This window comes from Trachypithecus francoisi, unplaced genomic scaffold (assembly GCF_009764315.1).
Source record: "Trachypithecus francoisi isolate TF-2019V2 unplaced genomic scaffold, Tfra_2.0 Lachesis_group2, whole genome shotgun sequence".
Taxonomy (NCBI): Eukaryota; Metazoa; Chordata; class Mammalia; order Primates; family Cercopithecidae; genus Trachypithecus; species Trachypithecus francoisi.
Window position 1 is genome coordinate 167,610,387 of NW_022681465.1, and position 144,179 is coordinate 167,754,565.

At 40.7% G+C, this 144,179-nt stretch overlaps 1 protein-coding gene across 4 annotated transcripts; it reads left to right on the top strand.

Annotated features, from left to right (window-relative positions):
• Positions 1 to 2,776: 2,776 nt before the first annotated feature.
• On the top strand, positions 2,777 to 121,109 carry ZNF608 (zinc finger protein 608). 4 transcript variants are annotated; one of them, XM_033181402.1, is made up of 10 exons: positions 2,777 to 3,069; positions 6,437 to 7,515; positions 50,803 to 51,058; positions 108,285 to 108,372; positions 108,850 to 111,304; positions 113,347 to 113,764; positions 114,328 to 114,500; positions 116,590 to 116,743; positions 118,779 to 118,860; positions 120,110 to 121,109. In XM_033181402.1, exons 2-10 carry the CDS (start codon positions 6,619 to 6,621, stop codon positions 120,114 to 120,116), a joined length of 4,530 nt encoding a protein of 1,509 aa, XP_033037293.1. In that variant the 5' UTR covers positions 2,777 to 3,069; positions 6,437 to 6,618; the 3' UTR covers positions 120,117 to 121,109. The 4 variants fall into 4 exon arrangements, with proteins under 4 accessions (XP_033037293.1, XP_033037296.1, XP_033037294.1 ...); XM_033181403.1 differs by lacking the exons at positions 2,777 to 3,069; positions 120,110 to 121,109 and adding exons at positions 4,783 to 5,415; positions 119,172 to 119,539; XM_033181401.1 differs by lacking the exon at positions 2,777 to 3,069 and adding an exon at positions 4,785 to 5,415.
• The last annotated feature ends 23,070 nt before the right edge of the window (positions 121,110 to 144,179 follow it).

A 144,179-nucleotide genomic window follows, 5' to 3' on the forward strand; every position in this document is an offset into this window, starting at 1 on the left:
GTTCCAAATACTCATTTCTAGACATCTCCTCCTTTCTACCACATCTCTGAGTAGACACTAAGGTGTAAAATTACATAGTGAGCATATTATACAGTAGTGCATTGGTATTATGAAGTATACGCATATGGATATTAGAATGGAGATAAATAGGTTCCTAGTTACCTTGATGAGAGATTAAGATAACATTTTCCTCTCTATAAATACAGAAAACTTCCCAATTTTGTGAGAAGAGTAGCTCTGATTTTCAAAACTGGTAGTTAATTGTCTTAGTTTCAGTCACCAATTAGGTGATGGTTCTCTGATGCCTCTTGATTGGCTCCTTTGTCAAACAAAAGAAAACAAAACAAACACAAGAAAAGCCAGTCTGACAACACTGGTTTATTCAAAAGTCTCCTGGAAGAACCTGGGAGGAAGGAGGTGGGGGTGGGGTGTAAATGGAGTGTGCAGACGTTGGAATGGAAGGAAATACTTCAATTTGTCAAAATGGTTTGGGTTAAATTATGTGGTCAGGTCGGGCCTAAGCCTTCATCTTCGGCCAGTAGGTTTTCTCAGAAAGGTTTAAGGTTTGGGTTTAAGTGTTGAAGCTAGGGTTAGATTGGATTATTTGATTATTAGGAACCCTAAACTTTGGTTTTAGTTAGACTTCATCTGTGCTGCAGACGCTGTAATCTGTTTTGTATTGGAGGAACTCCAATCTTCTCCAGCTTCACTAGGTCTCATTTTTAAACGTTCCATTCTTTTAAGAACTAACTATTGATTTTTCTAAACTAATATAACATATGGGGTAGGCATAGGCTTCCAAAGGCTGAGATGTAGATGGCACCCCAGGGACACAGGAAGTGCCCAAGAGTGATCTGGTCCTTTGAGAAATCACTCTTTTAAAAGAAGAAAAGTCAAAAAACAGTATGGTGCTGTATTCTTATCAATGGGGCATACACAAATGTAAAATCTGTACATTCAAACATATATAACAAACCTCAAAGCTAAAATGGATCCCTAATTTGCCCATTTTATTTGTTAAAGTACAGCTTTGATTTGAATATAAATCGACTTAGGGAGAGCTAAGGACTATTACAGATTGCATTCCTCTAGTTTATATATCCCAATAAAGGGTGGAAACTGCTGTTTATTACTATTTGCAGCCTCAAATCTAGTTCATTTATGGTAGTGAAACAGCTAATTGGCAATTTTTTATGGACTAAATATACTGAAAGCTCAAACATGAGTCAATAGCCATTATTTAAAATATGTGACATAAATATTTTTATTGATCCACGAAGTCATCACTGAATATTTACATCAGAAGCTGTCTTCTGCTAGCACTCATTCACTTTATGTGTCCATATGACTCAGTTAAGACACAATCTTAAATTGCAATTGTCATGTGGAAATTACAATCCCAGTAGTACTGGATCTTTACAATTTGGGATCATGATGCTTTCAGTTTACAGTACCCTTTGACTTTAAAATGTCCATATTGTAGCTTCTAAAAATAATGAAGGTAACAATAAAAAATTCAAAATTAAATGTACTCTAAAGGCTTAATATATGTAAATACACTAGCTTAAATATGTTAGCTGTTATAGTAAAACGCTAAACTTGTTATTTCATATTAACCTCTCTTATCCTGTGACCTGAGTCTCATTAACTTGGTTGCTGGCATTTGTCCTACAATAAATTGTAAAATATTTCTGTGTTTGTGGATTGTAGATGTAGCATTCAGAAGATTTATGACACCCGGTTCCCAGCAGTAGGGTGAAAGATTTGGGGGAAGAGGAATTCTGACCATTCCACAGTTTAAATATGTGTACTGGAACTGTTTAACAGTTAATCTTCCTAGTATATTTAACTTTCACAAGTCAATTTTTTAAAAGATGAGGCTGGCCCGCGGTGTTACTATGATTAGCTGGGACCTTATTTTAAAATTAAGTTTTTCTTTTTTGGAGTCAATAACACCAGGTGGAAAAGATTTGTTACTAATTCCAGGGAAGAATCATTCACATAGTGTTGGTTAAATGGTCGCCTGCATTCACACTTCAGTGCTTGTAGACCAGAGCCCTGGAAACAAAAGGGTTACTTGTTTCCCCACCATCGCCTTTACCCGCAGATCGATTTTTCTTATTTAATCAGCGAGTAAAAAGAGAGACACAGGGAAGAAAAAAAAAAAAATTGCAGAAGGGGCAAAGTGGTGGGGGGAGGGTTGAAAGCCAGAAGCTGCAATACAGAAAATCAGTCTTGGGAGTTGGACTGCGGAGTCCTTGGAACAAGGAAGGGAAGCCAGCAAAACGCTCGCAGTCATTTCCACACAGCCAGCCTCCCTTTTCTCCTCACTACGCGCTAGTGGCTCATTTGGCTTCTCTCTGCCACCGAGCGATCACATACATTATTTCCCCCAAGATAACACAATCAAACTTGTATTTACCGACATCCTCTCCTCACAGCCTGTTTGAGATTTGTTTTAATAAATAAGTGTTTTATGTGAATGATGTAGTAATTGAAACGGGCGCACCATTTTTTTTCCCTTCTTACTGCGGGAGGTTCCTCAACCCCAATCTGGTTGGAAAATAAAACGCTTTGTCTCCACAACCACCCCCCACGGCACCCCCACCCGCTCTCAGTGTGTGTTTTATACGTGTGTATATCTCAACCCCCTACAGTAGCCAAGAGAAAGCAGCTAGCCAATGAGAGAGCCCAGTTTCATAAAAGCTGCTCTCTGATTGGCCCGATGCGAAAGGGCACTGGGAACAAAGAAAAGTCCCTTTCAGGTATAGAGGCTGAGAGCTTCTTTTGCTCCACTCTCCCTGTGTGTGTGTTGTGTTTCAGTCCTGATTTCAGTGTTGCAGAACAAGCTTGTTGTGTGTGTGCACCAGGGGGATTTTTGTTTTGCTTTTCTTAAATTTTAATTTTTGCTTTTATAAAACATACACAGGACGGTCTGTGACATTTGATGGTCCATCTTCTTTACTAATAAATTTGTTGAAGAGATTATAATTTCCAAAATAAAGCGGCTGCAACCAAACACATTCAATGCAGTTAGAAGGAAAAGGTCAACTCGATCCAATACAGACCGTAAGTACGGTTGCGTGGTGTGTCTATAGCACTTAGCGGGGACTTCATGCAGGGGAATGTGCGAGTTTTATGCATAGAAATGAGGAACTAGTTACAGGGTTTGGCTTTTGCATTTAGAACAACAACCCAAGAAGGGTGAATTTTATTCAGTGGAGGGTGAAGCATTTGTAACGTCACACAAATTAAGCTTGACTGGGCACTCGGGGTAACTTAGAGTAAATTAGCTTTTGGGCTCTAACCCAAAGGAGAATAAAAGTGACACAGTTACATATCCTGCTCTGCAGTGTCAATTCTCTAGCTCACCTTACTTCCTCCCTCTTCTGTCCTAGCTGGGCAGACCCCTCTCCCAAACCGATCCAGGAAAATGGGGGCAAGGGCAGAACAAGCCGATTTCTCTCTCCTGTCAGCTCCCAGTGCCCGATAATTTAATATTAAACAAGGGAGTAGCCACTCATTACGTGTAATGGTTATAATTACCATTCGCCATCTCCTTGAAAAAGCAAGCAACAAAAATACCATTAAGAGAAAAAATAAAAGCCCAACCCAACCCAAACAAACCCACAAATAGTAACAATGGTGTGTTTATTACAGGACCAGGCTGGTGAGCAAGCAAAAGGTTTTTCTTTGTTTAATACACGAAATGGGGGTCCCTAAAATCCAAGTAGCTCGGAGGTACCCTTCTCCCTCCCCCAGGCGTCCCTGTCCCTGGCCCCTTGGGAAAGCTGATAAATTGGAGATAAGTTGAAAGGTTTATAAAGTGTTTCTTTAAAACATCTGCTTTGCTCTTGTGCTCATTACATTTCACTCCTTCCGAACTTCGGAGATCCTAGATCTCCGAGAAATGTTTCACATTCATAACTTGTAGCTTCGCCCACTGCGGGGGGGCGGGGGGAGGAGGTTGGGGGAGTGTGTGCAGGGGGAGGGGAGAGACCTACAGCTTTTTTTTTTAAAGACCAGATCAGTATTTTCTTGATACGCTTGTCACCATTTTTGTTCTCACGACAACCAATTGAGCCCTTGATCCTCACGTGATGTGAAAGGCTTGCACTGTAACAAAATCGCTCCTTTTAGATGGTTGGTTGTTACTAACTCGCCCATCCCCCTCTCCCAGCCCCGACATTTCCAGCAAAGCGACTCTCCACTTCCAATCCATCAACAATTCATTACTGCTTTTAGCTTCCAAACGCCAGCTAATTAAAAATACTAAGCCAAGCTCCGGGGCCATCTGACTAAACACAGGAGGGGGTGGGTGAAGGGAGGAGGAGGAGAGAAAAAATAAATAAAAGGGAGACACACCGTTTGCTGCGAGTATCAGAGGGAAAAACTCCCTCAAAAGGTCGCCTTAAAAAAAAAAAAAAAAACCAAAAACCTTTTTTTGACTCTAATTATCGAATTACCACATGACTGATTGACCTGAGCGACAGAGGATTCCACTCCTCTCGGGAACTGTACTAGGAACTCAGTTCCTTTTTCTTAAAACAACGTAAGACAGGAAAACATCACATCCTTTAGGTTTCGAAGATTGAGCCCATTTTAAACGCCGTTATTTTCCCCACCCCACCGCCCCCCGCCCCCAGCGAATGCTGTTATAACTGGTTTATCAGCTCACTGAATCATCTGCTCCCTCCTCTCCACACCTTTCTTTTTCTCCTCTTGCCCAGTTTCTCATCCCACCCTTTCTTCCTCCTCCTCCTCCTCCTCCTCCTCCTCCTCCTCCTCCTCCCCCCCTCCTCCCCCCCTCCTTTTCTCTTAAGTTAGTTCAAGAAATCAAATCTGTCAGGACGGGTGGAAAAATGCCACTTCCAGACTAACAGGCGGAATCCAGCCCAGATTTTCAGTCCTTTCTTCTTATTCTTTCTTCCCTTTCACTAATTTATCCCGATGTTAGCACATTCTGTCTCGTTACTAGCGGACGCCTGTAGGTTTGCTACATGGGATCATTACTGATCACGGTGACTCTGAAGTCTGGAACTGAAGGCGGAATGAGAAGTTGGGAAAACTTTTTTCTCTAAACTCTCTGTTTTTTAAAAAACTATTATTCTCGATGCTTGTTAAGAGGAAAAAAAAACCTTTGGTGCTTCTGTTGTGAATGTGAAACATTATTTTCCAGCTGTACAGTGACACATTTTTTTAAGGAGAAAAGGACTGATTCGTTTGCCAAAAGGGGGGTGGGGAGGTGGAATAATGTTATCGAGTGATTATTCTGGCTGAGATGTGTTATTTGGTTTCTTCCTTCTTGATCATTTGGTGTTTAAGTAAAATGAGGCACAGGCTTGTTTGCCGAGTGGCGTGGGAAAGGCATTTTGATTTGCTGGCCTAATTAAAAAAATGATAAAGGATTAAAAGGTAAGCAATGTCTGTGTGTGTGTATGTGTGTGTGTATGTATATTTATTTATTTTTTTCTTGACAATCAACTGTTAAAAAGGGGCTGATCCCTTTAAAAACCGTTTTAACTGCTCTTTGTCAAACACACACTCATTTGCGGTCATTGAGGCCACCTTGGCGCAGATCACTTAAAGTGTATGTCTTAATCAGTTTTCCGTACAGTCAGTAGCACCATATTTAACAGAGTGAGCAATTCTGTGACCTAGGAATACGGTAGAATTGTTTAAATGTATTTTTTTTCTCAAAAGGCAGATCTTTAACTTTTTATATAACACTGTCTTTTCTAGAGAGAAATGCTCTTAAAAGACGTATTTTTAAAAAAAAAAATCGTATAAGCTGTTGGGGAAAAGAGGATAGGAGGGAGGTATGTGTGTGTATTGGGGGCAGTTATTGGTTGTTTTTTCTGTTCCTTACTAGGAACAAAAACCAGATCGCCCAGACAATTTGTAAAAAGAAGTACTGAAACCTAAAATTAGAAATAAGGAAATTTTAGCAACATTCTATTCTGAAAACTAGCCTCAGAACTTCCAGGGTCTGGTCTTCTAAATTGCAAGATCTAGGACATGTTTAGGGATGTTTAAAGCTGTGTTCTTCCTTCTTGTCTGAGTGTTCCGGCTGTGTTTCTGGGGTTGATATATCACATGTGCCAGGCAGAAATCCTAAAGTTTAAAAGAGAACACAAAAATCTTTCTGGACTTGAATCAGATCCTTAAGATAATTTAATGCTTTTAAAAAGGTGATTATCCTTGTGTTGTTGATAAAGGGATTTTCTTTTTAGCTACGGTAAGATGCTTACTGTCATAGGTTTATTTTTTGGGTTTGGTTATTTTCCTTTAAACCTGATATTGGACTGTGGAGACAATACATGAGCCACCTTACTCTCCATCCTTCCCTGTCCCCTTTACTGATTCCCCAATACTAATCGTTTTTTATTCTGGTAACACCCAGACAAGAAATATTCGACTTTTCCCCCCTTCACAGGAAAAGGTGGACCTGGACTGAGGGTGTAAAATCCCTGGACACATTCGTGAGGCAGGAAAAAGAAGAGGAAGATTAGAAGATTTTTTTTTCTTTGAGAGAAAGCCCAGCGGAGATAAACGAATGTCCCCTCATCTCCAAAGGAAAGTTCATCGGATTTTTATTCTAGAGAGCTCATCTTCAGGATGTCAGTGAACATTTCTACTGCAGGAAAAGGTGTGGATCCAAATACAGTTGATACTTATGACAGTGGCGATGATTGGGAAATCGGGGTTGGAAATTTAATAATTGATTTGGACGCTGATTTGGAGAAGGACAGACAGAAATTTGAGATGAATAATTCCACCAACAACACTAGTAGCAGCAACTCCAAGGATTGTGGAGGTCCGGCCTCCAGTGGGGCTGGTGCTACCGCAGCCTTAGCTGATGGCCTAAAATTTGCTTCTGTTCAGGCCTCTGCTCCCCAGGGGAATTCACACAAAGAGACCAGCAAATCAAAAGTGAAAAGGAGTAAAACTTCTAAGGATGCTAATAAATCTCTGCCTTCTGCTGCCTTGTATGGGATTCCCGAGATCAGCAGCACTGGCAAGAGGCAGGAAGTCCAAGGGCGCCCTGGAGAGGCAACTGGCATGAATTCAGCGCTGGGTCAAAGTGTGAGCAGCGGCAACCCAAACAGCAATAGTACCAGCACCAGCACCTCTGCCGCCACCGCGGGGGCAGGCTCCTGTGGGAAAAGCAAAGAGGAGAAGCCAGGTAAAAGCCAGAGCAGCCGAGGCGCCAAGCGGGATAAGGATGCGGGGAAATCCAGGAAGGACAAGCACGACCTGCTTCAGGGCCACCAGAATGGCAGTGGCAGCCAGGCCCCTTCCGGGGGGCACCTCTATGGCTTTGGGGCCAAGAGCAATGGAGGTGGCGCGAGCCCCTTCCACTGCGGGGGCACTGGGAGTGGCAGCGTCGCCGCTGCAGGGGAAGTTAGCAAAAGTGCCCCGGATTCAGGGCTCATGGGAAACTCTATGTTGGTAAAGAAGGAAGAGGAGGAGGAGGAGAGCCACAGGCGAATCAAGAAACTGAAAACTGAGAAGGTAGGATAAAGTCGCCTTCCTAGATGTCCTACTCTTCTCTGTGTGCATTTGTGTGGGTGTGTGGGGGTGTGCCTCTGTGTGCCTTACACTTCTTTATGCTTTGTGGTTCTTTGTGAGATTACTATGATATGCATCCTTTATATTAAAATTCGATATGGGGGAGCCTACTTGGGTGCAGTGTTTGGCTCTTGCTTCTGCTGTCCTTGCTGCTGCTGCTGCTAGTGATGCTAGTGTTTGGGTTCCCAGGTGGGAGGGCCTGAGTGTTCTAAATACCTTTTGCCCTGTAGATCGGTTCCTCACCTAGTCAGCAGGTTGCTGACTTTTCATAGAAAACCTGCTCATGCACCCTCTTGACTCTTGTCCTGGTTTCTTCCTTAAGGGGAACAGGTTACTATTTTATTTTATTCAGCCTAGTATTGCTGGTAATGTGTCCTTAGGTGCAAGGTTCAAGTTCCCTCCCTGGAGAGGAATGTCGAGGATTCTAATTTACATTCTACCCTCATCCCCCCCCCCCTTTTTTTTTTCTTACTGTCTACAAAGTAGTACTGTGAAAGGATATCCTTGAATGAGTTCTTGTTATTGGTCCTGAATTAAACCCCAAGCTTGATGTGTTGGGTCGTTGGTTTCATAACTGCAGAAAAACTCCGTGTTTGTGGTGTTTGTTAGCACTCTACTCTTGTTCCCTTACCCAGTTCCAGTTCTTAGCTAGAGATTTAAGAGTGTTATCACTTGGATACCTAGCTTGACTGGGGAGCTGCACAGCAGCTAAGAAGAATAAAGCAGACTTGCTGGACTGATACTCGTGAAATGTGAAAACGTAGCCAAAGGGGATGCAGACGGTTGAGTGAATTGGAATATAGAATTACGTGCTGCATTTGAACGGTGTGGATGGTTGATTTAGACCATTTGGACCCTTCCTCCCATCTTTGTACAAGTCTATAGTTAGACACTGCCTTGGAAGAACTGCCCGCCCTGACACCCACCCCATGTTTTGCTGCTTAGTCATCGACCACATTGACTAATGTTTGGGAACAGAAGGTGTTCTGTACACTAGGCAAGTTTGGAAGGAGTTAGGGGTGTGTGTGTCATATTTCTATGAAATTAGTCTTCATATTAATTCTACAGGTTGTGCCTTGCAGAAGCAAGATTTCTGTCATGTGGGTAGTGGCATGGTTGTTTGGGAACATGCTTATTAAATAATTTTGATTTTTTTTTTTTTTTTTTTTGCTATAGTTGGCGATTGGGATTGTAGGTGGTGATAATATATCTTTGGAGAATTATTTCTGTGTGAAATGGTTCACTGCTCCTTAAACTTTTATATTCTTGTTTTTGTGTTCAGGATTTAAGTTGGAGTATAGGAGTAAAGTTTTGATTTTTAAAAGTTGATAGAGGCACATTAAGGTGTAGATAATGCCAAATTTGCAAAAAGCCTCCGAACACTTATAAATTCATACCCTCTTGGTAAGCTACATTGATGAATATAAATGAGTTTTTTAAAATTCCAGGTTTTGATTCTTATGTTTAAATGTGTAGTTTCACATTATTTCTGCTAAAAGACGTTCTGAAATCTTCTTATTACTTAGTACAGTAGGGCATTTACTTTTGTTGCCAATAGTCTTCAAATTGCAGTTTTAATCTGCTTTAACTATCTAGATGAATTGCCCTAATCCAGTGCTCACAATGGCTGTGGTTAAGGAGTCAGAGCCATTTGATTGGATTCACTGGCTGCTTGGAATGTGGGAGGTACTGCCCTTTTGCATTCCCCTTAGCCTTTTAATCTTCCAGCCAAATGTTCACATTCAACAATTTTGTTTAGCTGGCAATCGGAACATTTCAGTATCTCAAAGGCTGCTGTCATGGCAACTGAGATTAGAGCGTGGTGGCGTTTCTCCAGTTTTTGTGTTCTTTTCACTTTCCAGTCACAGAGGAAACTGGGTGAAGAATGGAAGAATTAAATTATTCATATACATGCAACTCACCTTCAGTTACACCAGTATAAATGTGATACATATGAATTACATAAATGAAGAGCAAGCAAGTCATGATGGATCTGTGGTGGGGGCGGAAGAAAGCACATTGCAATTTAGATTCAGTTCTGGTCCTGTACCAGAGGAAGCCGTGCCACCAGTCTTAGCCACTGGAGTTGGCACAGGGGCCCCTCAGAGGTTTGGATCCAAGGGCTTGGATCCTGGAGTGTTGGCCATTCTCTGTCAAGTTGGGCGTTGGCTCAGGATCTCAAACATTATTCCTTAAGGCTTTCCTCCCCACCCCCACCTCATCCTGAGAACGACTTCTCTTAAGAATGCTTTCATCCTTGGCACACAGAAATGGCACTCCCTTGTATGAATGCCACACAGGAAAGTAACTCTAATTCCACTAACTAGTGGTTGCATCAAATTAGGCATCCATTTAGAAAACGCTTCCTACTGATGTGAGAATACCTATTCAGGAAGTAAAGATTTAGTAGGACAAGAAGCTTCACCTGAAAAAATATTTCAACACTGAGGTTTTTTTGACATTTTATATAACGTTTTAATTTCCTTCAGCCTTGCTTGATTATCTGGGTTTGTGAAGAGTAAGTGCCTGGAGAGTGAAGATTATTAATTTTCAGCAATCAGATGTGGCTTGTGAGGGGCCACGTGTGAAAACCAAAGGGGAGTGTATGTGTGTGTGCATATATATATATTCTTTTTCTGGTTGGAAGGTTCACAGGAGATTCATAAGACTTGCTGTCACCGGTTAATTTTTACAGCATGCTTAAATGTCTATTTTTGGTCTGTTTATTCTGTTTCTTCACTACACAAAGTCATGTAAAACATGATAAATTGGACCTTATGAAACCTAATTAAATCAATGAGTGTTCTACTCCTTTATGTGGAAACCACAAGTATGTTGTAAAAGTCGCCACTCCCTTAATACGTGAACAAAATCAAAACATGCCATAATTCTAAGATGTTTGAGCTATATTTCTGTAGCCCATTTTGTGGTTAAGCCACCAGTGACATGTCTGAATAAGTAGATTTGACGGGTTGACTTTGGTTGTTAAAACCTGCCTCTCCACCTTCCCCTCCTTTCTTGTGAAGCAAAATAGCCTTGTATTGAAGCTCTTCTTTATGTATCCTCCTAGCCATCTCACAGTTTTGACTTCTCAGATAGGGAGGCATTCAGCTGGGCTTTATAAATAAACAGTTTATATATAAAGTTGATGGATTTATTTGATTTCTAGAAAATTCAAAAATATATACAAAAACTCAAAAATCCTAAAAATGGCTGATACTTAAACAGAAGTGAAAGGCACAGGAGGTCTTATAGTTGTGTCTCAATACCTATTCAGGGAAGAGAATTATTTCTGTAATATCATATTGCTTTCATTAAGATGGCCCTGGTCATAAAGGTGGTGTCTACAAATGGACCTGTCCATAAAGGATATCATTCATTTTATTTTATTCTTTTGTAGAGGCCTTTTTATACTTCACTAGGGAATTCTGGCACATTTTCTAAGTGAGTGTGAGCAGTTTAAGAACATATTTTGATTAATGAGTTTTGTGGATGTTATGCTTTTTTTTTTTCAAATATAGTGTCTCATATGAATTCTGCCTAGAGTTTAGTGTATCTACTGTGAAATAAAAGGGGCAGAAAGGTCACTTGCTTTAATTAAAGAACAGAGTCCATTGTTGTTGGACAGCTAACTGTTTTGAAAGCTACATAAGGGATTTTAGCTGTTAAAAACGTTGGTAACTAAGGGTGGCTTCCAATCAGCATTGATCTAGCTCCTTACTTTTCTATAGCTCTCCTCACAGGGTGACAGGGCTTTTTGAGGTAGGGAGGGGCTGCCTTTCCCCAAGAACGCTTGGAACTTAGGTATTTTTGTGATCAGCTCCATCACTGAATTCTGACTTTGGTGTGTGAAATCCTTTTGCTTTGCTGGAGAGAGAAGGAATATGCATAACTGATCAAGATTGTCCTATAGGAGATAAATAATGTTTTGCAACTTTTAATAAGTTTGCAAATGGTCTGTAAAAAACGGTGGGGGGAGGGATTGATAGTCCAAATGTCATGAGGTTAAGAATGCTCTTCAAGTGAAATTGCTTGGCTGCAAGATGGTTTTAATTAGACTGTTATAAAGACTTATTTTTCCTAAGCAGCATTTTATAGTTAGTAAATGAAATGTATGCCGAAAGTGCTAAGCAGAAATCTCCCTAACCACAGAGGTGTTCAATAACCAGATTCAAACAACATGGAAAGTACCATCTGTTCTTGGTTTTCAGCATGAAAAAGAGGGATTGAATGGCTGAGATTTGCTCCAATTTTGACAGTGTCTGTGTGCGCGCGTGTATTTTTTTTAATTTAAAAAAGTTCACCTGGTACTTCATAGAAACTTGAAATTGCAGTAATATGAGCAACACTGTGAAAACACATGTTCCTACATTTATTTTAACCAGTTCCACTTTTATTTAAAAGATTTCCAGAAGCCCAGCCATTGAACACTTTATAATGGTTATACAGTTCCTGCAGGCAATCACAATGAGCGGTCAGCTTTCCCAAAGATCTGACTATTTAGTCGGTACCTGAATTATTCTGTCAATTTTCCCCCTGGAGGCAAGGAGGGGAAAAGGCTCTCACGCCAACTCTGGTCAGCGTTTATCAGTTAATCTAATTGTGTGTGATATTGCTGTGGACTGGTGTTTAGGATACATAGACCTTGCTCTTGTTCAGAGCTGTAATCTAGGATTGTTGATAATGAGGAAAATATCCTTTTAAGGAAGGATAACTTTTGAGTCCTTGACTTTTAGACACTAAAAATCTTGGTTCTGGGTTTAGTTAGAGCCCTGGGTAAAACATTATCCGGCCTTTGTTTGAGGTCTTTTATTGAAGCTAATGACTGGGCTTGTGCCTCCCTGAGATAAATGACATTATCTCTGAGTGGCCTGACAGGAAACAGACATGTTAATGGTGAAGCTGCGGGGAGGATCTGCTTGGGTTCTGACAAAAGAGTCGAGAAAGGGACCCCTGGTTGTGGTCATTAACACATAATGCATTCTTGCTCTTCCTAAGAGGCCCTTGATAATTGGAAAGCTATTTTAGCCACAAGCACTTAAATCATAAATCTACTACTCCTAGTTCTTTGCATTCTTAAAAGTAGCAAAGTAATGTGTTTTTTGTTAACAAGTGTGTGATCTTGTTTTTTAACGTGGTGGCAGTTCTAGGCTGCCTGGGTAATGACGTGTGGGAGAGCTGCACATTGAATTGTTTTTATCAGCTGAGATCCTTCTTTGTCTTTCAGCATTGCTCATCCATCCCTCTACTTTAATAAAGTGAAAAAGTGGGTACAGAGCTGAAAACAAGTCATTTTTATGCTTGAAGATGTCTTGTGGGAGGGGCATAAAATCTGTTTCATAAGATTTTGTGCAATGATTTGAATGTGATGAAATCTGACTTTTGGAGTGTATGTTTTCAAACGTCACGAGTATAATTGAGTTTCAGTGCAGTTTAAACTCTCTCTTCTTGAACGAAGATAATTGCCATGTTGAACACACTCTAGAGGTGTAGAAGAGGTGGTAGGATCATGTTATTCTATTCTCTAATGTTAAGCACTGGAAGTTTTTCATAGTAACTTCTGCACCGCAACATAGTTTTGATTGCCAGCACTCTGAACTTGCCAGCAATCTGAACATCAAGGGTTTTGCTTGAATACAAAATAGTTTATTCCTAAATTACTTGTATTACATTCCTGTGTCATATGGAAGTCAGAACTAAGGAAATACTGGGCTCTCCTTGTTAGCCACATCTTAGGGAAAATAACCCTTCTTCACTAGGATTCTTGTTGATAACTGATCATAATACTCTCCTCTCTTAATGTAGTCATTGAAGATTAAAGGGTTGGAGAACAGGCGAGCTCCTTGCCTCAGTGATGACTTAGGTTGTCATTAAGAGTAAGTAATATGTGTATGATATTGGTGCCCTGTAACTGGTATTTCATTGGTGTGTGTATATAAATGTTGTAACTGCATATATAGATGTTGGATTGGGAGTATTTAGTTAGTATGAGCTTTATTCTCTAAAAAATGTTCACTGTTGGTTTTACGTTCAACTCTGCTGCAGAGTATATGGACCTCTCCCTCTGTGTCTAATTCTTTCTCCCAATTGCAGTTTCACTAGTGACTACTTGCTCCCTGTCTTAAGATCTTTTTAATTTAAGCTCAAGGTTTTGGCAATGGGAACAAAGCCTTTGCAACTGAATGAAAGGTTGTTAAACTATTCATAGTTGATTGACCAGCAGTTGGGCTGTTTGTAATGTTATTTTGAGAGCTCAAAGGATATGCAAGAGGGTGAGACTTGGCACTTTGCTCCTAAAGCTGAATTTTGCATATTTGCTAAATTTTGCTTAGAAATAAATACCTTTGGGAATGTAGTAGAAAAGATGATGGGTTTTGCCTTAAGAACTGAAATGATCACAAAGCAAATACTTATATTTTGCTAGGTCAGTAGGCCTTGAACCACAGGGATCCCATCTGGTATTCAGAAGGCTTTCCCCCCCAGTGAAACTAAATGAAAACGTAAAGGTATAATATATACCTTTTTATATAATATATATAATTGTAATAGAGAACACAAAGGAAAGGGTGTTTCGGTTAGAACAAATAGGTTTGAAATGATGAACAAATACTTCTGTGGGTTTTTCAAAGCCACTTTCTCTTCTTTCTCATCTCCACCCCCTGACCTAGTTTGATTATTATTCACTGTGACTATTCCAGCCCAATCACTGAGCTTTCTGCCTCCAGGGAATCCTCATTGTCAGCTAGCACCTTAAGAAAAATGTGTCTACAGGGACATTTAGGCATATTCCAATAATGCCACATGAATGTAGCTTTTACAGTTTAAAAAGCAAGTAAAAATACATTGATTATATTTTGTGTTGTACATAATGATTTCAGAAAGCAGATATTTAGGTTGTGGAATTGGCTTATTATGTTAACCAGAGAGCAGATGGCATGGTGCCACAGACGAATAATTTTCCTTAAAGGGACTTTTAAGGTTTTGATGTGTTTTCTTTTCCTCTTATTTCCCTGATGGCTTCTTTTTATTGAAGGGTAACTTAAGGAGACCTGGTAGCAATTTTACTGCCTTCCCCTGACAGTTTGAAATAATAGCTTGGTCTTTGGTTGCACTGATCTTCTACCAGTCAACTCGATTCTGGTTTTTGTCATGTGGCAGAGAATTTTTAAAAAAGTGTTTGTAGTATGTTTTAAGAAGTGGACTCTTTTATATGCCTCAATTAGCAACAGACGACAAAGTTCCAATTGGTCACACTTTCATAAACTCCTGGAAGTCACTGTTTGTCCTTTTGATTAAAGAAAACTCCTGGTTTAGTTTCTTAAGAAAGCACATCTGGCCCTCTGGCCGCTTTCGGTACACCTTTTTGTCCTTCGCATTAGTCACTGAAGGTTCAAAGGTTGTGTCTAAGTTGTTCCTAGTTAGGCTAGAAAATTTTCTCCACGCTGGAGGAAATGTACTTTTTTAAAAAAAATTTTTTTAAACTACACTCATCATGTGTTTGAATTCAGCTGGCATAAAAGTACCTTTTGTTTTTGTGCCTAGATTTTACAGTTTTATCCATTCTTCACCTCAAACATCACCAGGATGAGTTGGAAAGCATCTTCTAACTTTTTTTTCCAAAGTGTGCATAGCCAGACCAGATTACTTCTGGATTTCCTGTCACTTCCTTGACTGATTTTATGGATGGCTCATGTTAAAAACAACAAAAATGTTTGAACTGGAAGGGTTGAAGCCTTGGGTTTTCATTCTTCATGGAGAACTGTTTATTTGTGTGTGGTTCACCACAGTACATGGATAATACTATCAAATCTGTGCTTTATTATAGGCTTATGACTAGCACAGCAGCACTTTAGTTATGTGTTCCCGTGCTTTAGTTATTTGCCAGTTCTTTTGTGATGGAAATGAAATTAGAGCTGAATCTTTGCAGCGAAGGGGAAAATAGGCACAACAAATAGAAACTATTCCTTGAGCCAGTTAAGAAGTAAGCAGTGGTGATTAAACATCTTTTTTTTCAAAATAATTGAAACACAGAGGAAGCTACTTCCATTTAGCTTCTGTGAAGATGCGTGGAAGATGAGCTCAACACTTTGAGAAGTGGAGGCTGCAACTAGATTTTATCCCCTTATATCGTTTGACATCTTCAGTAATTGAAAAGCGATTCGTATTCCCAAATCTTGAAACTTCTCTGAAGGTGTAATTTGAGTGAAGTAATATTGTTTGTTTCTGCTCCCAAAAGGGAGCAACATGATGTTAAAACAGAGCAATTGAGCCTCTCCGCATCCAACTCCATTTGGTCAATTGTCTCCATTTACATTCCTTGCCCAAATCTTTCAACAGCCTTTCCCATGATGCCGCAGCAGATGCCAGACACTGAAGTAGAAAGCGAGCAGCTGTTTCCAAACATTACTCCATTGCTGTATTATCCTCCACAATCTGCTTTCTTTTGCTCTTCCCTTCCCCCATTCTTAAAATAAAGAAGCCTTCTCTCCCTTTGACTTTTGCATCCTCCAGTTTATCAGTGTGCAGGTTTTCTATCTTATCATTCGCACTTCAGCAGGTCCGTTTATTGTTTTCGCTATGGGAGCAGATGGAGGGCCCTGGGCTCTTGGGGGCGTGGCCGCTGGCACCTCGGGCCCGGGGCTGCGCGCTCCCGACGGGGCGGCGGGGGCGTGCAGCCGGGGACGCGCCCTTCTTCCCGCCGGGGACCCGTTTATGGCCCTGAGCGCTGTAAATCTGTCAGCTCTTCACGACGCCTTCACCTCTTTCTTCATTTGCTCCAGCTTCTAGTTTGACAACGTTCCCCTGAGGCAGAATTCTAATCTGCTTCCAATTAGTTGCAAAATGTGACTGAAATTTCCACATTATGACTGCTGTTTTACTTGCACGCACACATCTAGAAACAAATTAATGCTCTTGAATATTTATTTTTTGAGCCCTTGGATTTACTTTAAGAGGAAGAGTTTCCAACTGTTTGGAATGACTTCCAGGGTTTGCATTTTTTCCCGAAAGCCGAATATACTGGGTACATTAAAACAAAACAAAGCAACTATGTTGCCCCCCATCACTTACTAGGCCTTTTCCATCTTTTCGAGATTTCCCAAAATGTATTGCATATGTTTAAGTAATGCAAATAAATTTTGTAGTATTTCTAAAATAAACAAAACAAGGATGTTTGGCTAAGGAAGGGTCCCTATGCAGTGTTTTAATAAAAGAGAAATATACACACACATTTCCTTCTAAATATAGCTTAAGTATACTTTGGCCAAAACACAAAGACTTTTGTTCCACACTTTTAAATTCTTTCATTCAATATTCAAAAGCTGTAAACCCAAATAAACGAATTGGGTGATTAATTGGCTTGGCACAAATCTAACGGCAGCATTCAAGAAGTTACTGTGGGCATTAATGTGTACCCAAGTTTTTGTGTAGGTCTCTGGAGCACACCCTCCCTCAGCGAGGGGCTGGGGCGGTTGTGCTGAGATCAGTATAGTAGGTGGGTTCCTGTGACTTTGGTCTTCCCAATCCCTCCTTATGCCAATGTTAGGAGAATGGACCTAGCTCTGGGGTGGTTCTGTTTAGAGGGTGATCATCACCCATCACCCCAACTCCATTTCCTCTCTTTCAGTGATTTTTTTTTTTTTTTTTTAACAAAGATGTTGTTCCCCCTGGTTATATGTAAATATTAGAGTTGTTTAAATCTTGGTTGCTGAGAATGTCAAGACAACCATTTTATTACTTGCCTTAAAGACTGCTTTCTCAAGTACTGGAGAATTTTAGTACCAAGGCAGTGGATCTCTGGATTAGTGTTTGTGAAAAGGTGCTACTCCTAATGTAAACAGCAAAATTTACTGGTGCATTTTATAGTAGAATTTAGTCCTCAAGCATCTTGGCAGATTGATATCAACAGTAATAATGGGCTTTAAAGAGGTGTGAAGGATTTTATTGATGGTAAAGTGGTTATGTTGATCGCATCACTGTGTATTAGTTTCTGAGTAACAACTGCGCATGTAAATGGTTGCATGAGTTTTTTTAAACATCTTTATCATATACAGTCATAAAAGCCTATATTGATTGATTTCTAATGCTCTCTTATGTGCCACTTTCAATCTCTAATCAGGAGGTGGAGAATTTATTTCATTTTGTTTCCACAAAATCTATTCAAAATTATTTCTTAGATATATAGAGTATACATTATTTAAATGATTTTCTAAAAGCTTGTTTTTAGATATGCCAGAATTCCACAAAAGAAGTTGGAGTGCTCTTTGCATTGCATCCTTTCTTCTTACTCAATGACTAGTAGTAGAAAAAAACAGCCAGATTGAAATCCTTGAAAATTTAAAATGTTGGGCCTTCAGAGTGCAGAGACCTCCTGGGTTAAAAAAAGAAAAAAGTAGTGGCCCTGTAGTGAAATGCTCACCATAGCAATGATTGTGGTAGCCCCTCAAGTCCTGGGGTTCACTAATTACCCTTTAATGAGGTCAGTCTGCCCCGGCTTTTTCCCTACCTTGGGAGGAAAAGCACACAAGACAGTTGGAGTTCAAGTGGATCTTGCTGTATTTGCAACTTAGCATAACTGCTTTGAAAGCCCCCAGGGTGCTTAATTGGGGCCTGGGCATTTTTGTTTGGGGGGAGACTATACACAGCTCCTCATTGTGCTTGTAGAAGCCACTGTGCATCTTGGAAGCATTACATGCTTTTGTTGATGGTGCATAGTTTTATAAACTCCAAATGAGCTTATTGCTTTTTAACCATTGGGAGAGCTAAATAATGGAAGAACCTAGAAGACTTTGGGTTGGGCAGCCGCCAAAGGGGGGGCGGGGGGGGGGGGGGAGAGAAAGAGAGAGAGAATGAATGGTTTAATTGTAGAGCAAACCATTTGTTTGCAGATTAAGATTTACTCCGTCGCCAAATCCTATGGATGAGGTGAAAGAATGAGGCCGTAAGGTACAGAAATTGAATGCCCAATGTTATGTTTTGTGATCATGCTCAGCTGTTTTTACCCTTTTTTTCACAAAGAAGGCAAAAGAAGGATGAATTGTTTAATGGAGAGAGCTGCCTGGCCAAGTGCATTTTTTAAGCTGTACAGAGGCAGGGAAGAAGCGGGAGGTGGGGGGAGGCAGGTTATTTCTGTGCTCCCTGGTCAGGAAGCAAAAATCTTAAGGTTCTTTTAGCTGACAGAGGGGCTAGAAAACTTGGTGAATCTTCCTGTTTGCTCACTTAGGGAGGAATGGTGGTAGTGGAGGTAGAGAGTAAAAAGTAGAAGAAAGGTGTGTGGGAAAGAGGGTAGTTGTGGTAGAGCTTTTGTTGCAAGGGCCCTAGACAATGCATTCTCTTGAATAATTGGGACTGTTTAAGAAATTCCCCATGATTTCATTAGTTAGCCCTGTTTCTGAATAGAAAGGGACCCTCCAGCAACAGCAGTGAAGTGGTACAGCAGTTTTGGAGGGGGAAAAGCAGTTGCCTGGCAGCCTGAATGTCATTCTTTTTTTTTTTTTTTCTTTTAACAAACAAAAAAACCCTTTTCCTAAGGACTGGATGACCAGAAATCATGGCATTTGTCCATGTTGTAGTTGCAGTTTGTCCTTCTAATCTTCTTGTGAATAAATAGGTTTCTGGAAAGATCTAGCGTTGTTTTCTAGAAGTATCATTCTGAACACTCCCCAACTCACTGTTTTTATTTTTACTTTAATCTTGAGAGTGAAACCCTTTATCTTAATCTGCTCTTTTGTATATAAATTGTCTCTTTTTGATAACTCAGGATGCATGCCATGAAAAAGCCCATTTCTTCTGTAACATTAAAATCATTTGTTTATTGATGCATATTTGATACATTGAACTTTTAAATATCTTACTTGGCTTAAAGTGATCTTGTTTTGTTTTTCTCCTAGCTTTAAGTTCTGGTATTATTTATTATTTTGGTATCCTTTTGAAATGGCATGATTTTTGAGTCCAAATAATGACTGATAGCTTCATTATATAGATCTGTTTCTTCTGAGGGGCGGTGAACAAGAGAAGAATTGTAGGAATTGGGGAGCAAAGAGAGTGTAAAAAATTAGGTCTAAGTAGTTTCAGTCTTGTCAAACTGCTACTCACTTTTTAATGTGCGATTGCTCATTCCTGATTCTTTCCTGTTAATATTTTCCATATTAGTGAGGAAAGAGACTGGATTTTACTTCTGTTAATGTCTAAAACTCCAAACTCTTTTTTTTTTTTTTTTGAGACAGAGTCTTGCTCTGTCACCCAGACTGGAGTGCAGTGGCACTATCTCGCCTCACTGCAACCTTTGCCTCCCAGGTTCAAGCGATTCTCCTGCCTCAACCTCCCCAGTAGCTGGGATTACAGACACCCACCACCACGCCCGGCTAATTTTTGTATTTTTATTTAAGATGGGGTTTCACCGTGTTGCCCATGGCTGGTCTCGAACTCCTGGCCTCAGGTAGTCTGCCCGCCTCAGCCTCCCAAAGTGCCGAGATTACAGGCGTGAGCCACCACACCTAGCCTAAAACTCCAAACTTTTAAGTATCATGTAACTTGGCCGGGCCTGTAACTCCAGCTACTCAGGAAGCTGAAACAGGAGAATTGCTTGAACCCGGGAGGTGGAGGTTGCAGTGAGCTGACACTGCGCCACTGCACTCCAGCCTGGGCGACAGAGCGAGACTCCATCTCTAAAAAACCCCAAAAACAAAAAACTTAACACTGCCGTAGTCACTAAGCAGACCAAATTTGTGTAAACACATTTTTTAAAAAGTTATTAAAAAAAAAATCATGTCTTACCAGCGGGAAAACCTGCAGATGCTCACCTACCTGTGATTTCTTTGGTTGTTTGAATGTTAACATGTGCTCAGTCCAGGTTTACTTAGCAAACCAAAACAAAAGTGCAAAGATAAACATGGCTTCTCTTAATATTTGTGACAGCCTAAGGCTTTGCAATCTTGAAATTGCTCTACGGTTTTAATCCTTCCTGGAAAGAAAGCTTTTTATCAAATTGTCAGTGCCTCCACTATATGATGCTTCTGAGGATTTAAAAAACACCGCCCCGTAATACGCAATTTATTTCAGTAACTTTAATATGTGCTTACATGTAGCATAAAGAATGGAGAGTAAGTGCTGAGCTTTCATCCCCTCAAAATTTAATATTAACGAGAGTTCTTGTCTCTTGCTTCTCCTCTCTAACCTGTTCTGTATACTACAGATGTGGATCCTTTTTGTTGCCCATATACAATGTGAAAGGAAAAATGCCAACCTAAGACACTCTGAAAATGATTTCTATAAACCTGTTGACACCAAAGTCTAATACTAATACTCTCTATCTTAGCTCATATTAAAGGCTTAAAGTCTCCTTTGAAACACTAGCATTTGCGTCCGTAAGCCTGCTGTAAATTCCTGTACATTATTTCCTTGTAAAAACCAGTCTTTCCCATTTACCTGGAGTCAGTACATCTGCGAGAGTTACTTCCAGCAGATAATCCTGTCTAGTTTTAGATTGATAGAAATTCTGTAATATCTATAGTTTTATACTGGTGATTGGATGACAACACGAAATCACTTGCCCTGGTTGGATTTCAGTTCTGTAAGTATATTGGATCTTAAACATGTGAAATTTTCCTTTTTTGATACTTACAGTAAACTCTGAAGAGGGTCAAAGGCTTTTACACTTGAAAAATCTAGAAAATGCTCTATGTATTCAAATCACATTTTTGCCAGTGTTTAACACGTAAACACAGATCTCTTCAAATCACTTGTGCATTTGTTTAGCAGCTTGCCAGCACACACCAGGAGCAGGGGGAAGTTAAATGGTGGTGAAAAATTAGGCACTGTTTTATCTTTTGTCTGTAAAATAAATTCTGAAAGCTTTTTGAATAATTTCACTTTGGATTTGCTGTGACTTCGGGATCTAAGGAATAATACTAATTGTACAAATCTGTGCAGTGAGGTGGAGCTGCTTCCATGTTATTTGAGCCTGAATGTGCGTGCATAATTGGAGAGATTATTGGAGAGAGAGTGTTTTGCTGTGGTAGATGTGGTTTAAATCCTAGCACTGAGCATAGCATTTACTTTCTCAGCTTACCCACAAAATCTGTGACTAATTTAGTGAATGTGAAGATTTTTGTCCAGATGGTTAGGTTTAATTGTAAAAATTGGAAAGATTTCAAAGTACCCTTTGGGGGAGTGCGGGAAACAAGTAAACAACAAAAAAGAAATAAAAGTAACCACAGATCACTAAATATAGCATATATGTATATTTTATATTTATAAACACACATAGACATATATACTTAAACATATACACATATAGAAGTACGGTATTTACAGTCAAGGAACAGCTTAAAGAATTTGTTGTAACAGCCTGAACCAATACAACCTACAAGAGGAGTAATTTTTAATGTTTAAGGATTTACTATGTTCTGTTCTTAAGTGTTTCCTAAATGTGAGTGTTTAGCCTCTCTTGGGCTCGGAATAGGTTTCCCCTCCAGTGTGTTAAGATACCACTTTCCTGCCACTGGCTATCCTTGGTTTAGGGGCATTGTTAGGTATCTCACCAAACATTAGGGCGAATGTCCCTCTCACTCAGGACTTCCATTGGCTTGTCTTCTTCTCTGGGATGTTCTCAGAGGGCTAGGCCAGCCTGTTCTTCCCAAACTGCAGCTGTGAGGCTCAAAGAGGGAGTAAGCTTGTGAAAGGGACAGCGAGATGGTGATTAGTGTGCTGTGTCAGGATGAGCCTTCTTTTAAAACAGCATCCATTTCTTCTTCACACTTCTTGCATTTGATGGCCATTCCAGAATGAGTACAGTAATCAGAACTGATGCTTTTGAAGCGACTCAGGACCTCCTCCTTCTGGTTGCTTGCTGTGCAGATGAGAGCTCAAAGGACAGAAATTGGTCTCCCTCCCCTTTTGTAGAGTTAGAATACTGCTGACCTAAATCTTGGGCCCATAAATGAGCTTTGAAGTTGGTGGGCTAATAGGGTTCTATAGTGAATTTTATTTGTGTTACCTGGAATTATAAGAAGAGAAAGAAGAGTGATGGGTCATGGGGTTTAGGAAATAGCAGGACAGAAGGTGAGCTATGGGGCTGTTGATAAAGTCGGCATTGTTTGAGTGGGTGGGGTTTATGGTACTATAGTCTACAATGCAAGCAACATGGATATATTTCTTGCACTAGAGTGGAAATATGCCCAAGTATTTATAAATCAACATAATTGAATAATATTCAGGAAGTAGAGATAAATGAGCTAAATGTATATGTATTATATATCAATTGCTGTCATATTTGATTATTGAGTCTTCAGCATTTAAACATGGCTAAGGAACGAGTTTGAGGTTGTCTTGCATGGTAAGGAAGATAAGCAGAAGGCCAGCCATGTTGGGATAGTGATTTTCAGATTATGAAACATCTGTGTAAGATAGGTCAAGAGAAGGCGCTTCCTGTGGAGGAGTGAGTACTGTACATGTCTGTGAGGCTGTTATTATTGCCAGTAGCATGGGAGAGCTAGATAAACAAAAGGTCAGCCACTGCAAAGCAGAGGTGATCTTTGCTTTGATCCCCTTGGCTAAGTTCCTTCTGAAAATATCTTTCTGATATGTTCCTATCCACCTAAAGCCTATTTTTTTCTCCATTTATTAAGAGCTTTGCCCTCCACTACCAACCTACTGAATGACCCTTAAGGTGATTTTAAGATAGCACCTTTATCCCATCGTGAGTCGACTTTTTAAGACCAAGGTATGGAATTCAAAGGTAGGGACTGGTCTGATAGGAGGAGAGGCATAAGAGCTTTCCTGGTGTCTTAAATCACACCTTTGAGCAGTCATCTCTTCTGCCTATTTGTAAAGCTGTATTTGGAGAGAACCTCCTTTACAGATGTTTCTTAAGATACTTGAGGCCGGGTGCAGTGGCTCAATCCCAGCACTTTGGGAGGCCCAGGCAGGCAGATCACCTGAGGTTGGGAGTTCGAGACCAGCCTGACCAACATGGAGAAACTGTCTCTGCTAACAATACAAAATTAGTTGGGCATGGTGGCACATGCCTGTCTGTAATCCTCACTACTCGGGAGGCTGAGGCAAGAGAATTGTTTTAATCCAGGAGATGGAGATTGTGGTGAGCTGAGATGGTGCCATTGCACTCTAGCCTGTGCAACAAGAGCAAACCTCTGTCTAAAAAAAAAAAAAAAAAAAGATACTTGGAGCCGGCAACAAGATATAACTGGTGAGGTTGAAGCTGTATCTGATGTGTGTCTGGTTTTTTTTTTTTTTTTTTGTCTGATTTTTTTAAGGGACTTTTATAACTAAGAAGTGAAGTTTAAAAAGGACCTAATAAGAAAACGAGATCCTGAGGATTGATACCATCTTGAGAGTAGTGTAAATGTTATATAGTTATTTTTTCCATATTTGTTAATGTATTTTTACATATACATTCATTTCTAGAATTTCTGCATATTTCTAACATACCCAATGAAATTGATTGGAGAAATAGAAATCATAGAAGTAGTGTGCATAAACTGACAAAGATACTGTAAGGGCAGCTATACAAGGTCAAGGCCACTGGAATCCCAAGGACACAAGTCGGAAAGACAATGGATGTGATAAACTCAATATAGCTTGTATGAGCAGTGATACTTCTTGTTTCCTCTGAAGCCTTGACTTGGGGAGAGGAGAGGGTTTTAGGGTTGACAGAGCACAGGGTGGTGAAATTTTCTATTGAAAATCCTGGCACATTTAGAACACAGTGGAGAAGAAATTTACTGGAGGAGATTTGCCTACTTGTAGCAAAACTCTGTTGCTTGTCACTGTAAGACCTTTGGTGCTAGGAACTATAGGTAAAGGGATGAAGTTGAAGTGTGGGATCTCACTGTGATTTTGAAGCTCTATTACAAGGTAGAGACCTGTGTTAAGTATAAGCTTGAGATGGGAGAGAAAGAGCGGATTCAGCAACTGATGCTGAATTGAGAGAGGATCTAAAGCCTGGAATCCCAAATGATTCGATGTTTGCACTTTTTTTTCTAGAGGTGCTTCCTAGTCTGTTTCTTGACTGACTGTACATGCTGTTAAATCCACTCAGGTGACACACATGCAATGTGCTGGGCGCACAGACCATGTCCAGATTGGACTGGGAGTTGGGCAGAGGCCAGGTCATGCAGGGCCTTGTAGGCCATGGTCAGGAATTTGGATTTTAGCTTGAATGTGATGAGAAACCATTTCAGAATTTTGAGCATGGGAGTGACTTTTTTTGTTTTTTAAAAGCAAATCTTACTGTTGACTGTTGTGTGGAGAATTGAATGTAGAGAGGCAAGAAGAGGACAAGGGAAATCAGTTACAGGACTTTTTCAGTGGTCCTGTTGAGAGAAGATAGGCTTCTTTGGTGTAGGCATGGAAATCGTGGCAAGAAGTGGTCACATCGTCTTGAGACAATGAGGATATGGATATATGTGGAGTTGTGAAAGAATGAGAATTAAGGAAAATATCTGCATTTTGGAGGTGGATGGAATCAAGAGTTGTGACTCATATTTGATGTATCCTGTGGCTGCCAAGTGATTATGGTCCGTCCACAGGAAGGCCAGGGTTGTAGACACCTATGGGCAAATAGGTGGGCTTTAAAGTTATTGGGCTGGAAGAGGTCACCTCTAGAGTTAGTATCGATAGAAAAGGCTACGGCCCAGAGGTGGGCTGTGGAGCAGTAGGAGCCAGCGCCGTGTGCATTGAAGGGGAAGAAAACCCAGCCAGTCTGGTGTTTCTGGAAAGCAATTGAAGAAATTCTAGCAAGGAAGGTGTGATCAGCTGTGTCAACTGCTGCCAAGAAGTCAGGTTAAAATGAGACTCAGAATTGATTCTTGGTGACATTAGCACAAATGGCTTCTGGGGTAAAGGGTAGTGATGGGGAAATAAAAAGTCTGATTAGAGTGCTTGGATTTTTTGTGGGAGGTGAGAAAAAGCAGGACACTATTAATATAGCACCCTTTTCTGTAAGAGGCAAAGAGATCAGGGAATATCTCACTTTTTTAAAAGTGGAGAACTGTCACAGCCTGTTTGTATGCTGATGGGAATGATGAGAAAGGGATGGAGAAGAGCTGTCCATACTAGAGAGAGAGGAGACAGTGTCCTGGAATAGGGTGCATCCATGGGTCTCTGGAGCTAGCACAGTCCACCATTATAACAGGAGAAAGTCAGAGAATATGTACAGATTTAGGGGTGGTACAGTACTAGAGCATTTTCATTTTATCACTGTGCAGAGTATTGTTGCTGTGTTAAGGGATTAAAAAAATACACAAGTCATAGACAGCAGTTAAATATTCATTTCCTTGCCTCCTCCCACAGTTTACAAGCTTTGGCCACTTTGTGTTCTGAAAGCAAAAATAATTAGAATGGGGGAGGTGTAAAAGCAGGTCTCAATCTGTGCTTTCATTTGTTCATTCATTCATTCCTTTATTCATTCCTTACTTTGTTTACCCAGCAAAAATACCTAGTAAAAATATTGCCTCAGCAAACATTTTTTTGAATGTCTATTATATGCCTAGCACAGTCTGGGTCCTGGAGGTACAGTAGTGAAGAAACCAAGACTCTGCTTTCATGAAGCTTATATTCAAATTTATTCCAGACAAACAAGTATATTTTGGTTGGCGTTACGTGCTCTAAGGGAGAATCAAGCAGGAGAATGTGGTAGAGAGAGACGGTGGAAAATAAGAATTTTATTTGTTTATGTTTGAGTAGGGACCTGAGTACAGTTAGGAGCCATTTGGCCCCCTTGTGGAGGGAACTTTTTAGACTCAGGGCTTGTGTACCATAATCCCCCAGGGGTGGGGGAGAAGGAGAGTGTATTTGGTGTGTTTGAGGAGACACCAGAGTGACTGAAGCTGGGTAAGGGAGAGAGGAGAGTTCCAGAAGATGAAATCTAAGATGGAGCTTGAGGCCAGGCTCCAGAGAGCCTTCCAGAACCAAGTAAGACTTAGAAAGGTGGGAGGGACTGGGGGGCTTTGAGCAGAGGAGGGACAGGCTGTGACTTCAGTTCTAAAAGTATCTCAGTGTGTGGGAACTGATCCTAAGCTTAACCTCTGGCTTTTGATTTCATTCTCATTTCTCAGTGGTTAGGAGAGGTGATGTTACCTCGTGTGAATTATATCAACTGATTTAACATGCAAGATCGTAAATATTGAGTCCTTTTTCAGAAAGTGGACAAAATGGTAACTTTCTCTGAAGACATTAATTGAAAGAGTATTACTTTCCCCAGAGAATGTTTTCCAGGTGTCTCTGATTGTGTACACACACACACACATGCATACACATGTGCTATTGAATTAATATAGTTGATGTTTACTAAAGTTACAAATAACAAAAAATTGGAAATGACGAGGTAATAATATAAATAGAAATGTCAGTCTTTTTTTTTTTTTCTTGCACTCCTTGCATACTCCCTGGGTTTGAATATGTTTCCTACTTAGGAGACTGGCCTAGAGCCCCGAGAAATTAGTTGTATTTATTACTTTTTGACTATTTTTTTTTTAATTAAAAAAGCAGGTCAGAAATTGGTAAAAGTTCAAACTATACTAAAATGTTATATAATGAAAAGTAGGTTTTACTTCCCCCTTATGCCCTCCAGCCTGTTCCCTAGAGCCAATTATTTTGAACAGTTTTGTATGTGCTCGAAATAGTCCCCATATGTTCAAGAATATATATTTATATTTTTGTCCCCTTATACAAATCACAGCATTTTAAAGAAACTGATCTGCACCTTTAAAATGCTCCTTTGAACATCTTTGCACATGTGTGTTTCAAAATTTAATTGCCCCCCAACTTGATCACATCCATTTGCATTCCCAGCAACTGTGGAACATGAATTGCCTGTAATTTCTACAATTTAACACTGTGAGTTATAATTTTCTGGCTTTAATCTGTGCTAATCTGATAGTAATCTATTATTTTAATTTGCATTTTTCATGTGTACAAGCCATTGTATTTATTTTCCTAAATATTGATAACTTATAACCTTTGATTAATTTTCTAGTGAGCCGTTGGCCATGTCTTACTGACTTTTAAGTTTTTCAGTGTATCATTATTAAATATACAATTTTTTCGTGTGTTTTGCAAATTTTTTTACGTGCTTTGCAAATATTTTTTCCCATCTCTTCATTTGTCATTTGATTCTGTTTATGCTGTTCCTCCCTACCCCGTGCAAATATCTTAACTTGTATAGTCAGATTGATTGATTGAGTCAGCGTCTCACTCCATCACCCATCACTGGAGTTCAGTGGCACGATCTCTGGTCATTGCAACCTCTGCCTCCTGAGTTCAAGTGATTCTCCTGCCTCAGCCTCTAGAGTGGCTGGATTTACAGGTGCCCACCCCCACGACCGGCTGATTTTTGTACTGTTAGTAGAGATGAGGTTTCACAATGTTGGCCGGGCAGGTCCCGAACTCCTGGCCTCAGGTGATCCGCTCACCTCGGCCTCCCAAAGTGCTGGGATTACAGGTGTGAACCACTGTGCCCAGCCAAAAATTTTTATTTCTTAACCTTGGAATAGCAAATGTCTCCCTAAACCAGTACAAAACCCCTTAGCCATAAAAGGCAATGAATTATAATGAATTATAAATCAGGGCCCGGTGGCTCATGCCTGTAATCCCAATTCTTTGGGAGGCCGAGGCAGGTGAATCACCTGAGGCCAGCAGTGTGAAACCAGCCTGGCCAACATGGGGAAACCTTGTAGCTGGGAGTGGTGTCGCGTGCCTATAATCCTACCTATTTGAGAGGCTGAGAAACGAGAATCGCTTGAACTGGGGAGGCGGAGGCTGCAGTGAGCCAAGATCGTGCCACTGCACTCCAGCCTGGGCAACACAGAAAGACCTTGTCTCTTAAGTCTCCTACTGCTTTTATGGTAGTTGAACTATTTTTATGGTCTTTAACTGCAATTTATGATACACACCTTCTTGGTTTTGGGGGTCATATTTCTACTTAAATAATTTTTGATCCAGTATACAGAATTGTTGAACTCGTAATATAAATATTATTGCTTAATCATAGCTGTGCATCTGAATTACCCGGAGTGCTTAATTGTTTTCGTTTCCACAAATATCCAGTCTCAGGTCTCCTAACCACTATTCTGATTTTCCAGCGCTAAAGGTTGGCTCCTTTGTGTGCATTTAGCAAACGCTTCAGATAACTTATTTGAAGGTATTTTCTCCAACCCGCAACCCCACCTCCCCATCCTTTCTCAAAGGGCAGATGTTAGGAATGGTTATTAGAATTTCGTGTGTGTGTGTGTGTGTGTGTGTGTTTTAAGGCTTCTTTTAGAAATATCATCACAGTATTGCTTTTAATATGACTCTGTTGAGGTGTTTTACAGGTGGTTAATTAGTTTACTTGGTCAAATGGGAGGCAAAAGGACGAATGATTTACAGCTCCAGCCCTAGGAACATTTACAGCCAGTAAATACACTTACTGGTGTTTCCCAGAATCCTAGGGCAGAAACATCGCTGCACAAATGAATTGCTTAAGTAGTAAAGATGAGCCGTAGCTTTGCTTAGCCATTTTGGTTTAGTAGAATGTAGATAATTGCCATGGAGGCAAGGGGAAACGTTTTGGGAGTGTATAAAGCATGAAGTTGGAAATATTACTGCTGTAGGTCTGATCTATGCAGGTCATCTCGTCTGGTCAGCTGGGCTTCAGAAATTGCCATTTTGCTATTGTGCTCTCAGTGTGGAGGGTAGCCAGTAAGTCCTGCTGATGTTGGCCACGTGTGGCTTTTAGGCAGATTGTTCCCTATTGCAGACCTTTTATTCTTGATTTCTACCTGGGTCATGATCCAGGGAGAGAAGCTCTAGAACTGGGAATTGGGGGACTGGTCCCACTTGATGATTTGGCTTTGAGTTCTTTTTTTTTTTTTTTGAGATAGAGTCTCGTTCTGTTGCCTAGGCTGTAGTGTAGTGGCATGATCTCGGCTCACTGCAACCTCTGCTTCCTGGATTCAAGCAATTCTCCTGCTTCAGCCTTCCGCGTAGCTGGGATTACAGGTGCCCGCCACTACGCCTGGGTAATTTTTGTATTTTTAGTAGAGATGGGGTTTCACCATGTTGGTCAGCCTGGTCTTGAACTCCTGACCTCAGACGATCCGTCCACCTCAGTCTCCCAAAGTGCTGAGATTACAGGCATGAGCCACTGCACCCGGCCTGGCTTTGAGTTCTTTTATGACCCTTGGGCAACAGCCACTGTCTCTGAGCCTTAGTTGCTTCTTGGTTATGTTGTCTGACTACCTTTACTGTTCCAAAACAGTTGTAATTTCCCCCATTTCTATTTATTGCTCTGGAAACACATGTCGTTTAGCTACACTTTTGCTGTTTTGTTCTGTTGTGTGTGAGTGCATGTTTCCCCTGCCACCCTAGGACCCCTGAGGGCATGGATGCCATCTTATTTCTTTTTATCTCCCCAGCGCCTAGCACTGTGCCGTCTTACAGGAAATGCTCAGTTAATATTTGTTGAATTGGAATCTCTTTTAGTAGGGTTACAGAGGAAAAAAGGGCCTTAAAACTGGCTCGATGGGGTCCACATTTTTTGTCTTTTCTTCCATGTAGAGATCGCTGGCAAAAACATTGATGGGAATTATCTGGATTTTCTTCTGTCTTGCATTTATGTGACATTTTAAATTCTTTAACAGTATTGTATCTGTATAATCAGTTATACTGCACCTGGTTTCCCAGGTTTGGTAGAGCATGCCTATTGAATTTTAAAGAATAAAGATGATTTATTCAGAAGGGTCATGCTGTCAGAATAACAAACTGTCATGGCATCTGCATTAGGCAGATTTTTGTCTGATGATTTCTTTGTTACCCACATGACTTTCAGGGCTAAAATGAAGTGCTAATTTTTTCTTTAAATCGTTATTCAAAAGTAAGAGAGAAGCGATTATTATAACATATAGCTTAGGTGTGACCTTTGAAAAGTTGTTTAAACCAAGCTAATGATTTAATTTGTGGAAAAAAAGAGAGAGAGAGAGAGAGAGAAAGAAAAAGGAAAAAAAAAAAAAAAAAAAAGCCAGCCCAGGAGTTTGGAGTGTAATTAGATATTACGAGCTCAAACATGAATTTGGCCCCTTTCTCTCTGTTGAAATTTGTATAAGAACATGAAGCACGACCCATTCTGACACTTTAATCATAGGTCATTCATAGCCATAATTGTTGTTGAAAAGAACAGTGGTTTGATTTATTTTCACCTGGAAGTTGCCCATCAAACACAACATGTTATTAAAATTTATTTTTTCCAAAAAGTGTACTTTTCAGTTTACATGCAACAGATTGAAGCTATACATGTCTACCATGAAAGTCTGTTTCGCCTGAATGAATTCCGTTGTTGCTGTGTTAGGTAGCTATAGCATGGTTTTTATAGAGCCTCTACTAAGTTTTATTTTTCTTACCATTCACAATTTTTGCCAGAAAAGTGGTAGAAAAAAGAAGCTTCATAATCAGAAAGGTGATAGAGAAACCTCATAGTCAGATATATTATAAAAGAAGATTATGGCAACCGTTAATGAGAAATCTACCATCTTTTGGAGTGAGCTTCTAATACAGTATCAACAAAGCCTTGGAAGGGTTTCCTTTTTCAGACACCCCTGTTGCCCCCAAATACATTTGCTCAGATAAATTACTTACTGAGAAGGCTATTTCTTTTCTTTCTTTCTTTTTTTTTTTTTTTTTGTTTTTTTGAGAGGGAGTCTCGCTCTGTCGCCCAGGCTGGAGTACAGTGGCCGGATCTCAGCTCACTGCAAGCTCCGCCTCCCGGGTTTACGCCATTCTCCTGCCTCAGCCTCCCGAGTAGCTGGGACTACAGGCGCCCGCCATCTCGCCCGGCTAGTTTTTTGTATTTTTTAGTAGAGACGGGGTTTCACCGTGTTAGCCAGGATGGTCTCGATCTCCTGACCTCGTGATCCGCCCGTCTCGGCCTCCCAAAGTGCTGGGATTACAGGCGTGAGCCACCACGCCCGGCTATTTCTTTTCTAAAATAAAAAATACAATCAATAATTTGTAATCTCTGTACAGTGCCTGGCATGTGGCTACCCAAGGAACATTTGTTGAATTCAGTAGCACCTTAAATTATGTTTAAGTACTTCCAAAGCCATACTCCTGTTGGTGGTTTTGTTGTTGTTGTTGTTGTTGTTGTTGTTTTGACAGCCTTCAAAGATCATAAGAGAGTATGTTATTGCTCTGGCTCACAGGTGAAGAAACTGAGGTTAAGAATGATGCCTGTGCTTTTAGCCTAGCAAATGTTTATTGAGCATGCATTGTAATGAAGAAGAGGCACAGCTCTTGCCCTTGAATTTACCACTGGGTCAGTTCTCATCTCCTAGGTAGGTTAGGATTTTACTGGGCATCTATGGACTCTCTCTACAGGAAAAGGAAGAGAGAAAGTACACAGACGTATAAATCTTTGCTTCTGTGATTACAAAGTTTCTGAGGCTCCACAAATCTTTGAACCCCAGATTAAGAATCTTTGATCCCCACATAAAGAATCTTTGATTTAACCATTGCTTGTCAACAAGCCCTTGAATTAAGTGACTAAGGGGGCAAATAGCTTAACTACTGAGAAGCAACAGGAACCCCATGCTTCTTTTTCCTCCCCTAATGTTTTTCCCACCACCCCATGCTGATTTTGAAGTGGTGAACAACAAGTGAAATAACAGGAAAACACTTGGTAAATGTAGTGTTCTACAGATATGAATGCAAACAAATCTGTAAGTGGCAGAGAAACCCAGACCACACATTTTGCAGTGTGGTTTATGTTCATATATTAGGGAGCCTGCTGGAACCCCACTAAACTGTTAATTGCCAGCTGTTTGGTTTAATCTGATCATTTACAAAAATGTAGCAGTCCTCACTGGTGTGTATGTTAAATACAGACATCACTGAAACAAACGCTGTGCCTGTGACATACATTTTTGCAAGTGCTTTCTGTGTATGGGTTGTCAGAGCTAGTTTAATTCTAATTGCAGAAATATCAGTGGGATTTATATCCGTCTTCTTCAAAGAGTTGGAAAGAAGAAATTTAGGCACTTAGCACATTTTGATTTTTGTTCTACATTGTAAAGAACCATGTTAATTTCAAGAAACTCATTAATGTGCAGGTCAGTACTAGTAGTTTCTCTTAGTTACATATTGGTAGATGGCAGAAGTATTAAAAATGGCACATATGTGATGAGATTTTACAAAATTTCTGATTTTGAGGGTAGAGAAAAAGCCAGTGGATTTCCTCTTGTACATGTTAATTTAAAAATAATTTAATAATACTCCATTTGTTTCATTCCAGCATTAAAAAGGGACATGGAGAAGGCTTGCCTATCTTTATTCACCAAATAGCAGTTTTGCAGACCCTTACAAGTTCCCATATGCTAGTGAAAAACATTTTCCAAGAAATTGGCAGCATTGCACTTTGTAGCTGATGCCAGCTTCTTCCTTGGGCCAATTCAACAGAGAAGAGAGAAAAAAAAAATGCCTTGTTTTAGTGGCTGAATTACTCTGACAAGCTTTCACATTGCCCCTCCTCTTATTAATATTCTTTTTGATGTGAGCTTGTAAAACAGAGGATTGGCTGTTAATCTCCAAGATCTCAAGGGCTTTTGGCAGTGGCCCATAATTGATGTGTTCACATGGCTGTTGTCTGACTACTAATGATTAGACAGCAATGTTATCTACCAGCTAAATCAGTGTTGCTTATAAATCACACTTGATAAACTGCAGTTTCATGTCTTCAAAGAGTTCGTACAATTCTGCATACTTCGATGGAAGTGCCAGAGGCATTTCATGATTCTTTGACAGCTTAGATTAGGTTTATTTTTCATTTCTGTTTGACAAAATATTAGACTTTCTAACGCATGCGAAAGAGAATTTTGTTGTTCCCCTAACAAGGCATTTAAAGAGTGCTAAGCAGAGAAAGATGACCTGCTTTCAGTGGGAAGATGTACAAGGTGGGATGCCACGTCCTAATTTTGCTTTCGCTACCTACTCCAAGGTGAATGGAGTGGGGCCACGGCATCTGGTGCCATGCCACTTTGCAAGAAGAAGAGGAGGCCACCAGGGAGGAAGTTTGCAGAATGCGGGCCTGTGCTCAGATTGTGATAGGGTGGAGTAGTGAGATAGCACTAATTGTTCAGCCATGTTATGTGTTGAGCCCATGCGTCAAGATGTGATTCTCCTTTATTGACAGGCAAGAGAAAGCAAAAAGGATTTATAAGAGGAAAAGGTACCAGCCATAGTATTCATTTTCCTCCTTTGCTGCCCTATGGGGACACTTGGCCGGCCACAGACACACCCAGAGTCTCCCATCTGCCCAGAACTCTGTGTACTGCAGAGATGAAACCAGGTTGCATGTTGCACGCACATGGTGGGCTTTGAGAACTTCTGCTAAGTTTTGGGTCTTTGTTGGCTACAAACTCCTGTGGTCTTGAGTTAACTTTACTCATTTGTAAAACTAAAACAACAACAACAATAAAAGGACTAAATAATATCTAAGGTCATTTTACTGCTTTTAATTTTGCATGTCCTTGGACTGTATTGTTCCAGAGCCTCAAAAAAGCCTTTTTGCTAATATTGGTTAATCTTTGCTTAGTTTTTGAGATCAAATATTAGATTGCAAAGAAATGGTTAAATCAAAATGGTTTGTGGTTTTTAAAAAACTGGTTTTTTAAAATGAATCTATTTATGTATTTATTTATTTGAGTTGGAGTCTTGCTCGCTCTGTCACCCAGGCTGGAGTGCAGTGGTGCAATCTTGGCTCACTGCCACTTCCACCTCTTGGGTTCAAGCAATTCTCCTGCCTCGACCTCCCCAGTAGCTGGGATTACAGGTGCTTGCCACCATGTCTGGCTCATTTTTTAAAAAAATTTTTAGTAGAGACAAGAGTTTCGCCATGTTGGCCAGGCGGGTCTCGAACTCCTGACCTCAGGTGATTCGCCCACCTAGGCCTCCCAAAATGCTGGGGTTACAGACATGAGCCACTGCTCCTGGCCAGCAAAAATGAGTTTTAAAAATCATATTTCTTTTAAGAGAAATTTATATAATTTTAAGATGTGTCAGAGGGTAAAAATTTAATCAAAATTTACTTTTTTTTGAGATGGAGTTTTGCTGTTGTCGCCCAGGCTGGAGTACAGTGGCGTGATCTTGGCTCACTGCAACCTCCGCCTCCCGGGTTCAAGCGATTCTCCTGCCTCAGCCTCTTGCGTAGCTGGGATTACAGGCATGCACCACCGCGGCCCGGCTAATTTTGTATTTTTGTAGAGATGAGGTTTCTCCAGGTTGGTCAGGCTGGTCTCCAACTCCTGACCTCAGGTGATCCGCCTGCCTCGGCCTCCCAAAGTGCTGGGATTACAGGCTTGAGCCATGATGCCCAGCCAAAATGTACAACTTTTATTCAGAATAAAATTATGTTCTGTGACAAAGATTGGGAGTGGGGCTTTTGTTAATAACTTATTAAAGTTTAAAGAGTTATTAGAGCTCTAGAATGCAAAAATTCAGGAGAATGCACTTAACACTAAAGCTACCTGGAAAAATTTCACCTATCCTACCCTACCCCTCTCCACCAAAACAAAAGTCATGTGAGATTTAACTGAGTACTTCCTTTTATAGCCAGTACTTTTAGACCTTAAGTCTAGGTGGCAAGCTTATTTCCCAACTTCCTAAGAGTGGCTTTGACATGAGCACTACTTTTTCCTGGTATATTTTAGGACTGTAATTAAAATAAGCACTATAGTCAGGAAATGAATGTTATTGATAAGTATTAACATTGATGAACAAAGGTAATTAACCAAGCTGCTTATTTAAATGACTTGTGGTTGAAGGAAATCCCCTCCTTTTTTTTTTTTATTATTAAATGAAACAATTTAAATTTAAGTTGTTTTGGTGATGGTTATAGATTTTAATGCGCTATGGAAAAATACCCATGATTAACTTAGAGAAGATAACCATTCAGTGATTTAAATAGATGCTTCATTTAGTTTTGATACCTAAAGCAACTATATTAGAGTTTCTAATGCAGCTATAAAATATGAGATAAATGCATTAAAGGTATAGAGTATGGTTTTCATTATGTAAAATATGTATGCATAAGTAAGGGCTGGTTGGTAATATTAAAAATAAAAATAATGATAACATTTAAAAATATTTTTTTACACCACTTAAAAATAATATTTTCTGTTAAAAAGCAGTATATGTACATATATCTATGAGCTTTATGAAGTGTGTATATTACCATTATGGCAAAAAATAAGCATGCACTTTTTAATTTTAGAAGATAATAGTTTTTCTTGACTGATTATTTAAATCATGATTCAAATCAACTTGATTTAAATGTAGTCTAGATAATGCTAAAACTATATTGCAGGTGTTTGTCAACTAGCTAGAAATTATTTTAATGGTTAAGGGAGTGCATAATAGAAATATTTATTTTGCTGCAGATATGGCAAGCTCTGTCACCCATGGGGTGCTTGTACTTGGATATTAGACACATTTGTAGAAATAAATAATGAATATTCTGGAAATGTGATGCCAAGAGAGTGTGGTCCTGTTTACCACCCCTGCTATCCTTCATTTCTTTGTGGCATCATTTTTTTGTGTTAAAGAATAAATGAGGTGACTTGATAACTGTGCAAGAAGAAATGGTTAATAACATTTATTTTTATTTACAATTCGTGCATTCTTTTGAGACCATTTTCATAGAGTTTGTTTCATTTAATTCTTGAAGTACCCCTATAAAATAGCGGAGGCAAGCATTCTTAATTCTGATGGATGTTGACACTAGAAGTAGAAGATACTGATCTCATTCTTAGCCTGGGATTTCTCTTAGGACGTCAGCTTTTAGAAGAGGAAAAATCACTGTTCCCTCCAAATAAAATCTTATTATATAGTTGGTTCTAAAGAACCTTAAATATTCAATTATAAATTCATCCCTAGGTATTTTGAAGTGTTTCATTTAATTTGAAAATTATCCTCTGGTTTTCAGAGACTATAGCAGTATGTTTTTAATGTGTTGGTTTAGCCATGTGACAAATTAAGAAAGGCTTATGAACATTTGTTATTGAGATTGGTATTGGCAAGGACAGTAATAACTAACATTGTTGAACACTTATATGATAGAGATACTGAGGACTTTATGTAGGATCTCTCGTTTGATGTGTCTGTTACATTAAATACAATGAGGTAATACTGTGAACTCCACTTTATAGGTGAGGAAATTGAGGCTTAGAAAGGTTAAGTAAATTTTCAAGATTATACTAGCAAGTAAATGATCTGAGATTGAAGCACAGAGACCACACTCCTATTTATTACACTCTATTACCCAGTTCAAAAGCATTAGTGAGGCATGTGACATGTGACATTGACCTGTCATACTCTGTGAGAAGTAGCTTCTGGGACTGATGGTCTTCGTTGTTCATCCATGACTAGACTTCTTGAGGAAAGAACCTCAGGTTTCTAGGAGAGCTGTTTCATTTCTAGTTCTCAACAGAATGTGTTTGAGAACTTGATTTTTTCATCTAATTCATTCACTTATGGGGGAATTAAGATAAAATATCCTGGTTTTCGAGCTGAAAATATACCAAAAACACGTTGCAATTACATAGGATCCTTAAGTTTCTTCTTTTAGGAATAGAGAGGTTATCATCGATTGACAGTGTTGTTTTTTAAAAAAGTTTACTTCTTTGTAAGCTCCATGAAGGGAGAGATCTTGTCTGTCTTGGTTAGTATTAGCACCCAGCACAATGGCTAGTATAATAAAAAGATGTTCAATAAATATTTAATGTTTTACGTTATGACTGCTTAAGTTAGAACTGGAATGTGGCTTCTCATATCTCTTTTGGTTTATGACTCTTAGGTTTTTTTAAGAGTTAGGTAGTAGTAGGTACATTTATTATTATTTTTCATTCGGACATGGATCTAGATGTTTACTTTCAAAATCTCCTACACTTCTCTCCACTCCCTGCTTCCTTTTTCCCTTCCTTCCTGCCCTCTTCCAACATACTGTTAACTCCCCCTCCCCCTCTCCACCAACAGATATTAACGTCCAAGAGTGAACCTAAATGAGCTCTTGAATTCACTAGAGCAAGGATTGGCAAATGTTTTTCTGTAAATGGTTGATAGTAAATACTTTAGGTTTTGCAGGCCAAGAGGCAACATCACATATATTATGTTGACACTTGGATAACAAGAGAGAAAACAGATTTCCACACAATTTTTTAATTGACAAAAATTAAAATCCATTGACAATTATTGAGCACAATTTTTGGTAATACAGATCTACTGATGAGAAGAATGAAATTCTTTTTGTGGGAGAGAATAACATTCCACTTAATAAGTGTTCAAAGTTAATGTTTGCTGTCATTACATTGATTGCAAAAGTTCATCTGTAGGAAACATTCTTAGCTTTCAGGCCTTAGGAAAACAGGCAGTGGGCCAGATGTGGACCATGGACCATCATTTGGTGACCTTTTAACTAGACTGTGGACTGAGAAATCCCTAAGCAGGGTCACTTGCCCTCGATATTCCTTCTCCTAAAGGCTCATTGCTCTGAGACTGGAAAGGGAGGATATTCAAATGGGATTTGTGGAGTGGAACCACCTTAGGGAACTAGTGAATATAAAGATACAAGAGTAGTAAGAGAGAAGGGAAGGAGAGAGAGTTTATCTCTGTTCAGGAACCAATGGTGATTAAGGGGGATGTGCCTTGGACGCCATTCTGGGAAGGCCGGGATCAGGTGGTGGGTGGGGATAGAGGTTTGAAAAAGCTTATTTAGGATACCCATTACTTTTGTGATTTCGCTTCCTGAAATGAAGGGCTGATTATCTTGGCTGTCCATGACACACAAAGATTAAGGGTCATGGCATTTGGGGATGGGATCTGGTTTCTCAAAGATCATGAGTCATCTAATGGAAAAATAGGTGACTGCAGCCATGGTGTGGAGTCATTTCTTCACCTAAATTGAAACAAAAGTTTCCATGTTGGTGTAGGGGCAACACTGTGAGGCTGCCAGTGGCTGTTAGAGTGAAATTAAGGGAATTATTAGGAATCTACAGGTTTTAAAAAGCCAGCTGCTTGTTCTTCTGGTAGCTGGAAGGAAAGCAGGGACCATGGGCAGGCAGTGTCTTCTCATGGCTTCTCTGGGGCGTCATCGGACACCAGGCTGCCCAGACCTCCCTACTCTTAGAGCCCCGCTCCTTAGATTAGTTACCCCACTCTCCAGATTTGCCGGTACCTCTCCAGCCACTCTGCTCCTTCTCACTCTTTGTGCTCCATCACTATGGAGGCCTACAGGGTTTCGCCCCTTCTCTTTACATTCTTTGCATTTTCCCTGAGCCGTCTCAGCCACTCCACTGGTTTCATTACTTTCTCTCTGCCAGCGGTCACAGAGATGATCTAGGATGATCTAATTCTATCCATCTGCCTGATAGACATTGCCCAACAGACGATCCTCTGCCCATCCTCCCCATCCCAGGCCATGACACTGTCACCAACTGAAACAGAACCCTGGGGCACATTTTTGAGTTTGCCCTTCTCTGCCACCTTCCCGAGTCTGACCCCTCCTCCCTATTCCCCCACCCCAACATAGGTGCCAGGTCTTCTTGGAGTACTGTAATAGCTTCTTTTTTTATGTTTTGTGATGGAGTCTGGCTCTGTTGCCCAGGCTAGAGTGCAGTGGTGCGATCTCAGCTCACTGCAACCTCTGCCTCCTGGGTTCAAGTGATTTTCCTGCCTCAGCCTCCCGAGTAGCTGGGATTATAGGCACGTACCTACACCCGGCTAATTTGTAATAGTTTCTTGTCTTCCTTCCTCCAGTCTTGCCCTGTCTCATCTGTTTTCCCATGGCTTCCAGTGTGCTTTTTACCACATGAACAATCGGATCCTCCCGTGCCCCTGCTTTAAAATCCTCAGTGCCCACTTCCAACTTCACAGTAACCCCTCAGATTCTTAGCCTGGCCTGGGCTCTTGTGAATTCTTGGGTATTCCAGCCTTAGCTCTCTCTGCTCCCCCACCCCCTAAGCTGCCAGCCCCTTCTCAGAGTGTACCATCCAGAGCTGCCCAGCCCCACTCCACCTCCCATCCCTTCAGGCTAAGTCCTCCACTTCCTTAACACCCAGCTCAACACATTCCCTGCCCCACCCCCTTGGTGCTCCCACAATGCCCTGGGCTTAACTGACCATCTTCAGCTCTGACCACACTTGGCTCTGCGACCACTGCTCATCTCCTCACCTTTGGCATATTGTGGCACCTGGCAATAATTTGTTGGATGAAGGAATGACTTCCCGAACAGTGAGGCGGCTTAAACGGCAACCCATCTAAAGGGGAGGGCCTGGGGTTAATACATGATTCCTGTCACACAAACTAGGTCCTTATGCCACCTTGGACTCACTTGTGGATTTCAGGACCTCTGCATGAGGAGTTGAAATAATAGTCTCCAAGCATCTACCCTCTCCTCTCTGCTTTACTTTTACTCTAAAGTGGAATGCCCTAGCATCTTTTCATTAAAAAGTTAGTTTAAAAAATGATAAAATAGTATATGGTCATGTTAAAATTCAAGCAGCACAGAAGGCTGTACAATGAAAAGTGATTCTTCCTCTGTATGTTTCTGTATGGATGAAATTTCTGAAAGAACACACAAGAAACTGTTAGAAGAGGGTTCTCTCTGGAGAGTGATCTGTTGACTTTTATTAATAAAATCTGCTGTGTTCTCAAGGCGGGGAAACCGAATTATGGACCTGTGAGCAAGCAGCTTTTTTTGCGTGTGTAGGGCTCTGTGAGAAGAAACTTTTAAAAGTGGTTTAGGTTTAGAACTTGGTAGAGGGCATGGTAGACCCCATTGGGACAGGCTATGGCCTCTTGTTTTGGCTCCTGACCCTGAGAAGTAACTTACCTCTTAAGACTAAGTTTCCTCAGTTTACACACTCAGATGAGAAAACCCACCCTTGCCTTTCTCTAGATGTGTAGTAAGAATGAATGTTTCTTTAAAGAGTCCTTGACAATAGATATGTAGCTAAGTATTACATATGGATGGAAATATAGTACACGTGCATGTCTAGAGATGGTGTATGGGGAAGCGTTGTCATGTTCTCTCTAACCATTCCATCTCTGTGATAAACTATGGAGAGCTTTATCCAGTTGCTTAACTGTGATTCAGAATGAAATTACATTTTCAAAACTTTGCTTAATTTATTAAAATTGATCAATGTTTTGGGTCAACATTTGGGAGGTATGGAAAGAAGAGGCAAGAGACACACATAAGAGGCTTCTTAGACATATGTTGAATATATGTGAGCAATATTCAGATTTTGCAGGGAGGAAAGTGAGTGGTACCAAGATAGTATCCTGGGCAGGGAGTCAAAATTGTCTTCTTCTGTGGCCGACCCGCAATGTTTTGGATGCTTCTGTGGCTTTCCCTTTATATGGATCTCAGCTCACCGCAATCTTTCTAGGACACCACATAGCTCCCATACAGTGTGACTCAGGCGCTTCCCTGTCATTTCATTTGTTATGACCAGCATGTTTTGAGTTTGTAATTCAAATGTGTAAAATTTTGGTTGAAAACACTCCTTTTAGGTGGTTGCAAGTGAGATTCCCTAAAAGAAGGAAAGAAAAATAACTGATGTTAAGCTGAGAGAAATCGGAATATGGTGGTTTCCAAAATGGGCTTTTCTTTTTTCTCCCTGCCTTTCTTTCTTCTTAAAATCATGTCTGCATCCAGAAGCGTAAGGATGAGCGACTTCTAACCTTTCCCTGATTTCAACCTAATTTCAAGGAGAAATAAAGGTCACACAAGGACAGTGTATTTATCAATGACCAATATCAACTAAGACACATGCATTATTCATGTGTTTTGAAATTGATTTATTGGCTAATGTAGGCACAGCCATGTTTAGGAACATCCAGAATTTTCCATTGAACTTTCTTTTTAAAAAGTTTCTCTCTTAAGGGATTGGGAACAAGATCTAATTGATAGAAATGGAATTTGCGTGGAACTTTTCAGCTTTGTACAAAGGGCCTTGTGAAAAGGATTAATCCAAGAACACAGACTTTTTTAGTACCTTTACGATGGTCTCCTTTCTTTGTGGCTTATTTTTGTGCTTTAAGTGTCTTTGGAAATAGGATGAGAGGAAATCAGAGAACTCTTATGAACAAGATATGAAAACACTGATCATTTACTGCTACTATTTAAAGCACACACAGCTCTGTGAGTAGTGAAAGATGTCAGCGGCACTTTTGAAATAGATTAAGTATCTGTGGCTCAGCAGTAGGACAGGTTTTCAAAGAACACAACTGAGGCTAAGTATGTGACAAATGATGTGGTGTGGTAGAAAAGAGTCCCTGTGTCTGCTCCCCCTCCACCAATATCACTTTGCTATAGAACGCTACACAGTTCAAGGTCTTTGAGGGAGAAATTTAATTTGGCTTCATAACAAAAGAAATTTAAGACATTGAGTAGAGTGGTTTAATTATATTCCATCTTTACATACTCAGTACCTTCTGTTTTGCTTTGAAAACTGTCATGACTAGAGAATGGAGTCATAAATAGTTCCTGCTGTTTAAAGCATATTTTACACATGTAGCTGTGTATGTATACATTCTCTTGCTTTGAGACCTGCATATAGGGACCCTTCTGGCAGTCAGACATGAACAGTCAGTGACCCCCTTTCCTCTCCATCCCAAAGCGGCGCCATGCAGACCCCAGAGTTTTTTTTTTTTTTTTGAGATGGAGTCTCGCTCTGTCGCCCAGGTTGGAGTGAAACGGTGCAGTCTTGGCTCACCGCAACCTCCGACTCCTGGGATCAAGCGATTCTCCTGCCTCAGCCTCCCGAATAGCTGGGATTACAGGTGCCACTACTATGCCCAGCTAATTTTTGTATTTTTAGTAGAGACTGGGTTTTTCCATGTTGGTCAGGCTGGTCTTGAACTCCTGACCTCAGGTGACCCACCCACCTCGGCCTCCCAAAGTTCTGGGATTACAGGCTTGAGCCACTGCACCCGACCTCGGATTTTTGGCATTCTGGAATTTTGGCATGGTCGGGGTTCTGGCTGGAGGTGGAAGCATCCGTCCTTTGGGGCCAGAGCGCTGGTCTATCCCCAGGCCAAGTCCTACCAGATCAGCTGCTAAGCCTGAACAGCACTTGAGGGCAGGGTTGGTCTTCATACCTGGTAATGAGAAAGTGGAAATGGCAGTATAATTCCCAGTCTGTGCATGGTGGTAATTTTAGAATTGGATGATTTAAAACAGCAATAACAATAAAACAAAAGCTGAGCTTTGGTTTCAGTAAGGTTTTAAAGTGAGGTTTCTGAAGGGATTGTAGTGTTTGCTTGCAAGCCTGAGATTCACTATTCTGAACTATGGGTAATAAAGGGTGATTCAGGTATATTGCTTCCAGCATACAGAAAAGGGTCAGAAATTACCCGTGGAGAAAGGTTTCTTTCCATCCCATCTTCTATTTTACATTTAGAAGGGTTTGCGTTTGATGTTAGACCAATGTGGGGCCAAATTCTGGCTCAGCCACCGACCCTGAGTGACCTTTTAAGTTACTTAACTTTTCCCACGTTTCCTTTTCCTCATCTGTAAAATACTTCCCTTAACAATTTTGTAAAGATCAAAAGAGAGAATGCACAGTATAATCCCTCCTACACTATATGTGGTAAGACAGTTATAATCCCTCTATGTTGTATGTGTTAAAAAGTAGCTGCTGATGTTACTATTTTTATGAGAAAGCCCATGGACTTTAAGATCAGAGAGCTTTGGTCTTGAATTTCAGCTCCTTGGATAAAGTTGCCCATCCTCTGAGATCTTCAGTTTCTGCTTCTATAAAATAGGAATGTTGTGAGAATTAAAGGAGACAGAAAAAGTCTGGTACCTTAGACCCTCTGTGAGAATTTGCCCATGTTATTTTCTCAGCAAGCTGCTAAGCGTAAATGGCTTTGATCATGATTCTGAAAGGAAGAGTTGTCTCTATCGCATTTACGAAAGGCGGAATTAGAAGTGACCAAAATTCAGTTGTTACAGGTTTGTCCTTTAGGGACGGAAATTCAGCCTTGACGATTCGTTTCGGAGAGAAGATCAGTGCCTAATTTAAGGAAACAGTTTTTTAAGCTTCCCCTGCTTTGCTAATGAAGCAGTGACGTCAGGCAGAAAAAGGGTGGTTAAAATGCAAAGTAAGAGACTGCAGCAGTGGTCACCTCTAAAGAGCTGCGATTTCTATGGTAGTGGAGTCTCTTTCTGATGCTTTTTAAATGAAGAGGTGACTATGGGCAATCTCATAAAACAGCCCAATACCAGGATATGGAGAAAAAGTGAGCATTAAGTAATCGTGCCCCAGCATTCTTACAGACTATAAAAATACTGGCTCTGAGCAAAATAAAACACCGTTCCCCCTCTGGTTGTTGGCGAGCCTGGGATTGAGGGGTTAATAGCAGGATAGGTGTGGATATTTTTGGCAACAGATGGGAGAAAGCTGTGGCAAGCTTCCCTGTCAGGGTTTAGACCTGATTCCAGGTAAAGGAGGAAATCTCTCTGCCTTCTGGAGGCTTGCTTCTTGGCAGTCCTGGGTTTCACCTTCTCCTTCTACCTGGCAGCAGAGCTACCTGAATGTCTCTTTGTTGGGTCTGGGTGGAGCAGGAGTGCTCGAGGGAGCACTCTCCAGCCCTGCCCTGGCCACCTATCCTCATGGGCTGTCGGTTTCCTGGTACTGAAAGCATCACTGACCAACACAGTGAAATGCCCCAGTGATGAAAAGCTGTCCCCACCAACACTCCAGCTTTGGATCCTTCCTTGCCCATCAGCACTCAGGAAGCCTTTGAAAGAAGGTGAACAGAGACAACATTGCCAGGGTTTCCCTGTAGATTACCCGCCCCTAACCCAGCCCTTTGATTACACACACTAAGTGCCACTATCTGTGTAAATAACCTTTTCTTCCCTGTCTCCCTTCAGCCTCCCGGTTCCCCCCTCCCATGCTCTTAGGCTCTCTCGTGTGATAAATAGCCAGGCTACTGCTCAGCATGCACCAACACCTGGGAATAATCATGCAAAAATAACAGTGAGAGACTGCCGCGCGTCTGTTCTTGACATTAACTTTCCTCAGTTTGACAGGCTGCCACCACCAGCTGTTAGACTTATGGGTCTTTTTTTTTTTCCAGTGGAGATGGCTGCTTTCTTGCTTTCCTCTCTTTTTGGGCTCTAATAGGTTACATCAGTGTCCTATCAAGATGACAGAAAAGAGCTTTGACAAAGAAACCATTGCTGAAACAGGCCAGTTCTCTATTCTGATATTTTATTCCAGTTATTAGTATTATTAGACTAACAATCCCCCACACTGATTTTTAAATGAGGTATATATTGTGTTACTCCCCTCAGAAAGGGATTTGTAGTTGCCTCTTGGGAATTGCCTTTGAATGCAGCAAATAGTAGCATTTGGTCCCATAGGGCCAAACCATCTATCGATTGCAAGTCTCAGATATATTTGTAATAATGATACTAATATTGACAATAGCAGTAGCCCCTATTTACTGAGTGCTACCTTCTACCAGGCCCTGAGCTAAAGTTATTTGTATGATCTTATGTAGTAGTCACATGAACCAGGGTTATTTCCGTTTTACAGATGAAGGCAGTGATTCCCCAGAGCCATCACTACTTGCTTAAGGTTTTGTAGCTAACAGTAGAGCTTGGATTCCAACTCCCAATGAAGACAGATCCCTGCCCCACCCTGTCTTCCATTAACACTCTACTTTTTGCTCCCAGGCCACCATGAAAGGTTCTTTGGTTGTAGTTCTACAATTATCCTTGTAATTTTGCTGTATTTGTATGATTATCTGACTAGGGCACAGTCTTGCCCACTACACAGTCAGTCCCCAAGGGCAAGGACCCGGTCTGTTTGGGCCACTCTTGTTCTAGCAGGTTGCACGGTGCCTGGCACACGGCAGGTAGTAATTATTGGGTGGATGTGTGATAAGAGTTGAGGTGAGCTGACTGTTAGGGCAGCAGTACATGAAAAAAAAAGCTGCAACTAGAGATTAGGAGGAGGAGATTCTGTAGTAGTATGGGACTCGTCAGGACCTTCATGGTGATCCCATCATTGCCATAAAATTGTAAAATGGGGGTGGGTTAAGCCAGTCGACTGCTGCCAGATGCCAGTGTATGAAAGAAGCAGTATTTCCCCAGGCTGAGCTTCTCAAGGTTAAGCCCCCTTTCTTATATTTTTAACATACTTTAACCGCACTTAACCATGCATTTGGAGGGGATTATAGTTTTATGTTAAATATAGTAGGATATAAAAAGGAGCTTTGGAAGGTTGTGTGCAGGGTTAGGGAACTGTAATATCAGACCAGGGACTTTTAAGCCAGTGTTTACTGAGCTAAGCACTGCTGAGCATTCACTTTGCACGGATTATCTCACTGAGTCTTCACTGCAACTCTTGTGGGGGTAATTGTTACTATTACTCCCATTTCTTTAGAACTAGACACTGAGTCTTAGAGAAGAGAAGCCCGGTAACTTGCTCAGGGTTCCACACAGCAGGTACTGACAGGGTCAGCATTTGAACCCAATTCTGTCTGCTAACAGAACCAGAGGTTCCAGGTGTGGTATGCTGCCGCCTTGCTGCAGGGAGTCCTTGTGGAAACTGTGGCCACCCTCTGCCTTACTGACCTTCATTGGCTGAAGAAATTATGGTTCAGTGTATGGATCAGTGACCTAAGAAATCAGGGTGCAGTGGAGTTGATCTTTTGTATAAGGCAAAAATAACTACTGAAAATGCTTTAAAATCCTGCTTTACATATGATACATGTGACTTCACCTTTGACACTGAGATACACAAGAGAACTGAAACCTTTTTGGGGGAGCAGCTCCTGCTGAGTGCATTACCTAGCCGAAAGAATTGGCCACACTCTTTGAATTACTTCCCTTCCACCCTTCTTCTGTTTCCTAGTGTATGTGGAACTCCTGTCAATTTTCTGCTTGTGGGATGCCATCGTTTTATGTGTACCTGGGCAGCCACTAGAGATAGCTTATTACACTTGTACAAATACGGGCCACAGTTTTCTCTCAACTGAGTATGTTGGGCTAGGCGACATTCTGTGATTGTTTCAGGGAGAGGCTGGAAGCACAAACTCCAGCATTCTCTGGTTGGGCAAGTCACGTGGCAAGGCTGCAGTGAAGCTCAGTCCTGTCAGCTGATGCCATGAGGAAGGTGGGCCCAGGAGAGCACATTATTCAATTATTATTATTATTATTATTATTATTTTTTTTTTTTTTTTTGAGACGGAGTCTTGCTCTGTCGCCCGGGCTGGAGTGCAGTGGCCGGATCTCAGCTCACTGCAAGCTCCGCCTCCCGGGTTTACACCATTCTCCTGCCTCAACCTCCGGAGTAGCTGGGACTACAGGCACCCGCCACTTCGCCCGGCTAGTTTTTTGTATTTTTAGTAGAGACGGGGTTTCACCGTGTTAGCCAGGATGGTCTCGATCTCCTGACCTCATGATCCGCCCGTCTCGGCCTCCCAAAGTGCTGGGATTACAGGCTTGAGCCACCGCGCCCGGCCTCAATTATTATTTTACGAGAGAGGAGAAATTTAAATTCTTCCCTAATTTATTAAAGTGTTGGTAAAAAAATTGGAATGTTTTAAAAAGTAACATACCTGCCAAATAAAAACACCTCTGGGAGTGGCTGTAATCCCCACCTGCAAATCCTGTTCTCGTTAGCTACCTCTAAGGAAGAGGGGCCTATGGTAGACCACATGGGTAGACTTTGTGCTCCACCTCCTCCCCAATCCCAACATCTCACAGCGAATGGGGGGAAGGTGCGATTCTCCTCTCATTTGCTTCTCCTCTCACTGGTAGTGCTGGTCTGGTACCTATGGGAGTGGCAGTTCTGAGTCACCATGAAAAGCCGATACTACAGTAGAAAAACGAACAGAGAAGTTCACTTGTGCACGTCAAAGATGTGAACCTCAAAACAATAGTAACTATCGGGTTTAAGCCTTGAAAGCCTTAAATAGTCTAAAGACTATTATCACGTCGGGGTACTATTTATGATTAAGTTTATATTTAGTCAAACTCTCTGAACCTTGTCTTTCTCATTTTAAAACATGTTGAACTGGGCTCAAAGGTTCTTGCTATAAATATCAATTGAACTTTCATGGTTACATTTGGATTGTGTGAATGGAAACAAACACAGTTAACTTACAAGTAGGCCCAGAGTACTCTGGCTTCTCCCCTTAAGGCATCCCGGTTCCATAGAAATTTGAACTTGGAAATTACATAAATATGAGAGAGAGAGGGAGAGAGAGGTGTGTGTGTGTGTGTGTGTGTGTGTGTGTGTGTTTCTGCATGCAAATATATCTATAGGTGGAGTTATGTTGAAATAAGGATTTAGTCTAGAAACTCTGTTGTGATGAGATTTGTCATCAATATTAGGTGACTGAAGAATGCATTTGTTGCTGTTTTTAAGAGACGGACTTGCTTTGTTGCCCAGGCTGTAGTGCCATTGCATGATCATAGCTCACTGCTGACTTGAATTCTTGGGCTCAATTTATCCTCCCACCTTACCCTCTCGAGTATCTGGGACTACTCTCATGCCACCGTGCCGGGCTAATTTTTTTTTTTTTTTGAGACGGAGTCTTGCCCTGTCGCCCAGGCTGGAGTGCAGGCAAGATCTCAGCTCACAGAAAGCTCTGCCTCCCGGGTTCACGCCATTCTCCTGCCTCAGCCTCCCGAGTAGCTGGGACTACAGGCACCCGCCACCACACCCAGCCAATTTTTTGTATTTTTAGTAGAGACGGGGTTTCACCATCTTAGCCAGGATGGTCTGGATCTCCTCACCTTGTGATCCACCCGCCTCAGCCTCCCAAAGTGTTGGGATTACAGGCGTGAGCCACTGCGTCCAGCTGTGCCTGTCTAATTTTTAAATTCTTTTTTGTAGAGAAAGGGGGTCTTGCTGTGTTGCCCAGGCTGGTCTCCAACTCCCAGCCTCAAGTGATACTCCTGCTTGGAGCTCCCACAGTGTTGGGATTACAGGTGTGAGCCATTATACCTGGCCAAGAATGTGTTTTCTAGTTGAGGAAAATGAGCCTCAGAGAGGTTGAATGACTCTCCAGGGTCATAAGCTAGTTAATATCAGAGTTGGCGCCAATCCTAGTGTTAGTATGTCTTGCCACCAAAACTCTCATTGCCCCGTTGTGTTCTCACCTACAAATCAGAGAATTGATATCCTGTAAGACTCTTCATCTCTAATTTTATTTCATTTTCTTATACATCCTATTCAAGCTACATTTGTTCTCTTGATATTAATGTAGGCTGTTGATCAGGTGATGTGAAGAATATTTTCAGAATAATGTTCTATTTTTTCTTTTCAGTTTATACATGTGACATCAAATTGCAGTCAATTTACAGCTAACTATATAAATTAAGAAGCTGGAAAGCATGCAAAAAAACCCCAATTTTCTTTGGTCTTTATTTTTGACTCTGGAAAGTGATTCTAATCTCACACAGTCTTTTAGTTGTAATAAAGACTACTAGTAGCATTGTTTTTTTCCCCATTAAATTTCCTCTCTCAGAACCCCTTTGTTCATTTGTCAGTTCAGTTTTAAAATAAGAACTATCAATGTGAACTTTGATCCACATTAAGCTACATTTACACAAAAGCATAAATCACAGTACCTGGGGTTTGGGGCTGTTAAATGCTTTTCTTTCCTGGGCTCTGTGATCAAGAATGCAGAACAATAAAAAGCATGGAGCAAAAGAAGTTTTATGGCAGCTTTGAGAGCAGGAAATTAAGTTTTTTTAACATGCAGATGGGTGAAAGGCTGTTCTGTTGCATCTTGGATCACTCAGGCAAGTGAACGTCAGTTTATCATTTTAGTGAAATGCAAACTGTAGAAATAGTTCCTACAGTCATATGAACAAGGAGCCCACACAGATGACTGCTTCAGCTGTTTAACTAGGAGCACACTTCCTCATATGACTCTTGAAATACACTCTTTTTGTTTTGTTTCTTTAAAAAAAAAAAAACCAACAAAGGCTATATACTATCACGCCTGTAGCCAAGTAACTACAAAAGATAACTTACAGTGGATAACTGGGAATCTATGAACAGCAGAATAAGAAAACATTTTTACCAGAATGATCTTTGATCTGTCCTTTTTACATACAGGATTTGTTAGCCCAACTGATAATACATGTGAGGTGTCATCCCTTAAATGCAGACCGTTTCTATGTGCAACACAAAAACATAGGTAATCTGGAGTCCTGGTACAAATGGGCTTTGTGTGTGGCATTTTCACAACCAATAATCAGGGTCAAAGCTATCTGTAGCAGTCCTAGCAGTTGTTACAATGGGCCAAATGAATGTACTAAATGTTTAGTACATGCATAGCCTTTGGTTTCATTATGGCCAGACTTTTAAACTTTTTGTGATGAAGAACTCCTTTGCTGCTCTCCTGGGGATAGCGGTGCAAAGGGGATGTCATTGCACCACAAGATCTTGTAGTTGGCTGCGATTTACATTTCCTGTATTTAGAGAGATGGTGGCTGAGCCTTAATCAAGCTCATTAAGGATCTTTACCAGTTTAACCACGGAAGAATTTGTGCATTGGAGAAACTCAAGTTCTGTTGATGTGGGGCACACGCATTTATCTCCCCCTGATATGAATTCTGCTAAACTTTGCAATAGAACACTTAATTAGGAGTTGATTCTTAATACATGCTAACAATATCCACTTTTTATGTTTTGGTGTAGATTGTAAAGTTCATATATTTTATATATTCAGCAAAGCTAATGTATTTTAGTAGTGATTTAATTCATTATGGTTTATAAAGTGCTTTGAAAACAATTTTAGTTCATCTCTTATACTTAAATTTTTAGTGTTTATTGGAGTTTCTCCTTTGGAAAATGTTATAATTTTTAAAGTGAGATTTCATTACGTGTGAGAAGTAGCCTTAATTTTGCAAAACATGTTTCATTCACGTCTGCTGAGGCTAACGGTTGTCCAATGACGAATTTAGAAGAACATTGAAGGCCTGCTTATGATTCAGGGAGCTGGCGCTTTCATGTTTACCTTATTTGGCATGAAAAAACAAAATGCTCATTTCTATTCTACTTTATATTTTGGCACCATTAAAACACTCAAAGCATATTATAATTGCAAATGGAATTTGGAATGGTGATATATTCTAGAAGTGGTATAAGCAAATTGCATTAAAAGGAATTCACGGAATGCAGCACTACTGCAGTAAGCCTGTCTGTCTTTCAGGTTGATCCCCTGTTTACAGTGCCAGCGCCACCACCGCCGATTTCCAGCAGTCTCACGCCTCAGATTCTACCCTCCTACTTTTCCCCATCTTCATCCAATATTGCAGCACCGGTTGAACAGCTTTTGGTTCGGACTCGTTCTGTGGGTGTCAATACATGTGAAGTTGGAGTAGTGACAGAGCCAGAGTGTCTTGGGCCCTGTGAACCTGGGACCAGTGTGAATTTGGAAGGGATCGTGTGGCATGAAACGGAAGAAGGTAAATACAATTTATTTTTATATATTCCCCCATGCCCTCTTCCCCATGATGTATTTATGTCCACCTGTGAGGAGAATTTGTTTTGCGGTATTCAGAGAGGAATGAAAAGTGTTTTTTTCCGCTCTCTGGATTTGTGTTGGAAGGAAGAACTGTGTGTGTCCTCTTGTGCATGGCTGCTTTTACATTGCGGATGAGTCAGGTGTTTCGAAAAGTGATTCTCCTCTTTTAAATGCTAACATGGAAGGGCTGTGAGAAGCGGGTTAGGGTTTACTCTGCCCCTAAAAGGTATTGTGGAAATTAGGAAGGGAGATAGATCTCAAGTTTATTTAATTCTTAGGGTGCCAACCAATGTGTCTGTCTTGACATGGTTGTTTTTGTGTTATGGAGGCTTATATCTATTTTCTGAATTGAGCCAAGGCTCTTGTACATAGTGAGGATCATGGTCATGATGTGGTTGTGGCCAGCTGGTGCACAGAAGTAATGAGGCCAGGGCCAAAGACTTAAGCCCTAGTAAGCCGGTCACTTCTCTTCTATGGCCAGAGACATAAAACCTTTTCTGTTCCTTAACTCGGCAAGCCATTTGGTAAATGCAGTCCATTAGCCACAAGAGAAACAAGGTTCAAAGGAAATGAATCAGGATTAATCTATCATTGCTATTGGAATAGACATCAGAGCGTATGCCATGCCGATAGTGGATCCAAATCTTGGCCATGTCTCATAGCACATGACCACCAGGTACAATGTGTTTCATATGGCCAGTGTTATTAACAAGCCAACCAATAATTGAAAACTAAGTGCCAAGACGAGCTGCAGTGCTCCGTTGGGGAATGAGTAGAGTAGAAGGGATAAGGAAGAAGCATGCTGCAGGGTGCTTCAGAGTGTACCAGGGAACAAAGAAAAATGAAGGGGTGGGGAACTTTTTTTCCCCTGTCGGTTAGATTGGTCAAAGATAAAGGAGATGACAGTTTGTTGATATCATGGTCATTTGCCAGAGGAGTAAGGGCAGGATGAGGGTAACAAGAAGGGTCTGAGAGTCACTGTTATTCATTCGATTCCTCTGAATCAAGGGGGAAAATTTGAGGGCCAAAACTCAAAGGGAGAAGGTGAAATGTACTCAAAAGTGACTGAGTGAATGGGGAATATTGAGGGTAACTGCTGGGCAAGAAGTAGTTGAGAAAAAATAGTTAAGGACAGTGACAAACTGGGGAGTGATAGAAGAAAATAAAAATAAATGAAAATCAGATGACAAGAGTTGAGTATAATTCTTAAAAGGTAGAAAATGGCTCAGGCTGTTTCAAGGTAGAAAACAAAGGTTCTTAGAGAACTCTGAATTCTACATATTACATTAAATATACTCTTGTAGGATATGTTTCATAATTAAATAAAAAATATTTGTAGATAGCACTGGTAAGTATAAATAAAGACAGTATACAAGAAAGAATCAGAGAAAAGGTCTGAAAGTATGACTATGGTCAGCTCTTGTTTGCTCAGAGGGAAGTGATTAAAATTTACTTTTTTGGCTTCAGAAATGTTTGAGTTTTGGGTCTCTTCTTTCTTTTTGTACTTTTAATTTGGGTTTTTCAGATATTCGGGGAAGCCATCTGAAACAATACCATGGAACCACATTGGGAGGAACTGATGTCGGAGGGGCCAGAATTTGTCTCATCTTGCTTGTCTGTTCAGTCACCCTCCAGTACAAGGGGTCCCATGTGGGGAGCAAGCTTCTATCATGTTATTCTCTTGGGTTGTGCAGTTTGCCTTCCCTTTCATTTTCTCTAAGGGAAATGGTGGATAAGGCTTTCAGACTGACACTTCCCTGTGAAAAGTATAAAAAAGGATTCAAGACCTTAATAAGGTCACAGTGAATTTGTTTAGGTGCACATTTTCAGGAAGAGCAAAATATTTGCAAAGTGTAAGGGTTAATTTCCCTAAACTTGAACATCAGATTTTTTTGTACTTGGATAATTTACTCATTAGGGTGAAATGCTGTCTTCCCATTTCTTAGCTATGACTTAGCACTCCCATCAGTTTATTGCTTGTCATGATTTTATTTATTCAAGTGTGGAGTAGGACTAAGTTCCTGCAGTGTGACCTCACTGGGTGGTAGATGTTGTAAAGTTAGCCACAGACTTTCTGGAACAGCTGTAAAGCTTGAGTTATGTTTCACTTTGCTTAGAAGTCTGCTTAGTTTTGACTTTTAACCTTAGCCTCTTCTCAAAGATAGGATTATTTAGGAAAAAAAATCTGGGTCTGAAAACTATAGCAGTACATAAGTTGATGTGGAATTCTGGGTATCTGCTTAAAGAGCTGTAAGATATTATTACTATTATTATTATTATTTGATAGTGATGTACATAAAGCCTCACCAGTTCCACTCTGTCCTCTGAAAAACTGGTCTCCTGAGTCCAACATAGCTGCTTTTATATGTGCTCCGATCCATCCATTTCTGTGGATATCTTTGTACATTCGTACAGTGGACTGATAGCTTTAGAAGGTTTTCAGGCTGTTGGCAGCTCCAGCTTTCTCTTTACTGCCTCACATTTTCCAGGATTTGGAATGTGTGGATGTTTACTGTGGTGACAAGAAGGAGCTGGAGCTGTTAATAGAGTTATTCTTGCTGAATAAACTAAACTTCTGACCTCCAAAGAATTTAAGAACTCGTCTTAGTAAAGGCCTGGGTCATAAGATGTATGTTTCATGTGCAGCCATTTGCAAGAGCGTTCCATTTGCATTTTTCTCACTACAGCGTGTTTAAAGCTCTTGTACCAATTTAAAAATTAAACCCACTTGACCATTAATTTTTTTCTTTTGGGAAAAACAAAGAGAGACACAGAACAAACACATTGGGAGCCAGTTATTTGGCAGGGCTGAAAGAGAGGGATTCCAGGAGAAGGGGAGGGGAGAGTAAGCTACAATAGTTTTGTAGTATGAGGTTTCACTAACAAAGAGCTTCAAGTTGAGCATTTATAAAACTGTCAGGTGCCTTTGACTAATGTCCTGTAGATGGAGTTGAATAAAATCCTGTCCCTGGTATTTTCACTTTGAGAGTATTGTGTAACTGATAGTGTTTTCCACAAACCTAATTTGTTACGTGCGATCATATGTGTGTGAAGGTCATATATGTGCCTGTGTTTTAAGGTCCCAGAATTTTAAGAGTTCATGTCTGCACTCTTTGGGGAATATTGAATATTACTGTGATTTCTTTGGATGGTTGGGAATTGCAAGACTAGACTAGGAGGATCCCCATTCAATACTTAATTGTTTCTTGTGTTTAGAGGAGGATTCTTTTAGTCATAGTCTTTCCCCTAGTGTTACTGCCAGTACATGAAGTACTGGTTGTCTAAGAACCAAGTTGTGCTCACGAATAAAGTGTTACTAGTGAAGTTCCCTCTGGAAAAAATTAATGGGTTTCAGATCATGCCAAATAGGAGAGAAAAACTATTACTGCATTTGGATGTTTGGTAATTCTACTCTGATCTTTTTTCTTTAAGGTGAATGCGTAGGACCAATGATGTATGGCACAAAATTACTCACAGATGTTGGAAAGAATTTCCTTAGCATTTATTCCTGCCATTTGGGACACACATGCCTCTGTATAGTCATTTGTTTGAAAATTTGCTCTAAAAAAAAAAAAAAAAAACGAAAAAAACATAGTGTATATAGCAATATGTGTAATACATATGTGCTGAGCTTGGCTTTTTAGCATTTATGAATGTGTTTCCTTTTGATTTTTATTGAATCATGTTTCTTACTGGCTTTTGTTTTTTTGCCTTACCTGAAAACATACTTGGTTTAGCTGCGTCTGTCGCCATTGTTACGACTGTTATTTACTACTGCTCTGCCACTCTATCATTCACGACCCTTTCACTTTCTTACTGGTTAAGTAAAGCCATGAAGAAAAGAAAGTGAGAGAAAGAAAACTGGTACTTGCCGAAGACGGTTGTCAGTGCTGTGCCTTTGAATCACCTTGGGAGCTTTTAAAACCCACTGATGCCCAGGCACCACCGCAGGCATTTGGTCTGGGTTGGCATTTTCGTCCGGTTTGGTATTTTGGTCTGGGTTGGCATTTTGGTCTGGGTTGGCATTTTGGTCCGGGTTGGCATTTTGGTCCGGTTTGGTATTTTGGTCCGGGTTGGCATTTTGGTCCGGTTTGGCATTTTGGTCCGGTTTGGCATTTTGGTCCGGTTTGGTATTTTGGTCCGGGTTGGCATTTTGGTCCGGTTTGGCATTTTGGTCCGGTTTGGCATTTTGGTCCGGTTTGGTATTTTGGTCCGGGTTGGCATTTTGGTCCGGTTTGGCATTTTGGTCCGGTTTGGTATTTTGGTCTGGTTTGGTATTTTGGTCTGGGTTGGCATTTTGGTCCGGTTTGGCATTTTGGTCCGGGTTGGCATTTGGGTCCGGGTTGGCATTTTGGTCCGGTTTGGCATTTTGGTCTGGTTTGGTATTTTGGCCTGGGTTGGTATTTTGGTCTGGGTTGGCATTTTGGTCTGGTTTGGCATTTTGGTCTGGTTTGGCATTTTGGTCCGGTTTGGCATTTTGGTCTGGGTTGGCATTTGGGTCTGGGTTGGCATTTTGGTCCGGTTTGGCATTTTGGTCCGGTTTGGCATTTTGGTCCGGTTTGGTATTTTGGCCTGGGTTGGTATTTTGGTCTGGGTTGGCATTTTGGTCCGGTTTGGCATTTTGGTCCGGTTTGGCATTTTGGTCTGGGTTGGTATTTTGGTCTGGGTTGGCATTTTGGTCTGGTTTGGTATTTTGGTCTGGTTTGGCGTTTTGGTCTGGTTTGGTATTTTGGTCTGGGTTGGCATTTTGGTCTGGGTTGGTATTGGTGTTTTGTCAAAGCTCCCTAGGTGATTCTAACGTGCAAATAAGGTTGAGAACCACTGTCTTGCGGCGAAGAGCTTATGTCTTAGCCCCTCTGCAAGTTCCTTGACCTTTTCCCTGTAAGGAAGACACATGTGTTATTGCTTCACTTTCCCAGATATAAAATGGACATGGGGACACCTGTCCTGCTTACCTCACAGATAGTGTCCATCAAGACGCTGTGGCAGGTGAGCAGAGTTGTTTAATCACTGTGCTGATGAAGAAGAGGATCTGGCTTTGTTCCTCAACATGAACTCCACAGAGGATTTAAGAGGCTTAACAAACAGCTGGTAGTACCACTCTTCCTAAGTTATTGATATGGGAAGAGTGGACCCTACTGTTGATTTCTCAAGTGAGCCGGATGCAATACTTCTATTTCTGTGTGGCCTCTGCTGAATTATTTTTGAGATGATTCAGAACCCCATAGTATTAAGGAAAGTTGTTAATGTAGCAAATATAGAATTGTGCTCGGAGAATCAGATTTTTCGAGGGTGGGGGCAATGGAAATACAAAGGGCAGCTTACCATAGTGACTGTTGTTTTAATGAGAAGACTCAGCACCTGGTGTGAGAGGAGGACTGCTTGTTTGTATGAGGACCTTCTTCACCTGATGCATTTTTCAAGGAAGGAAATTGACTTTGGGAATCTGTTTTCAGAGTATTTAACTGGAGAAAGAAATGATTCTTTCTTTTCTATTCTTTTTTTTTTTTTTGAGACAGAGTTTCGCTCTTGTTGCCCAGGCTGGAGTGCAGTGGTACAATCTTGGCCCACTGCAACCTCCACCTGCTGGGTTCAAGTGATTCTCCTGTCTCAGCCTCCTGAGTAGCTGGGATTACAGGCACACGCCACCACACCTCAATAATTTTTTAATTTTTAGTAGAGACAGGGTTTCTCCATGTTGATCAGGCTGGTGTCGAACTCCTGACCTCAGGTGATCCACCCACCTCAGCCTCCCAAAGTGCTGGGATTACAGGCCTGAGCCACCCCATGTGACCGAAATGATTCTCTTTCAAATCACCAGAGATATTTTTAAATTCTTCTGCTTCGGGCTGGGTGCTCCTGTATCTCCAAAGTCATAAAGATGATAGTGTTTAAGTGTGCAATGCAGGAGGAGGTTCGAGCCAATTCTTGTTTTTTTTTTTTTGAGACAGGGTCTCAGTTCATTGCTCAGGCTGGAGTGCAGTTGTTGTGATCATGGCTCACTGTTGCCTCGATCTCCTGGGCTCAGGTGGTCCTCCCACCTCAACCTCCCAAATAGCTGGGACCGCAGGTGCATACCACCACACCCAGCTCATTTTTTTTTTTTTTGTATCTTTTGTAGACACGAGGTTTTGCCACGTTGCCCATGCTAGTCTCGAACCCCTGGACTCAAGCGGTCCACCCGCCTTGGTCTCCCAAAGTGCTGGGATTATAGTGAGGTATCTCACGCAGCCTCAAGCTAATCAATTTAAAAGGTAAATGATCCTATGTAATGGAAAATGAATCTGTGGTATTGTTATTCCTGTTCTGCAGTATTTGCTTACCAATCATACGACTGAAAATAGAACTTTTCTTTTGAAATTCTGATTAATTTGAGGCAAGATTAAACATTAATCCAGGCTTACTTTGTATTTTCAGTAACAGCATGGAGTTGGTACAGTACTTTACAGAGTGAAATATTATTTATTGAGGTATTTCACAGTGACTTTATCAATTCAACTTTGACTCCCAAGAGGAATAAGATGTCTGTATTTCGTTACCCCTATCCAAATCAGTGGTGATTATAACAGTGCAATGATAGGGAACTTGAGATGTCTCGTGTGCATGCTTCTTATGACTCCTGTGCTAAATGGAGATGAATCAGCCCCCAGCATGTGAGTTGGGCAGGTGCGCATGGTTGTTTAATTACCATGCTAATGAGACAAAGGGCCAAGTGGTGAGCCTCAACATGAACTCTACAGAAGTTTTGAGGGGCTGGAAGAACGACTAGTTAGTGCCACTCTGTACTGGCTGTGAACTTTCCCCTCGGCTTCCTGGGCCATCTTGCCATGGAAGTTGTCAGTGAAAGTGTGGGTGGTTCCCATCATTCTGAGCAAACTGTCGCAAGGACAGAAAACCAAACACCGCATGTTCTCACTCATAGGTGGGAATTGAACAATGAGATCACTTGGACACAGGAAGGGGAGCATCACACACCCGGGCCTGTTGTGGGGTGGGGGGAGGGGGAGGGATAGCATTAGGAGAAATACCTAATGTAAATGACGAATTGATGCGTGCAGCACACCAACATGGCGCATGTATACATATGTAACAAACCTGCACGTTGTGCACATGTACCCTAGAACTTAAAGTACAATTAAAAAAACAGAAAGTGTGGATGGTTCCTTGAGGTTCATCACCATTGTCAGCAGAGCAGCTCAGGGTACCAGTGCACTTCTGAAGTTCACAAGTGCTACCCACTTTCATATGGAAAAGGCAACTCAAATAGTGAATCAAATCTGTATATTTACTGGACTACATACCATCTTAGTTACCTCTGATTATTCTGAGTACATTGATGAAAAAAAATTTTTTTAGTAAAAATAAAATCGAATTAAGGATACGTAATAAACAACAAAACTCATCAGGGTATTTTCATTTTAAGATTAATGAGGGCCAGGCATGGTGGCTCATGCCTGTAATCCCAGCACTTTGGGAGGCCAAGGTGGGCGGATCATGAGGTCAGAAGATCGAGACCATCCTGGCTAACATGGTGAAACCCTGTCTCTGCTAAAAATACAAAAAAAAAAAAAAAAAAATTAGCCGGGCATGGTGGATGGTGCCTGTAGTCCCAGCTACTTAGGAGGCTACTTAGGAGAATGACTTGAACTCGGGAGGCAGAGCTTGCAGTGAGCTGAGATGGCACCACTGCACACCAGCCTGGGTGACAGAGTGAGACTCTGTATCAAAAAAAAAAAAAAAGATTAATGTTAGCAGTTCCATAGAAAATACAGAAGGTAAAAAAAGCAGAAGACAAGTCTTCACATAGGCATACAATAGACAGTCAATAAAGGTGTACTGAATGGAGAGAAAGGAAGGAATTGTCCTAGGTTTTGTGCCATTTTCCTGGATTTGCTTTACTTGTGGACCTACTTGTTTTATGCTTTCCTGATGAGGGAATGCAGCCAAATTTGGATATGATGAGTGATTGTGTATTTTGTGGGAAAGCAACAACGTAGACCGTCACTTTAACTCTTGTCAATGTGAAAAGCTGTTGTTGAGTAGGATTCAGTTTAATGTTTTAGATCAAATATTTGTTTTTTGGTGTCATTTCTGTATATATTTTCGTGGTGACATTCGGTGCTAAGTAATGAACCAATAGGTTTAAAACTCACTATGTAAAGACACTGTTACCTCTTTTTTTGTGTTGGTTGATATTGTAGCCAGGTTTATTCTTATATGTGAATATATGATGGAAAACTCTAAAACTAATTTTTTCTTAGGACTTATGGTAAAAGATGTAAGCGCTATCTTATAATATTTGTGTGTATATGTGGTATTGTTCTGCTTTTTAGTCTTCTTCCTGTAAAAAGGAATTAGTAAGAAAATCTTTTTTTTTTTTTTTTGAGAGAAGTCTTGCTCTTTTCCCCCAGGTTTGGGTTGAGTGCAGTGGCTTTATCTCAGCTCGCTGTAACCTCTGCCTCCCAGGTTCAAACGATTCTCCTGCCTCTGCCTCCCAGGTAGCTGGGATTAAGGTGCCTGCCACCACGCCTGGCTAATTTTTGTATTTTTTAGTGGAGACGGGGTTTCACCATGTTGGCCAGGCTGGTCTCGAACTCCTGACCTCAGATGATCTGCCCGCCTCAGCCTCCCAAAGTGCTGAGATTACAGGCGTGAGCCACTGTGCCTGGTCAGGAATTAGTAAGAAAATCTTGAGTGTCTTAATATTATAGTGACTTTGAGCTGAAGAGGTATTTTCTAATTACAAAATGGAGATGGTCTCATTGATTGCAAAGAATAACTTGTTATCCTAGGTGGACATTTGATTAAAGTATTCCACTGACATTTAAAAAATAAGTTCTCACAGCAGCTTTATTGATATATAATTCACATAACTTACAATCTACCCACTTCAGGAGTATAATTCCGTGTTTTGTGTGTATGTGTGTATTCAGAGTTGTACAACCATCACCGCAATTCATTTCAGAACATTTTGATCACCCTGAAGGAAACCCTGTATCCGTCCACAGTCATTACCACTTACTCCAATCCCCCCATTTTGTTGACTTTTACATCCTTGTCCTTGATTCTTTGTTGTTTTTATGTGCAAACAAGGGACTGGCTTGTTGAATACTTACTTTGTGCCAGGCATTGTGCTAGGCATGCTTGTCAGGTCATGATTTCCTTTAATCCTCAGAACAAAAGCCAAAATAAGCCCACTGTCATTATCTATATTTTAATAAAGGAGACTTACAAAGGGATTCGTCTGTGCCAGGCAGCACACGTGGCAAGTGGGGGAGAGTCTGAATTTGAATACACTGTGGTTGGACTTTCAGAGTCCTTGTTCTTCATACAATTGCTGGGTGTTCTGGATTTCTGTCTACCACTTCACAAAAGTTCCTGTCTGTTTTACGAAGTGCTCTTTGGAAAGGGAGTCAAATGTGATGTAATAACTGGAGTTTATTTTTAAACATGGAATGATAGGAATTTCTTTATAATTCTAGCGTCTGATTTTGGCAGTAGTATTTGAATCAGCTTCAGCTGGGTTGATGTATACAAACCATCACTTTCAGCCCCACTATGCTGCAAGCTTCTTAAGTGCACAAATTCCATCTGTTTTGTTCACTGTTGGATCCCCAGCGCCTGGCACAGAGTAAGTGCTCCATACATATTTGTTGAATGTTGAATAAATTCGTGGAACAAAGTGATATGGTCTTGATACCTGTTTGAGTAGTGTAGCTTTCTAGTCAGGAATATGTTACTTTTAAATTAAGTTTGGTCTAGACAATTGAAAATAGAGAAATCTACTTGGTCACTGATTTTTAAAAATGCATTATAAAATCTCATTACATTTTATTATATTTCAGCTTCCATCCTTGTTATTGTAAGATTAATCTGCACAAGAAAGGAGGAACAAAATATTTGACATACTTTTTCCCTCAAATCATCCATATCCTCAATACAGTTTTCATTTTTCAATTATAAAAGGAATACATGCCATTTTAGGAGATTTGGGAAGAAAAGTAAAAATGTAGATGGGAAAAAACTCTATAATCTCACAATTTAGTGATGACTTAATAAATATGTTAGTTCATTTTCTTGATTTTTTTTTTTTTATTCTTACCTCTAGGTACAGTGTTGTACTGCAGATCTCTAGAACTTAATTATCTTGAACAACGAAAACTTTATACCTGTTGAGCAGCAGTTTCCTCTTTTTCCCACCCACGGTTGCTGGGAACCACCATTCCATTCTGCTTCTGTCTCAACTACTTTAGATAGATCATATATGTGTAATAATTATGTGACTGGCTCACTTCACTTGACGTAATATCCTTAAGGCTCATGCATGGTGTCACATATGACAGGATGTCCTTTTGACATGCTGAATAATATTCCAGTGTGTGTATATTCCTCATTTTCTTTATTCACCCATTGATGGACACTTAGGTTGCTTCCATATGTTGGCTATTGTGATAAACAATTTGGATAAACAACCCAGAAGTGGAATGGTTATCTTTTGACTTTTTAAATAATGGCTATCCTAACAGGTATGAGGTGCTGTCTCATGGTTTTGGTTGCACTTCCTTTGTGGGTAGCGATGTTGAGCACTGTGAGCATCTTCACACATACTTGGCCATTTGTGTGTCTCCTCTGGAGAAAAGTCTATTCAAGTGTCCCCCAGCCCTCACCTTCTTTCTTTCTTTTTTTTTTTTTTTTAAATAAAAGAGACAGGGTCTTGCTATGTCACCCAGCCTGTAGTGCAGCCTCAAACTCCTGGGCTCAAGTGATCCTTCTGCCTCAGTCTCCCAAGTAGCTGGGATGGGCCTACAGACGTGTGCCACCATACCTGGCTGAGACAGGGTCTCGCTATGTTGCGCGGGTTGGTGCTGAACTCCTGGCCTCAAGTGATCTTACCATCTTGGTGTGGTCTCTTGAGTTCCTGGGATTATAGCAAATAACAAATAACCCAATGAAAAATTGTGTAAAACATTTCTGCACATTTTTTTCATTGAGTTATTTTGTGTGTGTATGTGTGTGTGTTTTTTTTTTTTTTTTTTTTTTTGCTGTTGCTTTGAAGGAGTCCCTGTTTTGGATATTAGCCTTTTGTCAGAAACAGTTTATAAATATTTTTCCATTCTTTTTCCTTTTCACTCTGTTGTTTACCGTGCAGAATCTTTTTAGTTACATGTAGTCCCACTTGTCTATTTTTGCTTTTGTTGCCTTTGTCTTAGTGTCTTTAGTTGAGATCGTTCAGTGGATAAGGTTTTTTTGTTTGTGTTTTTGTAGAGGTGGGGTCTCACCATGTTGCCCAGGCTGGTCTTGAACTCCTGGGTTCAAGCGATCTTCCTGTCTTGGCCTCCCAAAGTGCTGGGATTACAGGCATGAACCACTGTGTGCGACCTGGATACACTTTTTTAAAAGGCTGTTTTGTAAGAGCAGTTTTAGGTTCACAAAAAAATCGAGAAGAAGGTACAAAAATTTCCCATATATCCCTTGACCCTACACACGCATAGCCTCTCCATTATCAACATTCTCCACCAGAGTGGTACATGTGTTACAATTGATGAATCTAATTGACACGCCATCACCCAAAGCTCATAGTTTATGTTAGGGTTTGCCCATGGTGTGATGCAATCAGTGAGTTTAGACAAATAGATAATAAGCTGTATTCACTATGTAGTTTCATGCAGAGTATTTGCACTGCCCTAAAAATCTGTGCTCTACTTATTCATCTCTCCTTCCCCCATCCCGGGCAACTACTGATCTTTTAATTGTCTCCATTGTTTTGCTGTTTCTAAAGATGTCATATTGTTGGAATCATACTGTCTGTAGCCTTTTTCAGATTGGCTTCTTTTACTTAGCAATATGCATTTAAGTTTCTTCCATGTCTTTTCGTGGCTCGATAACTCATTGCTTGTGAGTGCTGAATATTATTTCATTGAGTCTGGATGTATCATGGTTTATTTGTCCATTCACTCCTGAAGGACATCTTGGTAAATTCCAAGGTTGGCAATTATTAATAAAGCTGCTGTAAACATCCATTTGTAGATTTTTGTGTAGACATAAAGTTTTTAACTGCTTTGGGTAAATACCAGGGAGTGCAATTGCAGGATCATCTGGTAAGAGTATGTTTAGTTTTGTAAGAACCTGCCAGACTATTTTCTGGAAAAGTGGCAATACTGTTTGGCATTCCCACCAGAAATGAATGAGAGTTCATTTGGTGTTGTCAGTGTTGTGGATTTTGACCATTCTAATGGGTGTGTAGTGGTATCTCATTGTTTTAATGTGAATTTTCTTGACAGTCTATGATGTGGAGCCTCTTTGCAGGTACTTATCAGCCATCTGTATATCTTTTTTGATGAGCTGACTGTTAAGGTTTTTGGCCCATTTTTCTTAGAGTTGTTTTCTTATTGAATTTGAAAAGGTCTTTGAATGTTTTGGAGAATAGCTTCCTCTCTCTCTTTTTTTTTGGGTGGAGGGGCGGGGGGGACAGGGTCTTACTCTGTCACCCACACTGGATTGCAGTGGTGTGGTCATAGTACATTGCAGCCTTGAACTTTTTGACTGAAGCCATACTTTTGTCTCAGCCTCCTGAGTAGCTGGGACTACAGGTGTGCACCGCCACACCTGGCTAATTAAAAAAAATTTTTTTTTTTAGAGACAGGGCCTTGCTCAGTTGCCCAAGCTGGAGTGCAGTAGTACAATCATATCAAGCATATCACAAGCATATCACTGTAACCTTTAACTCTTGGGCGTAAGTGATCCTCCTACCTTGGCCTTGCAAAGCACAGGATTATGGGCATGACCCAGTACGCCTGGTCTTTAGTTTTTTTAGTTTTTCTCATGTAGATCTTACATATATTCCTTTTACATTTATACTACCTAAGTATTTCATCTTTTTCATTGCTAATATAAATATTATTGTGTTTTTAATTTCAAATTCTACTTACTCATTATTGGTGTATGGAAAATTGATTGACTTTTGTATATTAACCTTACATCCTGCAACCTTGCTGTAATTTCTTAGTAGTTCTGGGTAGATACACTTTTAAATGTTGCCTTCTTTTAATCTTAATGTTAAAACACAAGCATTTCTGGTGTTAGGAAAACACTTTCTAGGAAGCATTTTTTAAAATATCAAATATTCCGTGGTATGGACACACCAAAGCTTAATTTAATTTAAATTCCATTAAGAATGGATATTTACATTGCTTTCAACTTCTTAGATAAATATAAATAGCATTACATAGTATGTCTTTGTGTATGAAGTTTTTTTGTTTTGTTTTGTGAATTTGGAATTTTTATGCTGGGATCAGTTTTCAGGAAGCTGAATTGCTGAGTTGAAGTATACAAACATTTCTAATGTAGTAGAAACACATATTGCCTAACTACTTCCCCTAAGAGTTGTACCAGTTTATATTTCCTGGATGAGAGTGCCCGTCTTAGTTATCCTTTCCAACTTTAGACTTGCTGACATTTTGATGACAAAGGGATGAAGTTGTAAGTCAAATGTATAGCTCTCAACGTTCATACCCAGGGTCCTACCCTACATAGAAAGGGAGTGAGACTTCCTCCTTATAGTAAAACTCAAAATTGTTCAGCAAGAGGAATCTGCAAGAGTGCAAAGGCTCCCAAGAGACCACACGACTGGGCTCTGCTTCAATGGAGGGCTTTGCTCTGGATGTCAGAAAGGTTTGGATTTAACTTCGGCTTCTGTCTAGAATGACTTTTACAGCTTTTTCTCTCCCAAGTGAAGGAAGTTGAAAGAGACTTTTAAATATGAAGAATTCAAACACTCAAGGGAGAAAATTAGTCTGTCAAGCATCCATTCGGAACTGGAAGGAATCTGATTTACTTGTGTTGCTGTCTCTGCAAACATTTTTCTTCTGGATTCTGCTTTTTCAGAATAAAGAAGGATGAAGGACAGGATTTTCTAGAAAACCTTCTGCGTCTCATGATTTGTTTATAATATATAATTTGTCACTTGATGCATGCAGTGTGCAGTTTTCCCTGGCATGCCCACGTGCTATTCTGCCCCCTGCTACTTTTATTTCCTCTCGTAGTCTCTTTTTCCCTTGGCTTCTTCTGTGTATAACTACAGCAGGAGGAAGAACCCATCAAGGTAGTTTTCAAAAGTAGTATCTACAAAAGCATTCCTATATGCCCTTCTGGGGCCTTTCTGATCTCAAATAATTTTGGCTGGTATTTTCCTGGCAAAAGAAAAATAAGCTGTCTTATGAGAGAAGACATATCACAGGTTTTCAAAAGCTGTCCTCAACAAAAAAAGTAGGGGGAATTCAGCTCGTGGGCACAATTGCAGGGTATCTAGCAAAGTCTGACATAACCCAGTCAGGAGACCCAGGAAGGTAAAAAAGTGCTGTGAGGCAGGCAGGATGCTTACTGCTCATCTGATAATTTCTTGGAATTGAATAGTAAATTGAGCATTTATTATATACATACACATTATACCCATATATATTCATTTCATAATTAAGTCTTCAGACTCAATGTATATATTTGAGACCCCTTCACAGTATTTCCAACCTTGGATGTTAGAAATGTGGCTGTTTCCTTTATGTGACACAAGACACACTTGGTGTGTCTGAACAATTAAACACTTTTGCCTAGAGAACCTTCTGTTGCTCTGTCAACACCATCTAGTTAGCATTTTCTCATTTACGGAGACGATTCCCATAATCAGGACCATTATTCTTCTGGAAAAAGTGAGGTACAGACCATCCAAAGAAAATGACTGTGGGAAGTGCCTTCTTTCTGAATTTCTAGTTTTACCTAATATGATTAGTGTTTTCCTAGTTTTGAGTCTGTTTATGTGTGTATGAATATAACCAACTATTTAAAAAATATGCTATGAGAGAAATAAATAAACATTTGCTTGTCCGTTTGAGGTTTTGACTGAAATGTGGAAACTTAATTCGGGTTATTGAGTGAAATGTTTTTAAAATTTGATATTCACCAAATATTTTTACAAAAACACCCCAACTGTAGTTTCCAACTATATATTTCATAAGAAGGAAAAAAAATGGCCCACCACTTCCTGTGCCTCAGAGAGTCAATGCCTTGTATTCTCCTGGCCCAGTGGGCAGTTTTGATCCTGCCAGCTCTTCGAGGACTTACCTGTACATTTGCACAGTTTGTATATTGTCTTGTAGATGTCTTCCTCATATCCACGTTGACAGACAACTTTTGAAGTAACTCAAGTTGACAGAGCTGACTGAGAACATTTAATGTGTCTTATTTCACTTGAGCAGCAGCAGAGGCCAACTTGTTTAAAGAGAACCTGCAAAAGCTGCTTTCCACTGCTTTCCTCAGCTTCATAAGAAGGCCTAGTCACTTTTCAGCATATGAAAAGCCAGCCAGTTCCAGACCGTGCACACAGTACACATATAAAATTATTTATTGTCCAGACAGTCATGTGCGGGTGGGTACCAGAAGCACAGAAGAACCACAACTGGGACTGGGCCATTGGCTTGGCTCACTCTTGAAGCTGGATGCAGTAAGCAAGTGTGTGAGAGTCACTTTCAGTTCAAAAAGTCTTTGAATATTCAAGGGCAGACACATTAGGAAGCCATAGACCAGGAACCAGGACAATCTTCATTGCAAAGCAGTAGTGCCATGTTGGACTCATCTCTTCCATAGACTCCTGCCTGATAGGGTGACCGAAGGGCATTATCACATTTACAGGGACAGATAATCTAATGGAATTAAGGAAATGGAGGGTCAGTTTTCAAAGAAGCAGAATAGAGTGAGCTACTTAAAATTATATTGGTTGCACATTAATCTTCAATGATTCAGAAGGGGAGTATTACCTTAAATTTCCCAGTCAGTTACTAGAGAATCCCTAAAGTATACACCCTCTAGGAAATCTCACTTTATATTTGGCATTTGAATTAAAAGTCTTCTTAAAATAAATATCATCAGCCATACCAGTCCTCCTTAGCTTGCAGTTTCTTGCAAGTAGCACATTTCCAAGTATGGAATTTCAACAAAGCACATCATATGTTGAGTGTGACTGTTAAGTATTTGAGGCTATGATTTAGCATCACCATCTTTATTTTCTCACATTGAGGAAAATGAAGTATGGGGGAATCTATGAATTGCACAGAAATCAAGGCAGAGTCCAAAGGAGAATTAAAAGCACAGAGTTCTGTGGCTCTAGTGATGGCTTGGGAGGGATCTAGTTGTTCTAACCACATATACCCACCTCAAGGTTTCAGGATCAGGTGGGCTGGCCGTGTGCTGAGTTCCTCCTCTGGAGAATCAGGCTGGCAGCTAAGTCAGATCTCCTGGGAGATCTGTTGATAAGTTGCTGTTGTTTTATTATTATTTTTGTTATTATTATTTATTATTATTTTTACTCTAGATTTGACTCTACCCTGACTGTGCCTGATCAGGAGAGTCAGGTTTTACACTACACTTTACCCAAAGGAGATGCAGATACTCTACCAGCATGTATGCAACTGTAACTTCATACATTCCTTGGGGTAAATTGTTTGTGTATTTTGGAAAGTAGAAAGAATAGTCTGGTGTTTACAGAGGAATATTAGGGGATTGTCAGGGAGCCTAATTTTGTGGTGTTCTTTCGCTCTGTGAATTCTGGCAGTACAACTTGCTGTGGTTCAGTGTTTTGTGTCATTCCCCCGTTTATTTCATTCTGATCATTAATGAAAAGCGACAAAAGTGTAGCAAGAGTGCCAGGCCAGTTGGTAGGCATAATAAGATTGATTAGAGCCCAAAATGAAAACATTAAAATCACTTGAAGGCAGCCAAAACCTTACTTCTATTACATATGAACTTGTGTTTTGGATACATGAATAGTGAAGAGTATCTGGAGTTGACAGTACATGACTGCAAAAGCATGTGAGAAGTTATTTGCCTTTGTAATGCCCATGACAACGAAGCAAAAAGTGCATTTATATTTCATACAAAACATTGTGTTCATTAAGACCCTCTGAAAGGACATAATTGTATAAATCAAGAAGCATCTGCAATATTTTGTTTAAAAATTCTTCTTTATCCTTTTGGCTGCAGTAGTCTAGCATCTATCCACTTAGCAGATTTTAAAAATGTATTGTTGCAGAATCATCAAGAGTTCTTGGTATTTCACTTATGACTACTATTGGACAAACTGTGTTTGAGAAAAGACCTGTAGCTAAACCATGAGAAAAACCGAATTAAAACAAAATGGCGTGGTTGCTGTAACTTTGAGGTTACCGTAGTGTACTTGTTTTAAAACAAGGGAAAAAGAAGTCCAGTTAAAAGGAAAAGGAAAACTAAGTAACTAGTGAACTTCTGTTGGGAACTCTCACTTCGCACCACACCCATTTGTTATAAAAATATATGTATATATAATGACCTAACGAAGTTCTTTCAGAGTATTTTTGTTGCGTCCTCTCCTTTTGGTGACAATATCCCCCATTCACTGTGAAAACTAATGCATTATATATAAGCTAAGTATGATGTAGTTCGGAAATACCTTAGGACTTAATGGGTAAGCTTGATAAGGTACAAGGGAAAAGAAGAACCCTGGAGAAAAGCACTGGATCAGGTGTCAAGAGAACGGGGCTGTAACCTCCCTTTTCGCACCCTCTAGCTGTGTTTTCTTGGCTCTGGCCTCACTTTCCTCAGGTGTACAGAGAAGGGGTGGAGGTTGGAGTACATAACCTCTTGAAGATACCTGAAATTCAGGTAGTCAAAGGAGTGTTAAGATATTACAGTGTTCTTCATGGCAGAATCAGGTAGCAAAGGAGCAAAGGAGTGGTAAAGATCTTTTTTTTTTTTTTTTTTTTTTGAGACGGAGTCTCGCTCTGTCGCCTGGGCTGGAGTGCAGAGGCCGGATCTCAGCTCATTGCAAGCTCCGCCTCCCGGGTTCACGCCATTCTCCTGCCTCAGCCTCCCGAGTAGCTGGGACTACAGGCGCCCGCCACCTCGCCCGGCTAGTTTTTGGTATTTTTTAGTAGAGACGGGGTTTCAGTGTTAGCCAGGATGGTCTCGATCTCCTGACCTCGTGATCCGCCCGCCTCGGCCTCCCAAAGTGCTGGGATTACAGGCGTGAGCCACTGCGCCCGGCCAAGGAGTGGTAAAGATCTTAAGGTGTTCTTCATGCCAGCATCATTTCAGACTTAAAGGATTCTAAACAAAATTCTTAGCAAATAGTCAGCCCTGATGGCATTACCCATAGTGCGAAGAAGTGCTGTTGAAGGAGTAGCCATGACTTGAGTCTCCAAAAATAGATCTATTTCTAGGACTCTATTTACTCCCATCATTTATTAAACTAGTAGTACTTCTGCAGGTAAAGCGGGATCTGGTTTGAGTAGGCTGACACTTATTTTATGCTCTGATACACTCCAAAGAAAAATGAACCCATTAAAGACATTATCTAATAAGATTCCTAAGAGGTAGAGTCTTACCAGTTTCATTAGCAGGTTTTGGAACCCCTGGTCTAACGTGCCTGTACCAGATCCAATGACTTCTAGTGCCACTTATATATACCTTGTATTAAGATTTCTTAGAATGCTCAAAAGACCACTGTGAAATATAGAATTTATTGGATGCATGAGAGTTAACACATAAATGTAGTTGAATTTTCTTTTTAACTTTTATTCAGGTTATGTGTGTTTAAAGAGCCACATAGCTCTACAAGGCCCGTAACAAAGAACAATAGTTTCATAGTTCACCTTTCCCTTCACCCAGTTTCTACTTTCCAGAGGCAACTCACAAAACCCTTTGGGCTGGCATTTTCCTCAATATTTTGAAAACACATGTTTATATGGGTGTTTCTTGATTTATTTTTCAGTTTTAGGTATTTTATAGTAACTTTTTATTATGGAAGGTAACGATTTAGCTCCCTTACTCACCCTTTCCTCCAACACAAATATATTTTACCACCACCCATACTTCCAATATAATTATGAGTTATGAGGTCTTCATGGCTATGTAACAAATTATTCTAGACAACAGTACCTTAAAACAGCAAACATATCCCACAGTTTCCATGGGTCAGGAATCTGGGAGCAACTTAGCTGGTGCCTCTGGCTCAGATTGTCTCAGAAGGCTTCAGTCAAGCTGTAGGTGCTACTGTAAAGCTGAAGACACCGTCCAGTGGAGATGAAGGAGCCACTTCTAAGCTTCCTTACGTGGTTTTTCAGGCATTAATTCCTCACCGGCAACTCGACGTGCTATGCCACGTGGGCCTCTCCGTAGGACTGCTCACAACATGGCAGCTTGCTTCCCAGCAAGATCAGAGAGAGAGGGAGAGAGAGAGAGAGAGCACCCAAAATGGAATTCAGTCTTTGAATAACTTAATGTTAGAAATGATAGCTCATTACTTCTGTTATACTCATGTTCATTATCAGTAAGTTCAGCCCACACTCAGGGGAGGGCATCACACAAGAGTGTGAATGCCAAGAGGCGGTGTCATTAGGGGCCATCACAAGTAATTATGAGACTGCCCACCACAAGTAATTATGGTTAGGTCACTATTCAGCGCTTACATTATGACTACAGCACAGCAATGTTCTACGATTACCTTTTCTAATCCAACTCTTTTCCATGAGTTAATAATTAACTTATTTTTTTGTTGGCTTAGTGTTCTCTGCATCCATACTGATTCACCATTAACTGTCATGCCAGAATTATAAATTTGCGTCTCAGTATATTGAAATACACCAAGTGTAAGTTCTATACGTTTTATCTTTTGGAATATATTCTCCCAGAGTTTTCTTTTTTCTCTTTTTTTTGAGACGGGAGTCTGTCTTGTTGCCCAGGCTGGAGTGCAGTGGTGCGATCTCGGCTCCCTGAAAGCTCCGCCTCCCGGGTTCACGCCGTTCTCCTGCCTCAGCCTCTCCCAGTAGCTGGGACTACAGGCGTCCGCCACCACACCTGGCTAATTTTTTGTGTATTTAGTAGAGACGGGGTTTCACCGTGGTCTCTATCTCTGACCTCGTGATCCGCCCTCCTCGGCCTCCCAAAGTGCTGGGATTACAAGCGTGAGCCACCGCTCCCAGCCTCTCCCAGAGTTTTCTGACCTTCTCCAATCTGGACTGATTGCTTAGGTATTATTCATAGCTATAAAAATCTGAAGTCTCTGTTGTATACTATTCTGAAGATGCCATTGTCTCTTATGTTGGATACCCTATTTCCTGACTTATCTCTGTTGGTCCATCCCTTCATTTTGGTGGTGCCCATTTTCCAATAGCTTGCTAAGAAAGGATTAATGGTAGGCCGGGCACGGTGGCTCACGCCTGTAATCCCAGCAGTTCGGGAGGCCGAGGCGGGTGGATCACCTGAGGTCAGAAGTTTGAGACCAGGCTGGCCTACATGGAGAAACCCCATCTCCACTAAAAGTACAAAAATTAGCTGGGCGTGGTAGCAGGCGCCTGTAGTCCCAGCTACTCAGGAGACTGAGGTAGGAGAATCACTGGAACCTGGGAGGCGGAGGTTGCAGTGAGCCGAGATCGCGCCATTGCACTCTAGCCTGGGACATAAGAGTGAAACTCAGTCTAAAAAAAAAAAGAAAAAGAAAAAGAAAGGAAAAGATAAGTATTCCTGGGAAGTAAAAATTTTGAAAGCTCAGATGCTTAAAAAATGTGATGCATAAAAATTTCTTCTGTCTACCTTCATGCTTGATTGATAATGTGGTTACATGAAGAATTGGTTGAAAATCATTTTTCTTCAGACTTCTGAAGATTATGCTCCTTTGCTTTGAGCTCCCCAGTGTTGTCTCTGAGGAGTCCAATGCCATTCCTGATTTCAGATCTTGTATTTGATACCTATTGCTCCACCCCAGAAACTTTCATCTTTTCTTTGTTTCCAGTATTCTGACATATGTCAATGGCATCCTTTAGCATGAGTCTTTTTTTAGAGTCAGGGACTTGTTCTTTCACCTAGGCTCGAGTGAGTAGCATGGTCCTAGTACACTATAGCCACAAATTCCCAGCCTCAAGGGATCATCCTGTCTCAGGCTTTCAAGTAGCTGGGACTTACAGTTGTGTGCCAACATGCTAGGCTCATTTCTTTTTTTTTTTTTCTATTTTTTTGTAGAGATGAGATCTTCCTAGGAGTGTAAAGGTAGTCTTGAACTCCTGGTCTCAAGTGATGCTCCCAGCTCAGCCTCCGGAGTCACTAGGTTTCTCTCTCTCTCTCTCTTTTTTTTTTTTTTGAGATGGAGTCTCTGTCACCCAAGGTAGAGTGCAGTGGCGCAATCTCGGCTCACCGCAACTTTGTCTCCCGAGTTCAAGAGATTCTCCTACCTCAGCCTCTTGGTGCCCATCACCACGCCCGGCTAACTTTTTTTTGGTATTTTTAGTAGAGATGGGGTTTCACCATGTTGGCCAGGCTGGTCTTGAACTCCTGACCTCAAGTGATACGCCTGCCTTGGCCTCCCAAAATGTTGGGATTACAGGTATGAGTCACTGCGCCCGGCCTGGGATTCTTTTTTAATCTGTTGTTCTGAGTTTGGTCCTCTCGTTGAAAACTCAAGTCCTGTAGTTTTGGAAATGTTATAGATGTATTTCTTTGGAAAGGATTAATTTCCATTTCCATGCTGTCTCTTTCTGGAACTCTTTATGTAGAAGTTGAACCTCTTGTACCAATCTTCTTCTTTTCTGATCTTTCTCCTTTTTCAAAACTCTGGTTTATATGCAGTTTGTATTTTCTGTTGGGAGAGTTTTTAAAATTTATCTTTGTGTTTTCATTGCCCCCATATCGTTTTTAATTTCTAAAAGCTTTTTATTTTCTATTTTGGTTATTGGCATTGCTCTCTTAAAAAGCCTTCTATTCTAGTTTCATGAATGAAGCATCTCCTTATTTCTCTGCAGATATTTAATTAGCTTTTCTTCTTTCTTCTTTTTATTGTCAGCATTGCTTTTAATTCCTCTAAGTTTCTTTTTTGTGTATGTGTGTGATTTGTCATCTGTATTTATGTTGGAGACTTTCCTCAAATGCCTATGACCATTGGCTGTCTGCTTCTATGAGTGGTGTGCTGAGAAGCTAGTTTGAAATTCTACATGCTTCAGTAGAACTGAAGACCTGGATCAATTATTTCTGTAGAGTTGCAATTCCCATATTCTGGAATTCTGTAGAGTTGCAATTCCCATATTCCTTTTCTCTTGCTTTTATCAGTTTTCCCCCAAAAAGACTTCACTGATTTCCTGGCAACCAACTTTCTTGCTGCCAATTTTGGAAAAAAAGAGAGTGAAGCATTCAGTCTTCATTATATAAACTTTATAAACTAAACTTTATAAACTATGACTTAATCTTTTTTTTTTTTTTTTTTTTTTAGTGGCTATAATATCATCCCCATTTTACAAATGAGAAAATTTTTAGAGCTTTAAGTTTCTTTGTTGTAATTTCTTCATGGCCATCATTTATTTCATGACCTGAAATTGAGATAATTTCAGTCAGTTTGGAATGTGCCATCATAATTATCCTTCTACAGAGATCTAGTCGTTTAATTTATCATTATTGTGGTTTGCTTGGCCTTTTTTTTTTTTTTCCAATGTGGCTTCAGTGATGCTTGGTTTTCAGAAGACTGTAAGCTTGGGACTTAAATCAACAGCATATGAATGGCCAGACTCCCCCCAGCCCAGCCCTACCTCCCTCCCTTATGGATCCTTCTCAGATCATTATCTTGGGCTTGAGCTCTGTCTTTATCTTTACTTATCAACATGAGCTGTTCGCCAAGCTGATTTTTCACAAATTCTTTCAATGTTGACCAGCCCTTTAATACCTGCACTTCTAAGAATCAGAGTCCTAAGAAAAGATAGATCTCATAAGCATTTTCCTTCTACAAGGGACAGATGTGTGGAAGACACCTCATTAAAACCAAGGTACACTGCTATGTTCTATGGTAAAACCAAGCCACGGGGCAGGGTGTATTCCCCAGAGCTCCAAAGCAGTCTGCTCACTTAACCAAAGCACATTCAGTCGCCTGTATTTTCAAGTTTTTCTTTTCAGCCTAGGAAGGTACTTTTTCCTGTAGTCTACCTACTTCAGAATAATAGAAGGTACTGCCTGCCTTCCTTGAGTGGAGACTGTAAAAGGTGATTTTAAACATCACATTGATATCTTATTCTGAGGCAGGGATTTTTCTCTCTCTTGTCCATGAATGTAGCCCCAGTGCCCAGCACTTTGGCAGTTACCAATAAATATGTGTTGTCTGAAGGCAGGAAGGGAGGGAGGAAGGGAGGGAGGGAGGGAGGGAGGGAGAGAGAAGGAAGTCAAGAGAACTCATGACTTGACTTCAACCTGACGAAAACAATCTTGCCACTTCTGTCCCCACTGCCTCCCATGTTGCTCAAGTCCTACACAGACACTCAGAGGGACCTTGTTGCATGGAGTCCGTGCTGTTCTGCCAGTTGAGTCAATAGGTGACAGGCAGTAAACTGAAGGAAACCTTTTTATATCCTTAAAAGTGTTATCTTCAAGAAGCACAGTTTGTAATGCTGGAGTGAAAAGGAGCCTCCTTTCAGATGGCCAGCTTGCTGCAGGCAAAGCTGCTAATTTGTTTTCAGCTTCAAGGAGATTTAGAGCCTTGGCCTCCCCGGCAGTAGCTCGCAGTGGAATTGTTTTCTTCCTCCTTCATGTAAGTCTGCCACACAGGAATAAGAAAGGCCGGGGTGTTTACTGAGCTGGCAGGACTAAATTCTTCTTTTTGCAGACAGACCTGGAGATTTGTTGCCCAGGACTTTTCTGACTTAATGGTGTACTCTTGGGAAAATACACCAATCTTTTTTCATATCTGAGGGCAACCACAGAACACTCACTGGAAGGAGCACTAGAGTCCAGTCACTTACCTGCTGGGAAAGGAAGAATCAGAGGGGAAAGCTTTTGGCTCATGGACCCTGGACAGAGCTGTCATTCGCCCTGGCAGAAGTAGACAGCATACAGAGGAAACACACATCAGCTAACACGCACCCTCAGAAAATGCTCGTCAGACTCAAACCTTTGGCAAGTGACACCCCTGGCTTTGCCTGCCAGTCTAGATGTGAGCATGGGAACGGAATGGCAGCCCATTGTGGTGGGAATGACAGTTCCAAGTTGTCCTTTTCTGGCCTCTGGTTAAGTCTCCCGTCTGTTTAGACTACATTTACAGGAACCTATCAGTGGCACTTAGAAGGGGAATGTAGAAAAAGATACTCTGTCAGGTGGTTCTATTTGTGCATTCTTGGTCAGCCGTTTCATTATTATGTGGATTTCCATAGTTAATTAGATTAATTTTAGTCTATTACAATTTGCTGGGATTTTTGTCTCAAAGTGTTGGGTACTGAGAGTTGAAGTTTTAAGATTTCTTGGTAATGCCTGGATCAACATTCTACGAATTGCTTCATTGCCAGCTTTCCTTTTTTGGCAGTGGAAAAGGCATGAATAATGCCTTCTTTGAAGCTTTAAGGCACACAATAAGCTAAGAACTCTCTAATTGAACTTTACAAGCTGAAGGGGCTGACTTACGGGCAGCATTGGAACAAACTTCTAGTCACCATAATTTAGTAAGGGTTGGCTGCCAAAAGCCATGTAAGGCTTTATTTGATCCATTTATGAATTAAGAGCCTGCAGTAAATGAATTACCATATATTGGGGCTAATAAAATCTAGCAGGATGAGAATGCCTTTGGGTTCATCTGCAGAGAGGAATAAGGACTGAGAGCTGCTTCCTGATGTCTGAGTGTTTCTGGCTCCGGGCCTTCTGCCGTGCTGGGCAAGGGTGGTGTTCGTGCTCCATGTCCACCGAAGAGGCATTTGAGCTAGCTTTTGGCTCTGCAACTGCTGGAAGGCTTTGCTCTATTGATCATAATAAGCTGTTCTGTCTTATTAAAGTTGCATCATGGAGTCTGGTTTTTAGAAGCCCTATTGAGAATTAGTTGCAGAAGAAGCGATTTGCTTGTATTTTCCGACAGTTAACAGGCCAAGCAGATGGGAGAGCAGACCTGAAATAGTTGGGTTGGCTGCCTGCCACTGTTCTATGAATTTTGATTTGCACGGATATGTAATAGTTGTATTTTTCCCTTTTTTGGAAGTACTTGCCTGTGAGCCTTGGGAAAATTAATCCTTGGTTTCCTGCAAAGTACACCCTTGTACGCGAATGTTGCTTCAGTGTTCCTTACAGACCCTGTGCTGTGTCCTATGTCAAACAGATCAGGACACCATAGGCTCTGTTCAGTTGAAGAGGAGAGTTCTTGCTCCAGTTTCCTATGGCTCCTCAGGGGAAAGCTGTTTTCATTCACAATCTACTTTGTGTTTTAAGATGTTTCCTCTTTCAAAAGGGGGGATTACTTTTCTTTTTCTTCAGGCTGTGTTTACCAAAATAAATGCAAGAAAGGATGTTAAATTTAAGCTTAAGAAAAGGAATTTATAGACAAATGTGAAACAAGCATGAATGTATCTGGGTAAAGATCTGAGTTCTTCCTAAATCAGTTAAAATTTTGTCTCATTAAGCATTGAATATATATGCAAAATAATATTTTAAAACATGTGCATAAGATATAAAAAACAGCATGAAAGCAAACATATATATTTCCTATTATTAGATTAAGTAATTGAAAATTTCATTTTCAGGACCTTTTTAACCCCTCAGTGATCCTTCCTTAACCCTATTCTGCTTCTTGCCCTCCCTACATAGCTGCTATCCTGAATTTTATGGTTTTTATTCCCATGTTTTATCATATACTTTTAAATTCCTAAATAATACATTGCTCAGTTTTGCATGGCTTTGCACTTTGCATATATGGAATCATATATAGTATATTTTCCAACTTGCTTTTCTCACTCAACATGAAGCATGAGTTCATTGTCAATGCTACATCACGTTGTTTGAATAAACCATTATTATTTATCCATTCTTGTGCCCATGAACTTTTGGATTGTGGCCAGTTCTTTACTGTTTCACACACTTTCTCCTGATATCTAAGCCAACTGTTAAACAAACCAATCTACTTGAAATAGTGTGCTGCTATTTTTTTTTTTTTTTTAAAGATTTGTTTTGCTAACAGGGTACGTCACAAAATATTTTAGGTATTATAGATTATAAAATGACCATTTATTACACACTTCAAAGAAAGTTCCATATTTACGCAATAGTGTAAAGCAACAGGAGCTTTGTTTGTCCGCTCTTAATAGCGGTCTAGATAAGTCATTGCTTCTGCAAAATGCATTTCATTAATATTTGTTAAAACTACAGCTTGAAGAGTCAAATGGAATTTTAAGATCAGAAAGATAAACAGAAGGAAAAGAAAACCTCCAAGAAGTGCCTACTTCATTTCCATATGCTGCATTCACCTCTCCTTCTTGGGCTCACAGAGCATTTATTGTTTATTGTGTGCACTAGCCCCTCAGATGGCTCTAGGCTTCTCTGGTTACTTCTCTCCAGTAGCATTCACCAAAGGCCTTTGATGACATCTCTTTGACTTCATTTAACGTTGAGAACACACTAAGTTCTCAATAAATATGTACCATTTTTCAAGTATGTCTTCTGAGACAGGCTTTGTTGAACAAGTAGAATGCTACATCTCTACTTCTGCAGCCCATCTCCTTGCTGCCAGCGGGCCTTTGCGGGCCAGCTGTCTCATGTCTTTCAGCTCTTGGCACAGATACTATCTCCCAGAAAGGCATTTCTTGACTCCCTTTTCTAAAATAGTCTCTCTCCTAATATTCTCTAAACCTTTGCCTTATTTTCGTCAAGGATTAAGTACCTAAAATTATAGCTGCTTGCTTGGTTATTATCTCTCTTGCCCCATGTGAGCATGGAGTCTGTCTTGTCCACTACTGTATTCCAAGCACCTAGAAGTGCCTAACGCTGTGAGGGACAGAGCATAAAAATGGATGGAGAAAATAAATTTCCCTTAAATAACAGATAGATTAAGGGTATTTCTTTTTTTTTTTGAGATGGAGTCTTGGTCTGTCGCCCAGGCTGGAGTGCAGTGGCGCGATCTGGGCTCACTGCAAGCTCCGCCTCCCAGGTTCAAGCTATTCTCCTCCCTCAGCCTCCTGAGCAGCTGGAGGTGCCCGCCACCTCGCCCGGCTAATTTTTTTTGTACTTTTTAGTAGAGACGGGGTTTCACTGTGTTAGCCAGGATGGTCTCGATCTCCTGACCTCGTGATCCGCCCGTCTCGGCCTCCTAATGTACTGGGATTACAGGCTTGAGCCACCGTGCCTGGCAGATAAGGGTATTTCTAAAAAAAAACGATGGCTGTAGTCTCATGGAATGAATCCTGATAGGGACAAGAATCTTTTAAACAAGTGATAAAACTCCTAAGGCCTTATTTTTCTGTCTGTAAAATGGGATTAAGGATTTGATAAACACAAAATGTTAAGGGATACAATAATGCTTTAAAAAATGGAAACAGTATTTTGAGAATGTGTTGATACCTAAACTGCCACTGGCTGTACTAGCCTTAAATGTTTGTGAAGGAAAGGTGGATTGAAAGTGTTTTTTATACATTTTCCTGCAGGAAGAAAACAGTCTTCAAATAGAAAAGGATCAGTCAGGTTGGAAGGCTCCGGAAGACTTTGTATTTCAAATCCATGACCTCCAAGTCAGCTTGAGTAATTTTTGTCAAGCATTTGCACACGTTTGAATGATTAGTCACTTAGCTAACATGTACTGGAAACTTACTAATAACATTTTTAGTTTTCTCCTTAGCACTTAGGTATTGAGCCTTCTGTAAATTTCGCCCGCGCTGATACTCTGTAATATCCTCTTGTTTTTTCATCAGGGTGTATTATTATCTGACCAGCTGAGTTGCAGTCTCCTTCAAAGGAGAGTCTGTTTTGTTTTTAATTTATTTGTTTTTAATTTGTCGTTGTATTTGGCAAACATAGTCATGTGCCTTGCAGAGAAAGCATGTTTGGGTAAATGCTTTTAAATACTTTTGATTAACCTTAGAATCGATTAGGCCCATTCTTCTCTATCTGGACTGCATATTAAAGTCATTTTACGGCTGGGTGTGGTGGCTCACCCCCGTAATTTTAGCATTTGGGGAGGTGAGGCAGAAGATCACTTAAGTCCAGAAGTTCAAGACTAACCTGGGCAACAAAGTAAGATCCTGTCTCTACAATAATAGAATAAAAAAATTAGCCAGGCGTGGTGGTGCATACATGTAGTCCAAGCTACTCAGGAGGCTGAGGTAGGAGGATTGCTTGAGCCTAGGAGTTTGAGGCTGCTGTGAGCTATGATTATACCATAGCACTCCACACTGGGTGATAGAGGGTGACTGTCTCAAAGCAAAACAAACACACAAAATCATTTTAGGAAGTTAGGAAAAAAAAATGCATTGACTAAGTCCTAATGGTCAAATACTCTGATTCAATTGGTTTAATGTGCAGTCTATGCATTTTTTTTTTTTTTTAATAAGTTAGTTTGTAGCTTCCTACAAGTTATTCTGATGAACAGTGAGGACTGAGAACCACTAAACTAGGCTGGAACATTAGTTCACCAGTGTGACTGTCCACTGGAATCACCTAGGCAGGTTAAAACGTACTGATATTTGGGCCCCACTTCCACAGGATTTGATTTGAATGGGGATGGGCATCAAAGCTTAAAAGCCACCCAGTTGATTCCAGTGTGCGGCAGTTTTTGAACCATTGCACTAAATTGTGGGCTCTTTGAACATAGTAGCAGACACAGATAGGTTAGCCCTTGTCTGACTTTACCTGATCATTCAATTTACCTATAATGTGTGGTGCTTGCTAAAATGCAGACTCCTGGATACCACACCAGAATCTACAGAAGAATGTTTAGAGGAATGCCAAGCTCCACGATGATTTTTATGATAATGCAGGTTTGGAGAACATGGCCCAGTAAATATTCCACTTCTAGAATTATTATCTTTATGAGTGAATTTTCTCATAATTTACCTGGTTTGCCTCTGAGCAGAGAAACTTGCTTTGCAAGCACATACTATCTTTTGAATAATTTTAAAAAAACTTTCATATTTAGGGAAAATGTATATAAGCAGCAACGGGCATCAAATTATGCCATGTCAAGAAACAGTTATAATTTCTTTCTATCGTTAAATGATCATAAACTACATGCTGTATATATATCCTTGAAATGAATAGCTGATTTAGAGATAAACATTTGATAATAGGAATATGCGTCAAAACTGATGAGAAGTCTTATTATACATGAGGTTTATTCTCCTCTACTCCATATTCTATTTAGGCTTTTTTGAATTTTGAGCTGTGGTCTGATTTGTGTTTAACTCTTTTGTTTTCATGATTTTTGTTTTAAGGACATACTCATATATAGTATTATATTAAAAAAGAGAAATGAACAACAACAACAAAAAGATGAAAAACTGAGCTCATTCAATAGAATCTATCGAATTCTATTATGTGCCTAGCATTGTGTAAGAATGTCTATACATTTTTTTTTTACTAGGAAAGAAATTAAAAGTTTAAGATCATCTTGTGGTTGGAGGATAAATATAAATGTTTTACAGTGTCCAAAAAAATGTACAAACTGCTTAATCCACCAACTGGTTAACAAATTGCATAATAATTGAGAGTGGGATATCTGCGTATCTGTATTTCTATCTATAACCATCATATGGTCTGGTGTTTCTAATCATTTGTAAGATTTCAATCTCTTGTAGGAGAAAGTTCTCCTGGTATGAGTTAAGTACACTGAGTGTAATAATAATGAGCATTTGCAGCTTTGTGCTGAATCCGTTTGAAAGGATGCACAAACTATGCTCATACTGATGGTAGGGATGCAGGGTGGGTGCTGGGACCTCACAGTTAAGTTAGGCCCTTCATTGGCTATTGGAGGCTCCAGAAATGTATTAATTGCATGTACCCAGTCTTTCAGGTTATGTTTTTTCTGCAGTTTGAGAATAGCCAGTCCACTGCAGTTCCCCTTTTTTCCTGTTTCTTTGAGAGTCACCTTAATTTAGTAGGACCTTACTGTTGTCACCGCATACTCACTACAAGCCTATGATAACTGACTTGGGCTCATACTTTTTTCCGATGAAAGAAGTTCTAGGAGACATATTTGTTTTCTCTGGACTTTCTCTGAACAAGGTTAAGATCTGAGATTTTTGCCTTTTAGCATTTGAGACGATAACATCAAAAGGCTGTTCCTTCAAAGAACTTTTTGTTGCTATTTAATTGGTAATCACTTTTCCCCTGATTTAGCTCTGTGCTTGGTAAATTTAATAGGCTCAGTATTTTTATTTTATATTGGTAGTATGAGATGAGTGTCTAAATCAAAACGCTAAATTCTGATTAGGAAGACAGTTTGAACACCTAGATTGAAGATCTGTTCCAGTGTTACTTGAGAAACATCTTAAACTATGTTCCAGTGAAAATACGTGAAGGTCCTTTTGCTTTTTGTAATTATTCATTTTGTATACATTTTTCATTTAATATCAGGAGACAGTTTTCCTGTTTCCCAGTCAACTTAGCCTTACTGAGGTAATCGAGGGCATAGTTAGATTAGTTTATTAGTTCTTTAGAGATTCATTATTTCCATGGAGGAAGAGCATAGGCCAGTGGTTTTCAACTCCGGTTAAACATAAGAATTCCTTTTTTTAATAAGTGGTCTTTGGGATCCAGATCAACCAAATCACAATATTTAGGAGTCAGCCATGCTGTGGTTATTTAAAAACAAAATGAAATAAAACCTCCCTTATAATTAATGAGCACTAGGATTGGAAACCACTGACACAGACAAACCAGTTCTGTATTACATTTGGCTGAGAGAGAGTTAAATCAAGTTCATTTAACTAGCTGCCTATTAATATTTTATGTTGTATTTCTCAGTAGAATTCTTAGGAAAAGAATGACTTTTTAAAAATGCTTTTGCTGGATACTTTCTTGATTCATTATTTGATTATTTTTTTCTCTGTAGAATTGAGCTTCTCTGAGGCCTGTTATCTTTTCTGTGTACTTCATGATAAAGAAGCCCAAGGGGGCTGGGCACAGTGGCTCACAACTGTAATCCCAGCACTTTGGGAGGCTGAAGCAGGTGGATCACTTAAGCCCAGGAGTTTGAGACCAGCCTGGGCAACATAGGGAGACCCCATCTCTTCAAAAAATTTAAAAAATTAGCCAGGCAGCCGGGCGTGGTGGCTCAAGCCTGTAATCCCAGCACTTTGGGAGGCTGAGACAGTCTGATCACAAGGTCAGGAGATCGAGACCATCCTGGCTAAGACGGTGAAACCCCGTCTCTACTAAGAAAATAAAAAAAAATAAAAAATAAAAAATAAACTAGCCGGGCGAGGTGGCGGGTGCCTGTAGTCCCAGCTACTCGGGAGGCTGAGGCAGGAGAATGGCGTAAACCTGGGAGGCGGAGCTTGCAGTGAGCCGAGATTGTGCCACTGCACTCCAGCCTGGGCAACAGAGCAAGACTCCATCTCAAAAAATAATAATAATTTTAAAAAATTAGCCAGGCGTGGTTACTCATGCCTGTACTCCCCGCTACTCGGGAGGCTGAGCTGGAAGGATGGCCTGAGCCCAGGAAGTTGAGGCTGCAATGGGTTGTGATGTCATCCTGCCACTGCACTCTGGGGCGAGACCCTGTCTCAGGAAAAAAAAAGAGAAGCCCCAGGACAGTATGATGTGCCTGTTTCTTAGCCCCAAAGATAAGTCTAGTTTCTTTCTCCATATACAATCTTTTTGTTTAAGGGAAAAGAGATAAATTTGACTCTTGAGGTATTGTGTGGGTAGACACATTTGGAAAAGAAGGTTGAGAAATTAAATCTGGTGTTCTCACCATGTGCTGTAGCAGTTATTAGAAGCTTAATGTGGAATGGGATTTGTTTTTGTGGTTTCAAATGACCTTTTGGATATGGTGAGTTATTTAAAACCCCAGGTGGCAAGGTGAGTCTTGGCACATTACTGATCCAGGAATTGGGCAGGAGATACACAGCCAAGAAAAGACCTTTCTAGGCTTCTCTTTATATTGTGTGTCTCTATTTTGGACCATTTAGTTAGAGCTTCCTTTGAATATTTTATTATCTACTTGGTTTATAATCAGGACCACCCACCTGATTTTAGCCTGCTGACTCTTTTCTGCCGTTTTATTCCCTCAAGCCCACGGTGCATGTGTATTCATGTTTCTGCTTTCCATTCACGGAGATCTCCAGCTGGGAAAATATAGTGTGTACAATACTCTCTGCCTTCAGCTGACATTGCTCATAAATTGCAACAGAAACACTGCTATCAGCAGCTTAATAGCAGGTAGAATACAGCTCTACATATCAAGTCTCAGCAGGATACAGAAACTATGGTTACCAAATTTCCAAAGGAGAAGGGGAGGGAGTAGAAAGTTTTCTGTCTAAGAATGACTGAAACAACATTGAAAATTGATTCACTGAAAGCAGCTTTTTGAAAAGGACTTATAAGGGCTGACCCAGTGGTTGCTCTGCTGTCACTTTTTGCTGAATTGTTATTTTTGAAGACCTCACAAGAAGGGTTTTGTGTGATGGAACGGTATAGAAAAGGCAAGCGTGTTTGCTTCTGTTCCTTCCCTTCTCTGTCTCTGTCTCTTATAGTTTTAAAAGAAAAGAAAGGGCCTTTGATAAACTTAATGAAAAGTGTACTGGTTAACTGATTCTAAAGTAGGGTGATTAGATGGAGTTAGGAGTTACCCTCAGGCACACTTACCGTCATACATAGCCATCCTTGGCAGAGGATCCATGCCTACGACAAGGAAGAAGCTAGCCTTGCTATGAGTTTTTTTTCTCTAAGCTACAATTTATTTTATCTTGCATGGTGACTGGTCCAGTTATTTGACTTCTGGTAAAATAGCACGCAATTACATAGCATATCAAGATGTTCATATTTTAGGCAATGATGTGAAAATGGGCACTCTTATTTATAGAGCTTTTCCATTAAAAAAAAAAAAAGGAATAGATAACTGCACTTGTGAAAATTTCCAGTGCTTTATTTAGCACATCATTTTATCTTAATAAGTGAGATTATATTAATATTTTGAAAAGTCCCAAATTCCCCTCTATCTCTACAAAGAAAGGATGGCTGGGCTCCATCATCTTTTGTGAGTAGCCACAGCAGAATACTGCTTCTTGCCAGAAGAGATTAGTGTGGGTGGTGAAATAATTCTTTCCTTAAACCAAGTAAAGCTGTTGTATTAATACTCCTGTCATAGGGCTCAGGCAGATAAAAAGCTCTCTCAGCCTTGTTCCAGGCTCCTTAATGACTTCTAAAGGGATAGTCAAATACACCCTACTCCCACCTGCAACCCAGTCCCCAAAATACTGGAAAGTAATTAATCAAATTCATCATTCCCCATTTCTTTCCTGGAAAAACTCAACGCAGTTTATGTATATCTTAGTTTGTATGATGTACATTTTTCTTTAAAGTCTGTTAGCCTAGTGGCTCTGATAAGAATCACCTTGGATCTTTAGGGGGGAGCTAGGGGTTAGTATCTATAATAATCACTCAGGGGTATTTTTATCATCTGGTGAGTTTGGGAAAACAGAGGAGTCTGATAAGCCTGGGTGTGAAACCCATCTATACCATGCTCCAAGAGTGTGTGTGTGTGTGTGTGTGTGAGTGTGTGTGTGTGTGTGTATGTTTGGAAGAAGGGATTCATGGACTTCTTTGAACCAGGGACCCAGGTTCTGAAACCTATGCTAGTTCCTTCAAAAATGGAACCCTGATTCTTAACATTTGGAACAAGCTAGTACCTTGCAGCCTATCGTGTTCACTTGGCAGGGACAGCCCATTTGGTTTGAGTATTGTATTACATGCCGCCCACTGTTCCTGTCAGGTCCCTGGGTGCTGAACCATCTCTATGAGAGCAGTCTGTGTGGTGGCTGATGCCATCCTGAGAACATCTCTTCTTCCATTGTGGAAAGCACAGACAGTGTGCATCTGAGGATGCAGCCCCCCAACCTTTCAGCCAGAGTGGCTACGTAAGCCTTGTGATAAAATGAAGCAAGCAGAGCAAGAGGCTTGCAATGTAAGTTTAGATAAACTCTATTTTGTAATGGGATTTCGGTGAAGGATGCTGAGTCACCAGGCTCATTCTTGTCTACCACTTGTCCCTGTCTTACCAAGGTGCTATCCCAGGAAGTCTATGGTCATATTTACCAGAGGCAGTAAAGTCAGTACCGTTCAATCTGATTTTTTTTTTTTTCTTCTCGATGCACTACATGTGGTGCTAAATGAGTTATATTTTAGCAGTATGCCCTTTGCAATAGGTAGTCTTCTGGTTCATTCTTTTCAATTACTTTATGTGCCATAAATTTGAGACATCTGGGTTTGGCTGTCGTGCTAATTAGGAAGTTTAGGATTAAATGAATTGGTTGAATGATTGATTAAAATAATTGCTTCCTGTGTCACCAACTGCAGGACTTTGGTTATTGCTCAGTGCATTGGTCCCTTCTTTACCCAGACCTCAAAGAAGTCTTGTCTTGAGCTCCCTGTTCTCCAAAGCAGTTTCTAATCACTTAGCTTTGTGTTAGTCTCACTGGGGCAAAATTCCCAAAAGGCTCCTGGGTGTGGGCCAGGCCTCCCAGCTGTGTAAGGGGCATTAAAGGAACATTATGCTCACTGGAGAAGCGCTGAGAGCCAGGCAACTGGTGTCCTGATGGCCACCTACCCCAGAGGCTGCTGGGTGGAGGCAAAGGATTACTGCAAGAGAAGAAAGTTAGAGATCCAAGTGTGCTTTGGGCTCTGTTTTTGGCTCTGTTCCAGTTAGTTTTAGGGCCCAGGACTAGCCATTTAACCTCTCTGGGCCTCAGTTTCCTTCTTAATAAGGAGGACAAATATGGAATAAGTGGTCTCCAAGATTCTTTTGTGCTTGAAAATTCCGTGATTTTGTCTGTGTGTGTGTGTGGTGTTGCGTTTTGTTTTGAGGCAGGGTAGCATTATCATACCTCACTGCAGCCTCGATTGCCTCAAGGCTCAAGCGATCCTCTGGTCTCAGCCTTGTAAGTACCTGGAACTATAGGTGCATGCCACTACATCCGGCTATATATATATATATATATATATATTTTCTTTCTTTCTTTTTTTTTTAAGCATAGTCAGGGTCTCCGTATGTTGCTGCTCAGGCTGGTCTCAAACTCCTGACCTCAAATAAATCCTCCTGCCCCAGCCTCCCAAAGTACTGGTATTACAGGCATGAGCCACTATGCCTGGCCTTTGTTGCTTGTTTGTTGGTGTTTATTTTATATGAGTTCTAGATGTGATACGGTGAAGCTTATTGTGTGTTTTATGTACCTTGTCATGTGTATTTAGCACCCTGACCAACTAGAGCAAGGGGCAAACCTCTTGAGTTGAGGGCCAGGAGTCTTCTGTTCACTCTCTTTGCACCAGTGTCTTCTACAAGGGAATATTGGGTAATTGTCACAAACTGGAGCCATCCACCCTTGGTTCCATTTCCCAGTTCCACAGATTACTGCCTATGTGATGTCGGGCAGTTACTTACTGCCTTCTCTGTACCTCGGTTGTACAATAGAGATACTGTAATATGGTACCTCCTCTTTGGGTGGTTAGGAGGATTGAAAGAGTTAATATTCACAAGACTTTTTGAGTAGTGCCTAACGTAGCACGATATGCACTTGTTAAGTTAAACAAACAAAAGTGCAATTCCCAGTGTTGTAATATTTGTTCTAGGCAGAGACAGAGGGGTGTCTGTCATTAGCATGCTATCTATAATTTGGAATTTCAACACAGAAGAACCTGCTACTTGTGGATCTTCTCACAGTTATCAACAATGGTGTTGATGTTGCCACTTGTTTCCTTCCAGCCACAGTGACGATGGGGGTGGGAGGAAGCTGTGTTCAGGGGATGAATGCAGTGCAGGGCCTGCACAGAATGAACACTCTGTCCCCAGGAGCCCAGTTTCACTGATTATCAGAAGCTGCTTTCCTCTGGGGTCAGATGGAATTAAACTACAGGACATGTAGTTGGAATCAGTGCTTTATGTATAAATGCTTTGTAAAAGAGATTTCTTGCCCCCTGCCATTCCTCCTGCCATCCTAACTTCCAAACCCATACCAGTAAGTTTATATCTTGAATGTAACGACTGGGGTTGTGAATATAGTCTAAGTAGATGTTATCTTGAAGAGTTGATCTTAAATACTTCCTGCACTCAGGGATCAGGCAGTTCATTTTTACTTTGAATTGAATTGCTAATTTATATTAAGTAGATGAAAATTTACATCTCTGTAATCTGCTGCTCCAGAGGATACCTTCTGCATCTGCACTGACCATATTTACTCATATGTTGATTGCAGGCACCTACATTGTTGGTTATTGTGACCATGTGTTTTTAGAATGACAATTTTTATTAAATGTTTTTATTATTTTGTGTTCTATTTTATAGAATATATGTTTGCATACTGGGATTTCTACACATTTACCAAGTTTCTATTTTAAAATATATCTCTACATAAAAATAGGCTAATTTAATTAAATAGGGTTAAGCATTAAAGGCCAAAATTGTTAAACAGATTAAACACACACACACACAGTAAACCCAGTTTGTATTTTGATCATTTGAGTTGTGATAAAAGTAGTCAAATTGAGTTACCAGTCTTCCGGGGCTGGGGTGGGGAATGTGCCTTTGCTATATTATGAAGGCAAGAAAATTGACGGTTTTTTCTTTCCATTTCTTTCCCTTGTGTTAGGAACCAGGTACATGATTTCTAGTAGTCTAAGGAACTGGCATTTTATTTTTTTATTTTTTATTTTTTTCATTATACTTTAAGTTCTAGGGTACATGTGCATGACGTTTATATCATGTATAACTCCCCAATGCAATCCCTCCCTCCTCCCCCCTCCCCATGATAGGCCCCAGTGTGTGATGTTCCCCTTCCCGAGTCCAAGTGATCTCATTGTTCAGTTCCCACCTATGAGTGAGAACATGCGGTGTTTGGTTTTCTCTTCTTGTGATAGTTTGCTAAGAATGATGGTTTCCAGCTGCATCCATGTCCCTACAAAGGACGCAAACTCATCCTTTTTTATGGCTGCATAGTATTCCATGGTGTATATGTGCCACATTTTCTTAATCCAGTCTGTCACAGATGGACATTTGGGTTGATTCCAAGTCTTTGCTATTGTGAATAGTGCCGCAATAAACAAACGTGTGCATGTGTCTTTGTAGTAGAGTAATTTATAATCCTTTGGGTATATACCCAGTAGTGGGATGGCTGGGTCATATGGTACATCTAGTTCTAGATCCTTGAGGAATCGCCATACTGTTTTCCATAATGGTTGAACTAGTTTACAATCCCACCAACAGTGTAAAAGTGTTCCTATTTCTCCACATCCTCTCCAACACCTGTTGTTTCCTGACTTCTTAATGATTGCCATTCTAACTGGTGTGAGATGGTATCTCATTGTGGTTTTGATTTACATTTCTCTGATGGCCAGTGATGATGAGCATTTTTTCATGTGTCTGTTGGCTGTATGGATGTCTTCTTTTGAGAAATGTCTGTTCATATCCTTTCCCCACTTTGTGATGGGGTTGTTTGCTTTTTTCTTGTATATTTGTTTGAGTTCTTGGTAGATTCTGGATATTAGCCCTTTGTCAGATGAGTAGGTTGCAAAAATTTTTTCCCATTCTGTAGGTTGCCTGTTCACTCTGATGGTAGTTTCTTTGGCTGTGCAAAAGCTCTTTAGTTTAATTAGATCCCATGTGTCAATTTTGGCTTTTGCTGCCGTTGCTTTTGGTGTTTTAGACATGAAGTCCTTGCCCATGCCTATGTCCTGAATGGTACTACCTAGATTTTCTTCTAGGGTTTTTATGGTATTAGGTCTAACATTTAAGTCTCTAATCCATCTTGAATTAATTTTCGTATAAGGGGTAAGGAAAGGATCCAGTTTCAGCTTTCTACTTATGGCTAGCCAATTTTCCCAGCACCATTTATTAAATAGGGAATCCTTTCCCCATTTCTTGTTTCTCTCAGGTTTGTCAAAGATCAGATGGCTGTAGATGTGTGGTATTATTTCTGAGGACTCTGTTCTGTTCCATTGGTCTATATCTCTGTTGTGGTACCAGTACCATGCTGTTTTGGTTACTGTAGCCTTGTGGTATAGTTTGAAGTCAGGTAGCATGACGCCTCCAGCTTTGTCCTTTTGACTTAGGATTGTCTTGGCAATGCGGGCTCTTTTTTGGTTCCATATGAACTTTAAAGCCGTTTTTTCCAATTCTGTGAAGAAAGTCATTGGTAGCTTGATGGGGATGGCATTGAATCTATAAATCACCTTGGGCAGTATGGCCATTTTCACGATATTGATTCTTCCTATCCATGAGCATGGTATGTTCTTCCATTTGTTTGTGTCCTCTTTGATTTCACTGAGCAGTGGTTTGTAGTTCTCCTTGAAGAGGTCCTTTACATCCCTTGTAAGCTGGATTCCTAGGTATTTGATTCTCTTTGAAGCAATTGTGAATGGAAGTTGATTCCTGATTTGGCTCTCTGCTTGTCTGTTACTGGTGTATAAGAATGCTTGTGATTTTTGCACATTAATTTTGTATCCTGAGACTTTGCTGAAGTTGCTTATCAGCTTAAGCAGATTTTGGGCTGAGACAATGGGGTTTTCTAAATATACAATCATGTCATCTGCAAACAGGGACAATTTGACTTCTTCTTTTCCTAACTGGATACCCTTGATTTCTTTCTCTTGCCTGATTGCCCTAGCCAGAACTTCCAACACTATGTTGAATAGGAGTGGTGAGAGAGGGCATCCCTGTCTTGTGCCAGTTTTCAAAGGGAATTTTTCCAGTTTTTGCCCATTCAGTATGATATTAGCTGTGGGTTTGTCATAAATAGCTCTTATTATTTTGAGGTACGTTCCATCAATACCGAATTTATTGAGCGTTTTTAGCATAAAGGGCTGTTGAATTTTGTCAAAAGCCTTTTCTGCATCTATTGAGATAATCATGTGGTTCTTGTCTTTGGTTCTGTTTATATGCTGGATTACGTTTATTGATTTGCGAATGTTGAACCAGCCTTGCATCCCAGGGATGAAGCCCACTTGATCATGGTGGATAAGCTTTTTGATGTGCTGCTGAATCCGGTTTGCCAGTATTTTATTGAGGATTTTTGCATCGATGTTCATCAGGGATATTGGTCTAAAATTCTCTCTTTTTGTTGTGTCTCTGCCAGGCTTTGGTATCAGGATGATGTTGGCCTCATAAAAAGAGTTAGGGAGGATTCCCTCTTTTTCTATTGATTGAAATAGTTTCAGAAGGAATGGTACCAGCTCCACCTTGTACCTCTGGTAGAATTCAGCTGTGAATCCATCTGGTCCTGGACTTTTTTTGGTGGGTAGGCTATTAATTGTTGCCTCAATTTCAGAGCCTGCTATTGGTCTATTCAGGGATTCAACTTCTTCCTGGTTTAGTCTTGGGAGAGTGTAAGTGTCCAGGAAATTATCCATTTCTTCTAGATTTTCTAATTGATTTGCGTAGAGGTGTTTATAGTATTCTCTGATGGTAGTTTGTATTTCTGTGGGGTCGGTGGTGATATCCCCTTTATCATTTTTATTGCGTCTATTTGATTCCTCTCTCTTTTCTTCTTTATTAGTCTAGCTAGCGGTCTGTCAATTTTGTTGATCTTTTCAAAAAACCATTCCTGGATTCATTGATTTTTTGGAGGGTTTTTTGTGTCTCTATCTCCTTCAGTTCTGCTCTGATCTTAGTTATTTCTTGGGAACTGGCATTTTAAAAGAAACTACTCTATTTGTATTATTTGGAGAGCATGCGGTACCCTAAAGCACACTGGGAAAGAAAATTATCTTTTAGTATTTCAGCTAGTACAAGTGCCTATTAGAAGCAATGGGCCACTTGAGGACACGGATTGCATCCAGTAGTGGCGCAGTCACCAAAAGGCAGATGAAAATAATCTGTCCCAACAAGGATCACAACAGGAAACATCATCTGAATTTTCCACTATTGACAATCTTGACTACAGCCTGGGATTTCCATTGCCAGCAACACGTTAAATCATTTTATATCTCTTTGAAATCAATTTCTGGTGATCACAGATGCAGATTGAAAACTATGGCTTTAAGATTTACATTCAGTGAATAAAATTTACGTTCCCTGAAAGGCAAAGAAGGCTGTCATTTCATGCCTCCTAACCTTCATTGTCTATTTCCCTTTGGTACACACAAGCAACCTAGTACGCACAAATGTACGTGCCTATTATGGAGAGAGAGCTTTCTGCTCTGTCAACTTTGTTTTATAAAAGCTCTGTTTTCTTTATTGCCTTTATCTATTATATCTGTAAAATTTATTTTAAGCAATGACAGATCTCTCTTTGGGGCCCAGAGTCTGGGAGAATAACCACTGGCAGGCTATTGGGAGGAGATTTGTTGGATATGACTGTTCATTAAACTGCAAGGAGTAGTGGGAGAGGCCAACAGTCTGGATCTGCCGTGGCTGGGCACATTATGGGCTGTGTTGAGAGCTTCTGCATCAGGTGAGCGACAAATGTACCTCATCAATTGCTTTTGTAATAGTTCAATAAAACTGGATGGCTACTGAAATCTCAGAGGAAGGTTCCTGATTTCTTTAACTTGTGAGATTACTTATCCACAAAAATTTCTAACAAAAAATAGAATACATGATAGAAATACATGAAATACATGTAGATAGAAATAGAAATACATGAAACCAAATTGTTTACAGCTATACCGTTATCAGATTATTTTAAAAATGGAAAGAACCAACTGAGATGGGCTCCTTCACTTAGGCGATATCAGAGTCAACTGATGAACAATTTTCACCTTTCCAGTTTTTATTTTTATATTTGACTGGGGAACATAATTATAATACAGGAGCGCTTTTGACTCTGTTGTACTTTTATTTATTTTAATATTTCAGGTGATTGAAGCATGGCAGTTCAGCAAATTAAATTTTATAACCATTGGTGTGGCAATAAGTATTTAACAACTGACTTGGGTGGGAGTTGCAGGGGGAGAGCCCTGATTTGTAACATTTGCTGTTTTCTGTGGTGATTATATCACCACCGAGGTCAGTTTCAAGTTTCCAGCGTGATGTCACTGAACATGGTATTGAGAAGAGATGTTTGCCACCTGCAGCACATGCCTCCAGCATACTACTGTCATCACTGAGAGGACCTTAGCCGTGTGGGTCCCCATCCATACATGCACAATAGTTCCTTCATGACACTGTGTTATTCATAAATAAGTTTATGTAAACTTATACAGTGCTTTTAGAAGTATGGTATCAGAAGTCAGACTGCCTGTGCTCCAAATCTCTGACTTTCTGACCTGGGGCAAGTCAACCAGTTAAGCTTTCCAAGAGTTAATTTGCTCATCAGTAAAATAGCAATAATAAAAGAACCTGACACACAGGCTCTGAGGACTGAATGAGATAAGCTGTATAAAAACACTCATTCTTGCGACCTACATGTAGCAAAGCACTCAATCAATGTTCTTAATATTTATTTTCTGTCTTTATCCCCTGGGGACAGTAACAAAAATGTTAACTGCCTAGTGTGTAAAATAATGCTTGTTAGTTTTGAATTGCCTTCTTTTAAGATTCAGAGGAAGCCCCAAATTCAACTCGAGCAAGATTCAGTTTGTCCATAGGCTTACAATTTTTAGTGATTTCAATTTTGACCCCCTGCAGTTTCCATCTTTAGTAATTCAAGACTTAAAATTTGTAGTCTGTCTTTTTTCAGCAGCTACTTGAATATTTTAGGTTTTTTTCCTCTGAATTGTTTCCTAACTTATTTCTAGGCTATAAGAAATAGGACTACTCAAGAAAGTTCATTTATATAAGAACAGGCTATTCCATTTTGTTTCGAATACTTTACAAAATATGTTTTGGCCCTGTTAGCCCATTGTATTTATGAGCTTAATGTGCTGTGATGTTGCATTCTTGTTTGTTAAAAATTAAGGATTTGTTAAAAATTTAAGCTGCAGATACAGGACTACAATGTAAAGGAAAAAGGTTAATGGCAAATTTTAGGTTTCCTTGATCTGATTCTCTCTAATACTAAAATTAAGTTGAACTGAATGGCACCAGAAAATGTAATCGGCCACACCAGGAGACTTTATCAAGACAGAAAGCATTGTTCTCCTAACCAGCGCCTTTTTGGAAAGCTTATCAAATTTAGTATTACTTTCACATATCTTAGAGTCAATCCATTATCCAGCACACAAATGGAACAGAATTTAAAATGGCTTTCTGCTCACTGGTTTGGGAAAGTGTGCGCTAATTCATATATACTAACTCATATGCTGAGATGTACTAAATAAAGTATTCATAGCATAATACTTTGGCTAAATGTCAAAGTCTTTTGTGGCTGAAAATTTCTCAAGCAAAAGCTGTGTATAAAACCAAATCATTTGATGTTTGTGCTTTTTCCCTGAACCCAAGAAATTTGATTTCCAAAATGTCAACATGTGCTTTTGCCCTTGAAGCATTCACATTCTAGCCTGTCGTTCACCACTTTGAACAGCAAGGTTTTGCGGGGTGGGGCGGGTTTGGTGCATGCTGTGTGGTAGGCCGGGTCTGTGTCCCTGGTGCAGTGAGCAACAGACCTGGACGCTCTGGTGCATACCTTCTACAGCCACACCACTGGCCTTTCCCTCCTGTCTCCCCTGAGAGGCCTGTTTGGGTAAGAAAAGATAATGGGTTGCCTGTTTTCGCTTTCAAAGAAAACCGGAAAGCCTTTGGACCAATAATTGGGCCACCCCTTTAGAGTGCTGAATTTCTTCAAAGGAAGCCTGAGTGGAATGCTGTACTCTTCACCCTGAGGCTATCCAGTCTGTTGCTGGCTGCTCACAAATAGTGCTACCAGTTTCCACTGAAAAAGATCTTTAGTTACTTTAAGCAAAGGACGTCAGAAGGAAAAATAGGTTTCCACCTCTTTCTTCCATCAGGCATTTTCCTGCCCTATATACTAATCCCCACAGATATTTGCCATGAAAAAATTTATTTATTGTTCCAAGTGCCATCCCCCGGGGGTTAGCATTGTGCAGCCAAACATTCTGTTTGCATTGGTATTAGATTTACTGGTTCAGGGACTGTGGCAAGTACAAATCAGATTTTTGTCCAGAAGTGTGTGTGTGTGTGTGTGTGTGTGTCTGTCTGTCTGTGTGTGTCTGTAACTCTTGAGAGAATTACAAGGCAACCTGCGAGGATGCTGAAATATTTGGTCAGGTTTTCTTTCAGTGAAGAGAGGTGTATAAGACACACCCTGACAATGAGCAGCAATTAACAGTGCATTACTTTCTGGAAAAGACTTGAAGTCGGCTGCCCTACAGGTCAGAGTCAATAAAGACTGAGTTACTAACAATAGCCTTTCTCTCGCTAAAGCCTTGGACTTAACCCTAACTTCATCAGACCAGAGAATAAGAGAATAATGTGAACAATAGGAGTCTTGGAGGTTGACTTGGGCCTAATGCACAGAGGCAGTAAAAGCTGTCAGAGAGCGTGATTGATTGGCTCACACGCCTTAGTCCCCAGTGCGAAGCACTAATGTTCCTGCCTCTTCTGAGAGGGCTGATGTGCCACCTGGGGTCAGAACTTATCAGCCTGTGGGGCTAATGTTTCAGACGAGGCCAAAGTGCAGTCAATAATTTATACGGAAATTTGTGCTCAGATTCGCAAGGAAAGCAGGTTTTGACTTGAATTCCTTCTCAGCCATCCAAGAAAGAAGTCAGAGCCAACTTCAGATCTTCCTGCTAACATCGCTGCTGTGTATATTAATAATACTTAAGACAAATGTTAATTGAAGAAGATAATTTAAGTAATCATGAAATATTTATTTAGCAGTTAACATTTGGAGCCAAATTTCAGGAGTTTCAGAATTGATCAGTGAAATGGGGAAAGGAAACAGCAGCGATTTTGAATTCATGAAAAAACAAAATCACCTCTAGAATGTAATAACCAGGTCAGGTTAAATCAGAGTGGCTTCGGAAACTATTAAGTGTCCATGGGGAGCATCGGTTTACAGGCCCTGAAATTGAGGTTCATGGTACTGACAACATGGAGAGAAATGTTAGGTGATACCAAGGACTGGAGGAGATACAAATATCGGAGAGGAATTAGATTTCAGTTAGATGCCTTGAACCCTTCATCCTGCTTGCAGAGAATGGTTAGCTGGCTGTGTGTGACTGTGTGTGTACAGACAATCTCCGTGTCTGTGTAAACACACGTATTTACACACAGAATATATAGAAATAGACAGTAAAGCAGTGACATCGAGCAGGCTGGTCAATCAATAACCAGCTAAGTTTTGTTCTGCTCCAGCAAAATGACGACTTTGCTCCAGTAAGTGCTAACAAAGGCCCTTTTACCTTCCCTGTGCTGGAGGAGAGCACTATTAGTCACACTTCATTAGGCTTGTTTACAGAAAAGAGCTGGTCTCTAAGCACGTTATTGAAATACTTGTAACTCTGTGGGTTTTTTTTTTTTTTCTTCCTTGAAAGATAAGAACTTTGGAATGTGGAATGGGGGAGGGTGGGAAGGCAGCCTCTGAGTGCTGTCAAGAACACTGGTGGGTCCAGGTGGGAATTGGAAAGATGAGTTCATGTTTAACCTGCTCCATCCATCTGCATCCCCAGAGCCTTGCTGCAGTCTCATTTCTGTTGTCACGGTACTGGGGAGCTTTAATTTTGCCTTTTGTAATTTAGACAAATGTCAGGCATTCAGTTAGCTGTAGCTGTTCCTGAAAACATGAAATGAGGTTTCCTTACCCTGAAATAGTCCAGAGATGAGGCTTCAGTGATTTAGAACTGCATTTCTCAATTGACTTTACTATTGAAGAGTCAGAGGAAATGTTTGCTTTAAACAATGGATGGGTTAGGAAAGATAACTTTTACATCAGTTGAAATTGGCAATGGGTATAGAAATAACAAAAGAAGTCCCTCAGGTTGGAATTGGTAGCCCTTAAGATTCTAAAAGATAGATAGGCCACCTTTATAGTAAGCCTGGTCACCAGCAATGTGGGATAATTGGTGTAGATGTGCATAACTGAGCTTGCTTCACCTGGAAGGAATGCGGGAGGGCTTGCTGCCACATTTCTGAGTGAAGAATTCATAGCATTTTGGCATCTCCTTCCCTTCTTCAGCTTATGACCTGGGTGAATTACAGGAGAGTTGAAAAGATAAGGACGCCATAGTACATATGCTGAGTGGCTTCTTTATGCTCATGTTAAATACTTTCCATAAATCACATCTTATTTAATATTCCTATTATTCCCATTTTATAGATGAGGGAACTGAGGCTCAGGTAGGTTTAGGTCTCACATCTTATTTAATATTCATATTATTCCCATTTTATAGATGAGGGAACTGAGGCTCAGGTAGGTTTGGGTCAGCTCAAGATGAAGCAGCTACAAAGCTGACTGTGAACAGGTGGGTCTGCCTCTGTCTCCAGAGACATGCTTTCAGGGTGCTGCGTTTGATGACCACTGTTTATTTTTTCTTCCTTCCTACTCCTCAGAAATGACTGCAGACGAAACTTGATTAGAGTTCATCCTTTCGGCTTTCCCTGTTGCATTCTGAACCTGAGCCACATGCTGTGGCTTATCTACCAGAGTGTGGTAACTGCTTCCCACACTGCCTGCAGGGCACGGCCACCTCTGGGAAGAACAGGGAGGTTCACCAACAACATAAGCCTCATTCACCCTGTCTCCAAAGGTGAAACTGAGTCTGGTTTCTCTGACATTCATATTCCTTGTTTCTTTTCTAGATTTGCAAAGTTGGTGGCTTTTTGGTGCCACACAAAATGTACCCCTTTGTGTGCCATATACATGCAGATCCCTCCCATTCACACACACAGAGTTAAGAGAGGCAGTTCTTCTGTTTTCGGCTGCTGTTGTAAACTGCTATTTTAAATTTCAGTGAGTGGAATAATAGCAGAGTGATCATCTCCAGTAAATGTTGTTGGCCTTTGTAAAGAATAGCTTGTTCAGAGGTTTTATGATTTACAGAGGACACAGCTGGTGGCCAGCAGAGCAGTAGGAATGTGTGCTCTCCTGGGCCCGGTATAGCTAGCGATGAAAAGGGCCCAGAGCTGGCACAAAAGCAAATAAGCGCTCTGACTTTAAATAAAGCATCATAATTTATAGGAAGCCTGGCTCTTCAGTCCCAGTGAGACACATGGATCAGTAGCAGCTTTTTGATGTGGAGCATAATTGTCAATTGGTTCCCACTGTCTCCTTATAGCTCAAGGACTGGGGATGGTAAGAAATTACTTTAAGACACAGTCCTATAATCTACAGTTGTATGACACATATTTTGACAAGCAATTCAATAGCATTTAAACCTGGAATTCTGCAAATCACCCATGACCTACTGATCTACAAGAGGTGGTGGGTTTGCGAGGAAAACTAGGTGATGAGAGGTGTTTGGAAGACGATAGCTCCTTTTCCCTTTTCCTTGCCTATCCCTCCCCACAAGGCATGAGATTTTTCATTCTTACATTTTATTTCCTTTGCATCTTTCAGTTTCATTCATCTTGGTAATTACTCTGCCTTCCTGCCTGCTCCTCCTTCTTCTGCTCCTGCCACTGGGGAAAAATTGGGCAAGAAACAGACTATGCTGCCAGATACAGAAAATAGGGAAGTGGCAGATAGCTGTTAATGACTTTTCAAATTCAGAGCGTTTTACACCCTTCTACCCACTTTCGGTCCTCAGAGTACTCTGTTTTTTGGTGAGTGGCATGGAGGGGGAGTTTTTGCCTGAAGGATGATTTGTTTTTGTCTGGTTTTGCTGTTCTTTTTACCTGTTTTTTCTAGTTGAAATAATGGCATCGTGGAGAGCTTGGGTATTTGAGTCGTTAACTTAAAAAAAAAAAAAAATCCTGTAATTAATATTAAGTGCAGGAAAGGACTGGGACCAATTATTCGAAAGGCTGCATTCTTTCAGTTGCTTATCTTCAGTGACATCCTGAGTCTGACAGCGGTAGTGAGTGAAAGCTGTTTCCCTCTCATTTTGGGACACCCTGGCCCCCGTGCTATGTGCCCAGGGCCACTTGTAATAGCTGTCTCCTAAAATAACACTCTTAGGAAAGGAATGACCATTAGGGGGTAATACCATACGATCTGTGTCATTATTGTGGCTCATAGTAGGCCTAGTTGAATAATTACAAAACACCTTTCCCAAACTTTTTAACACTTTTACTTAAAGGAAGAAAAATATGTCTTCACAAGCTAATGATACAAGCTTGTGAGACTGGATTGGGGGACGGGAGTCAATTCTGTTACAGTGGGCATTGAACCTTTGTCTTCCCACGAAGAGAGGGAGAAGGAAGAGGAGAAAGAATTCTGCTACTCTAATGAGGAAATTTGGCTTTAAAAAAGGAGGGGGTTTGAGAAACCTGCCCCACATGAGAAATCATCATCCAAACTAATCAGATTTCAGACCAACCAGTGGTGCCTGACAAGGAGCAGGAGGAAAATTAAATTTCAAACTTGGCATTAGAAATCAGAGTGATGCTGTTGCTTAGTTTGGTGGCACTAAGCCTCAGAGGAGGCAGCTACTTCCTAGGAAGTTTCAAGACAAGAGATAAAACCCCTTGGTACAAATGTATACAGACACACACTCTATACATGTACATATTCAGTGCATGCATTTGAATTGCTCCAAATGTCTGACTCGGAAGACTGTATTTTTTTATTTGATTCCATCTTCCTGTCCTTCTTTGTCCCTTGCGTCAGGCTGTGTGTTGACTGAGCCCTGAGGGACCACAGCATGAAGACCATCCCTTCTGGGGTACGGGGGTGGCTTTTGATGCATCTCAGTTAAATATCTGACTTGCTGACCTTGTTGAAGCAAGCTCAGGAGTCTTGTCCTCTTCGCTCCTCCCCCAACACTGTCATCTCAAACTTGTGATGCCTGCCTGCCCCCAAAGTAGGGACACTGTGAACCTTAGCAGAAACTAGGAGGCCAGCCTACACAATAAGGGTACATATTGTGTATGAATGGTGCCGTACATATATTTTATTTTATTTTAAAGCTGGCCTCAAGTCATCAAGGGCAATGTTGCTTTGGGATATGCATGTTTGCCTAACTGAAAAGCAAATCTTTTTGTTACTCATCAAAATTTCTGATTAAAAATTACTTTCTAAAGATCTTCATGTGATTTTTTTTTATGATGCTCTTTGTTACCTAAAATGTCTATAATTACACCCGTGACATTTTTTTTTTTTTTTTTTGGAAACGGAGTCTCCCTCTGTCGCCCAGGCTGGAGTGCAGTGGCCGGATCTCAGCTCACTGCAAGCTCCGCCTCCCGGGTTTACGCCATTCTCCTGCCTCAGGCTCCCGAGTAGCTGGGACTACAGGCGCCCACCACCTCGCCCGGCTAGTTTTTTTGTATTTTTTAGTAGAGACAGGGTTTCACCGTGTTAGCCAGGATGGTCTCGATCTCCTGACCTCGTGATCCGCCCGTCTCGGCCTCTCAAAGTGCTGGGATTACAGGCTTGAGCCACCGCGCCCGGCCTACACCTGTGACATTTTATAACTAGGACACTTGCTTGGTAGAACATATGTTTTGATTATTTAAAAGAAGTAGGCCGGGCGCGGTAGCTCAAGCCTGTAATCCCAGCACTTTGAGAGGCCGAGACGGGCGGATCACGAGGTCAGGAGATCGAGACCATCCTGGCTAACACGGTGAAACCCCGTCTCTACTAAAAAATACAAAAAAACTAGCCGGGCGAGGTGGCGGGCGCCTGTAGTCCCAGCTACTCGGGAGGCTGAGGCAGGAGAATGGCGTAAACCCGGGAGGCGGAGCTTGCAGTGAGCTGAGATCCGGCCACCGCACTCCAGCCTGGGCGGCAGAGCGAGACTCCGTTTCAAAAAAAAAAAAAAAAAAAGAAGTAAAGCATGTCTTTCCACAGTAAACATTAATTGATCTCTAACAATCTCTTTTTTTGTTTGTTTGAGACGGAGTCTCGCTCTGTCGCCCAGGCTGGAGTGCAGTGGTGCGATCTCCGCCCACTACAAGCTCTGCCTTCCGGGTTCACGCCATTCTCCTGCCTTAGCCTCCCGAGTAGCTGGGACTACAGGTGCCCACCACCAGCCCAGCTAATTTTTTTTTTTTTTTTTTGGTATTTTTTAGTAGAGACGGAGTTTCACCATGTTAGCCAGGATGGTCTCAATCTCCTGACCTCGTGATCTGCCCTCCTTGGCCTCCCAAAGTGCTGGGATTACAGGCATGAGCCACTGCACCCAGCCTCTAATGATCTGTTTTGATTTAGTATTTTGTTTCATGTTATATCTTGGGCCCTCTGAGTTTTCACTGATGCTTAAACTTGGTCAGTGAAAATATTGTCACCATCTATATGTGCGGTGCAGCCTCCCATGTGAACGTATGGGATAGCATTTTAGTGTTACCAGTGGTGCCTTATTAAAGTCTTATTTCTGCTCCCTTTTCTTACAAGACTCCTTAACAGGCCATTGTATCTTCTAGAAGTGGGAAAGGATAATGTTACTAGGGAAGCAAGAAAAAAGCAGCTAGGGCTTCTTTTAGCTGACCAGTCAACTGGATATTGACCACCTGTCTTCATGGGAAAGAAATAGATAGCAGTGAATAAGCGAGAGTCTAGTTTTCCAAGAAGCTCAATGATTTTCCCAAATCAATACAGCTCATCAGGCCTCAGAACAAAGGCTGCGGGGGAGGTGACAGTGATGGAAGTGGCTCTGTGTTCTTTTGTGTATTAAACCATAAGGCCCATGGGGAAACAAGGTTTCTTTAGCTCTCTGTGTGTGTGTGTGTGTGTGTGTGTGTGTGTGTGTGTGTTTAGGGCTTATTCTGTGTATTTAAGGGGGAAATCCTTTCAGTTTTTTTAAAAAAAGGATCTCCATAGATTGTATACCAATGCTCAAATGTACTTTTGAAAGAGATAAGCACAGTCAAGTAAGAAAGACTATCATGTTTTAAAATGCAGAGTAGAACAGCAGTTTTCCATTGCTTTTTGATATTGCTTAAGGTTTCATCTTTTGTTGTTGTTATATATGGATTGGGTTTAGATGAACCAAAAAAAAGTCTGTGTTCAGATTAACCTCTGGCAAATCAAGAATCATAACTACCCTCCCATAAACAAATCCCTGTTCCTAATGCCCTGAAAATAACAACAACTCCTAATAGGAATGCTCAACTGTCATCTGAGAGGTTACAATTAACGCAGATAGAGTGATGCCAACATATTCCAGCTGCTGACAGAGAAGATCTATCCAAACCAGCAATTTTTAGTCCTTCAGTCCTTTAATCTTTAAGCTCACTGTGCTTTCATAAAGTAGTACATTAACACCAGAGCAGTGTGTCTCTGGGGTTTATGACTGGGGTGGCGGCACACTAGGGCATAAAGTGTTTCATTACACTTCCTTTTGTTAGTACTGCCCTATCTCCCAAGCTCCATTGCCATACACTATTTGTTCAGATAAAGCCCTATGTTCAGGGTGACTAATCGCAGCACTGTGTTCCAGATGGTTTGATTACAGGATGTGGTTAAAGTGACTCTTCAAACATTCAGCCCAGCAGTAGGGCTCTTTAAAAAAAACATACTGCATTTTATGATCATGTGACAACACTTACTTTTCCTGTCCTAGTGCTCTATATACACTTGGCACAGGTAATGGGAAAGTCCCTATGATTTTTGGCTGGCAGGTATTTTATGAGCAACCTTAGTTGTACATTTTAAATTTTCCCAAATAATTACATTTGAAGAAGGATCTGTCTGAAGGTTATAAGCTCCGAGGCTGGAACAGCGAACCTTGTACTATACAAGATTCAGCTTTTAAAAAGTACCAGTATTGAATACCACAGAGTGACAACAACAAAATAATGGGGGCAGAGAGTCCTGAACAAAGAAATGGTGATAAATCATACCTTGTACAATAGTTACATTGTGTAAAACTGTAGGGTAATATGATATCTGAAATATATGAATTTTATCCTGTACTCATGAAATCAGCATATTGTGATATTTTGTCCCTAATGTTTCACTAGAAAAAATACATATAAAAGGAAAGAAATGTGTAAACTTTCTTTTTTAAAGGCATATGGCATGAATGGGTTACCATTTGGTGTTATTCGAATGAGGTTTCTGTTTTCTGCCTGGGTGCACATCAAATCCATCCAGATGTGGTAGTCTGAGAGAGCTCAAAAAAACTTCTGTCTGATTCCAAACTCAGCATTTGCAATGCTTGGCAAAGACTTCTGTCCCGGGGATGAGGCACTTTAAAGACTCTGAAACAGTCTTTAAACTCAATACAAACAGAATTATGTCGATCCACTGGGAAATCAGGCATTTGCCCCGTTCTTGAGGAAACAGCTTCACAAATACCAGAAATAATAATTCATAAACCACATTTATAACATCTTGGGAGCAGAGCCTCTCCACAGAGAATGTCTATCATCTATAAAACTAGTGGGAGATTATGCTTATTGAAAAAGTATGGTAGTTAGCATTAAAAGGAAGTCACTGAGTAGGATTCAGTCTAGACTCTCTCGTCAGTCCCTGTATAGTTAGTTCCTAGGTGTTTAATGATTTTCACTATTAGGTAACCACTGTGCCGCCAGGGGCTGTGGGTGCAGACACTGCTCCTATTTTCAAGGAGTGTCATCTAGTTGGAAGAGATAGGCATACTGTGTATACGAGCAGAGTAAAATATTATGGGGGCCATGTATTACAGTAGGACAAATAGCCTCAAGTTCAGACCTGGGAGGTTCTCCTTGTCATTCAGGATCCCAGATGAAGGAGACTCTGCCACCTTCATCCTGAGGGCTTCGAGATCACAATAACCATTTCCATTGCAGCCAGACAGAAAGGGATGAGAGGTTCTTATGGGCCAGGCCTGGAAGTGGCCCACATTGATCAGGTCTCTCACTTGCTTTCCATAGGACTCAGTCACATGACCGCATCAGACTGATAGGGAGGATGAGAAGGAGTCTAGTTGTGGGCTCAGAAAGGGGAGGGAAACATGGCTTGTAAGTTACCATCAGGGCAAGAACTGTGTATGCAGTGCTGTGGGGATCCAGGAGAGAATGGCCGTCTTTTGGCCGTGTGCCTGGTATGCGTGTGTCTAGGGCAAGGATTCACAGAAGTGAGAACCTTTGCATTTGTCTCCATTTATTTCTCATTCATTAGGAACTTTAACTTTCCCTAGGGATTTGGACTAAGGCGTCTTCATGGTTTCTTTCAGGGGAATTAAAAGTGTGACATGAAGAATGGTTGAAGAAACTTGTTGGCCGGGCGCGGTGGCTCAAGCCTGTAATCCCAGCACTTTGGGAGGCCGAGACGGGCGGATCACGAGGTCAGGAGATCGAGACCATCCTGGCTAACACGGTGAAACCCTGTCTCTACTAAAAACTACAAAAAACTAGCCGGGTGACGTGGCGGCGCCTGTAGTCCCAGCTACCCGGGAGGCTGAGGCAGGAGAATGGCGTGAACCCGGGAGATGGAGCTTGCAGTGAGCTGAGATCCGGCCACAGCACTCCAGCCTGGGCGGCAGAGCGAGACTCCGTCTCAAAAAAAAAAAAAAAAAAAAAAAAAGAAACTTGTTTAGGCTGGAGAGTAAAGGAGAGATAGAGGCTGGATGTGGTGGGTCACACTGTAATCCCAGCATTTTGGGGGGCTGAGGGGGGAGGATCGCTTGAGGCCAGCAGTTCAAGACCACCCTGGGCAAAATACTGAGAGCCCATCTCATTAGAAAAAAAAAAAAATAGGAAAAAAAAAAAAAAGAGAGAGAGTGAGCAGAAGGTGAGGAGAATGCCAACATGGTCATTATCCTTGCCTGGATGAAAGGCTGTTGAGTAGATGATGGGTGGACTGCATCTGCAGGGTATCAGGAGGCACAGTACAAGGTATTCAAAGACCAATTTAGTTTAACACAAGGAACAACTTTTTAACAAGAGGGCTGGAAAATAACTAGGCTGGGTGGGTGCTGGTGAAATCTTCTATCAGTGATGAAGCTGGAGGGAAAAGGGACACACACACACACACACACACACACACAGTCCTGAGGGTGTTGCACCAACAGTGCAGTTGGCTTCTTGGTCTCAGAGCTATTGCACCCTTGGAACTTTGGCCCATCATGGTTCTCCACACCTCTTAGTACCTTGCAAGCTTTAGGCTTCTATTCCTATTGCCAATTATCTGGAACTTCCATATTTCTCATTCAGATTCCCAACATAAGCCCCTGTTGAGCTGGCTGCCTTTGCTCCAGGTGCCCATCACTGGTCCAGTCAGATGGGAGCAGGGTTAGGATCACTGGTCTAGGTGGGGGCACCATGAAGGTGAAATCCAGGGTCTAGCCTGATGTGATAGCATAAGAGGCCTACTGTAAAAATGCAGGTAATAGACAGAACTATACTTCCACTTGTGCATCACGGTGTATGCCTGTGTCCCGTTCTTTTCATGCACAGACTCTTGAAGTGCAGAGTTTGGATGGAGTTCCAAGTAAAACATGGTTGATTCCATAGCACCAAATAGGCACCTATTGTGTACCCTGTAGACACACACAGTAAGTGTTGAGCTTGACGTCTTCCTGGAAACCCTTTACAAAGGGACATAACCGAACACTGACTGAAATCCTTATGAGGTCTCAGGCTTTTTTGGCTTGAGGAAGTAAGAGGCTCAGGTTTTATAATAAAGACCTTGTTCTTATTAAATGTTCTGTAGGTAATAGGCCTTTGGGGGCAGCATCTCAGACAAAGTATTAACAATACAAAGAAGAAACCTGTGTGTGGTCAGCACACTCTCAAACTATCCATTGTACTCTTCTTCAGCTGTATTCTTTATTAGTAATAAGCCTCAGATATTTTTCAAGTATAACATGTTACAGGGCATTAGCTCTCTGACATAGACCAGGCCCAGTCCATGGGTGGAAAGGGGAGAATGACAAACCTGGTAGAATACTTGAATATAAAGATGAAAAGTACTTTTATAGAGCATCCCCAACACCTAGCTCACAGGCTAGATGTTTGAGTAAGTGTGCATGAAAAGAAACGAATCTTTCTGGAGTAAATGTACACTTATTTCCAATTTATATGTGAGAAATAGAACTTTATGCCCAGATTTATAAATTCAAATTTGCACTTTTAAAGAACTGATTCTCATCATGGGCGTTTATGCCTTCAGTAAGTGTAGTCTGTTTTATATGACTGTGGGTTACAACACGTTCAAGATTTTGAGATTTCAGCAAAATGATAAATCATTTACATGTTTTAGAACTTAAACACCACCTTTATACTTGGCCCTTCACAATGGGGTGTTGTCTAAACATAGACCTTCTTACAAAGAAACAGTACACTGTGTGGTTTATATGAGAAACATTCCTTAAGCCTTCATTCCAATATAGAGTGGCAGATTTGGCTGTGTAAACATGTGCCTGTATATATTCGGATATGAATTGTAGGCAGATTTAAATACTCTGTGGCATTGTGAAGCGGCTCGTACGTATAAAGAAAGATAAACACAAGCACACATATTTAATTAGCACTGCTTGATGGAGACTGTTCAAATTCTCCTTGGGTGGAAGGCATTAAAACAAATTTTAGCATTTTAAATACGGAGTGCTTCTGGAAAAATAAGAGTGACTCATTTAGGTCCTTTGAAGTTGAAAATGGACTTTTCTTTCCAGGACTTTATTCCTTCCAAGTGCAAATAACAACGGCATCACTTATACCTCAATAAGAGGTCTGCTTGTGTGGCTTCCAGAAAGAGCAGCAGGAGATGTGAATAATTTTACAGTGAGGAAGTTGCAACTGCAGATTAGCCTTTGTGACAGCTTCAACCTGTGGCCCCAGATAACCAGTGATTAATTGCCTGCCCTGGGTCCCTTCCCGTTTTCCGGCTCCAGCTTTCCCTTGAGCTTGTTTTGAGAAGGTGAACTCCGTTCTGAGGGTTCTGCGTGGGCCGGCGTGCTGTGTGGAGCCGCGTGCCGGGGGGAGCGCAGCACGGTCACACAGACCGAAGCTTTCACGGCACGGCCGCGCTCATTAATGCGAAAGAGCCTGTGTCCCGCGTGCACCGAGGGAGCCGAGCAATGCGGGCGGCCCTCTAGTCCAGCACGGCCTCCGCGCCGTGGGGGCTGCGTCCGTTTGCCTCCACCACGCTCGCCTCTCCCCGACCGCTGCCTCTGTGCTGCGGGCGGCCGCCTCGTCCCAGCCAATCGGACGCGAGTGCTCGCAGCGGGCGCCGGCCAATCCGCGGCCAGCGTTCGCTGGAAACGCGAAACCCTTAGGGGAAAAGCAATAACAAAAGCCTTTCACTGCAGACAAATGTTAAGTGTCTGTGCAGACTTTTCCTGTTTTTAATTTTATTACTGCAAGAATGGAGGGTTTGTTGTTTCTTTCATGTTTCCTTTCAAGCAATTTTAATTATACATTTGTGCTACATCAGGGACTCTGGAACGCAGTGATTCAGCCTATTGGATCTAAAGCTAAAATGCAGTAACCTTCTGGCAATACAGATATATTCTTGCACTGTAAATATAGCTGACATGCTAAAGAATTTTAAGCAGCTGCAAAAGTCTTTGACACCACACACAGTGCCCCAGAGAGCAGATGATGAGAAAACCAGCTCAGTCTTCCCCTTCGCCTCCTCTCCCACTCCCTCCCCTTTCCTGAAGGGATGTGCTCATAAAGAATCCTTTCCTCCGATTGTTCTGTCTTGTGCAAATTTTGACCAAATGCCTAATTGCCATGGATTCTCATCGCAATATGAAATTTTATACTCAATGGTTTAAAAAAAAAAATGTCCTGAGGGAATTACATTGGAATCAGCTATGATTTGAGGAAATACTTGCTTTGCTCCATCCTAGCCTTTCCCCTGCTAGCCTATTGCTACAATAGACTGAATTAACACTGAGTAAATAATTCAGCTGTTGCCTAAGTAATAGCAACATAGACCATATGGGAAACAATTTTAAAATCTCCTCTTGAGACTTTGGAAAGAAATCGTTCTCCAGCGCGCCGTGGGGGGCTGCGTCCCAACCATTCAAATATGTTACCCGCTGTTAAAAGGTTCCCAAGGAAATGAGTCTTACCTTGTGAGGTTTCCCTTACCATAAAGGAACCCAGTAAAGGTTTTCTGTAAAATTCACAATGGCAATGGTCATGCAAGTGAGCAAACTAGCTAGAAATAGATTTTGACTAATGTCTTCTGGTGCTTCCAAGAAAGACTAGGGGTAGATGCAGAAAGAAAACAAAGGCTCAATTAAATATTTTATGTCTTTACCCTGATAGTTTATGTATGTCTCAAAATCAAAGTTCTATTAAAATATGCTTTAAAGAAGTGATTTTTTTTTAATTTGACATTTGTCCTCTCAGAGATAAAGAGGATATTATATTTTGTTTCTCTGTGACATTTGGTATACTAAGCACACTTAAGTCTAGTAATTCACAGATGCAGTGCTAAATTAAATTGTCTGTCTGAAAAGCAGTTGGAAAAAGCAGAATGGCTTGCAGGAAACAAGTGTGTTAGTTTTGAGATTTCTTTTCTAATCCTCTGAGGCAAATGCTTACCAAAGTTGATTCCAAAGATAACCCCAAGAGTAAATCTACTGTGCACATTTATTTTCTTAAGAGGGCTATTTTAGGAGTCCTTAATATGAAACAAGACCAAACACTGAAACAGATATGGTACCCAGGCTGATTATTGTCTCACAAAGTCAAAGAGGGGAGGATTAGGGAAGTGAAATAATAGTTGATTGTCTGCTATCTGGACTCTTAAGTCCCTACTCTCCTCTCTATGCCTATTGTTATGCACCTGCATAATTTTTTTCTTAATAAAAATCACCATCATTTTATATTGTTGAATTGGAAACAAAACCGATGCCTTTCAGTCACCCTCTGGTTTAAGCACTGGTAACTGGCGCTAGTTTATGTTGGCTGCTTGCCAAACGAAAGCAATTATGTGTAATAATAGAAAAATTAAGAGGTGAGTGTTGCTGTTTTACAGCAGGACATGGCAAAAACCATTTCCTTCTGTCAGCAGTATCTTGATTACACTCTCACACACAGTCTCACCCTTTTGTACCACATGCGCACGCGCACGAATGCACAACACACATTATTTCCTGTGGGTTTTAACTTGAGGTCACTGAAACCAGAAAGGGGAAGAATGTAAACCACAGCTTTTGAAAGCAAATGAGAATAGAACTTTGCTGTCAAAAAAAAAAAAAAAAAGAAAGAAAGAATGAATAAGTGAACTGGAAATAATAGTCATCAGTGATAACTATGATCCTTTTTCATCCCCCACCTCCTGCAGGTGTCCTAGTGGTCAATGTCACGTGGAGGAACAAAACGTACGTGGGAACCCTATTGGACTGCACCAAGCACGACTGGGCCCCTCCCAGGTAGGAACAAGGCCTTTTATTTCTCTCCTTCCCCCATCCTCTCTTTGCAGGGAAACTAGAGAGAGAGATTCATAATACATAAAAGTGTGCCTGTAATTGAAACCAGGCAAAGGAGAAATGAGCAATTTAGGACTGAAAGCAGTAAAATGCGGAGCTAGATTTCTTTTCTGTCAGAAGATCTCTACTCCCCACCCCTTCTCTCCTGTCTTTGTTTTCATTTTTTTCTCAAAGTGGGAATTTGAACTGGATTGGAAGCTAGCTACTTGAGCTGTTCTTCTTTGGTTTTTCTGAGGAAGAATATAAGCCCTTGGTAGCCTGTTCTTTTGCAGGTGTCGGAAATTGTCAGTCTTTTCCTTGACTGGGCCCAGCCCTTAAGCTACTGGAGTGTTGACTCCTCTTTGCTGCATTGTGTACTTTGTGATTTCACTTGGCTGTTTTGGGGATGCTCATTTTCACATCTGTTGCTTGCTTCCATAGGTTTTGTGAGTCACCGACAAGTGACCTGGAGATGAGAGGGGGCCGGGGCAGAGGGAAGAGGGCAAGGTCTGCTGCTGCTGCCCCAGGCTCTGAGGCCAGCTTCACGGAGTCCAGAGGGCTGCAGAACAAGAACAGAGGGGGGGCCAATGGGAAAGGGAGGCGGGGCAGCCTCAATGCCAGCGGACGAAGGACACCCCCAAATTGTGCTGCTGAGGACATCAAAGCCAGCCCTTCCTCCACCAACAAAAGGAAAAACAAGCCTCCAATGGAGCTGGACCTGAACTCCAGCTCTGAGGACAATAAGCCTGGGAAGCGTGTCCGCACAAATTCCAGAAGCACTCCCACTACCCCTCAAGGGAAACCAGAGACTACTTTTTTGGACCAAGGCTGCTCTTCTCCAGTGTTAATCGACTGTCCCCACCCGAACTGCAACAAAAAGTACAAGCACATTAATGGCCTGAGGTACCACCAGGCTCATGCACACTTAGACCCAGAAAACAAGCTGGAGTTCGAGCCTGACAGTGAGGACAAGATCTCGGACTGCGAGGAAGCATTGAGTAATGTGGCACTTGAATGCAGTGAGCCAAGCACAAGTGTATCTGCTTATGACCAGGTGAAGGCACCGGCATCCCCTGGTGCTGGAAACCCACCTGGGACCCCAAAGGGAAAGAGAGAGCTGATGAGCAATGGCCCAGGTTCCATTATTGGTGCTAAAGCTGGGAAGAATTCTGGCAAAAAGAAGGGCCTTAACAATGAACTCAACAACCTTCCAGTAATCTCCAACATGACGGCTGCATTAGACAGTTGCTCAGCAGCAGACGGCAGTTTGGCTGCTGAGATGCCTAAGCTGGAAGCAGAAGGATTAATTGACAAGAAAAGTTTAGGAGATAAAGAAAAGGGCAAAAAAGCTAACAACTGCAAAATGGACAAAAACCTCTCTAAACTGAAAAGTGCCCGGCCCATTGCCCCTGCCCCAGCCCCCACTCCGCCACAGCTAATCGCTATACCCACTGCAACCTTTACAACCACCACCACTGGGACAATACCCGGACTGCCCTCCCTCACAACAACTGTTGTTCAGGCTACACCAAAGAGTCCTCCGTTAAAACCCATTCAACCAAAGCCCACGATTATGGGAGAGCCCATCACCGTGAACCCAGCTCTGGTGTCACTCAAAGACAAAAAGAAAAAGGAGAAGCGAAAGCTAAAGGACAAAGAAGGGAAAGAGACGGGAAGCCCAAAAATGGATGCCAAGCTGGGGAAACTAGAGGACTCCAAGGGGGCCAGCAAAGATTTACCTGGGCATTTTTTAAAGGATCATCTCAACAAGAATGAAGGACTGGCAAATGGACTGTCCGAGTCTCAGGAGAGCCGCATGGCCAGTATCAAAGCTGAGGCCGATAAGGTTTACACTTTCACAGACAACGCTCCCAGCCCTTCCATAGGGAGCGCCTCGAGGATGGAATGCAGCACTTTGGTGAACGGGCAGGCGCCAATCGCACCTCTGCATGTGTTGACCCAGAATGGGGCAGAGGGTTCAGCTGCAAAGACAAGCAGCCCGGCCTATTCAGACATATCCGATGCTGCTGACGATGGTGGTTCCGACAGCAGGTCGGAGGGCATGAGATCAAAGGCCAGTTCCCCATCAGATATTATTTCTAGTAAGGACAGTGTGGTAAAAGGGCATTCTTCAACTACAGCACAATCATCTCAACTGAAAGAATCCCATTCTCCCTATTACCATGGCTATGATCCTTATTATTCTCCAAGTTACATGCACCCTGGGCAGGTCGGCACCCCTGCAGCTGGAAATAGTGGGAGCACGCAGGGGATGAAGATCAAGAAGGAGTCTGAGGAAGATGCTGAAAAGAAAGACAAGGCAGAGCAGTTAGATTCTAAGAAAGTGGACCACAATTCTGCATCCTTACAGCCTCAGCACCAATCGGTGATCACACAAAGACATCCTGCCCTGGCTCAGTCACTTTATTATGGCCAGTATGCCTATGGACTCTATATGGACCAGAAATCTCTGATGGCCACCAGCCCTGCCTATAGACAGCAATATGAGAAGTACTATGAGGACCAGAGGCTGGCAGAGCAGAAAATGGCCCAGACTGGGAGAGGAGACTGTGAAAGGAAAAGCGAGCTCCCCTTGAAAGAGCTGGGCAAGGAGGAAACTAAACAGAAAAACATGCCATCGGCCACAATCTCAAAAGCTCCCTCTACTCCGGAGCCTAACAAAAACCATTCTAAACTAGGGCCATCAGTGCCTAATAAAACTGAGGAGACAGGTAAATCACAGCTTCTCTCCAGTCACCAGCAGCAGCTTCAGGCCGACAGCTTCAAAGCTAAGCAGATGGAAAACCACCAGCTTATTAAGGAGGCTGTAGAAATGAAGTCTGTCATGGACTCTATGAAGCAGACAGGTGTAGACCCAACCTCGAGATTTAAACAAGTAAGATTGTGGAGCGTGGCCCCAACAGGGACAGAGCAGTCTGAGACTTGTATTATACATGTCTGGGCTTGATCTGGTTAGACTTCTGACACAGGAAAGAAACCCACATTAGTTTTTTCCTCTGCTCTTGAAAAATATTTTAAGATTCTCAGGAGTTACTATGTAGCTCTAAAATGTGCATTATCACTATTTTCTTGTCATGTTGTATAGTAAAAGGAACTGTGAACATGTGCTTTGCAGATTTGTGTTTCATGCCACTGACTTGCTCTGTGACTCTGATGAGGTCCCTTAATTTCTTCCTTTCTTTTTTTTTCTTTTTTCTTTTTCTTCTTTTTTATTTTTTTTGAGACAGAATCTCGCTCTGTCGCCCAAGCTGGAGTTCAGTGGCATGATCTTGGCTCACTGCAACCTCCGCCTCCCGGGTTCAAGCAATTCTCCTGCCTCAGCCTCCTGAGTAGCTGGAACTACAAGCGTGTGCCACCACCCCCGGCTAATTTTTTGTATTTTTTTAGTACAGATGGGATTTCACCACGTTAGCCAGGATGGTCTTGATCTCCTGACCTCGTGATCCGCCCACGCTGGCCTCCCAAAGTGCTGGGATTACAGGCGTGAGCCACCGTGCCTGGCCAAGATCCCTTAATTTCTTAGTCCAAGGCGAGGGCATTCCACAATGGGGCTGCTGAATTCCCTTCTAACTCTGAGATTCTGAGTCTCATCTCTAAAATATTTATTTTCCATTTTCAAATTTCTACTAGCATCTTCTCGGAAGATAATAAAAACTGGGTCCCTGAATTCACGTTTCCCATTAATCTTTTTAATAGAATTTGGGGCCCAAATTTCTTTTACTTGTGGTCAGAGATGCCTAGATTTCAGCCTTACTCTCTATGTTAAGTACCCCAAAAGTAAGAGCTCAGTGCTGAATGTTTGTGAGGAGGGTGAGGAGGCTTGGGTGGCGGGCCTCAACAGCTGTCCCAGAGCCCCAGGGGTCAGTCAGCTTGAGAACACCTGAAAATTGGTCACCATGAAACCACAAATGTACTGGCACCTTCTGTCATGGTTCAGATATCCTGACCCACTGCAACCCCGTGAACATGAATTCTGGTATTTCCCAGCACTGCAAACCCCCACTCCCACCCTCACCCCCATGCTTAGATAATCCCTGGTGCATTAGAGCAAGAACCACCAGCCCCCACCACCGCCACCCACACACACATTTACTTAGGCACAACTTTGCATGTTCTCTGAAAACCTGAATCCCCAGTGGGTTTCTATCATGAATGGAATGGGGATCACAAAGGCCATTTAGGATTCTCAGTTTCCCCACTTCCAGAGGCAAAAATCAGGCTGTCACTTCACAGGGCTGCAGAAGAATGTTCTAATTTGGGGGGTTTTATAGATGGCTTTGTTTTCCAATACAGAAGCCGTAATGTGTGCTATTAATTTGAAATTTTGTTTTGATTAAGATGTTAGCACGTAATGAGAAGTGAGCCAATATATTAAGCCTCAGCTGCAGTGGATGAGGAAAATGTATTCGGAAACCAAGAGTTTTTCCTCCTAAGTGATGTTAATAGCTATAGCAATTACTTAAATTTACTATTATTAGCTTGAGTTGGAGTTTTTAACATTCTTTTTTACCTGTGCGAGATATTAAAAGGCAAATGAAGGTAGAATTAAATATGTCTGAGGATGTTATTTAGTGTTGAGGAATGACATTAAGGGCCCAGCTCTGAATTTCAGCAGACCCGAGTTGGAAGCCCACCTCCACGACTGGGCAGCAGCATGACCTTGACGTTGCTTTGAACTTTAAACACTTGGTTTTGTCTTCTGTACAAGGGATCAATAATAACGCCTATCTGGGACATTATTACTTTGTAAGAGAAGGAGGTAAAACAATTAGCACAGTGTCTAGCAGAGAAATAAATGTCAACTTAGTGTTAAAGTTAAGAGTACTAGTGCTGTCATGATTATTAACAAGCTTTCTTTAAAATTGAAATTTTAAAACAAATCTGTTGGGTTTTTTTCTTTAAAAAAAAAAAAATCAGGATCCAGATTCAAGAACATGGCATCATTATGTATACCAGCCCAAATATCTGGATCAGCAAAAGTCAGAAGAACTTGATAGAGAGAAGAAATTAAAAGAGGATAGTCCAAGGAAAACTCCTAATAAAGAGAGTGGTGTGCCCAGCCTTCCTGTATCATTAACGAGCATTAAAGAGGAGCCCAAAGAGGCCAAGCGTCCTGATTCTCAATCAATGGAGGAGAGCAAGCTGAAAAATGATGATCGAAAGACTCCTGTGAACTGGAAGGACTCTCGGGGAACAAGAGTGGCTGTCTCCTCACCCATGAGTCAGCATCAGTCATACATACAGTACTTGCATGCTTATCCTTACCCACAGATGTACGACCCCAGCCATCCTGCATACCGGGCTGTTTCTCCCGTCCTAATGCACAGTTATCCTGGTACGTGTTGTCAGTTCTGACTATGTTGGAAGGAAGAGGCGATGTTCAAATATTAGCTGTTAAAAACTCAAGATAAATTAGAAGCTTCAAGAGTGACATTTGTTTTGCTTATTTTTATGCTGTTTAAAGTCCCAAAGATAAAACTGATTTAATATAAGTTTTTTTAATGAAATGTCAAGAATCCTTAGCTATAGTTTCCATAGTCTCTGATGGTCTGCTATAGCTGTTAGGCTGACAGATACTTTATTGCCTATAAAAATATTCTAAGCACTTACTGTCATAATCATTATAGTTACTATTCCTTTCACTTAAGCAGACACGTAAATATATGACATGGCTGTAAGCTCAATTCTGTTTATAACCTCCCTTCATCTGGATGAATTAACTGGGAGAAGAAAACTGGAGAAGCTAGATACAGTTTAATGATGATGTAGCCCATTGTTAATGTAACCCCCTATTTTAAGATCTCTTTGACTCTTATTCCAAATTCATGTGACCCAAGTTATTATTTTTTTTAAAGATATAGCCTGTAACTTGATGTGGCATTTGTTTTTTATCTGCAGGGGCCTATCTCTCTCCAGGATTTCATTATCCTGTTTATGGGAAGATGTCAGGGAGAGAAGAGACAGAGAAAGTCAATACCAGCCCTAGCATCAACACGAAAACAACCACTGAATCTAAAGCACTGGATTTGCTCCAGCAGCATGCTAACCAATACCGCAGCAAGTCTCCTGCTGTAAGCCTCCTTTTGTTGTTATGTAAAAGTACTGTGTTTTGGGGAGAAAGGGGAACAAGCTACAGAACAGTCTTGAAATATAAATGGTTTTGGAACCCAGCTGTGATTTCAGGATGCTGTTTTATCCTAATACCTAAAGAATGGAGCGTTCAAAAGTAAGATGCTTTCACACATGAGAGAAAATTGTTAAAGCATGTATGGCAGTAGCAAGCTTTCCTGTTGCGGAATCTAGTATACTTCGCTTACCCAGGAGGATGGTTGTTAGCTGGGAATTTAAATTCATAGGAACCAACTTTTGGTGTAAAATATGTTTGATAAGGCATTGAGGAATTAGGTAACAGAGGAGTCTATTTTATATAATTTTTGTAAGTAAGCAGGTCAGAGGCTACAAACTGTTGACCTTTTGGGCAAATCAAGCTTTTCAAGAAGTGTTTTCTTGCGGGACAGCTTTTAAAAATCAGATATTTTACATACAAATTCAGATGACCTCTTTCTCTTAAGACAATAGAAAATCTGGGCCGGGAGTGAGCTACCGCCTGTAATCCCAGCACTTTGGGAGGCCGAGGCGGGCAGATCACTTGAGATCAGGAATTTGAGACCAGCCTGGCCAATATGGTGAAACTCCATCTCTACTAAAAATACAAAAAGTAGCCTGGTGGTGGTGGGCACCTATAAGCGAAGGTACTCAGGAGGCTGAGGCAGGAGACTCACTTGAGCCCGGGAGGCGGAGGTTGCAGTGAGCAGAGATCGTGCCACTGCACTCTAGCTTGGGTGACAGAGCAAGGCTCTGTCTCAAAAAAAAAAAAAAAGACAATAGAAAATCTTGTTCAAAATCACATAGCAGTAACTGATGGGAGCTAGTAGCCCCATCTAGGCAGTATGTCCTGCTGCCCATCAATGTTCATGGATATAAATAAAAGCTCCCCAACTTGCATCGCTTGTCTTTGTTGTTAGCTTGACTTCTGGAGAGATTTGAGGTTTCTCCTACTTGTATTGACCCTTCATATTCACATCATCAGTGTTCATGGTTGGAGGTTCATCACGAGCAAAGCTAAGTACCCATGACATGTAATAAGGCACAAATTTGAGCCTTGCACAAATTTCCAAGAGTAAGTCATGTGGCTTCGGAGTGAGAGCTGTGTCTGCTGTTTTCTGGCCTTAACTCTTTGTCATGTCCCTTTAACTCTGCCGAATAATACAAATATTTGTCTGTGAAAGATGACTGTTCCCCAAAAAAGGGGACTGCTATAGTCCTAGAGACTGTTGTGAAGAGAGGCTAAATGAAAAGAGGATGGTGCTTGGCTAGGAAAGAGTTTAAAGTAAATTAAAATAATAGTATTTGCAATGTGTATGAGTCTACCAGAAACTCTATAGAGAAACTAGAAAAGGTGATTTCAGAATCTTTCTGAGACCTCCTTCTTAGTACAAGGATTTCTTTTAAGTGAGAAGGATAACTTTGGTGAAAGGGTGGTTAGGTTCTAAAGGTAGAAAGTCATAGGAAGTAAACCATCCTTACCCCAGACTATGGTCTGGGGAGATGGGAGCTTCTCTGTGAGAGTTCAAAAATTGAGAGATTCAAAATGTGGGTGTAGGACAGTGATTTCTTGTGCTTTATATTGGCATATAACTTTAGGGCATGTTTTTTCAGTGGAACAAAATGTATACAGACACGTTTAAAATTGTGAGATAGGTTCTCTCCATAAAATACAAGTGTAATTAGAAAACTTGACCTTAAAGATATCTCCAAAACTACTTATTTTCTGAAAGTTGTTTCTGGGAAGCAATTGGGTAAATTCTTAACCTGCAATTATGAATGAATATAGAGAGAAGTCCTCTTATTTCCATCATTTCAGGAAAACATTGGTGTCACTTGGTTTATTTTGGGTGGAGCAGTTCTTTTTGTGTTGGCTTAATTCCAACGGAAACTAATGCATGTTTTTTTGAAACTCTCTTTAGTTACTAAAGATTTTATCTTTGTATTTATTTTTTAATCATTAACCCAATATTGTCAAAGGGACACAGGTGGTTTAGTACTCATAAGAGTTGATTTTCAGGCATGAAGGGGGAACATTTCTCTTTTTTGTTGCAGCCTGTGGAAAAGGCTACAGCTGAGCGGGAACGGGAGGCGGAAAGGGAAAGGGATCGCCACTCCCCCTTCGGCCAGCGGCACCTGCACACGCATCACCACACCCACGTTGGCATGGGTTACCCGCTAATCCCGGGTCAATATGACCCTTTTCAAGGTCAGCAGCTCTGTCATTATTGTGTCTTTCTCCATTCTGCTTTGGAAAACAGTTGCTAAAATTGGATTTCACATCTTAAAAATCTTGAGCTTTGAGTTCACATTAGCTCTCAGGAGGGTTTTTAACACTTATTTCCTAGTGACACAGCTAAGGCTCTTCCGTCATCTTTGTATACTATTGAGACATGAAATGGCTACCACTTAATAATTGTCACCAGTTGATGTTATCGGCGGCTTACTGTTATCTCACAGACTGAGGGTGGTGGCCAGTGTCTGGGGCACTGAATATAACAATCAGAAGATCAGATATCTACTTCAGGGAAATTGTAGAAAAAGGGAGGGATGGTGGGAGGCTTTCGTGAAATTACTTGTTCTGATTTCTGCATGCCTTTTAAGTTGCTCTTTTCCCATGGAAATCATGGGAGTAATGTGATCAGGTTTAACACTTTGATAACCTCATTTAAGGGTTCTTCACAGCCCTTCACTGCTGCGACTTCACTAAATGGGAGAATTGAGAAAGAGAAACATGTTTTAAGCCATAGGATTGATATCAGGGGACCTTCACCTTGTGGTTCATTAGTTGAGCATGTATTATTTGTCCCATCTTTGTCATCTCATAGGGGGTGGGTGATGGCACCATCTTTACAGTTTGCTAGAATACCCCAGATTGCATGGCTTTAAACAACAGGAATTTATTTTCTCACAGTTCTGGAGGCTGGCAGTTCAAGATCAGGGTTCCAGCACAGCCAGCCTCTGCTGAGGCCTGTATTCCTGGTTTGTGTGTAGCTGCTGTCCCGCTGTGTGCTCATATGACCTCTTCTTTGTGCATGAGCTGGTGGGTGGGGAAGAGGCAGGGGGAGCCCTCGTGTGCTTTCTTATAAGGACACTAATCCTGCCCTATTAGGGTCCCATCCATATGACCTCATTTAACCTTAATTACCCCCTTATAAGCCCCATCTCTGAATCTAATCACACTGTGGATTAGAGCTTCAACATATTTTGAGGAGACATAATTTAGTCTATTGCACTTGCCAAGTTGCCTCTTATGCTGCTGTGTGAATAGAAAGTTAAGATAATATGTTTGAAAGTGTTTCCAAAACTGGGAATTGATATACAAATGTGAAGGGGTCATTTTTATTTATTCAAGTCTTTTTAGTTGGTGTCAACTAACAGTGTTTAAAGAGAGCTTTTCTATTTCTTAAACAATTTGTATTGAGTGTGGTAAGTACTTGGAAGAGAAAGGCTTTATTTCTAGTCTAACACATTATACCTATATATAAATAAAGTATATATGAGAAGAAGATAATTATCTCTTTTAAGGTAATGTTATTGTTATTGTACTGTCTTAAGTTACCTCTGGGAAAAGAAAATATATCCAAATAAAAGACATAGAAGGAGACAGTAATCTTCCCTAGGTTCGCATTTGTTTACTCTATTTTTCCCCAGGACTGTCTTCTATAGAATTTAAAAGAATTCTCTGTTAGGCAACATCATGCCATTTGGAGCTATTACAGTCTCTGACTGCTACTTTCGTCTTGCAGGGTGAAAGTGAAGAGCATTTCTAAGTTTGATTTACTGATTCTGTGTATCTTATGGGACGCATTGTGTTCAGTCACTGGGGAAAATGTTAAAGTGATAACAATTATTATGGAACTATTGTATTCTAGGCAAATAGCATGCCGCTTCTGTAATTCACTATGACTTTTGATTCCTGTTGTTACCTGGCATCTATTATTTCTCTTGAGCTTCCTATTCAGGAATGCATGCAAACCATTTAGCACCATGCAGAGCTGGAGAGATGGAATACTGTATCTCCTTCGAATAGCTATTAAGAAAACTGCAGAGTACTCAAGAAAGGATAGATAGCAGATAGACCAAATGGTTTGTACGGTGTCCTTGCTGCATGAAAGAGTTCATGTGTGTGTTCAGGAGAGGACACCGTGCTGCTACTGGGTCTGCGGCCCTTCCCCACTGGGCCTGTATCTACTTTTATCCTTCTAAAGATCACAGACACGCTACATTTTTTTCCCCATTAGGCTTGACCTCTGCTGCCCTTGTTGCCTCACAGCAGGTGGCTGCCCAGGCATCTGCATCTGGAATGTTTCCTGGACAAAGAAGGTAAATATCCTCTACATTTTTAATTAGTTCTAGATAGAAATATCTTAATGGTTGGGAGGAAGCAAGTACAGGATTTTTAGACCAAAAACTTAACTCCTTGGGTTTTATATCCTTGTAATGAATGTGTTTGTTTATGCCAATGTAAGTTGCTTCACATGCAACTTAAATTCCATGAACCCCATTCTGTAAGGGTTACGTAGATTAGTAATTAAATGAGTAGTTTTTTTAGGCAGTTGAAATTTTCTTGGGTTATCCTTACAGCATTGCTAAAATAATTCACCATGACTCCCTTTGTTTTATTATGTTTAAAGATAAAGTTGCAAATGGAGACATTTATTTTCGTAATACTAAAGGTAATGTTTGTTCCTTGATATTTTAAATTATTCCCTAAGTTTTAAGAAGGAAAATGATTTAAAGGAATTAAAGTATTTGTATTATAAAATTAATATTTTTCACAATGCATATCATTACTTTGTGTTTATTCACTTTCTCTGGAATTGAATTCTACATTTGAATGGAATTAAAATAAGTCTTATTAGTCTTTTGGTTTTCAGGCTTACAGTGACAAATGTTGACAGAGGCTGGGCATGATGACCCATACCTGTAGTCCCAGCACTTTGGGAGGCTAAGGCGGGTGGATCACCTGAGGCCAGGAGTTCCAGACCACCCTGGCCAACATGGTGAAACCCCATCTCTACTAAAAATACAAAAATTAGCTGGGCATGGTGGCGTGCGCCTGTAATTCCAGCTACTAGGGAGGCTGAGGCATGAGAATTGCTGGAACCCAGGAGGCAGAGGTTGCAGTGAGCCGAGATTGCACCATTGCACTCCAGCCTGGGTGATGGAGTGAGATTCTGTCTCAAAATTTAAAAAAAAAACAAAAAACTGTTGGCTGGGCACGGTGGCTCATGCCTGTAATTCCAGCACTTTGGGAGGCCGAGGTGGGCGGATCACCTGAGGTCCGGAGCTCGAGAGCAGCCTGACCAACATGGAGAAACCCCCTCTCTACTAAAAACACAAAATTAGCCAGGCGTGGTGACACATGCCTGTAATCCCAGCCACTTGGGAGGCTGAGGCAGGAGAATCGCTTGAACCCAGGAGGCGGAGGTTGCCATGAGCCGAGATCGAGCCATTGCACTCCAGCCTGGGCAACAAGAGCAAAACCCCGACTCAAAAAACAAACAAACAAACAAGCAAACAAACTAAATGTTGATAGAACCATGTGCTAAGGTTTGCTTTTCTTTTGCAGAGAATGACAAGATTGGACATGTACATTGTCATGTGACTGGATCACATGGGGAAGCGCTTTACACAGACATCAGTTCCATGGTGTTAATTTGAAATGCCTTAATGGCAGGCAAAAACCAGTCATTTCCTTTTTGTAAATTACAGATTTTATCACAGAGTAACAAATGTTGCTGTAATTAAACTTCTGTTTTATATATATATACGTATACATATCTGTATATATACATATATATATATATAAAAATATAAATATATTCTTTACTTTTTGTATCAGTAACCAGGCTCGCACACACAGGGTCTGCTGCCACGTCGCAAACCACTCAGTAAAGGAAATTAAAAATGTATTTGTCATGTTGAAAAGTGTTAGCCACAAAAGGCTACTTACTTTCTTTTCCTTTTCCTTTAAAATTGTAAATAAATAATGTTATGTATCAGTGTGCCTGAATCTTGCATATCCTTCACATATTTCCCATAAGCCCCTCAGAAAGGCTAACTGTGATGATGACACTTTGGTACAATTTAGATGTCTATTTGGTGGCTCCTGTTAAAGACGCATCAGTGTAAAATGTTCCTGTAGTCACTGTTTGTACTTGTGTATTGTGGAAAAAGTACTTTTGGAAGGCATGGGGTTGCCAGTACCACAAAAACTGTGTTGTACATAATGTAAAGATTAAAATGGGGAAATAATGAGCATCTGTGAATAATGAGGTGTCATTTTTTGATAATCTTGAATGGCAAATAACCCAATAGCCTGCGTACCAGAGACATCTGTGATTGTTCTATTACTTGAATAGTTCTACAGTCTTTTTCTTTTTTTTTTTTTAATGTTTACAATTATCCAGTTTTAGAGGAGAGAGACTTTAACGCCATTGCCTGGTTACTTGTTTTATGCTGTAATCTAGTTTATTTTATGTAAAATGTATATTGAATGCTTTCCTTTTTTATACCTGCCTTAAATAATTTGGCAATCAGAATTAAAAAGTTTTTTTTTTTAAATAATGGCTTCTTGTCTGTCTCATGTTATTTTCTACCTGACTGATAGTCATTCTAATTTTCAAGAAAGGGTTTCTTATAATATTATTAATATCCAATGCATAAGATACAGTAAACAGATATTAACTTTTCTTGTAGGATACGTAAGTATAACAACCAAATAGTATATTTAATTCGGTGAATGTATTCCCATTTACAGGGTATTCACCCTAAACGTGGAGCACGATATCACTGGAAATTAGTAGATACAGGTTTCTGTGGTGTGGCATGATACTTCAAAGATGCAAATGTTATGACATGTGGATAATAGGGAAAATACGTAAAAAATCGTTTAGTTAGTTAGCTGTCATTACATTGATTTACTAGAATATTTTATGCCAAATTTTAACTGCCTCTTCTCTCCCTTCTTTGCTTCGAATAAACACTTACTGAGTGCCTGCTTTATCCCAAGCACTGCACAGGGTTCTGGCATACTGCAGTAAACAAAGCAGACACACATTCCTGTCTTCATGGAGCTTTCATTTTTTGGTGGTGGGATAAACATATCATAAAATATCTGATATATAGAGCATGTTAGATGGTTGATAAATGCAATGAAGAGAAACGAAGCATGGGAGTGGGGCATAGTGAATGTGTGCTGGAGTTTGTAACTGTAAACAGAGTGGCCACTAAAGAGATGAGGGAGGGATCCATGCAGACATCTGGGGGAACATCACTGCAGTGACCTGGAAAAGCAAGTACTGAAGCCCCAAGGTGGGAGTGTGCTTTGTATGTTTGGACTGGTGGATTTCAGTGCTTCATTCCAGCTGTCAGTTTTTATTATTTTACTATAATTGCTAATGACAGTGCTACCACGTGGTTTACTAAAAAGTTCTTTAAGCTGACAGAATTTGTCTTGGTGTAATTTGGTTAGTTCTACCTAGAGGCCTTTGCGTCGCAAATGAATAGAATTTTGCAATCAAAAAGAAATGTTTCCCTTGATTTTGAAAGACCACCTTAAAGTGCTGCCTTTGCTGCTTGACTTACACATCTAGTCTATGTTCTTAATAGAGTTCAGTAGGAAGATATTTTTCTGTTCGTTTTCAGTTTTTCTTTTGAATTTCATCCAAGTTGTCATTTATAAGAACATTGTTTATGGTGTTTAATCCTACACATAAGAGTATTTCACATATTTTTCGTCATTTTTAAGCTATCAAAGCTTTTTCATTTTTATACGACATCTTGATTCTCCTTGAAGACTTGAGGTAATTTGTCTTATACCAGTAAAGCAAGTATGTTTTCTCTGTTCAGAGTATAGTTGGCATCTGTTGGTTGCCTACATGCTGATTCAGTTCTTGACCAACCCCTTAACTGTCAAAGCACAGAAGCAGAACTGTGGTCAACCTACATCTTCACCAGCTGAATTTTCATGTTCTTGTTGGTAGCTGGGTGATACTCTGGATTCCTGATGATTTTCTTGCTCTTAATAATATATATGGAAGTCAATCTTCCCTTTCAGTTACAAAATGACTAGATGTATGTTTATTACATACCAGGCTTTTTAACATCACTTCTAATTAGGTGGTTAAGTAAATAGGTTATAAATAGCTGCATTGGACCATGTTTAACTCCGCTACTGTAATAAACAGGAATGCTGATAAATACAAAGAGATATATGACCAAAAGCACATTGCAATTTGAATAGGCTCTTCCCCTAGGCTTTTACTGGAACATTATTCATGACCGGTTTACATTAATCACTAAATGAAGTTTTGTTTCTTCCTCTTACTGTTACAGTGTTGTCTTTACTGATGACAACATGAATTGCCAAAGGCCAGGGCTTATTTATATGATGTGTGCCATTTCTCTGGCTGAGTATATAGTCAGTACCGAATGGTAAATTAAAGAGTCCCAAAAGACAAGCGTACTTGGCTCCATTATATTACTATGATGAATCTGCCATTAATACGTTCTAATTGTTTTACTTTTATAGACATAAAATCAGTCCCTTTAGTGACTAATAATAGGGTTTATTGATTTTACTAAACATTACTCATTCCAGGCCTGCTCATATTAGCCTGTCCTGAACATATGCAAAAAGCCTGCAGTGCTGACACAGTGCAGATTAACTTCATGGAGAAATGGGAGTGAAGAGTTGTTTACAGCTGTGGTCCCGTTGAATACAGAATATTAAAAACCAGGTAACAGGCTCCATATAGAACCATTCATTCCTAGATTACAATCTCAGATGGCTTTTTTCATGGAAACTTGCCATTGCTGTTCAGCCCAGGTCATTAACACTTGCAGAGTAAAAAGTGTGACCTTATACATTCACACTGGCTGTGACCCTGATTTAGTGTGGTTGCAGCCCAAGGGTCTGTGAGTAACCAGAATGAATGGCTCTGATTGATGCGGGATAAAAACAGCAGTTTAAATGATAATTACTGGTCATTTCATTCCTTCCCTGACTCTGAAAAAGAGACAAGACAGGCAAAGCCATTTATTATTGTTTTTGTCACTAACCACAGTCATCCATTCCCTGCTTCTTGCAGTAGCCTGAGTCATAAATGTTGTTTACTTTCAGTTAACTTTAGAAGAGAAAACAAAGCAAAGCCCCCAGTCTGACTTTTCATTTTTCTTGACAAAATCACTCTTTTAAGCAAGGGGTGAGTTCTCAACCTTGGCACTATTGACATAGGAGACCAGATAATTCTTTGCTGTTCTGTGCATTGTAGTATATTTAGCAGTACCCCTGACCTCTACGCTGGAGATGCCAGTAGCAACCTCCCCAACGAATTGTGACAACCAACAGGTCATATGAAATTTAGAACTCATGCCTAGCCCACAGGTAGAGTGCTGAGTTCTATTGTTCTTTGTTGCTTTGAGAGATAGGAAAGCCATCGCTGGTTCCTTGTAACTCGATGTAAATAGAATGGGGATACTCATTCGACCAATGTGCATAAAGTTGGACCAGACCTGCACCTCTTTAAAAAGAATTGGATGACCCAGATTTTAACGTAATAATCAGTAGTTCTTTTAGGTTGAAGATGAATTCAATTTTAAAACCACATCTGAGGGCCGGATTCATTTCACAGCATGTCAAGTAGCAACGCTAGCCCACTAAAAATACATATTATTTCTTCTGGAATGAAGGCTGTCTGTGGAAAACCTGGAAAAAATGGATAAATCTTAACTGAGCTGCTGGGGTGGAACTCAGATTTTCTTCACACAGGGAGAGGCATTTCTTTCAAATACAGGAACAAACTTTGAGAGATTCTCACATACACTATATATTTCAGTGAAGTTTTTTGTTTTTTTTTTCCACTTAGACATTTGAAAATAAAATGAAAAGAAACATCAAAATCTGCAATATGGAGAAAGTTAAAGTATCCAGGGCTATCAAGAGCACACAGCACGATAACACCCATGGACAAGTCTAGGTTTAGGTCTGATCAGACTGGCCTGACCCTTGGCCAGCGGTTGTCATGTCCCTGTCGGTAATACCTGGAATGGCGAGTAGTACAATGGAACAAAGCTTCTTTCCTGTGTCTATAACAGACATGGCTAATCATTGCAGCGTTGTCTCCACCTGAATGTGTGTGAGACCTCATGACTTCCTCAGTACAGCTTTCCCAGTAGCCCCTAAAAAACAGACCAAAGTTGACATTCAACATGAAGGCTGTTTACCACCTCTGCAAGAAACTCAATTCTTACGGAACTAAGTCATGATCCCTGGAACTTTCAAGGGTGTCACCCTCACACCCCCCAATTTCAGGCAAGGAGACTTAACATGGCACTATTCCTCCTTTCAACTATTGGAAACTTTGGAAGTTACTTATATACCTTCAGTGTTTCAACCAACCGTGATTTCTTTAGTCAGAAAAGTTGGGGAACAAGAATTATTACTTATTGACCCAAATTTCTACTGATTTATGGAAGTGTTATTTTTTTCTCTTTTGCTTTCATACTATCATCACGTCTTCTTTGGCTCTCCTGCCACCCTCTTATAATGATCTTTGGTTAGATAGAGTCCATCCAGATCATCCAGTATCATCTCCTTGTCTCAACGTCACCTCATTAGCAATTTTATTTCCATCTACAATCTTAATTCCACTTTGCCATATAACAACAGAATCACAGATTCTGGGGATTAGGACATGGACATCTTTGGGGGCTACCACTCTGCCTGCCACACCACCCAACACAAATTCCTTTCTGCCTGGGCAGTATTATTGACACAATAATAATAGTATAATAGTTCTACTGTATAATATAAAATATTACAACTGGTATAGTGACCATCATCAAAATTATAGTATATTTACTTTGCCCTTCACATGTGACAACTCCTTTAGTTCTATAGCCACCCAATTACTATTCCATTTTAGAGCTGGAAAAACTGAGGCACCAAGCTAAAGTAATTTGCCCAAGTTCACACCACTACGTAAGTGACAGGACCATAACCACTATGCTATACTGCTTCAGAGAAGGGATCATATGCTCCCTAGGGAATCGACAAGATTTTTCCTTTGCTAAAGTGCTTATTTCAGAGGGGCAAATAACGGTGTGTCTCTCCAGGCTGCTATGAGACAAAGCCCCTGTGCAGCCTCTGCTGGAGCCAGGTGTCAAACCCTTGTTAAACTCCACATTCGAGGCCCAGGATCCTGAGAGCCTAGTGGCTCTTCAGTGCATTGCTGGCAGAGGTTGCTGAAAGGGTTACCTTTTTTTGTTTTCTCATTGTCATGGTGGCCCTTGCTTTTTCAATACTCTACCATATGTATCTCATGACTAGAAGCTCAGAATACAAGAGGTGGGCTTCATGGGAACTGGTGCTTGGGTGTCAGAGGCTGGTGGGAAGGCTGATACTTTTGTGATTCTGGCAGAGACTATCATGGGCTCCTACAAAGGGTCATTCCAACGTTCTGACAAAGGTCCCCAAATTTGTACTTGTAATTATCTACAAATGATGTCATTCTTACTGTCTCGGGCGATTTTTGAAAATATTAGAAAGAAGGATGTTCAAACCTCAGCTGTAACTCTTTAAACATCTTCCCCTAACCAGATCCTTCTCCAGTGTATTTTGTGTGTACTGAGGGACAAGGGAATATGTGAAACATACTTGCAAGATGTAAACATTTAAATTATAATTTCTGCAGTGTTATATTGAAATTGCTTCTTTATTTCAATATGGTGAGAACCTCAAAAAATGAATGCCTAGATTTTTCTTGGCTTCTGAGAGGACTTTGCTCTAAATAGTATGTGTTGGGGCAAAATACAGAAATTGAAAAATTCTTCCTAGTAAGGGTGGCAGGGGCCAGCGAATCAAGGCATCCTGGCCCCCGTTTAATCACTGGAGGTCACTGAACTAACTATAGGTCTGAAAGAGAAAGTAGTTCCATCTTCCTCATCACTCTCCAGAGAAGGTGGTCCAGCCACCCAACCTGTCCTCCTAGACCAGATTGGAATTTTCCAGGATGGGGGAAGGGGAGTAGAATCCCTAGCCTGGTGGGGATGACCTTTCAGTGTAATAACCATGGAGAGGGAGACTGTCTCTAGCAAGGCTGCTGTGCAGCTGGATGTTTTCAGCTGCCTGTAACGGAAACCATGACTGAAACTGCCACCAACTATGAGGAAATGTGTTCTCTCCCCTAACACAAAGCCGAGAGCAGGGTGATCTCCAGACGTTATCCTTCATGCTGCTGACTCTGCTCTGTGATACTCTTTGCTCAGTCTTCCTGGCCTTGTCCCCTGTGTTAGGGCCACAGGAGTTCCAGATCTCTGTCTGGAGACATCAGTGTCCAGGGGAGAGAACTGTGTCTTCCTGTGTCTCTTAGGAGGGAAGAAACCTTCCTCAGACGCCTCTGGCAGGCATCCCTCCCATATCCTTGGCCAGAACCAGGACACATGCTCACTCCTGAAACATCACCACAAGAGAATGGGATTGCCATGAGTTCCTCAGGCTAAGAAGGATGAGAATCTGCCCCTGAGTCATGCATGGGAGGAGCGCTCATGGCTTAGAACTAGGATTCTGTTGGGGAGAATGAAGAGGGGGATGAATGTTTTGTTTTCTGAGCCATGAACCTTTCCTTGAGGCTAGTGAACCATGGTAGACTCTCCCAGTGTCCTCTGGGTTCTCCTGAGGTGTAAGCCTGGGATGGGTGTGGATGGGAGGCAGACAGTTGTTTGCACTCCAGCAGAACTCACAGAGACCCTCCGCTGTAACTGATTTTTCCTTAGAGAATCTGGTGATTAGGCAGAATTAGGATAGCAGGCATGGGGCTGCACTGAACGCACTGTTCCAAAGGAACATGAAGAGATTCAGAAACGTGCCGTCTTTCTTTTCTTTCTCTTCCATGACACAACTGGTAGCCTCATTTTCCTGCCCCTCTACCAACCTGAATTTGTCCCTGATTGGGTGAGTGGTGGGGAATGACCCACCCAGCAGATCTAGTGACTGCAAACCATTGGGGTGGGATTGATTCCTTCAAAAGAAGGAATTTTGAAAGTGGGTGAGCAGGACATGAGGCAGAATTCATTCAGGAAGTATTTCCTGAGTACCTGTGAGGGGCCTAGGGACTGGGTGCCCAGGTCCTGTGTCTTGGGGACAGGATGCCCAGGCCCTGCCTTCTCCCACTTACAGACAGAGTGGGGCAGCCCCCTGCCACCTCTGGATGAGCACATAGATGTCTCCGTAAAGCTGAGCAAAGCTGAACTCTGCAGACCTAGTGCTGGCCAAGAAGGTCTGCCATGAAGACAAGCACTCACCGTGAGACTCTGCCTTGAAAGCTCATAAACCTGGGAGCCTGCTGTGCTCAGCCTCAGAAACCCCCAGGTGCCCGTGTGTCTGCCACCGCCAGCCCCCACCATCCCCTCAGTGATAAGATACTGGGAGGCAGACCATAAAAGGTGGATTTTATGACAACAGCTTGGTGACCAGACCATCCCGCAGTCAGGGCTGCCTCCGCTGAGGGCGGAAGCAGGGATGACTCATGGAGAGGCCCCAGCAGACAGCCGAGGAATTCTCTGACCCTGCAGTGCTGTGGGCTGGGTCATAACGGGACACTGGGGAACCACAGATGTGCCCAGAGGTAGGGAGATGCTGTGAGTCACTCTGTCAGGCACTGGCAGGGAGTTGAGGAGTCAGAAGCAGAGAGAGCCAACACCGAGCTCACCCGGTACCTATGAGCAGCCAGCCTCTAAATGGCTTCCAGCTTGACAGTCCTCACGCTGTGGCAATGTAGTTTCTGGAAGCCTATGGGGCCCAGGGACATTCCTGTGACTGATGCCAGTGGATGAGGTGTGCTACGGTAGGTGAACAAACGGCCTTCCCAGGTTAGCTAGAGGAGGGACTCCCTTGTTATCATCCGGCGGTGGAAATCGATGAATTGGTACCTAACATGAATGTGATATCCTCCTGGGAAGCTGAGAATCTCTAATCTTGTCCCACTCCATGTCAGCAACTCCGCAGGCCTGGAAGCCTCCCTCTGAATGCTTGGCTGGGCTCCCCTGTGTACCTCCTGCTTTCCAGGGCCACTGTGCCTTGGTCAAGGACGTTTAAGGTATAAATCACAGAAATCTATTCAAGCAAACATAAGCAAAGTAGGCAGATTTAATGTAAGAGCAGAGAGGTTCTTACAGGGGCAAGGGTGACAACTGTGTCCAAGCTTCCTAGGGGCTGGCGCTGGGTGGGACTGAGGAGGTCTAGGCACCATGGAAGCTTCTCTCTCACACACATCATGGCTTGTTTTATCTGCTGTTACTCCTCCTCTGCCCCATTCCTCTCTCTGCACACTGGCTCTCTGTGATTCTCCAAACACATGACCTCGCCTGACTGGCAATACTTTCTGTCGTCTCTCAGTTCAAATTGCAGATTCTCAAGAAAAAATGATTGAAGTGGCCAGGCCCAAGGGCCACAGGATAGAATGAGCTTGCTGAGGGAGCGGAGGCTGGGCAGTGTGGGGTGGGAACAGTTGCTAAGCTGGCTCCTACTTTTGGCTTCTTTTGACTCCCCACACCACTTTCATCCAAGCCCTTTGTCGAAGGAACATTTATGACCAGGAGCAACCATGCAAACCAGCTTAGTTAAAAAGAAGGTTTATTGAAAGCGTATAAGAATCTGTCTTATACTATCCAAGGATAGGAGGGAATTGGCAGGTCATAGTGATTGTTGGTGTCTAGAAAATCCCTATATATCCCTCGAATATCACGTCATCTCTTACCCCTTCTTCTCTTGGTGTCTCTGTCCCATTCTCCTGCTTCTGCTGACAGACTGTTTCTACCTCTTTGTGACTTCCCTGTTCTTGTCATTGAATGTGGCCTGGGATTGCTATGGAGCTTACGAGGGCTCATTTCTCACCATCATTTAACTGACCTAGGCTTTCAGTCTGCACTCCAAATTCCTGCGCCAAGTGCAGCGGATTCTGTCCAAGGAATAACCAAATGTGGCTGGGCCAGATTGGGGAGAAACGTATGGAATTATATAGGACTGTCAACACTCCTGTGACTTAGAAGATTCCAAGGGTTTTAGGAGCTCTGTGCCAGCAATTGTGGGGTGGCAGACAAAGACTATATATATATATATATATATATATATATATACACACACACACACACACACACATACACACACACATACGCACACACTTATTTTTTTTATACCACAAAAATAGAAATGTCCCCCTTTTCCCTGAGTACTTCCTCTTTTGTCCTACTTTACTTTTTCCATAGTGTTTACCACCAAATGACATGTTATATATTTGTTTGTGTATCTGATTATGGCCTCTCCTCTCCTTAGAATGTAAACTCCATAAGAGCAGGGACCTAATCATTTTTTCCTACTATTCTGTCTCCAGCACCCAGAACAGTGTTTTGCCTAAAATAGGCTCTTAAATATTGTCAAATGAATGAATGAGCAAATGTCATGTCAGGATATAGTAGAGATGCCATTGATCTGCCTCCTTTCTTTGAGAATCTCCCTCACCCACAACCTCTAGAAGGTTTTATTTTTCATAATGAACCCCTTTGGACCTTACCTGACTTTATGCCAATGAGGTTACTCTTGGCGGGTCCTTCAGGAAGGGGCTGGTCGTCAGAGGACCCAACCTCATGATTAGAGGGTTGGAACTTTTGGGGGGAAGAAGAACTGGAGATTGAGTCCAGTCACCAATGGCTACTGATTTAATCAGCCATGGCTATATAATGATGCTTCAATAAAAACTCTTCAATGACAAGGTTTAGGGAGCTGGTGAACTGGGCTGCTGAACCCATGTGCTGGGTGGTGGCATGCCTGGAGAGGGCATGGACGCTCTGTGCCACCCCTGTCTCCATACCTTGTCTTATATATCTCTTCTATTGGGCTGTTCTGTGTTGTATTCTTCATAATAAAACTGAGATTATAACTCTTTCCTGAGTTCTGTGAGTCATTTTTGCAAATTATTGAACCACAAGGGGATCATGAGAAGCCTCAGATGTGTAGTTGGCTGGGCAGAAATGCAGGTAGTATGGGGACCCTGTTTGTAGCTGGCACCTGAAGTGAAGGAAGTCTTGTGGGACTGAATCCTTAACTCTATGGATCTGCACTCACTCCAAGTAATGTCCAAATTGAACTGGGTTGTACACCCAGTTGGTGTTAGAGAATTGGAAATTGTTGTTGGGAAAATGATGTAATTTTCTGTCGGAGATTCAGGGAAGAGACATCTGAAGGCACTAAAGGAGCAAGTCATGCAGATGTCTGAGGAAATGTTTCAGGCAGAGGGAAGAGCAGGTGCAAAGGTCCTAAGATGAGAATGTGTCTGGAGTGTTTAAGGGAAAACATGGGAAACATTGTGGTTGGAGCACAGGTGAGGGGCAGAATGGCTGATGAGGTGTTGTGTGGATACAACCTTGAGGCTACAGTTACCTTCAGCTACACAGTCAGACACGCTATCCTGTAATTGTGGGAAAGCCAGATTTGAAATGCACAGATCAGAGTTTGCTGAAGCATTTTAAACTAAAGCATACAGTGAGAAGCAAGTTGAATAAAATGGAGAGGAGGCCAGTCATGGTGGCTCTTATGTGTAATCCCAGTAACACAAGAGGCTGAGGTGGAAGGATCACTTGAGGCCAGGAATTCAAGACCAGCCTGGGCAATGTAGTGAGACCTTGTCTCTGCAAAAAAAAAAAAAAAAAAAAAAACTAAAAAATTAGCTGAGCATGGAAGTGCATATCTGTACTCCTAGCTACTTGGGAGGCTGAGGCAGGAGGATTGTTCGAGGCCAGGAGTTTGAGGCTGCAGTGAGCTATGATTGTACCACTATACTCCAGCCTTGGCGACAGAGTCAGACCCTGTCTCAAAAAAAAAAAAAAAAAAAATGCGCTAAATGAATGCACCTAGGCTGGGGAGCACAAGCAAATGGAAGGGCCACAGGACCTGAATTTAGGGTTGCACAGTGATCACATATCTTGTCGCTTTGTGCTGCATCAGCCTTTCCATCTGGTAATGTGGTTATGAAGGCCCAAATAGAAGATGAGGAAACTGGAAGGTGCCTGAAGTGAGCACATGCCTGCTCTATTGGAGAGCCTGGCCAAGGGCTTTAGCGTTAGCCTGATGAGCAGTTTTGCATCTCCAGGGTAGAGGGCAGCTGAGGCCCTTCATGGGTGTCACTGAGTGGCTGAAATAAGATTTCATGGATAGTGAGTGCTTTGTGACCTCATTTATATTTAGGATACAATAAATATTCAGTGCTTCATGTTTCTCATGTACATTTGGTATATCATGAATATTTAGTACCTTCTTTTTTTTTTTTTTTTTTGAGATATAGTCTTGCTCTGTTGCCCAGGCTGGAGTGCAGTGGCATGATCTCGGCTCACTGCAAGCTCTGCCTCCCGGGTTCATGCAATTCTCCTGCCTCAGCCTCCCGAGTAGCTGGGACTACAGGCACCTGCCACCATGCCCGGCTAATTTTTTGTATTTTTAGTAGAGACGGGTTTCACCGTGTTAGCCAGGATGGTCTCGATCTCCTGACCTCGTGATCCTCCCGCTTCAGCCTCCCAAAGTGCTGGGATTAGAGGCGTGAGCCACCGTGCCCAGCTATGAATATTTAGTATTTACTTGGTTCTTCCTTGCCTTCCTAACTAGGTTCAAGCATATATGCTCTACTTACTTTATCCGTCTAACGTATCTCCCAGGTAAATAATTTAATTATCTATGCTTAATTATTATCATTTCATTTATTTCTTTGCCTTCTCTAACAGAATTGAATATTCTCAATTCAGCAAATGGTCATTGCATGAGGCCCAAGAGTTGTGTGTGTGCTTGGGGTGGGAAAGTGACATATGAATTAGGATCTTGTACACTCTTGTAAGAACTTCATTTTTACTTTAAAGGGAATGAAGGAGCTGCCTGTTTAGAGGATTCTTTGTCACATGCATGGAAGATTTTAGGAAAGGTAGGAGGTAAGAAAAATTATAGAAGAAGGTGCCAGCTGCTTCTTTGAAGAGTGGTGTTTTATAAAAGCTGCTGAGAATGTGAGTCACGGGTGGTTGGCGGGGGGAAGGATAATGGGTATTAATTTCACTTGTTTGCCTACCAGTCATTCCAACTTTGCAATGACGAAAAAGTGAGGAGAAAGTGTGGGATAAGGCAGCCACTCCAGGATGAAAGAAGGCACTGGGCAACAGCAGACGTGGGTCAGCCTAGAGAGCAGATCCAGCCAGCTCTGGAAGAAGTTTAATGGGAGAAGTCTGCAAGACAGGAGAGATAAATTAGCACCTTTAAGATCAAGGGACATGGTTGCTTTTTAACCGATTGTTCAATTTTTACAATAAACTTGACTTTCCCCCCAAGATGTCCTGTTTCAGTTAGTCCTTATCTATTTCCTTCTGCCCATTTGAATAGATTTTGAATAATATGGTATTTTATACTTTGCACTATTTTCATGATTTGAGTTAGCTGGGACAGAACACCAACGTATTTCCTACTGATAGAAATGTTGAGCCAGGCACGGTGGCTCACGCCTGTAATCTCAGCACTTGGGGAGGCCGAGGCGGGTGGATCACCTGAGGTCAGGAGTTCGAGACCAGCCTGGTCAACATGGTGAAACTCCGTCTCTACTAAAAATACAAAAATTAGCCAGGTGTGGTGGCACGCGCCTGTAGTCCCACCTGCTTGGGAGGCTGAGGCAGGAGAATCACTTGAACACGGGAGGCAGAGATTGCAGTGAGCTGAGACTGTGCCATTGCACTCCAGCCTGGGTGACACAGTGAAACTCCATCTCGAAAAAGATAGTAATAATATAATAAAGTAAATTATCCAGCATGGTGGCGGGTGCCTGTAATCCCAGCTACTCAGTAGGCTAAGGCAGGAGAATCCCTTGAACCCAGGAGGCGGAGGTTGCAGTGAGCCAAGGTTGTGCCATTACGCTCTAGCCTGGGGCGACAAGCGCAAAACTCCGTCTCAAAAAAAAAAGAAAGAAATGTTGCAGTGTTTGTTTATGAGGCAAAAGGGCATAGCAATCTTACCTGATATAAAACCCTGAAAGCCAATTTAAACTCTACTAAAAGAGTCACTTAAAAATGTTTTTGTGCAGTATCATTGTTTTCATTTTTTTCTTTTTTCTGGATTCTTTCATTGAAAAGAAATTAAGGGGATATTCCTTTTTCATGTTCATGTAACACAGAACTAGCAATTGCATTTTGTTTATTTGTAAATTGCAGAATATGTTTCTTAAAAAAAATCTTAAAGCTTATGAAATAACAAAAGTGTACTGTTAATGTTTCTGTCAGGCATGGTGGCACACACTTGTAATCCCAGCTACTCAGGAAGTTGAGGTGGGAGGATCACTTTAGCTCAAGAGTTGGAGGCTGGCTGCAGTGAGTCGTGTTCACACCACTGCATTCCAGCCTGGGCAATAGAGTGAGAGATCCTGTCTAAGAAAACAAACAAACAAACTAATAAGTAAAATTAATACATGAAAGCATAAAGGTAATTTTATCTGTATTTGTAATAAAACATTACTTGACCACTAAATGTGGTATGTATTGCCCTAAATATACCTTGACACATTGGTTGGCCATATGGAAAAAAATTAGCCTGGAATCCTATTATATAATGCCTTACAACAAAATAAATTCCAGATGGATCAAACTTTTAGTGCAAGTATCACACTACTAGAAGAAAATGTGGATGAATTTATTTCTCTTCTTGGAATTGGAGCAGTGATTCTGTGCATAGCATGAAATTCAGAAGCCATATAGGAAAAGATAGATAATTTGATTACATTTTTAAAAATTTAAGTTGCACCTGGGGGATAACATCATAAATAAAGTCAAATAGCAAACAGGAAATGGGAAATACTTGCAAAATATACCTCAAGCAAAGGGCCAATTTTTATACTCAAATTATTTGCAAAAAGCATTGAGCCAGCAACCTCACAGAAAAGATGAGCAAAGAGTATAAGCATCTATTAACAGAAAAGAAACTGTGATGACTGAGAAAAATACGAAAAGATGGTCATTTAATGAATTAAAGGGACAACAGATTATTTTTCATCTATCAGCATGACAGAGGTTAAATGTTGGTGTGTGGGTCCAAATTCCTGCACCATTGGTGAGAAATTTACTAGAGACAAATTTGGCATTATTTGTCAAAAATATAAATGCACATAATAATTTCCTTTTGGGAAATAGTCCATAGCTCTTCTCTCTCAATTGCACAAAGACACTGTACATAAATGATCATTGCATCATTTTAAATCACTGAAAACTACCCAAATGTCCATCAGTGTGTTCTAGTAACAGCAGGGCCACAGTGTGCTGCCTTGAAAATGATGAAATAAGTCTTCATATATTTACATGATATGATGGCCATCACATATTGTTAACAAGTGAATTCGCTAGATGCTATGTATAGGGTTATAGGAGTACAACCTTATTTCTGTAAAGAAGAAAAACAATGAATACACGTTTATGTATGTGTATGTTTGTGTGTAGATGTGTATGTGTGTTTGTGCAGTATATTTATATGTGGATAGAAATACTTGGAAAGCAAAGTATTTCAAACTGTTAGCAAAAGTGATTTATGATGAATGGGAAGTGGAAATAAGTAGCCTGGGGGAGGAAATATTATTGTTAATTAATATAATTATGAACTATTTGGTTTTTTAAAATGAAGGACATAAATCACTTTAAAAATAAACTGATAGTTTTTTCACCAACAATATATGGCATGGTGTGTCTCCAAATTATCTCTATCTCTTTCGGTATTACTACCTCTATTTAATTTATTTCTATTTAATTACTTTAATATGTATTAAATAAAGGGAGAATGATTATTAGTTATATAATCTTTTACAGTGGTGGTAACGGCTTTGAATTATAAAAGTTTGTCTTTGGCTATTAGTGAATAATATTTTATTCTAGCTTAACATTATATGCATATTCTTATAGACTTAATGAGAAAAGTGCTCAAATGGAGTAGCAAATAAATAGATATCTTTATTACTAATAGGCTAAGTACCCTCTTATGGTACTTAATATCTCAGAGTTAAAAATAGACATCTTGGAGTTAAACATACCAATTGTGAAGCTGTCTATGTAATGTTCTTTTAACAGATGTCTTATTTCGAAGTAATGGAGAAAGTCGTATCATTTTGAGAATGAGTTGTGATGGGCAGTTAGGAGCAAGTAGTGGACTCCTCCGACTGCGAGCTGCTGCTTTGAAAAGAGCAGTTTAGATTCTTTACATGTTTAGTGAAAAATTAGTCTGTTGAGGGACTTGGGATTAGTTAATGCCCAGAGTAACAGAAAGGCTTCCTTCCACCTTCCCTGCTTTTCTACTGCTTAGTCTCAAGGGACTGGGAGTCACTGATAGTACCAGAAGCTGTAAGCAGGCTTAAGATAGCTCTTAATGTAAAACAATTGCCTTGTATTGCCATCTCATATACTCATATATTTCTATGTCAATGGAGGTGAACCTGGATCTTTTGTATATATATGCAAGTATTTTTTATTTGCCCAACCTTTTCATCCCCAGCTTTCTGAATCATTTCTTTTGGGTGTGTTTCTTTTAGGAAGGGTAGAGATTAGTTTCTTAGTAATCCAATGAGAAACTCTTTTTTAATATCCAAATTTAGCTCATTTTATTGATGGCTCTAAAAGGTATGCTTGTCTCTGTTCTGTCATATTATTATGTACTATATTATCTTTGTGCTAATTTTAGCATTGTAATTCTTGTGATATTTGGGAAGGTTTATATTTTTGTGCAACTATTTTGCACAACTTGCTTGTATTATATAAAACGTAATTACCCCATACAAAGACTTCTTCATCCAAAGGCTCCCTTGTACAAAGGTTCCCTTTATTTAATAACGCCCATCCTCTTTGCTCCTTACCACCATCCATGATAGGATTAGTTGATGTTCTCTTCCTTCTGTGTGTACTCTCATTCCTCCAATTTAGCCTTATCATTTTTGTTGTCACCTTTGTAGTGCTAACCCTTCCATCACTTGGTCAATGTTAAATAACATTCCCTTGTCCTCGCCTATTTTCTACCTTCTCCTCTCTATTTTTATTATTTTTAAGAGGTTATAAAAACATTTTCATACCTAAAACAAGATGAAACCAAACCCTCCTTATAAATGATGTGATCTTTTTGCCTAGCTGTGCAGAATATTACTCCTTTATCTTAAAATTCCCATAACTTTATTAGAAAAGTGCTCAAATGGAGTAGCAAACAAATAGATATCTTTATTAATAATAGGCTAAGTACCCTGTTATGGTACTTCATATCTCAGAGTTAAAAAGATTGTGTTGCCGGGCACGGTGGCTCACGCCTGTAATCCCAGCAGTTTCAGAGGCTGAGGCAGGCAGGTCACTTGGGGTCAGGAGTTTGAGATCAGCCTGACCAACATGGAGAAACCCTGTCTGTACAAAAATTACAAAATTAGCCGGGCGTGGTGGCACATGCTTGTAATCCCAGCTACTCGGGAGGCTAAGGCAGGAGAATCACTTGAACCCGGGAGGTGGAGGTTGCAGTGAGCCGACATCATGTCATTGCACTCCAGCCTGGACAACAAGAGTGAAACTCTGTCTCAAATAAACAACACCAACAAAAAAGATTATGTCTCAGTATTGGTTGTTCTGTTTTGATTTCCCTAATACAAAATGTGCCTTTTGAATGTATAGATACAAATCTTTATTTATTTCAGGAAAGTTTATTTGCTGATAGTTTCAGAATACTTGCTCTGTTTTACATTCCCGTCTTTGGAGGTTCCAATTATGTGTACATTGAATATCCTTGATTTCTAGATCAATTAGATACATTTTGTCTTTTATAACCATTATTTTCCGTACAATTTTTTAATTTTTTAAAAAATTTCTATCTTGTTAGTTTATTGCATTTCTATCTTTAATGTTTCTTTTTGGGTTTTTTCCATTTCCCCCTTTGCTCCTTCCATTTAGAAAAATTCATTTCTGTAACTTTTTTCTTGTATTTATTTCCTAAGTTCTATCAGTGATATTTTATACTCCCTTGGGTGCTTAGTCTTCTCTCTGTTCTTATATTTTTATTTTGTAGTCTTGCTTTATGGAGGTAATTTTTTATTACTTTAAAAAGTCATGATACTTTTTGTGATTATGAATTTTATCTACTCTATGGCAATATATTTTTAACGAGTTTTTTTTTAACCTGTTTCTAAGTTTTACTGCTGTAAAAATGTTTTCAAAACTACATTGTACTAATTATGTTATACATGATTGATTGGGTTACATTTTCCTCAACCACTTATTTAAAGGATGTTTTTGTTAGGAGCGGGAAATAGGGCAAGATAAAATTCCAGGCGTTGTAATGGTTCTTGTTTTTTTTTTTGCTGTCTTAGAGACATTTTACTTCAATATGATATCTGCATGTTTGGCAGGCTCTCTTTTCCTCTCTGAACCTGATAGCCTGATTGTAGCTCTGTTTCATCTCACAGCAGCCTTCTCTTTCGTTTTCACTTCTTAGTGGATGCCTCTCATTTTCAGTGCATGTATGTTTATGCTTTTTGGGATCTGCTGTGAATTTGGGCTCCTTCATCCCTTGCTGGGCTGTTCCCTGATACTTCCAGAACATCTTCCTTTTGTGCTCTGCCTAATCTCTGCTATTTGGGGCAGCAATAATAATAATAAAGTTTTACCAAAAAGTTGTTTCCATAGTCCTTGTTACTCAGTACAGTTTCCAGGAGAAGAGAAATTCTGGACCAAATTGTCATTTTGTTTATATCAGAAATCTTTATTCTCATACTTTAAATATTTTCACTACTATCATACAGTTTTTTTCATTGCACAAGGCGTATATAACTAAATGAGAATGAAGGAAATAGAAGTCCCTTTGATTCTTTCTCCTAAACTCTTTAAAAAGGATCAGTTTTCACTGGTTGGTACACATCTTTCTAGATATTTCTCTATGTACACATATGAAATTGATATTATATATTTTTTAATTCATATCTTTAATCTTGTCTTTTGTTATTACTCACTTTTAGGATACTATCTCATCCTATCATTAACTTTGCTCTTATTCTATAGCTACAGAACATGATACATTTTTATAAGAATTATTGGTCTTGAAATATGACAATTCCTTCTATCTTCAAGGGCAAAGTGTTCAACAAAAGCTGGACATTATGATTGTGATAATTTTCTCTTTCTTTCTTTTTTTTTTTTCTGAGTTCTCATTTAAACCCCTCTCTTTTCTAAAATCTGAAAGCAAGAACTGAAGGCCTGCTCCCTCCTTTGTCCTTCTGCAATAAGGATAACAAATACCTGCATAAGAAGAATTCCTCACAAGCAAAATTACTTGGGGGAAAAAAAGGCCATTGGAAGGAAAAGAAAAACCGAAAATTGTGGGACTTAGATACAAGACGGGATACTTTAAAAAGCATCTTTTACTTCAGAAAGATTTCTAGTTTCTGTGTTATTGGTTGGGCTCTAGGGATGCATGAACCCATCTGAAATAGCAAGCAACATCTTGCGTGACATAGTCACGTAGGCATTTTTCTGCAGGAAAAGATCTTTAGTTTTAATTAGATCCCAAAGACACCAATGAATGAAAAGTGTAAGTAGTACTACTAAGGATACTAATAGTTTCCTGTAACTTTAGTGTGGGTAGTGTTGTGGCCATTTGTCATTGTCCCTGCCTGGTATCCATTTCCACTTTCTTTGGTAACAGTACCTCAGTGTTCCTTTGGGGGACTGCCCTCCTTCACTCTCAGTCCAGGTGAGCACATGGCTCAGGTGTGGTTGATAAGCATACTCTACCCTTCTGGCCATAATGTGTGGTTCCGGAAGTGGGCAAGTAATTCACTATTGGTCTGAGAATTTGCTGAAACTATTAGGAAAAAAGCATCCTGTTTTTACTGGAGGTGCTGAACAGATATAATATAAATCTGGGTCTGACAGGGACCTCCATAGGGTAAGAGCTTTTCTGAAAGTGAAGCTAGCAGGAAATAACATTGAGCCAAGAAATAGAAGAAGAGAGTCATGATACCTTTTTCAGCCCATAAATCTGGTAGTGTCTAACAGTCTCCTTGTATACTTTCTAGTTACCTAAACTAATAAACACACTCTTCTTCCACTCTTTTGTTTGTTACTTAAATGAGTTTGAGTTGGGATTTTGTCACTCAGGTGACAGAGTCCTCGCTGACATCTCTGTGTGTATATATAGTTTTTGAATATGTGCGGGAATAGCATCAACAATTTGGCATGCATCTCAACATACTACAAGTTGTTTGGGAGATGTAATTTACCATTTCACGTATTTAAGTCTATTGATATAAAACACTTTTTAAGGGATTAAAAAAAAAAAACTTTTTGTTTTCCTAACCTGTAATGATAACTTATGCTTTGTCCTTGGTCTGCCTGGTTGTGCTCTTAAAAAATGCCCTTCTGCCAAAAATGACTTTCGAATTCATTCATATTCATCTGGTATTTTAAGTCGGCAGTGTGGATGGCCCCATGGTACCCTGTGACCCAAAGAAGAAAGTGGGAGAAGTAAGACAAACTGGAGGGCACCTGAGTGTGACTTCAGGATTTTTCTTATTTCTTTCATTTGCAATAAGCAAGGAAGAGTGCTTGTTCTATTTAACCCAATAAAGTTAGAAGAGAGAACAAAGAATCATTTTGAAAAATCTGCTGATAGTTCTAATAAAATAGGTTCTCTTATCTAAGGCTCAGTCACAACAAAGATGAAAAAATTATTTTATATGCTCAAGTACTTTCTCAGTTTTTGAAAAAAATCAATACCATATTCACACTAACATTTGCTTGGATAAAATATCCACTGTAGACACGTTCCTTTGAGTCCTGACGTAAAAGCGCCGATCTTAATCGTCAGATGAGTTCTAATTGTCTCCACGCCCCTCTAACAGAAAGAGTAATGAAAGGACAGCTAAAAACAGAACTATATAGTTATTTTATAACTGGCACTAACAAATTTCACCAATTACAGAGTCCATTCTGTAAGCAATGAATGTGTGGCTCCCAATTAATCTAGTGTACCTCCAGGCAAGGTCTAAATCAGCTGGATACAGCTAAAGCAATTTGCACACAGCTAAAAGCAAATTGGAAAATAAGTGTTCCACGCTGCTGCCTATCTTTCCAAGCCAAAGACACAATCAGTATTCTGGCAGCAGCCCTCTGTCATGTTATTTGCAGCTATCAATTTTAATTATAACAATTATTGATTAGTTAGGAAAGTGAATAATCTGAAGCTCAAATGAATGACTCTGCGGCTTCAGGTCTCCTTCCTGCTTCTTAAGGGCTATTATGAGTCCTACACAAAAATCCCACCTGGATGTCTGGACTGTTCTGCCCCTACTTTTCCCACCCCTCCCCACTACACACACAGTTTTAGTTTTCCAAATCAGAGTCAAGACTGCTCTGACCTGAAATAAAGCTTGGCTAGCGTCTTATTTCTAATCAGAGAATTTAGAGACCAAGAGGGTTTGGAGTTCAAGAAACAATTTTTTCTCAGTTGGGTAAAGAAAGAAGAAGAGAAATTCAATAGAAAGAAAGGAAAATAGGAAAATATGTAAGAAAGAGAAGAAAAATGGTCTCTAAGTTGTTACATGAAACCAACAAGACAATGTGGTTTCATGAATGAGAAAGAAAGGTAAACTTTGGGCTTAAAAGGTCTGAAAGAATCTTTCCCTTAAGCTGTAAGTGGGAGTTAAATGATGAGAACCCACATAGGCACGTGGAGGGGAACAACACACACTGGAGCCTTTTGGAGGGAGGAGGTTGGAGAGAGTGATCAGGAAAAATAACAAATGGATACTGGGCTTAATACCTCAGTGATGAAATAATCAGTACAACAAACTCCCATGACACAAGTTTACCTATATAACAAACCTGCACTTGTAACCCTGAACTTAAAAAAAAAAAAAAAAAAGGATTATTGCTACACTGTTACATTTGTGATCTTGAGGAAATCAAATAACATTACTAAACGTTTATCCCCTATTCTGTAAAATAAGGGCATGAATAACACAATGAGAATAATACTTTCTTTATTAGTTAGCTTTATTTTTTAGGTGGAGAAGATTGGGAGTGGGGAGGCAATTAAATGATACACTCTATTTGAAAGGCTTCTACTAGATGGTTATGAATGTTATGCTGAGCTCTCCCAAACAAGATCTATCATATTTGTTGAACTAACCACATTCTCCTCTAAGTCATTTTCTTTTGTCAGATTCTGTCTGAAGGAACCCCAGAGAGGTAAGCAGATGTAGATATGATAAATATGAACATAAATAAATTGATGCCTCACTTTATCAAATACATGCAGCTAGCAAATTTGGCTATAAAGTGAATTTCTGCAAAGCAAATCCCACTTCTCTATTGATGTTTATTATGAACTCAGATATATATCCATGGGTAAGAATTTCTCCAAGATACTAAGTCAAAAATTGTTAAAGGACAGCAGTAGGTACTTTGAAGTATATTCAGAATTTGGAAATATTTAGCATGATGTTCCCAACTCTGGGATTCATCTGGAACCTATCTGTGTCAGAAAAGATTGGTTAAGGCCTAAGACAGATCAGCAGCTCTTGGAATTAAGCTCCTCTTCTCCTTTGGTTTAAGCACTTAAAGTCCATAGAAAGTAGATGAATTCCATGCTTTATCACTTCTTAATCTAAAAACTCAGCATATTGGGCTTATTAATAGAAGGCTGGATAGAGGTGGACCACATTAGATGGTTCAGTCTGAATGTGGTAACTGCAGTTCAAGGGGCTGAAGGTCTTCTGTTACATTCCAGAGCAGGATGTAATCTAAGAACTAAAGCACGATCAGAGCCTTGTTATTCTTAGCGAGTCTTACAGAAGAGAGGTTAAAACCTCAAATAATTAATACTCAATTTCTATTTGTTTCTTCTTGTAGAAAAAATCATACATTTGGAGAAGCATGCTTATAGGACTCAAACCTCATGGAGTCAACCAGTTTAACGAACATCATTTTTTTTTCTATAGGTTTCTTAAAAATGATTTCAAATTGTGTCGGGGGTGCAATCTACTTCTTCTTTAATTTAAGGAAAGGCAAGGCTTACTTTGTTAGTTTGCTCTGTATCAGAGAATATGACTTAAAAAAAAATAAAAGATCATGTAGCTGGGTGTGGTGGCTCAAGCCTGTAATCCCAGGTACTCCGGAGGTTGAAATAGGAGGATAGCTTGAGCCCAGGAGTTGGAGGCTGCAGTGAGCTATAATCATGCCACTGCACTCCAGCAAGAGTGAGACCTTGTCACTAAAAAAAAAAAATACAAAAAAAAAAATGATCATATAATTGCTAGAAAGTCTGTCACCATATTTGGGGGTAATCTATTTATTACTTTAGTAAAAATTTAAATTAAATACCAAAGTAAATAAAGATCTGCAATGGTGACACTAATAGGAATTCTTAACCTTTCCAGAGTCTTTTTTTTTAAGCATCTTATTTAGATATGCAACATTAATTATACTGGAAATATTTTAGAGTACTACATTCTTTTCTAAAGGACCCCATGGCATTTTTGCTTTGTTTTAACATATCTTTTAAAACAAACAGGATTGTATTTCAATATTTAGCACTGGAAATTCTTTAATGGTTTACATTTCAATGAATTGAAATTATTTCTATGAATAGAACAGGCATAAACCTTCCTTATTTGATAGAAGGTACTTAGCAAGGGCAGTATATGGGTCACAAATGTCCTTGGGTTCCAGCTACATTTAAAACTCACGTGACTTTCATCCTTGAAAGTGGAGTGATTTGGTGGAACCAATCAAAAAATATCTATATTACAACTCAAAGTATGAAATAGAACATATTGCATATTAAAGAAGCATGAGATTTGGTATAAAAAATTTGGTTAGACTCTAAATCTGTGCCCTCTGATTCTATGTTCATAGGCAAGTTATTTAACCTCCATAAGACCAATGATCTCTCCTATAAAATGGAGATAAAAGAGAATTAGATAAAATAATTAATTTAAAGTGCTTAATAGTTGCTCAATAAACATTATTTTCTCCTTCCTATTCCTTTTTCTATCTCGACACAACATCAAGAGGTACATAAGGGGCCCAGTGCTATGGCTCATTCTTTCCTAACCCTTGGGCAGGCTGAGGCAGGAGGATTACTTGAGGCCAAGAGTTTGAGAACAGCCTGGGCAACTCCCCACCTCTACAAAAAAAAATTAAAATTATCTGGGTGTAGTGACACGTGACTGTGGTCCCATCCACCTGCGAGGCTGAGGTGGGATGACCACCTGAGCCCAAAAGATTGAAGCTGCAGTGTGTTATGATCATGCCACTTTGCTCCAGCCTGACTGACAGAGCGAGACCCTGTCTCGAACAAACAAGCAAAAGGTGTATGAAGGAGTTGGAATCTCTCAACTGCTAAATGGAATATATTTACTTCGGATTTCTCTACTCAAAATCAGTCAAGAAATAACAGAAAATTAAGCAGGATAATTTCTTTGTCAAAAAATAAAAAATAGGCCGGGCGCGGTGGCTCAAGCCTGTAATCCCAGCACTTTGGGAGGCCGAGACGGGTGGATCACGAGGTCAGGAGATCGAGACCATCCTGGCTAACACTGTGAAACCCCGTCTCT

Excerpts from the sequence above, each read along its gene's own strand:
- ZNF608 (XM_033181402.1), top strand. The coding sequence starts at position 6,619 with ATGTCAGTGAACATTTCTACTGCAGGAAAAGGTGTGGATCCAAATACA. Across the intron at positions 7,516-50,802 it reads AGAAACTGAAAACTGAGAAG|GTTGATCCCCTGTTTACAGT; the intron begins GTAGGATAAAGT and ends TCTGTCTTTCAG. Across the intron at positions 113,765-114,327 it reads CCTAATGCACAGTTATCCTG|GGGCCTATCTCTCTCCAGGA; the intron begins GTACGTGTTGTC and ends TTTTATCTGCAG.